Source organism: Magnolia sinica, chromosome 11, assembly GCF_029962835.1.
Source record: "Magnolia sinica isolate HGM2019 chromosome 11, MsV1, whole genome shotgun sequence".
Taxonomy (NCBI): Eukaryota; Viridiplantae; Streptophyta; class Magnoliopsida; order Magnoliales; family Magnoliaceae; genus Magnolia; species Magnolia sinica.
In genome coordinates, this window is record NC_080583.1 from 52,305,400 (window position 1) to 52,449,578 (window position 144,179).

The 144,179-nt window shown below is 39.3% G+C and overlaps 1 protein-coding gene and 1 long non-coding RNA gene across 2 annotated transcripts; both read right to left on the bottom strand.

Moving 5' to 3' along the window:
* Positions 1-10,317: 10,317 nt before the first annotated feature.
* On the bottom strand, positions 10,318-71,026 carry LOC131219140 (protein TIC 21, chloroplastic-like). Its single transcript, XM_058214145.1, has 4 exons — positions 70,528-71,026; positions 44,522-44,779; positions 29,148-29,351; positions 10,318-10,604 (listed from the first exon to the last, which is right to left on the bottom strand). Exons 1-4 carry the CDS (start codon positions 70,804-70,806, stop codon positions 10,491-10,493), a joined length of 855 nt encoding a protein of 284 aa, XP_058070128.1. The 5' UTR covers positions 70,807-71,026; the 3' UTR covers positions 10,318-10,490.
* LOC131219141 (uncharacterized) lies at positions 31,587-32,141 on the bottom strand. The gene is made up of 2 exons (XR_009158009.1): positions 31,802-32,141; positions 31,587-31,641 (listed from the first exon to the last, which is right to left on the bottom strand). It is a non-coding gene; the product is annotated as an uncharacterized LOC131219141 (long non-coding RNA).
* Positions 71,027-144,179: the final 73,153 nt, after the last annotated feature.

The following is a 144,179-nucleotide window of genomic DNA, read 5'->3' on the forward strand; positions in this document are numbered from 1 at the left end:
GTCCTAGTGTATACTTGAGGTCACTACGAGAGGCTCGTAACCTGATCGTAGGCCGACAGCTCGAATACAGTGTCTCATACCACCGTATTCGGCTTACGAGTTTAGTTTACTCACTGGACACTATGGGAAGGCTCGTCACCCCAGCGTAGGCCGACAGCTTGACCATGGTATCCCATACCACTATGCCCGGCTCATAAGTCTTGGCGGATCGTGGTACTAAGGTTAAACGATCTTTTCACTGATAGGTTGGTACCTTAAATTCATGCAGTAGCGTCCATACATGGTGAACATACATTAGGTCAATCGGACTACTTGACAAGCTCGATTGGTACGAGTGTACTTTGAATTAATCAACATGGAGCGCATACGCACTCCTCGTGGCCTAACCACTGCTGATAATCACCGTACAAGTCGGATTCATTGAACGTATCCGTCGTGGCTAAAACAGTTCGGCCACCGATCGTAAACCATTACCGATTGCCTGGACTACATCGTAGCCCCAATCACACTCCAAAGCAATAACATTCACATGTGATAGTCAAAGACAACATGTAACAACCAATCTAAATATAAATCTCATTTGAGCATTTTAACAAACACATAGTGTACATGTTATCATACATAGGCATTCTCCGTATCGGACCTGGACCGCGCGTCGAAAGTCTGATTACCACAAAACTATACGATTATGACCGCCTTACTGGGCTTGACAACCATCTCGGAAATCAAGTCCAAATAATATCCAGAAATGCACAACTTGAGCCCAGAGCGAAGTGTGTGAGAAACGCAAATATCTTTCGAAAACATACTCAAACTTAAGTGAATTGGGCCGTTCGCTTACAGGCCAAATTTAAGGTTTCAAACCGTCACATTCTGGCCCAATTACACCCTCGAATCAGGAAAATTTCCCTACACATGTCAGTGCACTTGTGGCCTTGATCGAGTGTCGATAGCCGTTGAACTGAAACTGATCCTCTGCGGTCGATCTACAAACCCGATCGGACCGAAATATTAACCTGACATAGATCCATTATTAGAGAACTTTCTTCAGACCGTATGCAGGAAATAGACCTCCAGATGAGCTCCATTGGCCCGAAACACCCACTCTTTAGCTATAACCTAAGTATACCATGGCCCTAGGGCCATTGACATCAGTTATAGGCCTATATAAGGGCCTTAACCCACCCCTCTCTTATTCCATTTGAATTTCCAAGCCCTAAGAGAGAGAACAGAGAAAAATAAAAGGAAAGAGTGAGGAGAAGAGAGAGTGAGTGAGAGATAGTTGCCGGAATTCGTTCCCGCCACTCCATGTGCTGAATCACCTCTTCCCTGTCGCTATACTGGCGATTTCGACTCCACTTTTGAGTAAGGAATCCTAACCCTAATCTATTTTAGGTATCCAGATAGGTAGATCGGTGAAATAGGTAACCTATTTCATGATTTAGGTAACCGTTGTGCCGTAGACAAAGGCGTAGTGTTCGAACTGAGTTTGATATGAGTTTACCGATGGAAGGTGCGAACTATAAACTTTTAAGTTATGGTTTTCAAGGCTTTCAATGTCAGTTAATGATTTATGACTGACTTGATTGCTATCACATATGCTTAGATGTAATGTTTTCCGCATATTACATATATATATGAACTATGTTAAAATTAATGCATTCCATGTGTTTGTTGAATTGTTTGTATGAATACGAAATTATAATTTGTGCTTGCCATGATTGTTGTTTGAGAATACATGATTGTCATACGTGTGACAACTCTTTTGTGAAAGGATTTGCCATAATATACGTTATAACCAATTTATTACGTGTATCTGATATGCGTAGTCTAAGTGTTTGATAAAATGCCTGAATGAGAAAATGCTTGTTGAAATGTATTTAACGAGGGCGTTGAGATAGGGTTCTCAATTACCTTATCTATAGTTACAATTTCCTTCATGTAACCTAAGTTTTTAAGTAATGTAGAGTTAGCGATTCTGCTGGTTTTGGGTCTTACAGTTCGTATAGAAAGCAGTTCAAGCTAATCTACTAATTAATTCAGTTTAGTACTTAATTAATTTTCATCTAATTTTTAAAGGATTCAGTCCTTAGTGATTTCTGCCTGAGGTGGTACTCAGGTCTTTGTACGGATTTTTCCGAGATGTTACAATGTCAGAGGCTCCCAAGGAGACTAACATGCATGCACTTATGCCCGGTGGCGATCTTACACAAGAACCTATGCACACTCGCATCGTAGACGGTCTTACACAAGGACTTATTTGCTCCTACAACTATGTGATAGTTGTTTTCCAATTACTGATTCACTTAAATGAGTATTGTAGAGAATTTAAACAAAAACTTACCTATATGATTGACATCTAATCTCTAGAAAAGGAAGAGAACATGAACACATTCATAATAGAACTTGGAATGATCATTAGCGTGATTAATCATAAGAAGGGTGTCATGAATTTCTTTGGTTTAGAGTATAGGAGATGGATAATGAGTGGGGAATCACCTAAGCTCTAATTGCACTAAAAACTCATCATTTTACCTAAGAACTGAATGCCCATTTTATAGAAAAAAGTTTTCAATGACTATAAAATGGTCAGTTAACGACTTTGTCAATAAGATCAAAAGGGCGTTCGATAGGATCGAAGGTCCTTCGATAGGTTCTAATTGGTTTATAATCCCATCAAGAAAATCTAGGAATTTACAAATTGGTTGGTGGACTGTTTCTTTGATTATATTGATGAGATCTTCAATCGTATCGAGTCCCATCGGTGGCCTGTTGATAGGATCGAGATCCACTCGAAAATTGTTGTTTTGGGCTATGTGTTTACAACAATTTTGCACCTCTAAAGCCTATTTAATTATGATCATATTAAAATCCTAAGGCCATGTAATGATCAAGCGAATATTTACTTATTTGGTAATGGATCATCTAGAGGCTAAGGTTGTTTTAGACATAAAGGGGTCTAAGGTCAAGGTCACTAAGGCACCTTAATTTACCTATTTCTTCACTCCTTGATGCTCCAAGTCTTCACTTGTCTTCAGTCTTCAGCTTCCAATAGCTCAACTGACTTACCGATACACATGATTGACAAACAAGTGCACTTACACTATCCTTGATCAATAAGCTTGAGAATGGTTCTCTACCCTCCACAGAACATTTATTTTGTAGCCATTAGTTTGATAGCCATGATCAATTAATCAAAATGATGCTTGAGAGATGGTAAGTAATCAAAATAGACCTCATATAATAGAAGGTCTCATCTGTAACCATTTTTAATATAATCAATATAGACCATCAGCGAGGTTTGGGCGAGTGGCTATCACCGTGGATTTGCTCCCTACAGATGTGGGTTTGACTCCCCTCCTCATCATTACCCGATACACATGCTTGTGAGTGATGCCTGTATCTGCAGAGAATAGACATATTGTATTGTCACACACACACAAAAGTTTCACACCCTCAAGTTCCCAAGCCATTGCTTAAATGGTTAGTGTTATGGGTAAAATCAGACTGACTAAACAACTAGGATGAGATAGAAAACGAAAGGTGGGTAGCTTGAAAGAGGAGCTCAAGCAAGAGCTTGGTCTCGAATAAGGAGTATGACCTCAACAACTGACCAGAGCACCAACCATCAGCTATGGTCTCAGTCACTTATCTGACATTTCACTACTACAGCTAAGGAACGACCATAAGGACCAACTTAACTTTGAAAATAAACCCCGACTACAATCAATAGCTAAGCTCGGTCTACAGAGTCTCGGCCAACCCAACTTAGAGGTCAACGTTGAGTGTCGACCACGACCTTCTCGAATGTCGACCACTGGAAGGTGCTCCTCCATGTACAAGAGGGTTACTTCCTCAAGATTTTTGTTGAAGATCTCGCCTAGATAATCATTACATACACTACATATTCGGAAGATGATTCCTCCTAAGATATGTTCCTGCCTAATAGAAGCATTGCCATTAACGTAAGAGGTATTAAGAGACTATAAATAAGAACCTCACCTATGGTAGAAGGTATGCACAGAAACCCTAACCCGACTAGCCCCAATGTGCTTATTTTGACTTAGGCATCATAGGGTCCTTAGCTACAACTGGGACCCCCATTACCACATTGTTTTGTAGGTATCTGACGGTCTAATAGGGAAGGCCAGATTTCAACATCAACGGTTGGTATCGTTTGTGGGAAGCGACAATCAAGTCATTCTAAACTCACCTGTCGTATCTAAATCTACTCTACAATGGTGAAAGGGAGGAAGAGAGCCTTGTTAGTGCATTGCTTTTTACACCCCATTTGTCAATCACATGAGTCGTTGTGTCAAGTAGTCGGTTGAACCTTTGGAAAGTGAAGACCAAAGACACAAGCGAAGATAAAGCATCAAGGAGCAATGAACCGGTAAAACAGGTGTCTTGGTGACCCTAACCCTTGAGTCAAAACAACCCATACACCTTTAAATGATCTTGACCTAATGAATACTTAATTGATCATTCCTTAGCCTTAGGAGACTAAGAAAAATATGATAAATAAGGCTAGAATATGTGCGAATCTGTTGTGTAAAAGTTAGCCCAAAATAACAGAATTCAATTAATATTCGATGGCATCGAGCTGCCATCGAACATCCTTTGATGACATCGAAGGACTACTCGATGACATCGATCAAGAGTCGGGAATGTCCAGCAATCAAATTGGATTTTTCTCTGAAATTCTCCATGGCATCGAGGTTTCTTTGATAACATCGAAACTTATGTTTCGATGACATTGAAGATCCCTCGAAGACATCAATCGAGAGTCAGAATTGTCCAAAAAGATAATTGGATTTTTTTCTCTGACTTTCTCAATGGCATCGAAGTCCTTTTGATGACATTGAAGCTTAAAGTTCAATGACATCGAAGGTCAATTGATGACATCAAAAATGGTACAGAACAGTCCAACAAGAAAACATCATATTTGTCTAAAAATTTCAATGACATCGAGGAAATCTTTAATGACATCGATAGAGCCGTTTTTTGCCATTTTTTTTTAAAAAAAAAACCATTGGAACTCAAACTTTTTATAAATGCCATTTAACTCTTGGGCATTGAGATGGGTTTTTGGAGCAATAGAAGCTTAAGAGATTCCATGTTCATATCCCTCATCGTAAGCCTCTATACCATGGTGTTCTAAGTTATATTCCTTAAGTTTACAAATCTAATAAGGATTCCAACCTCAACATTGAAGATGTGCTTGAACCCTTCCATTTCCTAGAGATTGGACTTAAGCGATCTTGGCAAACCATTGTTCAAGTTATCTAGGAGAACTATATAGTTGAACCCTAGGAAAAATAACTCCCCAGTAGTTGTAAGAGATTCAACCAAACTCCAATCACCTTAGTCGCGTCAAAGAAGCATCAAATGCAAGGTGATTGATCTTGGAGCTAAAGCCTTGGCAAAGCAGCAACATCATGATCAAGGGAGCATCGGGGAGCTGATTAAAGAATGGGAGAGCGGAGATCCAGCAACCCAAGAAGGCGCTATAAAAGTGGCTTAATTCAACAAGTTGTCATATCTAGGAGTCCAAGTTTAGTCTCTTTCCTTGTGTAGGATTGAGGCTAAGAGTTTGCAAACCTAAACTTGAATTACGTTCTTTTATAGGACCTTAGCCTTTGTGTAGGGCTTAAATTTTGTGGTTCTTGTGTAGGATTAAGGTTGTTGCTTAGCCTAAGAAGAAACCAACTAAAGTCTCTTGCGAGAGCATTCGACGAGAGAATACGTGTTGGGTTCCTGTGTAGGACCTTAGCTCTTACATAGGGCCTAAATCTCAAAGTTTTTGTATAGGACCTTAACTCTTATATAAGGCCTAAACCTCTAGGTTCTTGTGTAGGACCTTAACCTTTTGCGTAGGGCCTAAAACCCTTAGTTTTTGTGTAAAACCTTAGCTCTTATGCAGAGCCTAAATTTAGAGTCCTTATATAGGGCTATAAAGGTTTGAGGTGAACCTAATTTAAAACCTCCAATAGTGAAATCCGATACACTCATGGGTTGAGTGAGTCTGCCGAGAGTGGAGTAGGCAAGTATCCGAACCATATATATAATTGTGTTTGGGATTGTTATTTGTGCAATTGTTTAATTATGCCTGTGAGTTTGATTGTTTACATTTTACATGCATGATTAAATGAATGCTTAATGATTAATAGGTAACACATGCCATACTTTTATATACAATATCTTGATATATAATAGTTGCTTATTTGCATATCTATTGTCGTCTATGTGATTGGACCTTTTATTGGCTTGGAAACCTTATAGTTATATTATCTTGCTTAGTTTAATTGTTAATTAGTTTAAGTTTGACAATTTAATTTTAAATAAGCATAATTTTTAATAAGTCCTAATCACCCCTCCCCCCTCTAGGACATAGTCTTCATTCCTTAGCTACGTAAAGCTTTTGAAAAGCGTAACCGTGGTAATCCCATTACGCCACAGGCTCACATTTTCAAGCCTTAGTTGTATCTATACAAGCCCTCGCACTAGAAGAGCAACATACTAATCCTCAAGATCCTCCTTCACAACATTAAACCAAGTCTACTCCTACAATGCCCACATGGAGGTCTCACAATCCGGGAAGTCGATTCGTCTCCTTGAAAAATCAGGTCGAGGCCTTAATCGGCAATATAAACCGCATAATATGAGTATTAAAAAGGCAGAATCTACCTCCTGACCAGGAAGCAGGAGCAGATGTGACAACCAAGCTATCTTGACCCCCTCAAGTACTTGATGACTAGTACATAGTCAAATAAAGACCAGGGCAACATAGCCATGCGCCCACACACATTGTAGGAACCACCACGCTCGCTAATTCTAACCTATGCCATATACTGGAGAAAAGAAGACGCGGGAAAGCTCCCGAGGTGATAGCAGAAATGAGGTCCCATGAGAGGCCAAGCTCAGGGAGATCAGATGACAACTCGGCAATATTTAACAAGCGTACCGTGCTCAGATTTTGACCTTAGTTGGGGCCATGTTGGAGGAACGGAACCACTGTTTACCAATGACATATGAGATCTCAACTTCCACCGAGGTTCTGGATGCCTCAGATCACTCCCTACTCTCGAGCCGGAGATCCGGCCAAGCACCTGGAATCCTTTAAAGCATGGATAAAGTTACACGGTGCCTCTAGCGCAGTGATGTGCTGGGCATTCTCCCTGACCTTGTCAGGAGCAACGCGAAAGTGGTACATGCAGCTGAAACCGAAGTTAATTAACTCCTTTGTCCATCTCGGTAAAACCTTCATCACATAGTTTATTGGAGGGAAAGATATAAGGAAGCCAACAACCCATCTCCTCGGCGCAACCACCCATGCCTTCGTCCACGTGGCAATTGGGGGTTTGCAAACAGACCCGACTACCGAGGCCGAGACAGGTGTCACCTTGCTGCTCGTTCAGAGATGAAGAGGCGTTGTTCCATGCACACATCCTCGTACGACTCATCGATATCATTGCTGGATCCTTCTCGATTCCCCCAACTACTGCATTTCCCTCTTCCACCATAATGATAGGCGGTCCCGACCTCCCACTCATGAGACCTCACACCCAAACATAAGTTCGAATCTATTTACTTCCCAAGCTTCTGAAAAAGCACTCGAAAGTAGGGGGGCTACTGTTATGGGTAAAATCGGATTGACCAAACGACTAGGACGAGATAAAAAATGGAAGGCGGGTAGCTCAGAAAAGGAGCTCGGGCAAGAGCTTGGTCTTGAATAAGGAGCACGTGCTCAACAACCGACCAGAGCACCGACCATCAACGATGGTCTCAGTCACTTATTCGACATTTCACTATCGCGGCTAAGGAAAGACTATAAGGACTGACCCAGCTTCGAAAATAAACCCTGACCACAATCAACAACTAAGCTCGATCTACAGAGTCTCGGCCAACCCGACTTAAAGGTCGGTATCAGGTGTCGACCATGACCTCCTAGGATGCGGACCACCGAGAGGTGCTTCTCCGCGAATAGGAAGGTTACTTCCACGAGATTTTCACCGAAGATCCCGCCCAAATAATCACCGCTTACACCACATATCCAGAAGATGATCCCTCCTAAGATACATACCTAATAGAGGCATTGCCATATACATAAGAGGTATCAAGAGACTATAAATAAGGACCTCACATGTGATAAAAGGTATGCATATGAACCCTAACCCAACTCGACCCAGTATGCTTATTCTGATTTATGCATCAGAGGGTCCCTAGCTACAACCAGGGCCCCATTACCACCTTGTTTTTCAGGTATCCCACTAACAGTGAAGGCCAGATTTCGGCAGCAACAATTAGCATCATTAGATTAAAGTATTTTGAGATTTATGGGCAGCCAAAAGTGGACCCATATGAAAATTAACAGTAAAAGCTGTGTCCAAATAATATGGATCATCCATTTCCTAGCTGTTGATCAGTGGTTCGGGTCACACGACCAAAGTGAATTTTTGGGAGGAATCAACGGTGGATAGGTAATTTCTTAGTATAGACAACGATACCTTTCTTAGTACAATAATAATGGACCGTCCATTTCTTATCCATCAATGTCTTCATGTCGTGGACCGTCTGGATCAACAACTGGACCTAGATTATAATCAATATGGTCGTCGACCGTCCCAACCTGATCAAAATGACTTTCAAGATGATCAAAGTGACTTTCAAGAGGGATGAGCAATTAATGGTGAGTCCCGAATGGACGGTCCAAAGGTGGGTCAACATGATGGACAATGATTAACCGTTTCTATGATATATAAATATGGAGCATCAATTTCTGAGCCATTGTTCAGATGGTTTGAATAATCTGATCAAACTGATCTTTCATGAGGGATTGACAACATAAGGTGGGGCCTGCTTGATGGATGGTATCACGAATAGGACCACTTTTAGCATAATAAAATATGGATCGTCGATTTCCCATCAATTGAAGACATGGTTAGGACCATCGCATTGGATTGGTTTTTAGAAGGGCAACCAAAGGTGGGACGCATATATGATGGATGATTAAGACCAAGGATTCAGTATTTCTCTATTATAAGCAATTTGAAGTGGGAGAGGATTAGCTGTTACCAGGGTGTTACTATAACCGTGTGGAGCCCACCTTGACGTATTTGTTGTATATCCACGCCTTCTGTCTGTTTTTCCATCTCATTTTAGGAAGAGATCCCAAACCTTAAGAAGATCCAAATCTCAGGTGGATCATACTACTAGAAACAGTGATGAATGACCATTAAAAAAAATTTGTGAGCCAAAAAAGTTTTGCATGGATCAAACTGATATTTGTATTTTTCCCTTCATCCAGGTCTTCTTGACATTATCAACAGGTTGGATGGCAAATAAACATTACCAAGACATTATGATGGGCCCTTTACAATTTTTAAGGGTGAGGCACGCAATCACCACACATCTGTTTCCTGTGGCATGGTCTACCTAAGATTTGGATCTGCTCAAATTTCGGGACTACTTACTAAAATGGGCTCGAGAAATGGATGGACAACGTGGATATACAACACATCATCAAGGTGGGCACCACAGTAAGGGTAACACGCACGAAGGCGTTACCCGTGTAACAGCTAATCCACTCCCATTTGGACTATCTATTTTCCTAAAAATTAATTGGATGTTTAGAATTAACCCATGAACGGTGGGACACCATGGATGGCTTATATCCATTAATGGACCATTTATTTATCTACGTTTGATTTCCAACATTAATTTTCCATGACTGGTTTGGATGGTTTGAAAAATCCAATCTAAAAGTGTTTTGAGATTTTGAAGGATTTGAAACCCCACCACTAAAATGTAAATTTAATTAGCCCAACCAAAATCATGAATTTAACCAACAAAACTCCAAAAACACAAAATTTCTAAGAAATGAACTTCCAATTTCATGAAGATGCTAATTAGTGAACTTCAAATTCATGAATTGACTAATTTCATGCATCCAAACAGGATCTTCTGAATGTGGGTTACACGTATCTTGCTTAGATTTGAAGTCCTAGAGGGCTTGTTACAATTCAAAGTAAACACATTCTGTGAAAATATAATTTTTCCTTGTTTGTTATGAATTTTTTCCAGGAAAAATACATTTCCAAGTTTCCAAATAAATTTCCTAGAGATGATATTTCCACGAAGACAACTTTTTCCCTTTCTTTTGTTAAAATTCTTTTTTTTTTTTTTCTGGGAACAAGTTCTCCTAAAAATGTTAGAGTTGAAGCAGGAGCTGCTAAATTTCAATCATTCTAAAGAATAATGCATTGCATGGGAAGTTTGGAATTGGACCTTCCATACCTTCAACAGCTAAAGATAGTATCATACAAAGGCAGCACACTTGAATTTAGAATAAATCTCTTGTACATTAACCTCATTCAAAAATTTTTAACATTCCTTGCTTCAAAAAAAAAAAAAAAAAAACAGCAGGCAGCACAAAAACACACAATTCTGGAGAACCAACATCAATTTGTTTCATTATCAGAATGAAAATCCTATACAGCTTTGGGAATTGGAACACCTTCTGAAGGCGGTAATGTCACTGATCGCAGCAGTTCCAACGAGAACAGAAGCCCCAAGAAATGGGAAAGGATGGTATTGGCTGATGCCTGCAAAATCAGTGGAAGTATAAGGGCCTTCCCAAAGAGGAATAGATGCACCAAAGCAGATCCAAATAACAACTGCTTATCATTCATTTATTTCAACATTTGCAAACCATCATTAGTTAGTAAAACAGCACACAAGGTGGATGCAATACAGAATAGAAAACAATGGTCACATAAACTGTACACCTTAATGGGGCATAAGCAGTTACAGAGAAGGAAAGGCCATCACACAAATTTGGTGGTCCAGAAGATCACCAAAACGTACGCAAACTGTGCCTTGGCACAAGTTCCCTTTGAAGTGAACCAGCGGCACACACTAACATGGAAATTGCATGGATCGAAGCCACTCATCAGGCTGGCCCCACCATATTAGATGTCTGGCAGAAGAATAATTGCTATCTGATGATCTGATGATCCAATAATGGACCATGGTTTTGTAAGTGCTATGTTTTAAATCTAGCACCATGTATTGTCAAATTTTGTAGTGACAAACCACTTGAGAGTGATTGACTTGTTTGATAGATGGAAAGTTCACCTTCAAGTTCAATAGATGGAAAGTTCACCTTCATTTGGAGATGAGTTTCAAATCATTTACATCAACATCAAGTACTACTACTACTACAAATCAAAGTGCATGTTCAACTGCAAATACAAAATCAAGTTCATACACAAGACCGAGTGCAAGTGCGACATCAAATACTAGTTCAAGTCCAAGTGCATTATATGATCAAGTTCATGATCAAGAACACAAGCTCAAGATCAAGCACACAAGTTTCAAGCTTTAAAGTGTACAAGATAAAGCTTCAAAGTACCTCAAGTATACTATCTACCGAAGCGACCAATGTTACAAGTTCTATGCTCACATTTAAGGTATACATGACCCTAGAAAGACCTTATGTTTAGGTCATTAATGTTGCATATTTAAATTGGGTCAACGTACTTATTTTAGGCTTTGCTTCGACTAGTCCTAATCATGGTTCGACTAATCCAGGCACTGGCTTGACCAGTCCAGAGTTTTTCTTGACCAATCTAGAAATTTACTCGAATTTTGAGATAACTTTGGTGGTTCTTCGACCAGTCGAGCACCCTGCTCGACCGGTCGTGAGACTGGCTCGACCAGTCGAGTAAGGCTCGACTCGAACTCCAGCAAGGAGATTTTTACCCACTTGACTAGTCGAGTGATGGGTTTATCCAATCGCGCCAGAAATTTTGAAAATTGGTTACTGCCAGGACCAATCGAGGCAGATCTTAGACTAGTCGAGGGAACTGAATTGCAACCTATAAATAGAGAACTTTTCTCAGATTTTTTTCATTCATTCCAAGCCAATTCAAGCCACCTCTCTGAGAACTAAGTCCCCGCTATTGTGAAGCTATTATACGGTATTTAAGATTCTTTTATATAGCTTTTTGGTTTTGAATTTCTTGATCTCTTGTTGTTCAATCTTATTTGATAAAAGGTGAATTGTGCTTTAACTCTTTTTGAGATCCAAGTAGCCAAAGGCTAAATTTAATTTAAAATTCTAAAATTCATCTAGACCTAGAACCTTTCCATTTGTGAGATAGAACTTTGAACATCTACATCTACAAAGAAGTGGTTCTACCGGCTACATCAAAGAAGAATCTTCAGATAAATAATTTTACAATTTTCTGTATTTGGTTTGAGAGATTCAGCCAGAAAAATCTCCTTTTTGGTTTTGACTGAGATCAGCCAGGAAAATCTCAGTGTGGGGTTTTTGATTGTGTAAGCCCAATTGAAAAAAAAAAAAAAAACACATCTGTAAAGGTTTTAAGGTGAACCTTGGAAAACCTTCTTTCATAGTGAAAGGCAATACCACGTGGGTTGTGGATATTGGGAGTGGAGTAGGTGTGGCAGTTTGCGAACAGTTGGTGTATACACCGAACCACTATAATTCTTGGAGTTGTGATAGATGTTGTATTTGATATTTGTGTGTGAATGCTTGTATCTCTTTTATGTACTTGTGGTGAACGTTGTAATAGCTAGATTTGTTTCTTTTGCCTCTGTATCGGTTTGAGTTTTTGATACTTATTGAAGTTCTAAAAATCAGGTTATCCTACCATAAACCTTGGTTTTTGGTGTAAGGTTGTCCTTAGATCAAGTTTGTATCAACCTCTCAAGACTAGTGCATTTGAGGTTACTATTTATTTCAGCTAGTTGCATTTATTTTCCGCATTTTATTTTTATTTGTCATAATCCTATTCACCCCCCCTCTAGGACTGAGAGCTCGCCCTTTTCAAGTGGTATCAAAGCCAAATAGCTCATTCTATTGGATTTATTTCCTAAGCTAATCGATCTCGAGCTCACAATATGTCAAATTTTAATAGCCTTTCTATTACTAGGCCACCACCATTTGATGGCTCCAATTATGCTTAGTGGAAAGCCAGGATGAGGATCTTTTTGAAGTCCATTGATGAAGCGTGTGGCAAGCCACAGTGACTAGATGGAACGCACTTACGTCTGAAGTTCTAGGCACTAATGGAACTAAGTCCGTTAAAGAAACACCGTATTATATGTGGACTACTCTTCAGAAAAAATGAGAGCAATGTTAATGCCAAAGCTTTAAATGCAATTACTTGTACATTATCACCAGATGAGTTCAAAAGAATTATATCTTGTGATACTGCAAAACAAGCTTGGACATCCTAGAAATGACACACGAGGGAACAACTTTTGTCAAAAAGTCTAAAGTTCAGATCCTTACCACTAGGTTTGAGGAAATTCGTATGGAAGAAAATGAATCATTCATGGACTTTTATACGCAACTAAATGACATAGTTAACTCTATGTAGGGTCTTGGAGATAACATCCTAGAAAGCAAAGTTTCTGCAAAAAATACTGCGATCACTTCCAAGGTGACTGTCATTCAGAAACTTAGAAACACTGATAATATGAGGGTAGAGGAACTTGTTGGTTCACTTCAAACTTATGAGTTGAATTTCAAAGCTCCAAAAGGTAAGTCTATAGCCTTTAAATCATCCAAATGTATTTTTCAAGATAATAATAATTCTGATTGTGAAAACTCAGAGGATGATATGGCCTTATTAGCTAAAGAGTTTCATAAGATTTTTGAAAGTAAGAAGAGTTGATTTTCAAAAACCCTCTGAGAAGAAAAAGGGTAAAACTAAAAACTAAAAATCTCTAAAAGATAGTCAACTGCCATGAATCTAGGCATTTGACAAATAAGTGTCCAAAAAGGGACAAGCCATAGAGAAAAGGCATGTTAGCCACATGGGATGAATCATCCTGCTCTAAAGCTTCTTCTGAGTCGAATGATTCAGAACCCGAATCTACAAGTGAAGTCAAGGCTTTAATGACTCGAGCTAAAGTCACTTCCACAGATAGTTGTGATACATCTAAATATGAAAATCTGAGAAGTGACCCTGAAAATGAAGATGATCTTTAGGATGCCTATAATGCCCTATACAAGGAAAGTTGTAAGATAGCTGTTAAGCTTAAACTTCAGAAAGAGAAATTTCTAAAATTAAAAGAGGATTTTGAAAACTCTATTTTAGAAAAGTCGCATATTTTTTATTGTTTTGAAAAAGAAAAATGTGACTTAAATTTCAAAACATCTGAACTAGAAAAACTAAGATCAGAGAATGAGAAACTAAAACTTGAAGTTTCTTCCCTCTTGAGTTCAAAGGATACATGGAGGTATGCCCAAGTAGACCCTAAACTTGAAAAGTTACTAACTGCATCTAGAAAATGTGGAGATAGATCGGGTCTGGGCTATGACAAAAACATGCCTCTGAAAAATAAGAATGTAACTCCTAGGTTTGTTAAAGGAGAATCCTCCAACTCAAAGGGAAAAGGCTTGAATCAAAACAGCTTTAAAAATCCAAAAACTTTTCAAGCTCCCAAAGTTAATGCCAACCAAATCAGCCTTAGAAATCAAAATTATAACCCTTTAGCTGAGAAGATTGTGGACTTACTCAAGGAGCTTCTCAAATCTAACTCGAATGTGAGTTAATAATAATTATAAACGAAGGAAAACCAACAGTGCTCCAAAACCCAAAATGATAATGAAATGGGTTCCCAAGGTTACTTGTCTGGTTGCCCACACCGCCTTCAAGGCTTCGAGTCAATCAAAGTGGTACCTAGACAGTGGTTGCTTAAGACACATGACAGGTGACAGAGATTTGTTCACCGACTACAAAGAAATGACTGATGGGTCAGTCACTTTTGGTGATGGTAGCAACTACAAAATAATTGGCCAAGGTACGGTTCAACTTCAACCTTCCTCCTTTTGAAAATGTTCTATTTGTAGAAGGTCTTAAGCACAATCTTTTGAATATTTCTCAAATTTGCGATAACAAGCATAGTATTAAATTTACTAATCAAAGATGCGAAATCTCAAATGAGAAAGGTTGTGTGATATTGAATGGTCGTAGAACATCTGAAAATTGCTATATTGTAAGTGATTCTAGCTCGTCTAAATTATCTTGTTACATGGTCCAAACTAATGAGACCGAATTATGGCACAAACACCTTGGACATGTAAACTACCGGAATTTATATAGACTGCACAAGGCCGATCTAATAAGAAGTCTACCCAAATTGAAGAAAATGGATAAAATATATGGCGCATGTCAAATCGGAAAACAAACAAAGAGTAGTCACAAGAAAGCGAACTCCTTTGCCACATCTAAACCTCTTGAACTTCTTCACATGGATTTTGTAGGACCAACTAGAACGGAGAGTAGAGGTGGTAAGAAGTATTTCTTGGTAATTGTGGATGATTTTACCAGATTTACGTAGGTAGCATTCATGAGAGAAAAATCTGAAACTCTCGATGAAGTGAAAAGGATACTTAATCATAACCAAACTAAGGAAAAAAAAAATGAATATTACTAAGATCCGAAGTGATCATGGATTGGAGTTTGAAAATAGCAATTTTGAGAAGTTCTGTAGCAATCATGGAATATCGCAAGAGTTTTTAGCTCCTAAGACACCTCAACAAAATGGGGTTGTTGAAAGGAAAAATAGAGTGCTTCAAGAAATGGCTGATGTAATGTTGAATAGCATGAAATTGCCCAAAAATTTATGGGCCGAAGCTGTTAATACTACATGTTATATAATAAACTGAGTTTACATCAGAAAATCAAAAGATAAAACAGCCTATGAATTGTGGTTTAACAAGAAACGCACAATCAAATGCTTTCAAGTTTTTGGAAGTGCTATATTTTGCGTGACCGCGAAAATTTAGGAAAGTTCGACACTAAAAGTGACGAAGGGATTTTCTTAGGATATGCTCTAAATAGTCAAGCATATCGAGTTCTCAACAGGAGAACTGGTGTTATTCAGGAGTCCATAAATGTATTTATTGATGATCATCTGAATACACCGACTACTAGTTCAAAAGATGATGAAGTCAATATAATAGAAAAACCTGACTCCTCATTTAGTCAAATCAACACTAAACCACGATCAGTTAAAGACCATCCTACTGATCATCCTAGGCACTCCTCTCACTGGTGTGCGTACTCGAAGACAATTAGAAAACATATGTAATTATGTGTTTTACTTCCAAAATTGAGCCGGCCAACGTAAAAGAGGCACTCGCAGATGAAAATTGGATAGTTGCTATGCAAGATGATCTAAATCAATTTGTTAGAAATGATGTATGATATTTGGTTCCGAGACCATCTGATAAACATATTATAAGAACCAAGTGGATTTTCAAAAATAAATCTGATGAGTTAGAGAATATAATAAGAAACAAGGCTAGACTGGATGTACAAGGGTACACTCAGATAGAAGGCGTTGATTATAATCAAACCTTTGCCCTAGTAACTCATCTTGAATCCATCAGATTATTCATATCCATTGCGTGTTTCAAGATGTTTAAAATTTATCAAATGGATGTCAAAAGCGCATTCTTAAATGGTGATTTACATGAAGAGGTTTATGTTGAACAACCTAAGGGTTTTGAAGACCCTAAACACTCTGATCATGTGCATCGCCTTAAAAAGGCACTTTATGGTTTGAAACAAGCTCCCAAGGCATGATATGAGAAATTAACTAAGTTTTTACTAAGTCATAATTTCGCTATGAGGAGTGCTGATAAAACTCTGTTTGTTAAGAAACATAATGATCACATACTTATAGTACAGATATATGTTGATGATATTATCTATGGTTCTACATGCTCTAACCTGTCTATTGAGTTTACAGAGTTGATGAAGTCCAAATTCGAAATGAGTATGGTGGGAGAACTGAATTATTTTCTAGGTCTACAAGTGAAACAACTTAAAGACGGTATTTTCATTTCTCAAACCATGTAGCCTTAAAAATTGGTCAAGAAATTTGGATTTAAGAGTGGTAAAAACTTTGATACTCATATGAGTACAACTCTTAAGCTTTCTAAAGATGCAACAGGTAAAAGTGTAGATCCTCGGTTGTATTGTAGTATGATTGGTAGTTTATTATATTTAACTGCGAGCCGACCTGATATAGCATTCAGCGTAGGTATCTATGTAGATATCAATCAAATCTTAAGGAATCTCACATTATAATTGTCAAGCAAATTATTAGATATGTCGCACGTTCAGTTAATCTAGGCCTATGGTATCCACATGATACTAATGTTCAATTAGCTGGATATAAGGATGCTGACTGGGCTGGGAATATAGATGATAGAAAGTCCACCAGTCGTGGATGCTTTTATGTTGGGAACTGTTTAGTTTCCTGGCAAAACAAGAAACAAAGTTCCGTATCTCTATCCACATGCTTGTACCCAGCTAGTGTGGATGAAAAGAATGTTAAATGACCATGGGATTGTGCAAGATACTATGATACTGTATTGCGATAACTCCAGCGCAATCAATATTTCTAAGAATCCTATCCAGCATTCCCGTACCAAATATATTGACATTAGATATCATTACATTCGGGAATTAGTGGAAGATAAAATTATTTCATTGGATTATGTTCAAACTAAAAATCAACTTACGAACATATTCACTAAACCACTTGACAGAAATAGCTTTTCTAAATTAAAAATGGACATTGGTATGTGTAATTCGAACTAAGTTTATCATGTTTACATATTTTATTTTTATATAAGTTTATGCAAATTAGTTGTTTTTTTTTTTTAATATAATAAATTGTGCATTTTTGTGCTTGCATGACTGGTCGAGCACATACTCGACCATTCATGGCTCGACGGGTCGAGTATGTACTCGACCAGTCGACAAGCGCGGTTAGAGGGCCTTTAAGTGTGTTGAAAACCTCTTTTTCTTCATTTCTTTCATCTTCCTCACTTGTCCCTTCTCCGACTGGTCGAACCCACCTTCGATTAGTGTTTGGTAAGTGTATCATTTTCAATTTCCTTTCGGATTTGGGTTCCTCGAGTCTCATATTGCTTGATTCTTGCTTTTATTTCAAATTTCCTTGTGATTTCCTTAATGTATTTGAGAAAAATCTGTTGGGTTTGAAACCCTTGATTCCTTTCTTGCATTTTCTTGTTGATCCTTGCAATAGAAGGTAGAACGAGGAAGAAATCTACTAGAGCATCTTCTTCTCATTCCACACCTATGCGTACTCTTCGACCACTCGAAGAGAACCCCGAATATGTGCGGCATATTCGTCTCCACAACATCATTGTTGAGCGTATCGTAAATGTCAACCACCTTGCACCATTTCACATTATTTCCCTCCTGGTAGCTGTAGGATGGAACACCATTTTGAATTGGGGCGAATCGGCATACCGCTTCATTGCACGAGGAATGTATGCTCGTATAGGTGATGTTTTTATTGAAGAATTGACCTTCACTATAATGCTTAGAGAAGGTTCGTATAAAGTAGATTGTCACTTAATTTCTAGTTTGTTGGATGTCCAAGTGAATGATGAAGGCACTCCTATTCCGACATTGGCTGAAAAAATGAATGAGTCGGAAAAACGCTCTTTAACCAGAAATTTGTGCAATATGGACTCGGAATGGAGTTCCGGGAATGCACTCCGGGCCAACCAAATGTTGCGTAGATACAGAGTGTTGCATCGTATCTTTATTTCCAATGTCTATCCTAGATCTGGAAACAAGGCGGAACTGACTTCTTTTATGGTTCGTATCCTTCATTCAGTTGTGTCTAGTATTCCTGTGTGTCTTCCTTCTTTAATTTGTTATATCATTATCCAATTTTGACTTCACCCTGGTCATAGCATTATTCCTTTTGCTTATTTAATGACCGCACTTGCCTTGTACTGCAGTGTAGTCATGCCACCTGGTGAAGCTCCTACTTCACATCTTCCATTCAATAATTCCAATATCAACAAGATGAATTTGAAGTTAGCTCCTGGTCAAAGACATTGGGAGGCTGAGGAAGTTAGGGAAGAAGTTGGAGAGGAAGATGCATTGCCAACTGACGCCGACATGGATGACATCTTTGATGAATTGGAATCAGATGACGTATGAGCTGATCCTGATTTTCAGTCTTCTGGTTTTGATGAGTGCCTTCGAGCCTTAAAAGATAAGGTGGATGGATTGAAGATATCCCAAAAGAGTCAAATGAAATATATGTGTAAGCATTTTAGACGCATTACTAAGCGACTGCATCAGATTGATCCATCCATCCCACCTCCTTCCTCTGGCTCTAATTAGTATGCTTTATTTGATATTTTAATTTTGAACTTGTATTAAGGATTAATTCTCACTTTCACTCGTTGACTATTTGATACCTGGACATGTATAACTGTTAGATGTTGATGCTTTCATGCTTTATGGCTTAATCTTCTACACTCTTATTCTCTTTTTATATATCCTTTTCATCCTATCATGCTTATGCTTTATTTTATATGTTTTCCTTTGTCATATTGTGACAAAAAAGGGGGAGAATTTGTAGAATGTGGATAATGTTATGCAAGTGGATATGTATGGTGCATGTGAATGATGTAGAGAGATGCCTATATATATATATATATATATATATATATATATATATATATATATATATATAGATATATATATATATATATATATATATATATATTTGAAAATGTTTTTGTTAATACAAGTCTCTACAAGTCACCAAGCTCATATTAAGAGGGAGTAGATTGCGGGGGAGTTTTGAAGCCTTTTTGAAAGATTGATTTGGTTGTGAATCTGTATATTGAATAGGTTGATTCTCTAAATCAGTTTTGTCACAAATTTGACAAAGGGGGAGATTGTAAGTGCTATGTTTTAGATCTAGCACCCTGTATTGTCAAATTTTGTAGTGACAAACCACTTGAGAGTGATTGACTTGTTTGATAGATGGAAAGTTCTCCTTCAATTCAATAGATGGAAAGTTCACCTTCATTCGATGATGAGTTTCAAATCATCTACATCAACATCAAAGTGCTACTACTACTTCAAATCAAAGTGCATGTTCAACTGTAAATACAAAATCAAGTACATACACAAGACCGAGTGCAAGTGCGACTTCAAATACCAGTTCAAGTCCAAGTGCATTATATGATCAAGTTCATGATCAAGTACACAAGCTCAAGTTCAAGTTTACAAGCTCAAGATCAAGTACACAAGTTTCAAGCTTCAAAGTGTACAAGATAAAGCTTCAAAGTACCTCAAGTATACTATCTATTGAAGTGACCGATGTTACAAGTTCTATGCTCACATTTAAGGTATACATGACCCTAGAAAGACCTTAGGCTTAGGTCATTAATGTTGCATATTTAAATTGGGTCAATGTACTTATTTCAGGCTTTGCTTCGACTAGTCCTAGTCATGGTTCGACTAGTCCAGGCACTAGCTCGACCAGTCCAGGGTTTTTCTCGACCAATCCAGAAATTTACTCGAATTTTCAGATAACTCTGGTGGTTCTTTAACCAGTCGAGCACCCTGCTCGACCGGTCATGGAGACTGGCTCGACCAGTTGAGTAGGGCTCGACTCGAACTCCAGCAAGAAGATTTTTACCCACTCGACCAGTCGAGTGACGGGTTTATCCGATCGCGCCAGAAATTTTGAAAATTGGTTACTGCCAGGACCAGTCGAGGTAGACCTTAGACCAGTCGAGGGAACTGAATTGCAACCTATAAATAGAGAACTTTTCTCAGATTTTTTTTCATTCATTCCAAGCCAAGTCAAGCCAGCTCTCTGAGAACTAAGTCCCCGCTATTGTGAAGCTATTATACGGTATTTAAGATTCTTTTAAATAGCTTTTTAGTTTTGAATTTCTTGATCTCTTGTTGTTCAATCTTATTTGATAAAAAGGGAATTGTGCTTTAACCCTTTTTGAGATTCAAGAAATTGAATCCAAGTAGTTAAAGGTTGGATTTAATTTAAAATTCATCTAGACCTAGAACCCTTTCATCTGTGAAATAGAACTTTGAACATCTACATCTACAAAGAAGTGGTTCTACCGGCTACATCGAAGAAGAATCTTCAGATAAGTATTTTTACAATTTTTTGTATTTGGTTTGAGAGATTCAGCCAGAAAAATCTCCTTTTTGGTTTTGACTAAGATCAACCAGGAAAATCTTAGTGTGGGGTTTTTGATTGTGTAAGCCCAATTGAAAAAAAAAAAAAAAAAAAAACACATGTATAGGTTTTAAGGTGAACCTTGGAAAACCTTCTTTTATAGTAAAAGGCAATACCACATGGGTTGTGGATATTGGGAATGGAGTAGGTGTGACTATTTGCGAACAGTTGGTGTACACACCAAACCACTATAATTCTTGGAGTTGTGGTGAATGTTGTATTTGATATTTGTGTGTGAATGCTTGTATCTCTTTTATGTACTTGTGGTGAATGTTATAATAGCTAGATTTGTTTCTTTTGCCTCTGTATCGGGTTTGAGTTTTTTTATACTTATCGAAGTTTTAAAAATCAGGTTGTCCTACTATAAACCTTGGTTTGTGGTGTAAGGTTGTCCTTAGAACAAGTTTGTATCAACCTCTCAAGACTAGTGCATTTGAGGTTGCTATTTATTTCAGCTATTTGCATTTATTTTTCGCATTTTATTCTTATTTGGCATAGTCCTATTCACCCCGCCTCTAGGACCGAGAGCTCGCCCTTTTCAGGTTTGCATGCGTGCGTGCGTGTGTGCATGTGTTAATCTTATTCTTCTGTGCACGTGGCCTGCTTGATCAGCAAATTGGCTGAGAACTCGCACATGTGCGAGTTTTATCTCCAGGGCATCTTCATCTCCATATTGAGGCCTGCCTGATGATAGGCTTAGAACTCGCACATGTGCGAAAAATGAACCAAGAGTGCAGTAGTCCCAATCTGGTAAGCACACTCTCCTAGATCACAAAAAGCTTCCTAAAAAAAATAAAGCAACACATCTTCGCAATTGAACTCATTAAACCTTGCAGAGTCTACTGTAAGCATGTAAGAATCATTGTGTTATTCTTATCTGAGGTTAGATCAAGAAGTTAGGTTTATATAGTAAGGGTATTTATTTTTTCTTCCTCTAACAGCTAACAACCACATCATCAGCCTGTTATAAATATCATGTGATCAACAATCTCCACTATCATTCTATTAGCTGTATGGATCCAAGAACTAGAGCATGAAGATCTGAATCTCAAATGTGTCCAAATTTATTTCATGGTTGGTGAATGTTTATAGAGGCAATAGAGGGTGATGAAGGTGTTGGACTAACCCACAACAAGAAGGACAACATGGTATGATTTTTATTTTATTTGTATTTATTTATTTTGGTCTTGCATTGCATGTTATGATGAATCTAGTAATAAGTGAATATCAAGTAGTGATTTCATAATACTAAATTACTAAGCATCAACCATCTTATAGGTCCCAGAAAACTCTCCATCATGAGGGAAAATGCAGGGTTGGATATGTGGAGGAAGTAGAGTATGTGTCATCCTCAAATTCTGAAGGAGGCAGCATTGATAACCATGATGTTAATGGCACTGCCGCCCATAATGATAGCGAGGGCCTAGAAGATGATGCTGAGAGAGTGAGTTTTTGTTTTTGGACATCTTGTTTTCTTTTTGAAATTTAGGTAAAGATGTATACAATATATGTGAATAGGCAATGGGTTGATTGTTTTAAAACTTCATTATAACACTGACATATTTCCACTTACAGATATACCATATACATGTTTTCAATTAACAATATTTTAATATGCATTACCTTTCTTGGTGTAATTGATGAGAAATGGATTGATGCCTTCTTTCTGATTTACTTATAATTTTTAAGGTTTTTTTTTTTTTTTTTAAAGTTTTTAAATAAAATCAGAAAATTCTTATGATTTACGATACAATGTGCGATTCAATACAATTATACACCAACTACGATTTGCATTAATATATCGATTTTGACAACAAATCCTCACATCCTTGTAGGTCCTCTTCCTTGCCCTCCTTTTGGGATCTTCAACTCTAATTATAATTCCTTTTCCTTCAATTTATCTCCAATTAAGACTTGTTAACAAAAATTATATTTTGTTTGTTACAATTTCAGTTTATTTGGATTATTGTGCCGATGAGACTATTTGCACCCAAAAATGCCCTGTTGAAAGGCCTTTGTTAATTCTAGGAACACATTCCAGGCCATGATCTAGCACAAGTCCTTGATAATAATCCTTGGGGAAAAAAACCTAGGTTAAAAGGTATATCTAGGAACTAGCTTGTTATATGGTAACAGAAATATAATATCCAAAGGACACATGAAATCATAATCCATGTCCTTCATCTTCAGTGTCCGGATCATCAATCAAGTTTGAGCATTTTAGTGCTTAAATAGTGTAATAGCGTTTGGTGTTCAGGCATCTCATATGGCCAGCTGAGCATCAGGATACAGGTGTGGAGCATGTATCGTGTATCCAGAGAGGCATAGGCTTCAGATAGGCATGTAACCCTGTGGCATAGACTACTCCATTGGACAATTTCTTACAACGCAGTTGTGGGTGGGACTTAAGGGTTTGTTTGGATGCTTGTAAAATCCTCAATATGTGAAGGGTTTACAGATAATCAGATTACAGGGGCTGTATGTGTGTCTTCTCCCTCCCTCCCTCCCTCTGAAAATGGGTTTTGTTGGAGATGAAGAAGAAACAGAGACTGAAGTGAACATGTTTATGTTAGTGTAAGGGTCGACTCTTTGATGAAAATGTTGCATCCGGCTGTCTGATGAATGTATGAACCTGACAATCTGGGATTGACTGCAAACCTTCTATATTTAATTTTTTTTAACTATATAATATCAATGATAAATTTATTAGAATGAGTGTAATACCAAACATCTCACATTTGCAGGATTTACTATTATTTATAGTATTGATGTATTACATACCTTGCGACTTGCATTCATTTCATTTCAACATAGTGTTTTGAAACTTTTGTCTTATTATGTAATTCATATACCTAACAATTTGATATCATTTCCCCCAATAGATCTTAAGAAAAAATTGAAATTAAATTCGGGTGAATAGTGTTGCCAATTGGGGCTGATTTGGCATACCACTCTATGCCCCAAATCAACCTCAAATTCATGTATCTATTGGCACTTATCCCATTAATGGATCAGTGGACATTTATTGGACAATGAAGAAATAAAAATATCAAATGGTCCTATTTCAAAAAACAAGTGTTTGCAAATTAACGATTAAAATTGCTCAAACAAGTTGATTTTGAGATTGTGACTTAGTAAAAACAGTCCCATAATTTAATTGGTTAATTTTGAGTTAATATATGCCTCATGTACAATTTTTTAGGGCCTTGTATGTGGGGCCCACCTCAATGTATGTGTTGTATATCCATATCGCCCATCCATTTTGCCAACTCATTTTGGGGCATGGTCCAAAAAAATGAGGCAGATCCAAATCTCAGGTAGACCACTAGTGGGTGAGGCCCTGAACGTGGGGCCCACCATGATGTGTTGTATATCCATGCCGTGGAACAGTTTTGGCATGAACCCAAAAATTTCAGGGCATGGCCCAAATGTTATTGGACTGCTTTGTGGGCCCCACCATGATGTATACATTTTATTCCATCCATTTTGCCAGCTCATTTTATGGCATGAGTCTAAAAATGAGGTAGATTCCAATATCAGGTGGACCACACGACAGGAAACAATGGTGATTGAATGTCCACCATTAAAAACTTCCTAGGGTCCATTATACTGTTTATTTGTCATCCAACTTGTTGATTATGTCACACAGACTTGGATGAAGGGAAAACACAAATATCAGCTTGATCCAAAACTTGTGGCGCCAAAGAAGTTTTTAATGGTGAGTGCTCAATCACCATTGTTTCCTGAGTGTGGTCGACCTGAGATTTGGATCTACCTCATTTTTTCGCTCATGCCATAAAATGACCTGGCAAAACGGATTGATGGTGTGGATAAAATGAATACATCATGGTGGGGCACTCAGAGCATTGTCCAGTAGCGACTAGGGCTTTCAACGGGCCAAGCCTGGGATTGGTCTTGGCCCGGATTTTGAACTATTTTAGGCTGGGCCGTCAGGCCAGGCCTATTCAAAATTTTGATTTTTTCACGCCCAAGCCCAGCCCACTGACACTCCTAGTAGTGACTAGCTACTAGGAGAGTTAGTAGGCAATCCGTGTCCATGTGCGAGGGGTCCTAACCATGGGGCCCACCTCAATGTATATTCATGCTGTCCATCTATTTTGCTAACTCATTTTAGGGCACTGTCCCAAAAATGAAGCAGATGCAAATCTCAGGCGGACCACACCACAGGAAAAAGTGATCATTAAATGCCCACTATTAAAAGTTCCTACCGGCCAACGTGATGTTTATTTGCCATCCAACCTGTTGATAAGGTCACACAAACCTGGATGAAAGGGAAAACAGAAATAGCAGCTTGATCCAAAACTTTATGGCCCCCAAGAAGTTTTTAATGACGGAAATTCAATCGCTACTGTGTGGTCTACTTAAGATTTCGATCTGCTTCATTTTAGGGACCATGCTCTAAAATGAGTTGGAAAAACTAATGGATGGCGTGGATATACAACACATACATCCAAGTGGGCCCAATGTGTGCAAATGCACGGAGTATCATACGCCACCAAACTATAAAAAAATAAAAACATGGTTGTGAAACAGCAACGTCATTTCTCGTTTAAAGAGGGGAGAGAGGGAGGGGGGGTAATGAAAATGAAAATGAAAATAGGGAGAGGAAGAGACGGAGGGGGAAAAGAGGAACGGGGGTTCACAGATGAAGAAGAAGAAGAAGAGAGGGCCATAACGGCTGTTAAGGTCCCTTTTTTCTCCCCCACCCTGCTTCAAACCCATATCGTGTAACGGCCAAGGCCGTTACCAGTACAAATCGGCCATTACGGCCAAAACATGACCGTTTTGGTACACCTTGGTTTGCATTTATACATTCTCAAGGGATTGTCATGAGAAAAGATCATATATGAGTTACACGAAGGAGGACTGGGTGGACATTTCAAAAGAGATAAAACATTAGCCATTGTGGATGGAAGTAACTACTAGCTCATATGCCTTGGGACCTTGAACAGTTCGTAGCACAATGTTGTTGATGCCAATTCTCCAAAGGTCACATGCAACACATTCGCGTTTTTATGCCTCTTCTTGTTCCAATCGCGTTGTGGGTGGACATTTCTCTGGACTCTAGGTCTTCCTAAGACTCAAAGGAGAGCATATTCAATTTTCATTATGGTTGGACCCTTTTTTGAAAATGGTCCACTTCATTCCATGTAAAAGGATGATAGATGATAACATATCACCAACATATTCTTCACACGGATTCTGCAACTTCATAGTGTATGAGAACAATAACTTTGGACCGCAGTTCAAAGTTTGTAGTATGGGGACTAAGCTTCAATTCTCTAGTGCATAACATCCTCAAACAAATAGCCAAACCGAGGTAGTCAACAGGAGCATTGTTAACCTCTTAAAAGAGTATTCATAGGCAATAATGTATCTCAATGGGACTTGGCTCTACCCCAAGCCGAATTTGCCTATAACATCTCAAACTGTACCATCGAAAGAAAAAAAAATCCCCATTTAAGATCGTAAATAGGATTGTACACGAACCGAGTTAGCTCGGTTAGCTCGCTCGACTTGATTTGAAAAAACTCAATTCAACTCGGTTCGAAATTGAGTTCGAGTCAAGTCGAGCTGATTTTTTTAGCTCGAAAAAATTTCAAACCGAGTTCAAGCTTGCCCGAGCTCGACTCGACTCGAATCAAACTAGTTCGGTGACTTGCTTATTTTGATATTGATGTTGCTCACCAAGTGTTTGATGAAATGACTCAACGAAGTGTCGGCTGGTGGCGAGGAAGGTATGGATATGAAACAAATACCCTTGTGTCTTGATTTTGATGTTGCCTACTGAGTGTTTGATAAAATACCTGTAAAATCGTTGCTACTGTTTTACATACAGTGAGCAATTGAAGGTGCACTCCATGTGTTTGTGAAAATGCTGCACATGCGAACTTGGCTCGAACTGGCCCGAGCTGCTGACCGAACTGAGCCAAGCTAGCTAGTTAGGCTCGCGGACCAAGCCGAGCCAAGTTCGAGCTGGGATTAGCTAGTGGCCAAGCCGAGTCGAGTTGTGCCAAGCTCGACTCACGTACACCACTAATCGTAAATGGGAAATGTCAAAATCATGTACTTGACTTAGTACCATTATCAAGAAAAGATCAAGTGAGCAAGATGTTGATGCTTTCACCAAGCATATCCAAAACTTGCAAGCTCAGATGAAGAAGGTTGAAGAAAGTAACCTTGGGTACCGAGAAGCAACAATTGAACATCAGTGGGAGAAAATATATAACAAAAGTGACTTGGTTGTAGTTTATCTCCGCAAATAATAATAATAATAATAATAATAATAATAATAATAATAATGGTAACTTAACTCAAGTCTACGAAGATTGGTCAATGCCAAGTCAGGATGAAATTGAGTGACAATGCCTATGTGATTGAGTTAACATATGACTTAGATATATCACCAACTTTCAATGCGGCAATTTTATTCTAGTACCATGGCAAGATGTCTAGCATGTAAAATGAAGTCATTTTCACTATGGATAAACAGCTCTTGAAGGGAAAAAAAAAAAAAAAAAAGTCATCGAACATGCATGCACAATCAAGTGTGAAGTGTGCCTCAAGTGCCATGCGTACATGAGAAGTGCGAAGAACGCCTCAACCACTAATGCGTCCATGCCTCATGCACACGCATGCACTCGCATGCTGGCACAGTCATGCATTGGGCAGCTAATGCACCCCGTGACCATGCATGAAGTTCAAAGACACAAGGGAAGGCCTTATAGCATTTGTTTTTCCCTCTTCCCATCCAACAAGGGACTAAAGGGAGACAGCAAATAGGCAACCTTTCAAAAAGGTGTTTTCCCACTTTTTTCCATTTTCAGAATCCTAAAAAATGTTTTAAAAATTCTTTTTAGAAAAAAATAATAATAATAAGTAAAGATTACGTATCAGTACCTAACGAAATGATATTTATAAGTGTCTACAGTAATGATCGAATAGGATCGTTAAGCTATGTCAGTACTTCTAGGACTATTCTTTTATTCTTTACTCTGTCGTTTTGGCTTATTTTCTCCTAGAAAAAGAGGTGAATGGGTTTTTCTCCTGTGAGATGTAAACATGTAGTATGTATGTTAGATGTATTTCACTTTCACACACAAATACACAATCTTTTAATTAATTTTACAACTATCATACACCAATTGATGATGATGTTGAGGTCTTAGCTGCAAAATCCTTCTAACTAGGCACTTCCCACTTCCAATCATGCTCCCACACCCGCATCTGTTGTCACTTTGCTATATGCTTCCTGCAGCTTTAGTTTAGATACTCTCTTGACCTTCGATGTGGCACTTCGTTAATTGACCAACTATATCTAGACTACTCTAATATTATGACAATCAATGGTCTGTACTCTATAACATAGGCACTAGTCATACTGTGTAGGATTTCTAGTATCATATACAATTACAGGTTTATGCATATATTCAACTACATGTGATTTACACATTGACTTACTTAGAAACTGCTAGGTACCTTATACTATAAAATAGAAGATCAAAGTCGGTGTTAAAGATTGGATGGACTTTCTGCAACATTTCATATCTTAAATTAGATCGATACATGCTTAAAAACACACTAAACAATAAACATGCAATGAATATAAAAATGACATATGATCAGGTGCTGCCCTCCAGTACCATAAGCTTACTGTAACGCACATCTTTTCCTGCCAACGTGCACATTTATAGGACATCTGAACCATACAAAAGGTTGGTATCATCATGAATATCACTTCATATAGAAATCAGGCCGATACAACATTGGGTGGGCCAATTGATTGGAATCGACGAACAGACAACAATCTGACCCAACAGACTGGTTTGGCCTACTAATGAATGGATCGGCCTCATTGTCACGTCACAAGATCTTCATGAGAGGTGGACAAACTTTTTCACAGTTTGGATGTCACATTTTTCATGGTCCATGAGGATGGCATACAAAATTGACTGGTCAACACAAATGGAAAAGCCAATCCTCAAACATGCAAGTCGGAACTCAGAACGGGTAAGAAATTATGAATTTACCTGCACTAAGAAAACATCCAAAGCTAAAACAGGCTTGTAACCAGGCGAGATCCCCTGGTAGAATGGAACTGCTGAAGAAGTAAGGGCCTTCGCAACTAATAGCCCAACAGTTGCTTGCATGCCAATAATAGCAGCACCCATCCCTAGAATGTTTAGCCCTATACCATTTTTTAAGCTCTTTACCACTTCAGCACGAGGAGGAGCCTGGAAAACAAAATCCAGCCCACATCACTATATAAGTCCTGCGCCAAAGATATTACAAATGACATGATTTGCAAGGTAGTTTTCATTACATGAGCATTGAAGTTCAGCATTCAAATGCAAAAGAATAATTGTGCATAAAAGTCAATATCCATACATCAAGAAGAATTGACCATGGCATACAAAGCATTTTGTAACATGCGGTTCATGCATCCAATTATAGCTTCAATCCTGTGCTCAACAAGATGGGGATATTCTCAGGCTAACTGATTACTACGCCTTGTGATAACTAGGAGTGCACAACATGTAATCAACATTGTGATAAGTTGAATGAACCAATGTCATAAGAGAGAATCATGTGTTCAATGTGAGAGAGAGAGAGAGAGAGAGAGAGAGAGAGAGAGAGAGAGAGAGAAGTGCATATAAATTGGCCACCACATTGCAAAGGAAATGGTGACTGGGGACAGTATTACAGCGACATTTTCAAAATAGCACCTTCTGAGTGCAACTCACCTGGAGAATGAAATCAGTATGAACCTCCATGATTTATTTTGTTTTGGTCCTGCTCCAGTCTGGTGATTTCTTTCATTTGCCCACCAAAGCCTAGACGAGTCAGCCAAGGGGTTTCAGATGATTTTAGAACCATGATTCAACTCCTTAAAACCCAAGGTGAAGACCAAGTTTGATGGGGACATCTAGCACACACGCACGCCCCCCTTACGCATGTACGCAAGGACGAGGGCCCCACCATCGATCTGGATCAATAATGACGTCCATGGAGGGCCTCCTAGTTAGAGGGTTGTGCTATAGTTCCTTGGAGTGAACCCAATCATCATGTGGATCCCACCATTGGATCTCATGATCGTGGCCCACTACCCTAGATGATGTAGGACTTTGAGTTTTTCTTATTATCATTATTAGGAACATCATGAACGGTTTAGATTGCTTTGATTAGTTATTATTTTTGTTACTTCGTCTCTAAGTAATAGTGCGCGCGCATGGCACATCTTTTGGGGTATAGGGTTTTCTTATAAATAGGCAACCTCTTGTAGATTTTTTCTCATTGAAGATTATGAATAAAATTCTACGTTTTCCTGCTTCTCTAATTCTCTGAGTTGTAGAAACCTAATTGGGTGAAAAACTCTCACTTCTTCGAAGGGCTAACTACCGTGGTGCGAAGCTACACCCATCCCAAATCGCCCATACCTCCTACCCTCAATATTCATCATCTCCCACAGTCATCCAATATCCAAATCCACCCATTTTTGCAGTCAATCCTTCCTCTACAGCAGATTTGCAAAATCAAGCCCTGCAGGAGGGCTGAAACTTCAGCGAAGCACCGTGCACAGACCGGACGTCAGATCAGCCTGAAATTTGGTGTGTGAGTGGCTCACCCCTGGCCGACCAGACCCAAGCTTTCCCTTTTTGGGTTCGTGGGCCCCACACACGTGCGAGCAAGATCCCACGCAAGTGCATCTAGACCCGGCCACTGTCCACACGTGTGGATCATCTCGGGTTTGTCTTTCTCCTCTATTTCACTCCTTTCTCGCCTTATTTCCCTAACCCTAACCCTAACCCTAGATAATCCTAAATCCCAAGTTCTATTCCACTTTTGCAACCCTAGGTTTTCCCGAATTGAAACATGTGAATCCCTTGGATTGAGGAATAATCATTTGCATGTGTGGATGCATCTACTCTCCTTTGAGCATTGTTTGGTCTATAATTTTTAATTAATTCAGCCCTAACATGTGTGGGCTTGGACCCTCGTAGATTCCCCTTGTTGAATGCTTGACTTTATGTAGGATGTGGAATTATTGTGATTGTTTCTAAATTAGTATGATATAAAGCCTGAAATCTTGCATATCATATTTAATTTTCATGTCCCGCATCCAGTGTTCGAGTTGTCGGTATCGCTACAAGTTTCACTGGCCGGAGATAAAGATATAATATCGTTATCGCCGATAACCAAAAATGCAGGGAAAAATGGGGAAACATGGAGGAAATGGTGGAATTTTTCAGTGAAACTTCATGACATGCCTAAATACACATATTTACATATTTAGGAATGAAAAAATTGCAAAAAGAATGCATTAAATAAGAAGTTTCCATTTAATAGGGGCCAAAAGGCATGCGTTGTCGTAAGAAATCACTCAAATAGTAACCAAAATGAGTTTACATAATACAAATGCAAGCTTATAACAATTAAGACATACAAAAGTAAATGAATTTTAAAAAAAAAAAAAAAATACACATTTCTGGCCACATTTCATCCCCACATAGAATGACGATGTGGCTCGTAATCATTGTCCGGATCCCGTGGCAGTTGAGAGTAGTACTGTTGCCCAACATGTTGGGCCCACCATGAATGTGCGTGGGTTATCCACGCCATCCATCCGTTTTTTCAGCTCATTTTAATGGTTGCTTCGAAATTTGAAGCATGTCCAAAGCTCAACCGGACCACACCACATGAAACAATGGTAATAATGATTTCCACAGTTCAAACCTTGGTAGGGCCTACAGTGATGTTTATTTGTCATCCAACCCGTTCATAAGATCACAAAGACATGGATGAAGGAAAAACACAAATAACAGATTGATGCAGAATTTCTTTGCCCTGATGGGATTTTAGACGGTATAATTTCAATTCACACTGTTTCCCGTGGTAAGGTCCACTTGAGATTTGGATATACTTAGTTTTTGGGCTAAAGCCCTCAAATTATCTGTTAAAATGGATGGACGGAGTGGGTAAAATATGTAAATCACGGTGGACCCCACATAATTTACTCAGTACGCGACACATACGTATCCGAGTCCGTAGGGAGTCTAGGGACACGGATTAGCTATGACGGGTTGAGCAGCGAGGCTTGCCACCGAAGTGACGTCAAGCAGTTAGGTGGCCCCACCATGGTTTGTGTTTCGTATCCACACTGTCCAACCATTTGAAGATATCATTTTAGTGCACGAGACAAAGAATGAGTCAGATCCAAATCTCTAATGAACCACACCACATGAAAACAATAATGATTGGATATCCACCGTTGAAATCCTCCCAAGGCCCACTGTACTGTTTATTTGATATCCAATCTGTATGATTAGGTCATACAGACCTAGATGAAGTGAAAAGTCAAATATTAGCTTGATCCAATACTTTTATAGGCCCCAAAAAGTTTTTAATGGTCTACGTTCATTCAACACTGTTTCCTGTAATGTGGTCCACTTGAGATTGGGATATACCTCATTTTTGGTCTCATACTCTAAAATGGTCTTGAAAAATAGATGGACGGTGACGATACAACACATACATCATGGTGGGGCCTACAGAACGTTATGGTGGGCCCCACGAATTGTTTAACAGTGAAAATCATTATCTCCGCTACTATTTGTGGTGTGGTCCAAATGATCTTTGGATATGATTCATTTTCTGGATAATGCTCTAAAATAATCTCTAAAAATAGATGAACGGTGTAGATATAATAAATACATCACTGTGGGGCCATGTAACTTTATATCTCCTTTAAACCGTTCGTACAACTCGGAGCTCGAGGAGCGTCAATGCTCGTTTATGCACGACACATACCTACAGCAACTATATAGCTACTATGTGGTATGCCAGCCAATCCACTTCCCTTTTTTGATAAACCGGCAACGACAATGGTGATTTCGATAATTTTTCCATTAAAACTCCCAAAAATCTCTCCCCAAATTCAGAATGTTTCAAATCCCAAATCAAATCCCCGTAAGCCTAGGTAAAAATCTAGTTTCCTTTCAAAGCAATTCTATTAGAAGGAAAAAGGGGGTTTTAGGTTTTCCATTCTTGTGAAAGATCCGGGCTGTTGACCGCGATTGGCCAACCAAATCCAGCCGATCTTGAGAAAAAAGGTAAGAGAGCTTCTTCTTCTTCTTTTCTATATTTTTTTCCGAATAAGAGGGTCGTCGCCTAATGTCGCCGAAAACACGGCATTTATTTTGCCTATTTTATCGAAATCTATAGGGTAGTTGGCTGATTTGGCCAGTGATCTGAAAATCTCGTCGATAATATCGAAATATCGGCGACATCCAGAAGAGAAACGAAATATTGGGGTTTCGGTATCGCAGGTCTGGCGACACCAATATTATCGGCGATATTATCGATTTCTTGCTGATAACTCAAACACTGCCTGCATCAAAGTTCCTATATATTTGCTAATGCCAACAAGGTGCTCAAGAAAAGTTCTTAATATTAAGTTGAGCCATTAGAATAAAGCTTTTTTTAGGGTATCTATGCCATTCTAAATAGTTGGGAAAACTCTGTTTTTTTAACTGAGTAATAAAATATCATTTATTTGCTCTAACACGTTTATTCCATAAATTTCAGAAAAAAAAAAAAATAACTTTTAATTTTTGGGCAAACCAAATCAAACTCATTACCATAAACTTTTGACGGTGATTTAAGTACAAAGATTGGTCCTCATCATTATTGTCTAAAATATAAGTTAGGGGAGAAATCAATTTTCCACACACACACACACACACACACATACAGAGAGAGAGAGAGAGAGAGAGAGAGAGAGATTGCTTGGAAAGGAAGGATTTGAGTGAGGCAACAAGTGATATTAATTATTAACCCACTATTTCATTACTTACGCACAGAAATTCTATCAATTTTCATTCAAGTTTTCACACACACACACAGACACACACACACACACACACACACACACACACACACACACATATACAGAGAGAGAGAGATTGCTTGGAAAGGAAGGATTTGAGTGAGGCAACAAGTGATATTAATTATTAACCCACTATTTGATTACTTACGCATAGAAATTCTATCAATTTTAATTCAAGTTTTGTATTTTTAACTTATTTATATACAAATATACACATGCAATCTCTCAAACACACGCATGCGTGTGCGCGCACTGTTTTCAATATCAGTATTGATAGATGTATCATACCCTTCGGATACGCAAACATATCGGTTATCGCACAGGAAATATTGGATGTATCAGGTAATGTTTTGATGTTTTTGGGAAACATCGGGAAATTGGCGAATTTTTCAATAAAACTTCATGGGATGTTAAAAAAGACATCATTATACACTTAGAAATAAAAAGTGCACATAATAAGTTTCATGTGTAAGGTCCTAAACTAGCACTGTCTGACAGATGTAATGCAACTATATTCAAAATCAATTTGTATCATTTACAAATCTAACAAATGGATTATAAGTTAAAGATTTGACTAGGGGTGGATTTGTATTTTTTCAGATAATCCAAGTGTTGTTGCTGGTATTGATGCATTGACGATACTATTGCTAATACATTATCGATATATTGTTGCAATAATATCGTTAATATCCAAACTCCTACAACTTCCTGCAAGTTTCATATCACTAAAGTGAAATATTGATAATATTGGTCAGTACACACGTGTGGCCATATATATTTCTTTTTCAATTCCTAACTATTATTTCAGTAGAGGTTTTGAACTCCACAAGGCATATTGATTCATTTCGGTCGACATAGTTGTTCAACAAGACTGTAAGATCAAGAAAATGGGAGGAAAAGTACAACAGTACCTCTTTACAAGAATGAGGGACACATAAATAGCTCACTAATTATCATGGAATTAAACTTATGAGTTCTATGAAACTTTAGGAGAAAGTGATTGAGCAAAGATCAAGGCATAGGACAAATGTTAAATGTATCAAAACATCAACTTGGATTTACACCAGGAAGGCCAACCACTAAGGCTATTTCCAACTTCAATAATGAAGAAACATAGGGAGGGGAAGGATCTCCTCATGGTCTTTATTAACATATTTCCCCTCATGGTCTTTATTAACATATAGCATGATATCATAGGGTCCTTAGAGACATACTAGTGGGTGTTGGGAAGGAAAGTAGTCTCAAGAGGATATATTGACATGATGAAGTATACGTGCGAGGGAGCGGTAACAAATGTGAAGATTGCTTGTGGAGAGACTTAGGTGAGTTTTCAATTACTTCAAGCTTACACCAGAGTCAGCATCGAGCCTATATCTTTTTGCATTCGTTATGGATGAGTTAACGAGGCATTTACAAGAAGAGATCTTGTGGTGTATGTTATTTGCAGTTGACATAGTTTTGATTGATGGGATGAGGGAGGGGTGAATCGAAAGCTAAAAGAATGGCTTCAATATCTAAATGTAAAATTAGTTGGGATTGAACACAAAACATGGAATGCAATTTTAGTAACAATAAGAGTTGAAACGAGGAATTAGTTAAGATTGCACATCAAGTACCCCCAATTGACCATTTTCAAAATTTTGGGTCGATAATTCATGAGAGCAGAGAGATTAACAAGGATGATGCCCATAGAATGAGAGAAAGGTGGATGAAGTAGAGATGTGCCTCTAGTGTTTTATGTGATCATGGCATACAAATCGAATTGAAGGAGAGATTTTATATAATAGCTATAAGACCAACCATGCCTTATGAGACGGAATGTTGGGTAGTCAAGTAACGACATGTTTATAGGATGAGTGTAGCTGAAATGAGGATGTTGAGATGGATGAGGGGCAAGATGAGAAAAGATAGAATTAGAAATGTATGCATTCAAGAGAATCTAGAAGTAGAACCAATAGGTGATAAGATGAGGAAGATAGACGTGGATGGTTTGGCCATGTGCAATATTTACCAAGAACTACTCCAGTTAGGAATGGGTTGGTTCAAAATTGAAGGCTCTAGAAGGGCAAGTAATACATATCAAATGTTGTCATCTATTTTTTCTAATTAATTGATGAAGTCATGACTTTCGAGGCCAACATGTTGTGTGTGTAACATCCAACTCATCCAATAGGTGCACCCCACCATGATGATTCAATCATCAAGTGAGCAACAAAATAGAAAACAATGTACCATGCAGTGTTCGAGTTGTCGGTATCGCTACAAGTTTCGCTAGCCGGAGATAAAGATATAATATCGTTATCGCCGATAACTGGAAATGTAGGGAAAAAGGGAGAAATATGGGGAAAATGGTGGAATTTTTCAGTGAAACTTCAGGACATGCCTAAATACACATATTTACATATTCAGGAATGAAAATTTTGCAAAAAGAATACATTAAATTAGAAGTTTCCATTTAATGGGGACCGAAAAGTATGCGTTGTCATTAGAAATCACTCAAATAGTAACAAAAATTAGTTTATATAATACAAATGCAAGCTTACAACAATTAAGATATGCAAAAGTAAATGAATTGAAAGAAAAAAAAATACACATTTCTGGCCATTTCTGGGAATTTGGAGTAAAAATCACAGTTTCATAGGATGGACGGGTTGGATTTTACTTTATGGGTTGGAGCAATCACACCCACCGTTGAAATATTTATAGGGTCCACTGTGATGTATTTTTGAGATCCAACCTATTCATAAGTTAACATCGAGATAAATGAAGTGAAAATAAAAATATCAGCTTGATCAAAAACTTCATTGGCCCCTAAGAAGTTTTGAACGCTAGACGTCACTGTCCCCACTGTTTTCTATGGTGGGGTCCACTTGAACTTTAGATCTATCTCATTCTTTTTCTCATGCCATAAAAATATCTCTCAAAATTAATGGATGGTATGGATACAACACATGCATCATGGTTGGGTCCACATAGCTCAATGACGTCACATCAGTAGCCATTTGGGTTAGCTACCCCACTGGGGATCGATACCATGTGTTGAAATGAGGTATTTCCGCTCAGTCTGCGAGTTGAGCTATGGTTCTGGGTGTCTTTGGCTACGGCTTTTGTCAGTAGCCAATCCAGAAATCGGATTAGCTATTGAGTTACTCAATACTCTCTAAGTTGGGCCCACTGTGAATTTATGTGGTTTATCTACACCTTCCATCTATTTTTCCATATCATTTTAGGCGTTGAGCCCAAAATTGAAGCTTATACAAGTCTCAAGCGGACCATACCACAGGAAATAGTGGAAATAATGATTTCCACCCTTGAAACCTTTCCACATAGTGATGTTTATTTTTCATCCGCGCCCACACCCATGCAGCGCAGGACTGAGATTTCCTTCCTGCGCTCCAAGCTCGGGTGGGGCCCGCTGTGATGTTTGTGAAAAATCCTCCCTATTCATCCATTTTGTGAGTTCATTTTATGACATGATGCCAAAAACGAACAGTATTTAAAGCTCAAGTGAGCCTAAAAAGTGATAATTAAACCTCCACAGTTGAAATATTCGTGGGGCCACGGAAAACGGATGGACCGCATGGATCGACCAGATACATTCTCTGTGGGCCCAACAGAATGTACTCAGTACGTTAACAGCATACGGAACCACGTACGTGATCCCATTTATGCCCACCCGATCCCTAAATTCTGAAAATTCCTCTCAAATTTCAAAATTCCACCTCCTTCCCACCAATTTCTCCAAAATTTCAACCGAAAATCCCTCTCCCTCATCCCAAATAAGAAAAAAAAACCCTCAAGATCTCGCCCCGCAAGCAAATTCGAGAAAATTGCAGGATTTTTCGACGGAAAAAAGGAAATTTTTGGGGTTGAATATTACCGGAAATTGCCGATCTACACTTAAGGCTGTGAATTCGCATCTTCCTCCGGATCCGGGCAAAAAAAAAAAATAGGTATTTTTTGGATTTTTTTTACATTTTATCACCGACAACTACCCCTTTTATCGACAAAGGGGGGTTGTTGGCTACAGTTCCCACCCGTGGTTGGTGGGAACAGCGAAATATCGACGATATTTTTGAAAATACCGATAATCCGGCTAGATTATCAACGATTTTTGGGAGCGAATCGAAATAACGGGGTTTCGGTGTCGCATAGCCGACGACACCGATATTATTGGCAATATTTCGATACTATCACCGATATTTTATACATTGGTACCATGGGACCCACAATAGTAATATTCATCATTTCACATGTAAGTTACAAAATCAATTCGTATATAAAACTATATTATATATACAATGTATGTAATGGAGCAACCTACATGATCTACTCCTCATAACTTGCTTTTTATTAGAGTTTTTTCTTACCGTAAACTTCACCTCTTACTAAGCGGCCTTTCCAAATCTCCAACACTTTACTTTCCAGTTCTAAACTTTAGAGCTATTTTCGGAGGAGAATACCCTTGCTACTACAAACCCATTTTCTAAAATCTTCTCCTCTCTTCCTAAGAGAATACCCTTGCTACCAAAAATCCATCTTCCTGAAATCTTCTCCTCTTTTCCTATTTCTTCCTGAAATTGTCTCATTTCCATTTCTAAAGCTTAGAACTTTTTTCGAACGAGAATACTCTTGCTACCACAAACCCATCTTCTTGAAATCTTCTCCACCCTTCTTATTTCTTCCTGAAATTTTCTCCTCTCTACCATTTCTAAACATTTTCTTCCTTCTATACCACAAACCCTTGATTCATTTTCTTTTGTCAATATCCACCTCAAACCCGTTACGTTGAAGAGGGATTTGAGATATAGAAAAAGAAGAAAATGATGCCTCCATCCAAGAAGCCACGCATAGCAGGTATATTTGAAGAAATTCCCCTAAACCCTAAACCCTATAACTACAAGTACTCGGTCAATTTGCACGAGTACTCCGTCAATTTGCACGCCTCTTTAAATCCTAAACCCTAAAAAATTGCACTTGCATGAGTTCTCAGTCATTTGCATGAGTTCTTAGTCAATTTGCACGAGTTCTCGGTCAATTTCACCATATTCGTCAGTAAATTTGACCGGCTTCTCAATCAATTTTCAGCGACTTCTCAGTCAATTTCACTGAGAACTTGTTGAAATTGACCAAGAACTCGCTAAAATTCATTGAGAACTTGCTGAAATTGATCAAGAAGTCACTGAAATTGACCGAGAACTCGGGCAAACTTGCAGAAATTGATCGAGAAGTCGCTAAAATAGACCGAGAACAAGGGAAAATTGAACGAGAACTCACAAATGTTCATTAACATGGTGGTTTGATACTGTGAAGAGTGGTTTGGAGAAGAATGAGAGCAGATTAAATCTATCAGGCAGTCCCCATTTTCTTTCTTGCTAGACATTCCATTTAGATTTATAGGAGCCCTATTTCACGTACTTTTTGTAAGATAGTATTTGAGATACGAGAGAAACCTTTGAAATTTACAAAGATGGACTTCGCCCTCATAACAGGGGTTAAGACAGAAGACCTTTGTATACCAAAAATTCTGCCTACTACGAAGTCAATACGAGAAGTACTTCAAACAATATCCCATCTTAAAGAAACATCTAGGAGAGGTGTTCGATAAAATAGTTGATAGCAATAAGCATGAAGATGTCGTGAAGGTTGCCCTAATAATGTGTGTAGAGTGGTTTATTAGGGGAATTGACACCAAAATTATGTGCAAGTTGGAGTATATTGACCTAGTTGACTCTTTAGAAGAATTCAACAGCTATTCTTGGGATAATTTAGCCTTCCAGACAATGGTTGAAGGGGTTGAAGGTGCCATGAAGGCATCACATGGGATTCGCTACAATGTATACCGCTGCATCTTTCATCTACAAGTAAGGATTCTTTCCTTATTCCGCATAACTAGAGTTTATATTAAACTATAGTTTTTTAACCTTATGCAATTTCATTGTAACAGATATGGGTCATAGAGAGAGTACCGACCCTTAAAGATTATGTGATTTCACATGTTCCCTCCAAAATTCCTCGCTTCATTCAATATCGAGGCTAGAAGGGTTGGAGGTACAACACAATATACCAAATATTCGATAGTGAAGATGTAAGCCAATTTATTTCAAGCTATTCGATTGCTTGTTTTAACATATACGTTCTATACATGAACATGAAACATGTTCTTGTGCAGACTGAAATAATCCTTACCTCGGAACCCACCTGTGAAGAACTGGAGACGGACATCATTTGTTTGGTCTGTGAAAAGTTTCAAGTAAGATGTCATGAATGTCCTTTTTTTTGTTGAAGATTATTAATTTCTTTGACATATTACATCTCTGATAGATACATTGTTACATTTTGCAGGGCATTAAAGATTACGAAAAAGATGGGGAAGGAGAGGGAGAGGGAGAGGCAGAGGAGAAGGTAAGGGATATGGTTTGGTGGAAGAATTGAGGGAGGAGAGGGAAGAGTTGAAGGAGGAGAGGGAATGGTTGAAGGAGGAGAGGGAATAGTTGAGGGAGAAGGAAGAGTTTATGAAGGAGAGGGAAGAGTTGCAGAAAGAGAAGTGTTGAAGAATGAGAGGGAAGAGTTGATGGAGAGAGCATAGTTAAAGAGGGATATGGAAGAGTTTTTTAAGGAGAAGGAAGAGTTGAAGGAGGAGGAGTTTTTGAAGGAGAAGGAAGAGTTAAAGGAGGAGGAGTTGAAGAAGGAGAAGGAAGAGTTTTTAACAGAGAAGGAAGAGTTGAAGAAGGAGGAGTTGAAGAATGAGAGGGAAACAGAGGATATGAAAGAGAAGGAACAGGGGAATGAAGTGGTAGAGATTCAACCCTTTACTGTGATAGAGGATAATGCAGTAGAGAAAGCAGTGATGGCTACTCCTGTTTATCAACGGAGACCTAAAAGGCTCTTGAAGCCTTCTTACTATAAGGTTTCTCCATTTTTGTCCACGTTTGTCCTTCCTACAACTCCCGGCATCATCACCGGATACGACGAATCCAAAGACTTTTGTACTTCTCTGATACCCTTCCAAGCCCAGATGGACCCATTTAGAGTGATACCAGAGGAGGAATTGCAAGAAATTGGAGGGTTGGTATGATGCAAACAAATAGACGGCGGCGGGAGTTTGGTTCAAATTAATATGGGTGAAAGATGAATGGGTTGATAACGTTGTAAGTATTCTCAATATATATACATTGATTTACATCTATTTAGCTCTTATATTAGTTTTGAGCTTAATCATCCTATTTTATTGATTAGGCTATTGACAAATACCTTTCATTCTTGGAGAGAAGGCAGAATGAACTTTCAATAGCATATCTGCAAGATTGCAAGTTTTGTCCCCTTTTTTTGGTAAATGTTGACATTGGATTATGGTTAATATGTTTTATGTTTTTTATGAGTTTTGTAGCAATATTTGATTCTGTTTGTAATAGCGATGTCTCGGAAGCAGTATCCCAAAATTGAGAAACTATCGAGACGAGGGCACTAACTCGGAGCGAAAAGCACTACAAATTGAGAAGGTCGATGTCTTTGGAATTGTTAGGCATCGAGAAAGAGCCAAGCCCAAGTGGTTTTACGAACGGGTAATGTTTTCATTAAAACTTATCAATGATGGGTATACCCTTTTCCATCATGTCTTTAATGATATTTTATTTTGTCAAACATGGACAGGTATATGTACCCGTGAACCATGCGAATACTCATTGGTTTTTTATGGTCATCCACCCACGAGAATGAGAGGTCATTATTCTCGATAGTTTAAATATGAAGGCACTCAGTAAATACAAGAAAGAGATGGTTGTACATGAAGTGTACAAGCACTTATTCCTTGACTGTCAAGGAAAAGGAACATTCGGTATTAAGGTAAATATATTTCACACCTACATTCTCCATATATGTATCGTAATGATTCCATACTTACCCTTGCCTGCTATATGCCATCAACATATTGTTGAATTCCGCGATGTGACTGGAATGTTCGGGTGTCAGGCCGAAAAGATGTCGAAGACCATTATGATGCTATGTGAGTGGCTACATTTAAAGTTAGTTTTCATATTATTTTACAAAATTTGATAGTAATGAAATAACTTTAAAATTCACAGGCGAATGGTGGGCCATGTATGGGACTAACTGCGAGGTTTTACAGTGGTTGGTTGTCCATGTGCTCATGCAGACAATTTCCTCCTCACCCTATGAAAGAAATTGGAGCATAGGCTAGAAATGTGACCCATTTAGGCGAATTGGTTGGGCATAGATTGAAACATACCAACCCAACCCACCCATATATATCATCAATGGGTTGGGCTCAAATGCCAGACCCAAAACCTGAACAAAAAAAAAAAAAAAACTATAGATGGTTTTCTTTTATGTATGTATATATTTAGTGTCTAGGCTAGGTTTTGCATAGCCTTAGTGTTGTATTCCATTCTTAAGCCCAAGAGTGGTGGCAAGTTCGGTTGGGTCAATCAAGCCGAACACACTTACAATTAAATGGGTCAATTGAGTCAAGTTAGGCTTGATGAATTTTTAAGTGGGTCAGGTCTGGTCGGAGGGTAATGGGTCGTGGGTCAAGTTTGTGGAAGAATTCTTGGCCCATTTAGTAAATGGGTCAAGCTTGGGTTACCCTAACCCGGTTGGAACCCGATCCATTGCCACCCCTTCTCGAGAGAGAGAGAGGCTCTTGTATCTCGTTGTTACTCCATCTTAGGAAGCCAAGAGGTGTGGTTGTCTCCCTGTCCTAAGAAATTATGTGAGGAGAATGTAAACATGAAATGAATATTGGATCTTTTGGAGGTTGGAATCCTTCCTCAAATAATAGGGATGGATGGATGTGGAAATGGGACGAGTAAGTCTACTATCAAATCCTTCTACAAGGGATTATATTGAGCAATGCATTTCCATCTTACAAAGCCCCTCAAGGGAGGGAGTTTTTGGGTGGTTGGTGGGAAGGAACAAAATTCTTATAATTGACCATCTAACCAATAAAAAGATGGTCATTCCAAATGCATCCATCATGTGTCTTCGGGATGCCAAGTTGGTTGACCATGTATTCCTACATTGTCTTTTTTAGAGCTGTAAGGTGGAGGATCTTCAAGCTTTTCAATTAACCGGAGTTATGCTTCCTTCCTTCGGTCTTTTTTTTGGCCTAGCATGACTATTGTGGCCCTAAAGGCAAAGTATTACGACATCTTTCCTTCTAGCGGGTTTATGGTTGATTCAAGCAAAGAAGAATAACAAAACTTTTTGCAATCAATCAAGTAGACCCATAATTGCATTGGCTATGTGTGTGTGTGTGTGCTTAGCCTACTGTATCGGGGGGTATGAGTCTTGATCATCACGCCCCTTTCCCTTTCCTCCTCAATTCTTTTGGCATTTAAATAACCATTACTTTTCAACTCCATCCCAAAACTTAGGCTGATTCAATCACTAGGTGGGCCACAAACTTACTTTTGATCAAACGGGCAACTGGACATCGCCCCCTCCCTCCCTCTCACTACTCTTCACTCATATACATATATATATATATAGAGAGAGAGAGAGAGTGGTGGTCTCCCGCGCACTGTCCCGCAGGAGACTTTCGTACACACCAAGGCAGGCTTGCTTACACGCTGGGCTGGGGTCAGGTCCCATTGTGATGCGTTCATGAAATCCATTCTGATGATTAAGTCTGTAATGAAAATTTAGCCAAAAAGTTGATAAACTATGCAGGTTCATGATTTAAGTGGGCCACACCGAAGAAAAGTAGGAGAGGATGCATATCATTGGATTTTTACAAGGCCTACCTGAGAATTGGATCTTACCCAAGTTTGGTCTGGTACCCTTAAATGATATCGAAAAATGGACGGACAATCTGGATCATGAATGTATCATGGTGGGCCCACGTTGCAGTTTCAACACCGTCCAATATAGGTTGCCACTTGCAAGAATCACGTCAACATGCATGAGACGGGTGGGAAAACAAGGTGGGAGGGCCGGAGATGGCCCAATCATGATGTGTATGTGAAATCAACTCTAATCATATGGTGCATGAGGAAAACATAGCCATAGGGATCAAACATAAGACATTCATAATTTATGTTGGACCACATATGCACAAACAATGCAAGGGATGCCCACCATCCAAACTGTTTAACTTGGTGTAGCTCACATAAATCACTTATGGGCTTAAAATTTGGTCCCCATACATGAATTTTCATAAGGTAGATAATGTTTGGAGTGAATTCCAGATAAACATCACGGTGGACCCTGTACAAAGTCAACAGTAGCTGTCGCCCTCTCCCACTGTTTCCCTTCGTGTAGCCCTCATGAATCAAGTATCAACTTGATGTTGGAGTCTCACAGCTTAATTTCTCTCACAAACCTAATAGTTGGGGTGGATTTCACGAATACATCACAATGGGCCCACCCCAGTCCACCTGTCTAAGAAAGCCTACCTTGGTGCGTACGAAAGTCTTTTGCGGAATGGTGCGCAGGAGACCACTACTCATATATATATATATATAGACACACACAGACACACATATTTCATTGAATTACCTTTGTCGGCTCGCTGGCTGTCCTCCGAAGCTTATCTGACAAACGAATGTAGCCAAAGGACCAAAAAACCGACACAAATGCTGCCACAATACCACCAGCAGTCGCATAGAATGTGACAGGTGATGTTATCTTTCCAGTAACTATTGCAGAGAATGACAAAATTACAGCAGACACCAATGTGCACACTAGCTGACCCCAAAATCCCAAACTCCCCAACCTTTTGAAATATCTGGAAGTGTTTTCCAGTCTCTTGGAGACCTGAACAACAAGAAACAAACTGGTTAAATGCATCGTTAGAGATACATCTGCAAAAAAAATGTTTGAGAGATTATACATCGGCAAAAAATCAACAATAATAATAATAAAGCAAACTTGCCCAACATTGCAGTATTCATTGTTATATCAGGAATAAGAAGTTCCATGCAGGAACATCATAACTATCACAATTCACAGAGACAATAGCTGAAAGTACTTTTATAACCTCCAGAATGCACTATGGAATGGATTACCAAGAGATAATTTATAAACGAAAAGACAGTTGAAATCATATTAGGGGCCATTTGGCACCTTGTATTTGAGTGTATTTGGGGGGATTTTGCCACAAACTCATCGTTTGGCAGCATAGATTCAGAGGTAAATGAAATACAATTTTGGTGTGTTTTGAAATCTCACTTTTTTTTGCTGCAGTGTAATTGGAGTGGCGAGAGAAAGGAGTGACGAGGAAAAGAAACTTTCGCGACTGGGGAAGGAATAGATCAGGAGGGATGGCAAACGGTCACCTACAAGAGGATGACCAATAGGGAAGCTGGTAGAAGAGGGAAGAAGTCATTATCGGAATACCCGACACTGTTCATCGAATCCTTCCCGGAAGGTTGGTTGCCGAATGAGCACTATTGAGGAGGTGGAGAATGCAGCACTTCAGCTAAATGGGGAAAGCTTCAGAGGGATCGAGCTGAAAGTCCAAAAAGCAAAGTATGGACCAGAGAGAAAGAACAAAGAACATAAGGTTGCTATCAAACCTGGTATTCCGCAAACAGTAGGGAGGGTTGCGAGCGGAAACATAGAGAAAGATTGTCCAATGGGAGCGCCGACTCTTAGCCAAACGAAGCTGATAACGGGAGACAGATCTTTTAAGGATGTCGTATCTCCTCCATCAGATAAGGAAAACAAATACTCACAGCTGTTATCGAACCAGGAAGAAAGGTGGGTCTGGATGGTCCGATCGGCTGAGGGCCCAGTGGTGTCGGTACATGAAAAGTTATTACAGGAATCCCTTTCCTCATTCAATTCTAGCCTCGTAGCAAAGGCTAAATCAGAGGTATCAGAAGAAAGTGTGGCTAATTGGTTTGCTGGAAATTGTGATGGGGTGGAAGAAGAGGACATTGTCGTTGAGATGCTCCACTCCGACTGGGTGCTCATATCTTTTGCAAGCAAAGAACAGGCTGAGAAGGCATATGCAATCTGCAAAGAGGCACAGGATGATATGATATGGGGGTTACAAAGATGGGAAGAATGGTCATTGTTTGGCCAGGCTGAAGATCAGGAAGAAAAAGCATGTTCAAGCTCCGAATCAGATCTCACTTAGGTAGGTGATGTGGAAATTGCCATTTCCGTGAAGCAGGAGAGGGCAGGGACTCAGGCTCGAAGTGGGTGAGAGCCGGAACACGTCACTCGGGGAGGGGTTCAACAAAGGAGCACCATCTACCTACTCCCGCGACACTCCAGAAGAAGTTCTTGTGTGCTGTTGAGAGGAGACTGGTCACATACAAGGAGATGCATCAGAAACTTCATTTAGCTGGACATGTGGGGGAGTTTCTCCTCGTGACAGGTGTCGCACGATCAGATCTTCTGCAGGTCTCAGTCTTAAGGGAATTGAGAGGGAGACGGGTGTAGTTTCTAGTGTGTTGAACACAGAAGTGTCTGATTTTTCCTGAGGGAGGTGGGCTTCCCTCTACAGCCGACGTGTAGCGAGACAGTAAATGGGAGAGAGAGAGACAGAGAGAGAGAGCGTTTGAGTTCGGCTTTACAGCTGTCTCACAATCAGACGAGTGTGAGACTCGTGCGCAGGGGAAGTCCTTTTTTGCATAGGCTGCTAGTGTGGTGATAGTAATACACGTGACAAATCTTTTAAGTCGTCACACATGTGCGAGAGGGATTTTCAACCGGCTTTGACTGGCTACGTCAAACAACACCCCCGCTTCTGAGCAAGTGCTGGATATTCAAGGCAATCAAAGGAGAGGTTGGGCATCGACCAAAACAGTCCTGTGTTGGTGTCTCAGGAAAATCCCCTCCTTGGCAGCGACAAGGTCATTTTCGAGTCCTCTCAGATGGCACTCATCGAAGAACCCTTGGAAGACCTTGAAGATGGTCCGCAGAACGAGTTGCATGTAGGGCAGGGTCTGTTGTCAACAGGGAGTGTGGCAGCACCAAATGAAGCGGCCTCAAAAGACTGACGTTTCTGGGCGCAACACTAGCAGGAGCCAAGTTCCGATGTCAGAATTAGAAGACGCTCCTGTCATAAGCCCATTGGCAGTAACCAGAGACAATAGGGTTGGAAAAGAAAACCACAACTTCGAAGACTGCGCAGGGGAAAGGTCAGGCAGAGGCAGGAGTTCAAGGAGAGGCAAGGGGAAGAAGCCGTCTACGGCTCAGGGAATGAAAAGGATTAAGAAGGTGTCTATGGCTTTAGGGAATGAAAAGGATTAAGAAGGTGGCTAAATAGATCGCTCGGGTAGTGGGGGTGTCTTTCGGAGAGAATCCTGGGGATTATGCAACGTCATTCCAGTGGGTGGAAGATAGAGGGCGTATGGCACAAGAGAAGCTTGATAAGACATCAGGGGAGATCGAATAGGGATTTGGCCTAATTGAGGCCACTTCGTAATAGGCAGAGGCCTTTGGGAAATTGGGTATACTTAGTTTCTTTACGAAGATAATTAGTTGGAACGTTCATGGGCTAGGATGTTCCCAAAAAACGGTTACAAATCAAAGACTTATGCAAGAAATATAAAGCAAAGTTTGTGGCATTTCAGGAAACTAAATTGCAAGGGGTGGATGGAAGCTTGGTTGACTCATTGTGGGGAGGGCAGAACAAAGTATTAGAGACATTAGATGCAATCGGATCCTCGGGGGGAATATTGGTTATTTGGAACACTCAGATTTGGAGTATTGTGGATTGCTTCAAGAGTTAGTTCTCTCTGTCGTTGTTATTTACAGATTCTTCCATAGTATTTACGAGGTCGCTACCGGTGGTCTATGGTCCAAACAAACCCAATTTGCGGCAGATGATTTGGGCAGAGCTAGAACAAGTGGTCACACCCTTGGTGTGTCGGAGGAGATTTTAACGTAGTCAAATTTCCATACGAAAATCAAATGGCGGCAAAATTAATCGGAGTGTGCGAGATTCTTAGGATTGGATAGCTAGAAATGACCCGGTAGATTGCCAATGGGTGTCATAAGGTTTACATGGTCAAATGGGTGAGCTCATCCTATTCAGTCCAAGATAGATTTTTTTCTCTCAACAAAGTTCTTAGACAAGCTCCCGTTGGTGCATCAAAGGGGACTGCCGAGACTTTTGTCCAATCACTGTCAAATTTTATTGGAGTTGGATGAGGAGGATTAGGGTCCAAAGCTGTTTAGATTCGAATTCTCGTCATTAGAAGTAGAGGCTTTTTCAGATTTAATTGAGTGGTTGGCGTCTTTCCTAGATCGAGGGGAAGCGGGTTTTAATTTATTCCAAAAATTGAAACTCTTAAAAGGCAAGATCAATGTTTGGAAAAAAAGAAGTTTTAAGTGTTCAGAATGAGGAATTTTTCGCCATAATAGCAAATATTCAGAGACTAGACTTATTGACAGAGGAAGATAAAGCCTGGAGGGAAGCCTACACTACAAAGTACAATGCAAGATTTGGGGAGGATGAAATTAAATGGAGGCAACAATCAAGGGCATTATGGTTAAAAGAAGGTGACATGAACACAAGTAATGCAGGGGTGTTTTCACACCAGGCTCGAGTGGGGTAGCCTGTGGGATGCAAGGGCACACTCAGGGTGGGCGGCCCATATGAGGTGGGTGGCTCGTGTGAAGAGGAACCCATTTGAAGTGGGGCCCACGAGACGGGTTCAGCCAAGGTCCTACCCCATGGGATGTGGGGCCTGGGCTACGAGATAAAGGGATTGGTTCGCCATGCTCTATCAATTAGAGCTTTTAGAGCAAGTGGTTAATTGTCTTACATCAAAGCGGTATAAGAGCGAGAGGTCTCGTGTTTAAGATTCCTCACCAGAGGTGATTAATGCAGGGGCATTTTCACACTGGGCTCGAGTGAGGTAGGCTGTGGGATGCAGGAGCACACTCGGAATGGGCGGCCCATGTGAGGCGGGTGGCTCGTGTGAGATGGGCCCCACTTATGTGAGGCAAGTGGCTCGTGTGAAGCGGAACCCATGTGAAGTGGGGCCCATGAGGGGGGTTCGGCCGAGGTCCTAACCCATGAGATGTGGGGCTTGGGCTATGAGATAAAAGAATTGATTCGCCATGCTTTATCAATTCGAGCTTTTAAAGAAAGTCATTAATTGTCCTGCATTACCAAGTTTTTCCACAACATGGCTACTGCGTGTGCAAGGGTAAATAAAATCAAGTCACTTGTGGTGGAGGGGGAAAGAATAGAAGGGAAGAATAATGTTTGTGCAACAATAGTTAATTTCTACAAGCATCTTCTAAAAAGTGAAGGTTGGAACCGGCCGAAACTAGACAACTTATCCTTCAATATGATACTAAGGGAAGGGACGATTAATTTAGAAAAGGATTTTTCGGAAGAAGAGATCAAAGGCACAATTGGTGATTTAGGGAATGAAAAGGCGCCCAATCCAGATGGCATTCTTATCTTATTCTATCAAAAGTTATGGGAAGTTATGAAAAAAGAAGTGGTTGGTTTTATTAATGAATTTTTTCTTTCAGGTAAATTTTTTCCGGAGCTAGGTACAACGTTCATAGTGTTGATTCTAAAGAAAGAAGGCGCGGAAAGCTTAAAGCACTACAAGTCGATAGGTCTTTTGAGTGGGCCATATAAAATTTTGGCCAAGTGTTGGCATTGAGATTCAAAGCAGCAATCGATAGTGTGATATCCAAATCACAAGGGGCTTTCATAGCGGGAAGGCAGATCACGGAGAGTGTGTTGGTGGCGCATGAAAGTATAGATATGTGTCATGGGAGAAAGGAAAAAGGGGTAGTTTGTAAGTTGGACATCAAAAAGGCATATGATTATGTCGATTGGGAGTTTCTAGACTACATGTTAAGTCGCTTGGGTTGTGGAGAGAGATGGCGTGCTTGGATTAGTGAGAGTGTAGAATTGGCAACGTTTTCAGTTTTGGTTAACGGCTCCGCGAACAGTTTCTTCTTAGCATCTAGAGGTTTGCGGCAAAGTGATCCTTTATCTTCATATTTGTTTTTCGTTGTTATGGAAGCATTGAGAAGAATGATTGATAAAGGGGTGAAGGAAAAGGTAGTGAGGGGTTTTGCTATTAACAACTCAGACTTTCATTTGATGCATCTTCAATATGCGGATAATACGCTTCTGCTTTGTGAGGCGGATGAAGACTTGGTGGAGAATTTGTGTTTGATTATAGTATGCTTTGAAGTAGTCTCGAGGCTTCGAATTAACATTGCTAAGAGTGAACTATTGGGAGTAGGAATGGCTAATGATGAAGTGGCCTACTTCGCAAGTTTGTTTGGTTGCAAGGCGGGTTCTTTCCCGTCCACTTATTTTGGTCTCCCTTCATGTATAGGGAAGCCCCCTAAGTGTGTATAGGACAAGGTGATTGAACGGTTTTAGAAGAAGCTTTCGTAATGGAGGACTACAACTCTTTCTTTAGGGGGGGAGGCTCACTCTCATCAAGGCGATGATGTCAAATTTACAGGTATACTACATATCTTTATTCAAATGCCCGAAATCGATAGTAGGGGGAGAAAATCAGAAGAGACTTCCTATGGAAGGGAGTGGAAGATAAACAGAAGTTTTATCTTATGAAGTGGTACGAGGTATGCAAGCCATGGGATCAGGGGGGTGTGAGATTGAGGAGTTTGGAGAAAATTAACAATGCTTTGATAGGTAAATGGGTTTGGACGTTCAGAGTGGAAGAAGATTCTCTTTGGAGGGAGGTAGTAGGTAGGAAGTATGGGGTTGATGAGGGGGGCTGGTGGATCGCTCCTCTTCAGTATATAGGTCCTCCTCGATATGGAAAGGGGTAGCCTGAATTAGGAGCAAGGTGTGGGAAGGAATTCGCTTCTCTTTAGGTAACGGTTTGAATATCAAGTTTTGGGAGGACATTTGGTTGGGGGATTAGACATTGGGGGAGGCTTTACCATTGGTAGCTAGGCAAGCTCCAAGGGTGGGGACGGTGGTGGCAAGTTGCTTCTCGATCCTTGGTGTTGAGGTGATTTGGGCTCTGCCGTTTAGGAGACATTTGGTTGAGGGAGAGGATGAAATTAAGAATTTGTTGTCCTTTCTCGCTCACGTGAGGCCAGTGTTACCTAAACCGGATTCGTTGGTGTGGACGAAAGAGAGGTCCGGCAAATTTTCAGTTAGATCCTTTTATGAGATGTTGGAGGGAGGCAATTCTAGTGGTGGGAGAAGTCTGATGGCTTTTGTGTGGCATTATGGAGTGCCCTCAAAGGTGGTGGCCTTCACATGGCTAGTTGGGTGTAGCAAGGTGCCTATAGCCAATAACCTCGGGAAAAGGAAGATGATTCTTCCTAATGTTTGTGTGATGTGCTTGCGTGATGAGGAGTCAGTGGATCACCTCTTCATCCATTGTGCTTCTGTGACAAAGATGTGGCAAAAAAAAAAAAAAAAATTTAACCTCTTTGGAGTAATGTGGGTCTCGCCATCCTCCATCAGCCAGTTCTTCCTTCTATGGCATGAAGGTATGCACAATGTTTTAAATATCGACGATATCGGCCGATATATCCCACAATATATCTTGTATCCCACATGTGCGATACAAAACACAATTAGTGATATATATCCCACATGTTCGATCCGATGAGCATTTTTTTTTTATTTTCGATCATTTTTCTATAAATTATGTTAAATCAGTGTCAAATTGTTACAAATCCATGAATTTTCGAGATTTAGAGAAGAAGGACCAAGTTACGGAAAATTGAAAAAAATAAAAAATTTCCCAATTTCTCGCAAATCAGTTGCAATCTTTGTGTCCAAACATAAAATCAAACATGTATGTAACCTAATCTAGTGATTCTTCTTTTGCTTTTAAATGTACTGCTTGTGTTTTCACACATCTTCTTACATTTATAAATTATATGAATATACTTGCATCAATTCAATTAGACAACGAATAACTTAGGACACCATACAAAGAAAGCCTATTATGTGTACTCGTTTTTTGTAATGTTTTGATTTGTAAGTGTATATTGATATCTTTTTTAACAATCACTGAAATTTCATTGAAAAATTCAACCAATTTCCAATGTTTCCTCATGTTTCCAACAACAGCGATACATTATACGATACAACCAATATATCCCATGCGATAACCGATACGTATCCGTATCCCAAGGTTGCGATATGTAACACAATATCGATATTTCAAACACTGGGTATGCATACAAATGTGGGTAGAAAAGTTTGGCATCTCGTAATGTTGGCCAGTCTATGGTCCCTTTGGAGGGAAAGGAATAATAGATGTTTCAAGAATCGTGTGGAGCATATAGACGAACTCTTCCAGCAAGCAAAAGGCATGTAATAGAATGGGCAATGGCCTCGAAGGTTGTTGTCGGTTCCCAGATAGTTGGGCTGATTTGTAAGGGCCTTCGGGCTGCTGTATAGTTTTTATAGCTGTTTCTATGGCTTTGGCCTTTTTTTCAATAAAATTTATCATCGTTAAAAAAAATATATAATTGGAGTGAAATGCCTTTTTCGGCTCCCTTTTTAAAGGTAGGAGAGTTGCACGTGTAACAAAGGTATCACTAGGCTACTAATCCGATGTACCCATTGCACACTGATGAGTGATGATACCCTCAACAATTCAATTATCAGCTGCATCACCCAAATCACAACAATAGAATGATCTAAACAGTCCAAACGTTGGCCATCTAAATAGACAGTTAAAAAGCATTAGCGAGTCACTCGTTTCTAATCCTTACGTTTGTGGCCCACCTGAGGCTTAGAATTTCCTCATTTTTTACCAAAGTATATATTTCTATGGGCTTATTACAATCATTATGTCAAATATCCCATATGTATACTAATTTGGGATATTAAAGCTGATTTAGTTAATCAAATTCAGGTTCCTGTAAATATACTAAAGAATTCCAATGCATTCCAATTGCAGGCACACAAATACAAGTTTTGGATTCTAGTGCATTCCAAACCCAACTGAGAATTCCGAATCACCTTGATTCCAATGTAATTATGATTTGGATTCCAATGCATTTAATATACAAGCTCCCAAACGAGCCCTTAGCATCCATGAAATTTAGAGAAAAATATTTTATATATATATATATCAAAGACAGATCTTATGGGTGAGAAACAGCCATTCCGGAAAACTAGGTGCTAAGGGTAAGAAAAATATGCAAATTCTTTGAAAGGTTAGTGGAAGTAGGAATGTCTTAGTTGCACAATCATTGGAGAGAACTCACAAATTCTATGTTGATGCTGACAAGAACACTTTATGTCAGATCCTTCATTGTTTCCATTAACTCCTTTTCATTTATTTTTAACCATTTCTCAACGAAGAAAATAACAATTTTATAAAAATCAGAAAAGGTACATCATACAAGGAGAAAAGAGTCCCAATATATCTTGATACCCCATCCTTAGCAAGAGAAGCCGAAACCTCTCTACATGCAGTCAAACGAAATGTATGTTGAATGACATACAGCAACGAAAAATCAGTGTATAAAATGATAAATGAAGAGATGAACTAGAGTTTCTGACAGAATCTAGGAGAGGAAAAGGATGATGAGGTAGCTAAACAGCATCAATTCTCTCCAATGTTGGCAAGGGAAATCAAGTTTGCCACTCAAAGGTATGACAGAAGATATGGGTATCAGAAAACATTTGAAGTCTGGGTATTGTTGGTGCATCTCCAAGAATGCAGCCAGGTGTCTTCGTGCAGCTTTGCCAGTTTCTTGCAAGCCTAATGGAGACAGCAAGAGGTTTCAACTTTGGAAGAAGTTAAATGACAGGGATGCATTTGATGGAGCATGGGATTTAAGAGGAGATTTTACAGAGGTGTGGGCTGATGAGAAGAGTAATTGTCATATGACAACAGCTAACTTCTGCTATCAATCTAACTTCATCAAACCTCATCTTCACTTGAATTATCCTCCAGGGAGTAGATTCACATACTCAAATACTCCTCACATTCCCTCGATTTGGATAGGACCAATAGGATAGTGGGAAGATCTATTCCAAGATTGTTCCCGCAAGTTCGTTGAGACCTTTTTCCATACCAAGATCCTTCACTACTCTCTAGTTGGTGTGGATCAACAATATTCCAATTTGAGCAGATGTGGCCTTCACACCAAGAATCTTGAATAGCATGTGCTGAGCAGTGGTCAACTCAGTGTAACTTATTTGGAGGAGTCTTCTCCTGCTCAAGCTTCAAACTCATGCTCCAGCTCCCATACCTAGTTTCAAGGAGTTTGCGCTGGCTAACAATTTGAAACCAGTGTTCGAAATATCGGTGTTGTGTTACATATCGCACCCTTGGGATACAGATACGTATCGGTTATCGCATGGGATATATCAGTTGTATCGCATAATGTATCGTTCTTGTTGAAACATGGGAAAACATTGAAAATTGGTCGAATTTTTCAATGAAATTTCAGTGATTGTTAAAAAAGACATTAATACACACTTACAAATCAAAACATTACAAAAAAAAAAAAAAATGCACATAATAGGTTTTCTTTGTCTAGGGTCCTAATCTATGCGCTGTCTAACTGAATTGATGCAAGTATATTCAAAGTTTACTCATATAATTCATAAATGTAAGAAGACGTGTGGAAACAGAAGCAATACATTCAAAAGCAAAAGAAGAATAACTAGATCAAGTTACATACATGTTTGATTTTATGTTTGGACATCAACATTGCAACCGATTTGCGAGAAATTGGGAAAATTTTGATTTTTTTCACTTTTCCACAACTCGGTCATTCTCCTCCAAATCTCGAAATCGAAGCTCCCAATCCATGATTTTTCATCCAAAACATGAAAAATCATTGATTTGTAACAATTTGATACTGATTTAACATCATTTACAAAAAAACAAAAAAAAAAAAATGATCAGAAATTTATAATTTAAAAAAAAAAAATGCTCACCAGATCAAACATGTGGGATACATCCCGCTACTACTGCATTTCATATCGCACGGGTGGGATACAAGATATATCGTGGGATATATTGGCCAATATCGTCGATATTTAAAACATTGTTTGAAACAAACATTTTCTGCTTCCCCAGACGCTTTGATCGACTAAGATTCACAACAAGAGAATCAATTGACGGGCCACCTCATGTATGAGTGACAACTCCAGACCATCTGATTGTCCCCATGTCCCCCAATCAACACTTTGTAGGACTACCATTTTCTAAATGGTGCCAGACATGCACTGACTCCAAATATCTACGAATTCTTGTCAAAATGTTGAAGATATAGCAATGACAATTTAGCAGTTGTCTCATTCCAGGCGTTTACTTCTAGTCAATTTCCATCTTTAAAAGCAACAGAAAACACACCCACATTAAGTGTAACTACCAGATTATTCCTTGAAATTATCCAAACTCCTTCCCACTTACCTTTTGCCAACTCCCCACCATTCAAATCCATGCATTCTAAACACCACCTCCACACCATTCAAATCTGTGTATTCTAATTGCCTTTTTATGACCATGAAACCCACATTCGACAACCACAACTTATGGAGCTTGGATGCTCTCATGGCCAGTGTTCAATATATCGATGGCATCATTCTATCGGCCAGTATTAGTGGTATTGCAGGTCAATGATACCAGGATATATTTTTGATATTTCAACTAAAAGCAGCAAAAATCATTTAAAAAATACAGTAATAAAATAATTTTTTTCCCCAAACTTTTTTTTTTTTGGGGGATTCTCTTTAGTTGTGTTTTAACAACTCCACTTGGAATTTGGTGGAGAAATGGCAATCAAAGAGGGGTTTCCGAGCATAGTTTTTGTCCAATGCTGCATTGTTTCATCCCCTAAAGAACTGAAACTTATGTGCATAGTGATGCAGGATGGATGGCCTAACCTAGAATGATGCAATGAGATCATCAACAGATTAACTAGAACAATTTCAAGCACAAAATAATGCTAATCAATCACAAGCTTAATGAATTCAAGTATTTAACTATGCTCAGATTCAAGACTAAATCACAACCCGTCAGTTAGATCTTATAAAACATGATTAGATAGGACCTATGGAAGGTAGGACTTCCATCTAGCATAGGTACTAATCATCATTCAAAGGAAGTACTTGTCTTTGTTGGGGTTGATTGGCTAGGGCTGATTTAGAGGTTTAAGGAATTGGAAAATAGGTTCAGATTTTCAGATTTGGGGAATATAACATTTGGGGATTTGGGGATTTTGGATTTAGGAATTAGGGTTTGAGATTTTAGGGATTTGGGGTTTGGGTTTTAGGGATTTAGGGTTTTTAGGAAACTGGGTTTGGGATTTGGGATTTAGGATTTTAGAGATTAGGGTTTAAATAGAGTAAACAATGGATGAAAGGAAGGGGGAGGCTGACCGTAGGGACAACCCTACAAGTCTGTCTGTGCGGTTGTACGAACAGGTGGGTATGGTCATACGGGTGTACGGTCAAGGGAGGTGGGTTGGATGGGAGTGTGGGATAGGTTAGGTTGTGGGTGTATGGGTTGGGAAAAAAAGAAGAAGAAGGATAGATGTGGAGATTGTTTGTTGATGAGGAAAGAAGAGGGGAAAAAAAACTAGAAAGAAAGAGAGAAAAGAGAAGAAATACCTTTTGATGGAAGAGAATGAAAGAGAAGGATAACTAGAAATCACTCCATAGCATCACACCAAATTGCTCCAGTCACAAGAGGTTTTACTTTGTCACAAAGCAAAGGGAGCGAAATTTTTTTTTATTTCATGTATAATAATGGGTAGGGTGGGGACATCCAACCCTTATATAATCTCAGGAAATACTTTTTTACAAAAAGACGCTCTTAAGATAAAAAGTTTCACATAAAGACGCTCAATAAAATAATTTTTGTTCCCAACTCCCAAACTTAGCAAAAATATAAGCTAAACAAAAAAATAACAAACATATAATCAACTAAATAAACTAAACTATTTCGTGACCCACAATCAAGATGTCCAATGACGATGATCTAACAGTCGGAATGGTCCAACTACGTAGCCCACATGCATCTTCCCAATGTGGGGCCTTCAAAGATGCAAAATCGTGCATGTGGGGTCTTCAACAGGCTAGGCACTCAAATTGGGCCCACAAGGCTCATGTATGCATCGCCTAGCCATAAAGAAATGAGAGCCCTCCTCCTCCTCTAGTATACTCTGACTAGTGCTCGAATGTCCTCATCACATAGTTCTTTTTTGTAATGTTTTGAATTCTAAGAGCGTAATCATGTGTCTTTTAACATCTCCTAAAGTTGCTGATATTTTCACTATTTTCCTGGAGTTACCCAAATATTTCCTTCAAACGACAAGTGCAGTTGTGATACATGTGATATTTCCCTATGTTTCCTGCGTGTAGGGATATTTAAATATCGATAGTCTCGGCCGATAGCATGTGGCCAATACAATATACAGGGAAAGTTATTAAATTCCCCTATATCACACAATGTATCATCAATATATTGCAATATTTTTCCCAAAACTCTTCATAAAATTTCCCCATACCATTGATAGATACGATACATTACCAACAATAAATTGTTATATATCCCCCTACCGGACATTCGAAGGTTAAAAAAAAAATCACAAAAATCCAATTTTTCCTAGGTTTGTTTAGAGAATCATACTCATATTGTATGATTATGAATTATATGTGTTCATTTTCAATATAATTGCATCGCTTGTATTAGATAGCGCATAATTTAGGACCCAATATAAAAGAAACTTGCTGTAAATACTTGTTTTTCTGATCTTTTGAGTTCTAAGTGTGTGATCATCTCTCTTTCAACATATCCTGAAGTTGTATTGAAAAATTCCAACATTTCCCATTGTTCCCTCAAACAGCGATACATTCCCAAAAACATGTAATATTTCCCATGCAAAACCAATATGTTTCCGTAACCCAAGGGTGCGATACGTGCATCAATACTAATATTTAAATCATTGCCCACATGTTTATGTACCCAAAGGGTGTGATACATAGTGAGATACAGATACATCAAAAATTGCTCATGGGCATCCTAAATTGGTCAAGAGTCAAGACTAGACCAACTTGGTCAAGACTACAATTTAGCACAGGATTAAATTGGGGCATGCTTTGCCATATACAAAATCAAAGTTACTGACCAAACAAGAAGCCTCTAATACCAAAAATAAAAGTAGATATGGCATGAGGGATTATGACATGGAACAGATGAACTGAAGTAACACATATTAACACCATATTTGAGGTTTTTAGTTTGAAATCACAACAAATCTCAAACTTTTCAATTGGATGTTCACAACGGTGTATAGCTCGAACCAAGTAGAGAAGAGGTCAAATTTCTGGGCAGAATTGAAGGACTCTCGTGGCAGGTTTGATGGCCTGTGGTGCATAGGCAGCAATTTCAATGTCGTCAGAGTCGCACACAAAAAGTCAAATGGAGGAAGATTAACGTGCAGCATGAAGGATTTCACAGCATCGGTAAACAGAGTCCAAATGATGGATCTTACCATGGGCGGGGTTAGATTCACCTGGTCTAATGGGCAAGATAAGGTCGTCTGCTCCAAGCTCGACAGATTCCTTATCTCTACAAAATGAGTGGAGATGTTTTCGCAAGTCCGAAAATGGGGTCTCCCAGAGCCTATGTCAGATTACTGCCCAATTCTGCTGGAGGTAGGGGAGGAAAACTGAGGCCAAAGGCCCTTCTGTTTTGAGCTCATGTGGCTTGAAATTGAAGGTTTCTCCAACCTAATCTGAAGCTAATGGGCGTCTTTCAAGGTCCATGGCTTTGTTGGCTTCTAATTGAGTCAAAAGTTAGATTGCTTAAATAAAAAAATCAAGTTTTGGACAAAAGAGGTATTGGGAAACAGGGAGGCTGAAATCGATATTAAGGCAGAAGGCGCGAAGATGAATGAGGAAGAAAGGAATATGAGATCTAAGTTATCTTTAGAATATGCAAGAACTTTAAAGGAAAAAAAAAATTATATGGAAGTAAAGGTCAAGAGCAGCATGGCTCAAGGAGAGGCAAACACCAAGCTTTTCCATAGCGTCAAGCTAGAAGTAATAAAATTAGCACTCTTAAAGTGGAGGCAAGATAAAGAAGGAAAAGACGGTTTACGAGTCTATGGTGCAGTTTTACAAGGACTTCTTACGATGAGAAGGATGGAAGCGACCAAGGTTGGACAACCTAAATTTCAAATTTCTATCATGAGTCAAAGTTGAATCCCTAGAAAATACATTCTCCTAGGAGCATGTCAAGGCGGAGTCCTTGGAGAGAGACAAGGACCCAAGGCCTGACAGCTTTCCAATGGCAAGTTTTTCGAGATTTAGTGAAAGGTGATGTGATGAGATTCACGAGGGAACTTTTCGAAAGGGAACATCTCTCAACAAGTTTAGGGGCACCGTTCATTGCCATTATTCTGAAGGTACCAAGCGCAGATAATTTAAAAGACTTTGGATTGATCAGCCTCGTCAAGGATCCCTACAAGATTCTTGCTAAAACTTTGGCTTCGAGGTTTCGAAAGATTCTTAATAGAATTGTCTCGAAAGGTCAATGTGCATTCATCAAATGCAACTCATGAATAGCGCTCTCATTGCCCATGAATGTGTAGATTCTCGTAACAAGGAAGGTGCAAAAGGTAGTTTGCAAATTGGACCTAGAAAAAACCTATGATCATGTTGACTGGGAATTTATGGATTACAAGATGGATTGTTTGGGTTGCGGTTCAAAGTGGAGAAGATGGATGCAAAAAAATGCGTGAAGTCCGCTTCTTTTTCGATGTTGCTGAATGGTTCCCCCAAAAGCTTTTTTAAAAGCTCGCAGGGCCTTAGGCAAGGGGACCCACTCTCACCCTTTCTTTTTCTAGTGGTGGCCAAGGCATTGAGTAGGATGTTGGAAAAAGGACAAGTGGCCGATCTCATTGGTGTAGGGCAAGAAAGGTGACTCCTCAAATATCTCACCTCCAATTTGTCGACGACGCCTTACTTGTGTGCAAGGCAGATTTGAGTGTGGTGGACACCTTAAAGAAGATTATCAGGTGCTTCAAGGGAGTTTTGGGGTTGAAAGTGAATGCAGCAAAGAACATGATGCTAACGATCCACGTGCAAAAGGAGGTAGAAAGGATGGCATCCATTTTTTATTTAAGGTTGGATCATTTCCCACCACTTATCTTGGTCTCCCAAACGCTTTTTTAAAAGTGTGAAGTTTCACATTTTTTTCGATGTTGGTGAATGGTTCCCTGATGTAGAGCGGGTTGCAGACACTTTCATGTCCAAGATGGATTAGAGAAGGCCCGATCAAAGGCAGAAGTCATCAAGACCGTCAGAACCTTAAAACAGGCATATCTCGCAAACCGGAATGAGTTACTCGACGTACCATATATGATTTTGGAGTAGGACGAGCTACTTAAGCCAACCAACCCGGCTATGCAAGGTTGCCCACACCGAATTTGCGAGATTCCATCATATCGACGGCCGAATTCCCTGTTTAATTCCATTTTTACTATAAATATTAAGTTTTAGTTTGATTATAACTCCTCATCCATTGGGCTTTAGGAGTTGCGCCCAACATGAAAAGTGTTTATAAAAATTAGGAGAATGATGTGGTTAAGCCACATAAGACACTTACTATAAATAGAAAATTTACTATTTATAGTAAGTTACGAATTTTAGGGAGTTTTAGTTATAGTTTAATTCCTAAACTTATTCCAAGTCTTGTTATCCCTGTTTAAAGGGTTGTGGACTCATTTATTTCATCCATCAATCAATCAACAAGTTTCTTTCATATATTTTAAAATTATTTCTATTTCTTTTCCTCGTGGATTCGAGAAGTCTCTGTGAGGAGTCCAAAGAAGCTTCGTGGATTCGGAGTAGTTATCCTTGAGGAAGACGGTGATCGACCTCATCACGTTCATCCCTGCGTCAATTGGTATCAGAGCAAAGACTCCCCTCGAGCAAATGGCAAACAACAAAAATCTTATGTACGGTGATCCAGGGATTCATTATCTTTCAGAAAGAATGGAAGCTTTCCACCGGGAGAGTCAGTTGACCATGCAAGGGCTGCAGGCAACCCTCAACCGTATTGCGGATGCGCTAATTCCACCTCGAGCTCAAAGTGACACTCAACCACCCGTAGTCGCTGTACAACACAACCCCAATTTCTGCAAAGCACCATCAGATGATTGTAAATTGCAGGCCACGACTTTGATCGTAAGGAAGCCGTTATCATGTCAAGTGTAGAAATAGAATTACAGTAAGACAACATCTTTCGAACGCGGTGCACTGTGAGCCAAAAAGTCTATAATGTAATCATCGATGTCAGGAGCAGTGAGAATCTCATGTCAAAAATAATGGTAGAAAAGCTGCAACTGAAAACAGAAAAGCATCCATCTCCGTACACAATTGGATGGATCTAGGAGGTCAACAAAACCGAGGTAACCGAACAATGCACTGTCTCATTTTCAATTAGTAAAAATTATAAGGATCAAGTACTTTATGACGTAGTAAACATGAAAGTTTGTCATATGTTACTTGGTCGATCATGGTAAAATAATATTGATGTTATTGTTATGCATAGAGGTCAAGATAACGCATTTATATTTACTGAAGACAGTAGAAAGATTGGCCTCGTCCCTATGAGAACGAAGAACCAACCCAAGACTTCTAAAATTGAGGAACAGTCTTTCACAACTGAACAGGCTTTTGTTAAACAATCTGAGAAAACAAGATATATATACATACATACATACATATATATATATGCATTAGTTGAAAAGAAAGAATATATAGATCCTGTGAACATCCCAGGGGATTTGAATCCAATGTTGCAAGAATTCAAAGCGATTGTGCTCGATGAACTCCCTAATAAATTGCCTCACATACGAGATATACAAAACCACATTGATCTTGTCACAGGGATAAGTCTGCATAATTGCCCACATTATTAGAAGGAATGTAGGATCTTGAAGGCGAAAGTGAAAGAACTGAGCATGAGTACATGTATTGTGCCAACTCAAGAGCCTAATGCCAAGTATAAGAAAATGGTTAATAAAAATTGGCGTCAGAAGTTATCTCAGAATCATAAGCCAAGTTCCTTGAGTAACTCAAGGACAAGTTTTTTCCAAATGGAGGGGTCTGATGTAGAACGTGTCATAGATATATTCCTAGCAAGGTTGGACAAAAGAAGGTGGACCGTAAATTGATCATAACTTTTGATCCGAGTATCGTTACGACGCACCAGACCGAGTATCAAGAACTGAAGCAGCACGAGAACTCGATGATGAGTTCTTTTGAAGTGGAGGGGACTGATGTAAAGCAGGTCGCGAACACTTTCATGTCCTAAATGGATCAGAGAAGGCCCGATCAAAGGCAGGAGTCATCAAGACCGTCAGGACCTTAAAACTAGCATATCTCGCAAACCGGAATGAGTTATTTAACGTACCATATATGATTTTGGAGTAGAACGAGCTACTTTAGCCAACCAACCTGGCTATGCTGGGTTACCCACGCTGAATTTGTGAGATTCCATCATATCAACGGCCAAATTCCATGTTTAATTCCATTTTTACTATAAATAGTAAGTTTTAGTTTGATTATAACTATTCATCCGTTGGGCTTTAGGAGCTGCGCCCAAACATGAAAAGTGTTTATAAAAATTAGGAGAATAACATGGTTAAGCCACATAGGACACTTACTATAAATAGAAAATTTACTATTTATAGTAAGTTACAAATTTTAGGGAGTTTCAGTTATAGTTTAATTCCTAAACTTATTCCAAGTCTTGGTATCCCTATTTAAAGGGTTGTAGACTCATTTATTTTATCTATCAATCAATCAACAAGTTTCTTTCATATATTTTAAAATTATTTCTATTTCTTTTCCTCGTGGATTCGAGAAGTCTTTGTGAAGAGTCCAGAGAAGCTCCGTGGATTTGAAGTAGTTATCCTTGAGGAAGACGGTGATCGACCTCACCACGTTCATCCCTGCGTCATCCCCCCAAAAGCTTTTTTAAATGCTCATGGTGCCTTAGGCAAAGGAACCCACTCTAACCCTTTCTTTTTCTAGTCGTGGCAGAGGCATTGAGTAGGATGTTGGAAAAAGGACAGGTAGCCGATCTCGTTGTAGTAGGGCGGGAAAGGTGACTCATCCAATATCTCACCTCCAATTTTCCAATGACACCTCACTTATGTGCGAGGCAGATCTGAGCGCGGTGTACAACTTAAAGAAGATTATCAGGTGCTTCAAAGGAGTTTTGGGGGTGATAGTGACCGCAGCAAAAAACATGATGCTAAGGATCCACATGCAAAAGGAGGTGGAAAGGATGGCATCCATTTTTTGTGTAAGGTTGGATCATTTCCCATTACTTATCTTGAATCCAACTAAGCACCTATGGGATGTTATGGTGGAGAGAATGCTAAGGAAGCGGTCAACTTGGAAGAGTCGTTACTTATGCTTAAGAGGCTGGATAATGCTTATCAAAGCGGCAATGTCAAACATGCTGACGCATTTTATGTCCCTTTTCAAGTGCCCAAAATCTGTGATCCATAAGTTGGAAAAACTTAGGTAGGATTTCCTTTGGAAAGGGAAGAGGAGAAATTTCAAATGTTGAGATGGGACGAGGTGTGCATGCCTTACAGGGAGAGGGGTCCAAACATAGAGAAATTGGAGTTGGTCAATCAAAAATTGTTAGAAAAAATGGCTATTGAGATTTGGAGTCGAAAAAAGGCTATGTGGAGAGAGGTTATCAAGAGTAAATATGGATGCCACGAGGGAGATTGATGGGTATAGGCCTCATCCATCAACAAAGCTTCAAGTATTTAGAAGTCAATAACCAACATGAAGGGCAATCTATGCTAGTTGCTAGGGGACTGGTTTTGAAATTGCCAATGGGAGAGAGGCTGCTTCAAGAGCTATTTTCATGGTTAGTGAACCTATCTCTAGAACGCAACATTCCAACATCTCAGTGATTCTCCTGTTCAAGCGGAGCCGTTGTCTAGTCTCATCCGTACTGAAGAAATATGCTTGATGAGGAAATCGAAGATTAGGTTAAGTTGCAAGATCTCCTTCAGAAGTGCCACCCAACCTAAGAAGTTTAGGATAGAGTGTTGTGAAAGGAAGATAAAGTAGGAAGATTCTTGGTCCAATCCTTATATAACATGATTCGGTCCATTGAAGAAAAAAGAAGCCGTAAGTGGCATGCACCACTTTCGTTTGGTCCTACAGAACCCCTCCCCGCCAAAACGAGATAGCATTCACTTGGCTTGTTGGGCGCAAAAGAGTGCTAACAATAGACAATCTTCAAAGAAAGATCTCCAGTGCAGCCCAACATATATGTTATGCATATGCCAGATGTAGAATCGATTGATCACCTCTTCATCCATTGCCCTTATGCCCAAAGTGTATGGATGTTAATCATGTGATTATCAATGTCTCATGGGCGGTGCCGGAACCAATAGGAAGTCTTTTCTATGCTTGGCACAAGGTCAGACTAGGTGTGTTGGAGATTGGCTCTATTAGCATGTCTATGAGCATCATGGGGGGAGAGAAATGGAAAATGCTTTCAAAAGTTGGGATCTTCAGCAAATGATGTGACAAATCAGGTTAATCTTTTGGTGGTGGGATGGGCATTATATGTAAATGACTTGGTTAATAGCAAGTTTATCTCTAGGTTGAGGATGTCATTTCTGGTCGTTTATCCTTTTGTTTTCTTTTCTTTAGTCTTAGCTGTGCATCTTGCACCATCTCAGCATCTTTTTTATGAAAGCATCGTTACCTTTCAAAAAAAAAAAGTGGGGGCAAGGGTGTACTTGAAATGCACCATTACATATGCAACATGATATCATGGCCCTTACCTAGATGATGAGGTTACTGAAATGCACCGTTATATCTACGAGTTGGGGCCATCATGGGAAATTTATGGGGTCATGCTAATGTGCGATGGATAGACGGAGTCAATGTAGTTGTCCATCATAAATTTTATGATCAACTGTAGAAAGAGAACCATATTTTTTTAGTTGGTGATGCGTCCAATGAAGTTAAGAACACAAAATACATAAATGGGCTGATGAATGATGTGATGAATGAGGTGAGGACGAATAATGTAGTGAGGTTCATCACAAGCAATGGAAGCACATCCGTGAATACACAAAAGAGCTTGATAAAGAAGTATGACTTGAACTAGACCCCATTTAAGGCCCATTACACCGATTTGATACTTAAGATATGGGAACAGGCTTGTAATTAAAAGTGTGATTGTCGATGATCAGGCAATTACAAATTTCGTATATGATCACACCTGGCTATTAGCCGAGATGCGTGCGAGGTGTCATGGTGATATAATGCTTAGAGGGATATAGTTCACCATTAATTTTATTGCCTTATAAAGCCCCTTGAAACATAAGCGAGGAATCAAAGACCTATTTAATTCTAAAGAGTATGCAAATTAGAATCAGAGCAGCAGTGTTCTGGCGACGACGATTGAGGGGATTATCATAAACAACTCTTTCTAGGACTACATACATAATGGGGCGGGTCTTCTGAAACGCATTTACAGAGTGCAAAGGATGGTAGATAATGAGACATATCCATCATAAGTTCCACATACGAGTCCATGTGGTACATGAAAGATGTCATCCACGCAAGAACCCCATAGGCATCTAAAAGGGTGCACGCATTCATTGATGAACAATGGGATAGGACTCTCAAGCACCTACTTAACAAGGCTAGTAATTAGGTTTAATTTTCTCTATGTTTCATTACTTTATTAGTTGCTTGCATAGTATGGTAATTTTCTTAACACTAATAAATATGTGCATTGTAATGGAGTTTCAACATACTTCTTGGAGTTCAAGTACCACTACAGTCATAGACTCAACAAGGTCAACAAATATTGGTTGCTTGCATGGTATGGTTATTTTCTTGACACTAAGAAATATGTGCATTGTAATAGAGTTTCAACATACTTCTTGAAGTTCAAGTACCACTACAGTCGTAGACTCAACAATGTCAACAACTTAAAGAGTGCGGTACACGAAAGATATGAGAAGTTATTCCCTAATTCTCCGGGAAAAGTTCATTTCAGGAATGATGTAAACTTTTGCATTTTATTCTTGTCTAAGTTCCTACCGCACATTATATTGACAATTAGTATTAATGTATCCCACCGATTGTAGACTTTCGAAATGAGAGAGGCTTGTTTGGGTGAGAAGCTACGTGAGAGTCAAGGAAGACGATGATGCAAATGTGCGTAATTGGCTATAGCTTATAATTAAAGTTTGTTTTCATGTTTTAAATTATCCATGGATGATGGAACTAAGAGACGGGCATGATCAATTTGCACGAAAATAGCCATTCATTTACTCACGGATAGGTATATTGAGCCAGTTCGGAGAGGATGAGTATCAGTGATAATTGAGAGAGTAGCTGAGTTGATATCATTCTACCATGGCCTAAGCACAGTATTGCCAATTCATGGAGCAACAGTACTATCGTTGCTCCAGTGAAGATGGAGAAAATGACTTTAAGCCGCCTCATAACTCTATCTGGACCTAAGACATAGGCATGACCCTGGGCAAACGTACTTTCACTTCTTTTTTGGCTTTTGAATGTAATAGATATGTTTTCATACTTGTTTTGTATTATTTGTTAATGATACAAACTCATTTTGGATATAATTGTGTCACTTCTCTCAGACAACCCTTGGTTTCAAACCCCGTACAAAGGAAAGTTATCATGTATACTTGTTTTTTTTTTTTTTGGGTGAAATGTTGAGTTCTAAGTGCTTTTTTTTAATATCCTCTCATGTTTCATTAAAATATTCGATCATTTTCCCAACGTTTTCCAAAAACAAAGATACATTCTATGATACATGTGATATTTCTCATGCAACATTAATACATTTCCATACCCCAAGGATGCAATACATGTGAAGATACCAGTATTTAAATACTTGATAGACATCACGTACGCAGACTACACCTTTCCTTCCTCCACGATTGTCCTGCTCATATTTACCTGTGAATAAACTTTCACATCCTTCAGCCCAAAGAGAACATATTGTCCTGTTGCAAATTTGCAGTTATTTAAGTTCTTTGTCATGCCTAAAGAGTGTAAGTACTTCCTTAAGAACATGATATTTGCCAAATCTTGTGGTACTTTCTACATATCTCACATGCTTTACAGCATGCTTTGTGTTATCTGCCATCACCACCACTCGGTTTCCATCAGACAGCCAAAGTTGTATAAACTTCCATTTGTCGCCAGTCATATATTTCGAACACCCCGAATCAACAGTCTAATTGTTGGCACAGTCTATCTTAGCATCCATGCCACTTTCACAATGATCCAGCACCATATTTGCTTGATCAAAACACTTTGTATTATCCATGAAACTACATGAAGTCTGATCAACAAGATCTGATGCCATTTCTGTGCTAAGAACTAGGACCTCAACTTTATCCTCCATGATAGCCAGTGAAACTTCCCACTCTAACTCACTTGCTCCCCCATGCTATGAAGCCTCTGTAGTAGCATTTTTCTTCCGGAAAGAGTTTTAACCTGCAATTCGTAGCAAAGTGTCCCTCCTGTCCGCCATGATAATCCTCCTTTGGTTGTTTGTCTTGTGCCTTCTTTTCTCCATCACATCGTGGTTTTTTTAGTCTCCCCCACATTTTGAGCATTTTCCCTGTGGCTTTGATCTGAGATTCGATTAACACTTCCCATTTGTGTCTTTTGAGAACAAGACCTCCTCCTTATGATCGATCTTCAGGTTTGTTGTCTTTGCGAGCGCCATTTCATGACTAATCAAGAGATTTCAATCTTATATACGGATGGTTGTGTCCCTCATCTAGTAATCACAGCCATGTATACCCCGTACTCAGGTTGTATGCCATTTATCAGTAACCTCCATAACTAAGAATCTATGATCTCATTATCAGGATCCAATTGTGGCAGCTTTGTACATAACTTTTCATGTGAAGAAAATACTCCGAAATGGAGACTTTTCCTTGTTCCAAACTGCTAATCTCTTTCTCTAAGAGTTACAACCTATGTGTGTCAAGAACACCTTAGCAAATGTGTCCCATGCTTCCTTTGGCATTTTTGGATCCGAGACACAAGCAAGCATATCATCACCAATAAATTACTTGGGCGCAAACAAAGCTCTTCATGCTTTCACACTCCACCTCGCTTTTTGTCTAGGATTTTCAGGTGGATCCGTGCTAGACCCACATGTTACCTCCCATAGTTCTAGCCCTTGTAGATACAACTCCATGATCAATGACTTCCATAGGCTATAATTAGAGCTTGTCAATTTTCTTGAAAAACAAGAAAACAATTGCTTGCTATCTTCTCCTTGATCAGATCCAGCCAATCTTCTCACTTGATCAAGCAAGTATACCTGTGCACATGATTCGGTCTAAGACACTAGCATGAATACAATATGACTCAGATAACTAGATCAACACACGAGAGCAAATTTAGCCCGATCTCACACAAGAGAGGCTAGCTCAGTCTTAAATCTGATCCAATCCAAGTGATTGGATATCACATACCATGTTCCCCCGACCAGAACCGTGGCTCTGATACCACTTGTAATGTCTAGCTCAATGGGTGGATTAAACATGCAATGTACTTGTGGCACGAACTACAAATCTCACAACCAGTGTTTCAAATAGTGTCTGTAGCATAGCAATAGCATACGCTACGTAGCGTAGTGTGGCCTTAGCGCTACGTAGCGTCCCAAATAGCATAAATCCCTTGTAGCGTACGCTACGGGGGTCGTAGCGTACGCTACATCTACGTAGCGCGTAGCGTCCGTAGCGTAAGCTACAATGTATTTTTTTACTATTTTATTTTTTATTACTTTTTTCACGTTTTCTTTGTTTCTAATGTTGAGGAATGTGACACTTATATTATACTTGATACTTTTAACCTATGGGATTTTTATTTCTTTTCAGAATTGTGACTTGTGGTTTCAATTAGACATTATTAATTAAAGTGGTTTGCTTAGAAAGTTGTTGATGTAATAATTATTTGATTTGGCTTATATATGTAGATTGGCTTTTGATAAATGATAACTAATAACTTTTTTGTACATGCATATAATTGATAAAATGAATCATCTTTTAGGCATTTTTATATATTTTTTCTTTCTTTTTTCACTATTTATTATATTTATCCTATTTTTAAATTAAAAAAATAGAAGTATCGTGTAGCTTACGCTACACGCTACATATCTACGCTACACGCTATAGAGGGCTGAGTGTTGCGCATCACGCTACCGCTATTTAAAACACTGCTCGCAACACACAATGGACATATCACAAACATGCATCAAACAAAGCACAACCACATAATGGATTTCATATATGCTCGACACGTGCAACAATGCACACAAGCGGACAAGAGAACCACATGTACAGCAACAACAAACTCAGCAAGAGAGAAACCAGACTCTTCTTATTAAAAGAACATTTATCTTCAATTGCACTCTCTACTCTAAGCAAAGCCCTCTGGAGGGAAATACAACCCACTTTCCAAGCTCCTATATGATATGGGACAAAATAACAAAGCAAACAAAAAAAGGGTCAAGGGTTCAAGTCCTCACCTCTTACATAAAGTAAAACTATATGTGTGTGTGTCCCACACGTGGGGCCCACAAGATTAGCCAATAATGCTTAACATGTTCAACCAATCTAATTTTGAGACTGCTACTTAGCGACAGTGATTTCCACAATTTAGTTGGTTTGATTTGAGGTATCGTTTGCCACGTGTACAATATCTGAGTGATAACTCCGCATTTTATTACGGCTCTTGATTTGGTATGTAAATTCCACACAGAGAAACTTTTGATTTGGTAAAGAAATTCCACATGGATCATACACGCTAGCAACTGTACCACAAGCTGTTTTACACCTCTAGCAGGCCACATGTTTACGTCAAAATAGACAGTTCATAGGTTTGATCTGGACAGCCCACTATTTTGATACATGGAATGTGTATAAGTATATTATTTATTATTTACTTGTTTATATGGCTCGGGTGGGATTCAAGCATGGGTTGTGGCATACCCACACCTGGCCCATTTATTAATTGGGCTCACAAAAAAAAAAAAAAAAAACCCAAACCCACACACACACACCCATTAAGCTACACACATACCTGAGCTATGTTGGGACGGTCTCAGATACCCATTGGGTGCAACTGGCCTGTTGATACGCCTATACACAGGCACTCAGAAATTGTACAAATGGGATGCATTAACTCGAATTAAACCATCCAAATTTTGGGGTCCACTGTGGATAAGTCTTAAGCCCAAAATGAGATTTTGGATGAACAAGCTTAACCTCTAATTCATGGAGACCTGTCTGATGAATTCTGACTGTTGGATTTTTTTTCATCACTAACCGTCGAATAAGCATCCACAATCTGATAGTTAGGAATCAATTCAATGTAATTATTGGTTTATGAACAACCTAAATGATGATCCAAATTTAGGAGGGTTAAGTTTCAGTAAGTTGTATGACACGTATACAATTTCTCACTGCCTGTATATCAACCATCACACTCTGCCAGAGTTCTCGTAGCTTTTCGGAATAGGAAGAAGAAGAAGAAGTACTACCTGTGCAAGTTTAGCCCTCTCGGCTTCACTGTCTTCGGGGGGAGGGAATGGAGTGGGACTCGGAACGGTAGGAGAATAGGAGGCATAGGCAGTGATGATATTGGAACGCCTGAGGAGTGGAGGATATGATAAAAGGGAGAATGGATGGTGATGATGACGAGAGAGATGGCCCAGCTGAGGAAGAGGGATCAGGGATAGTGGGACGCGAGGGAGGGAACAGGGCAATGCTGCTGCTGAGGAGGCGTAAGAGCGGATTGGGGGCAGCAGCAGTGTCTGCATTCTCAAACCCTGGTTTTTTTTTGTTTTTTTTTTTTCCTGTCTTCTGAGGTACTCCCCTCAACAACCGCCACTTTCTTTACTTTGTCTCTTTCCGGCTACACATCGTTAGACCCGAATCCTCTGCAACACCGCAGAGACCAAAACACCTGGTGCAACGCGGATCCCTAACTAGGAAGGGAAGTCAGAGGTGCGCCGAGAGGCCATCGTGATGTATGGGTTTTATCAACGCCGTCCATCCATTTTACCATGCCATTTTAGGATACAAGCCATAAAAAATGAGGCAGTTCCAGGGCTCAAGTTGGCTGCACAGTGAGGATTAAATACACCGAAGTTTACTTCATCCAAGTTAAAGTGACTGTTGTCGGTAAAAATGAGCTGGGCAGGATGACTCAAGCCCTAGCTTTTTTTCTTCTTTTTTTTTACACACGCACACTACCCGCACACACTCACGCTGGTGGAATTTCACCACCTATGGGCACTCGAACCCTTGTCCGGGTGTTGAAATGCTTGTTTGCATGCCTGTAACTGTTTTAAGTTGTAAGAAAGTTACTTGTAATTTACATGGGTAAGTAAGTTATAGATAATCTTGTTTGGATGTAAGTTGTAATTTATTCCCAGGTAACTTTGTTTTTGTGATTGGATAACCTGTAACTTTGTTATAGGTAATAAATTGAATATTCACACTAAATAGAGTTAAATAGAGAATTGTTGAAAAATCAGATTGACACGAAAAAAAGATGGGATAAAATTATTCCATTTTATTAAGCTCATGTAAATGAATAGTTTAACTGATTCTTAGGCTAAACTAATCAACAGATGGGTCATAAAAGTGGGCCCATATTTTCGAAATGCTACTAATGTGGGCAAAAAACTTGAAGTAACATATTCAAGCAAAAAAGAACTGAAATAATGCGGGCATCTAAAACACAATCCAGGTCATCTTCTTACAACTGCACTACTCAAGATTCAAATGTGGGACCCATATTGTGGTTTTTAAAGGTCTTTTTTTTTTTTTTGCATTTCCAAATAAGAAAATGTGGATAGCTACTTACAAACATATCTTTATGACCATACATAGGGTACCTTCTTGTCAAAGGGAAGGCCTGCATAGCAGGAAGCAAAAAAAAAAAAAAAACAAAAACAAAAAACCTGCATCAACCTCAAATAGCCACAACACTTACAACTTGACAAAGGGAAGGCCCACATAGCAGGAAAACCATTATATAGGTCCTGTAAACATGGGCTTCCCCTAAAGTAATCTATGGCATTTCAATTACTTAAAATTTTACGATTGAGCCTACCTAAAATAATAATAATAATAAATGAATGGACGGCATGAATATAACACAAAAATCATGGTGGGGCCCACATAGCAACATCATTAATAGACTATTGTCCATGGGTTGCTAACGTGTTATGTGGGCCCACTATGATGTATTTGTTTCATCCACACCATCTATCCATTATTCTAGATCATTTTAAGTCATCAGTCCAAAAATAAGGTACATCAAAATTTCGGGTGGACCACATCACTGGAAACAATGTTGATTAAACACCCACCATTAAAAACTTTTGGTAGACCACTAATGTTTTCGATCAAATTGATATTTGTTTTTTTCCCTTCATCCAGGTCTTTATGATCTAATCAACAGCTTGGATGTGAAACAAACATTACAATGGGCCCTAGTAATTTTTTAATGGTGGACTTTCAATCATTATTGTTTTCGGTGGTGTGGTGCACCTGAGATTTAGATATCCCTTGTTTTTAGAATCAAGTCCTAAAATGATCCAAAAGAATGGATGGACGGCATGGATAAAACAAATACAATATGGTTGGCCCCATGGATCATCAGCCATTATCCACGCCTCCTCACCAAGTTGCGTTCGTCAATGCATAAGCAAAAAAATAAAGGAAAAAAAAAAAAGGAAAAACGTAATAGAAAGAGAGAAAAGGAGTTTCCAACCTTGTTGAAGCTCAATGGGAGAGGGAGAAGTAGACTGAGAGAAGGAGAAGGAGACTCGAGAGAGGGAAACGAAGGCTGAAAGAGAGAGGTGAAGACATTGGAGAGGGATATCTATTTATAAGTCATAGCTTATTTGGCCTTGAGGGCGATTTAGGTTCAACTAGCATCAACTAAGTCCACCCAAGACTAACCACTGTCTGACCGACCTCGAGCTCAGTTTATATGACCCCGAGCTCTAAGTTCGCCCAAAATGGGGGGACGAGCTCGGTCTAAGTTTAAGGACGAGCTCAGTCCAAGTTCAAGGTTCAGCTCGACCCTACACCCCGGCCTAATGGACCGTCCACCGCCTGGGATCTGTTGGCATATCTCTAGGATATTCTCCAAGAATCCCATGAAAACGATGTGCCCCCTCCCAATCAACTCTTTGGTATAATACAACACTAGGTGACAGATTTATTGTTATACATGACACCGCCCCTAAGACATCTATATATGCATGTCATTTCTACTAAGAAAGGTATGCACAATTTTAAGCCTTAAACCTAATTTTCGACTAGACCCAGATGCATTGGCCTGACTTTGCCATTAGAGGGTCCCCTGTTTAAGCTAGGGTCTCCTTTGTCCGTTTCTTGTACAGGCGTTCGAAGGTCTAGAGAAGGCTAACCAGTTTTCTATATCAACAGTAACCTTATCACGGTGGACCTAATAAAGTTTCAACAATAGATTTGTACCCTAACATGATATGGCAAAATGGATGAACAGTGTGGATAAAACCTATACATTAGGGTGTATCCTAAAATGCTATAACAAAATGGATGGACGGTGCTAATAAAGCCCATACAACAATGTGGCCCTACAAAGACCTTGTCTGTTCTTGGCTAGGAAAAGAGTGGGGGATAGTGCTCAATCCGCAACCAGAGCCTAATGGAATAATAAATCAATGAGATCCACAACTCACGTGTGCCATTACCACAGGGACTATATGGATTGGAAGCCAACACAAATGAAGGCAGACTACACCACATCAACTTCTAAGATCTTAGGGCCTGTTTGGCCGGGCAGGTTGGATGGGATTGGGAGGGATTGGAAGATAGATCGCGGGATTGGCCAGGCGTGCTAAACAGACACGTGATCCTGATCCCGGGATATAGCAATCCCATGGATCTTAAGACAATCCACTGAAATCACTAGCGTTACCTTTAAATCCCATCCAATCCACCCTAATCCCTTCAAAATTGCTTGGGACGTGTTTGGTTCGAGGGATTGAAAGGGATTGGAAGGTTCAATCCCGGGATTGGCCGGGCGTGCCAAACAGACCGGATATAGAAATCCCATAGATCTTGCACCAATCCACTGACGCAGCTATTATTACCTTGAAATCCGTGCAATCCACTCTAATATCATCCAATTCCATCCAATCTGCCCGGCCAAACAGGCCCTTAGGAAAAACAAGTGTAGCTTATCCGGGTCCCTTTCTAAGTACTCACCACAATGAGTACTCGAACCCATGACCTTAGGTTAAAACTCTCATGAGTCTACCATTGAGTCATGAGTAAGGACTTGAGTTGTTTAAGGTGTTTGAATTGAAAGATACGGAAGTTGCAAAAAGTATTCGTGACATTGATATACACAAAAAGATTGAAAGAAGTGTAAGTTATGGTTGTTTCACATAGATAATAAATAAATAAATAAAATTACTAATCAAGTGTTATGAATCACAGCCACTGCACATGCATGTCTAAACCGATTTATTGATCTTAATCACCTTATAGATTGTATGAATTCAGATTGCTCAACATTTTATTTTTAACCATTCATTTGTTAGCTACCATTGGAAAGTCAACATTATGCACTTAGTTAGAATTTAGGATACATTTCATGAATGTATGGATATAGATATTTTTGTGCATGTATTGCCGTATACCTAGATTTAACGCGCCACTCCACAGCTTAAAAAATGGTGGTCAACTATCACTAAATCTTGTCACTCAAGTTACTGGAATGATTTGTTCTGAATGTGAATAGTGCGTTAATGCAACTTCCGGAAGCGGATTGGCTAGTGTTTAAGTGTTGTGCAAAGACATTCCAGATTCAAAGGAGATCAAACTTATATGGGCCTCACAATGATGTATTTATTATATCCACTTCGTTCATCCATTTGGCAAGTTCATTTGAAATCATGAGCTCAAAAATGAGTCATATCCAAAGCTCAAGTGGACCACACCACAAATAGCAATGGGGACAATGATTCTCACTGTTAAAACATCCGTAGGGCCTACAATAACATTTATTTTCCATCCAATTTATTCTTCTAGTCACACATACCTAGATGAAGAGGAAAAAAAATATCATATTGGTCCAAAACTTTTGTGACCCCAAAAGGGTTTCAATGGTAGATGTTCGATCCCCCACTACTTTTTGCAGTGTGGTCCACTTGATATCTGGATCTATCTTATTTTTTGACTCAAGTCTTATGATGAGCTCACAAAATGGAACGACGGTTTGGATATAACACATACCTCTTAATTGGACCCACATAACTTTGTGACATCAACACACCGGCCAAATTGATGGTGTGGTACACCAGCCAATCCGCTTCCGCAACTTACGCATCAAAGCATCCAGCTCGTTGGTTGAACTGACAACGAACCATCCCTGGGATGAGGAGATCACAGCCCCTGTCCCAGTTGGTTAACGGATTTTTCATGGTCTAATCACAATAGGGCACAATTTCTCTGCTCATTGTCTAGGATCATCTTCATCATGAGTTTTTTTTTTTTTTTTGCATGGACTGCTTGTAATATATTACAATTTTCACCTCTTGGACATATACGACGTGCATGTAGATCGAGTGATCGAGCCTGTCCCTGTCTTCTTTGAGGTAAAAATTAGTTCGAACTCAGTATGTGAAACCTTCGTATGAGTACTCATGGATTGAGTTTCAAATTTTTCCAACTTAAATTCTGTCCATTTCTGGAGCATATGTGAGCTGGTTTCAGGATGGTTCACGTTTAGTCTGCAACCTGACAAAATACCTCTAGGAGAGCTAATGGAAATCATCCCTACTTGTTTTTTTATGTCAATCTTTACCCAAGCATCACATTTAAGAAGGGCCTACTATAGAAACCTTATTTGGCCGTTCTATCATATTATATTGAATATCACTTAAAGAATGTTGTTTCATTGCATTTAAAAATTATTAGGGAATATTTAGTGTTAGAGAACCAGCCCTACAAAAGCACCTTAATATGAATTAAAACAAACAAGAGAAAATGAAAAATTTAAGCAACCACACACAAAGCATATGATTTTTACGTGGAAAACCCTTTTGGGAAAAAGCCACGACACAAAGCGATGATCAATCTACTATTTAGAGAAGATTACAGGAATAGAGAGAATTTACTGTAAAAAGTCATAGCTCTCTCTCTCTCTCTCTCTCTTGGTGGCTCTCAATAAAACAATTAAAAATTCATAACTTTCTCTTAGCCCTAATATAACTTACCCTAAAAGCCACCATTTCATGAGGGAAATGTCAAAAATACCCCTCAAATGATCAACTAATGCTTAGGCATTTTTAGTAAATGAAACATATGTCATATTGTCACGCCCCGAACTCGGAAACCGGGCTCACAAAATTCCCGATCGCCGAATCCGGCGCCGACAGCCTCCGTAGAACCCCATTTTCGGATCCCGGCACCCATTCACCAGGTTCCGATCCTGGGATACTACAAGGAGGATTTCAAATCATCAGTCTGATTCATAATGAGCATAACACAAGCATAACCCACAACTAATAACCACAAGAACACCACCACAAAATCCACTATGATCAAAAACTTTTTAGTACAATGCGACAAAAGGGAAAAATACAATGTAACAAAAGAAGCAAACTCCAGAAGCTCAGCTGCACGCTCCAACTACAGCGAGACTATGGCTGCGACTGCGTCCTGGCGTCACCTGCACGCATCAATCGTGCATAAGCTTATGGAAAGCTTAGAGGGTGGTGTAAGTGTGTGCGCAATATAAACGTACTCAAAATGCAAGGTCAGAGTGATGCGGAATCATGGTGATGAGCACATGAATGCAATCAGCCGTACAAGGCTATGCGGTGCAAGATATGAATGCTATCGGCCATAACACGGCCATGCGATGCAAGATGCAACTCAAGCATGCCAATCCTCAACATGTATCAGTACAGTTCTCATTCTCGATAATCACCGGGTTCAATACACTCCAAATGGCACTGCCGCTCTCCTAGCCGCACTCCAAATGAGCGTAAGAAACCTCACTATCCGCCCGACCAATAGTCTGCCAATACCTATCCGGCACGTCGATAGCGGACCCATTCACGAGCTGGTCAAACTCAGCCTAGTATTGCCCCCTACCCTCGGGCGAGTAAAGCCACACTCCTTTCCAACCGACCACGACACAGTGGGAGACGCGGCCTCCTGGTATTCGGCCCTCATGCGCTCGTATATCCACTCGGTCTCGACGTTGGAGTCATCCTCGGTACCATCGGGTTTAGGGATTTTCACTCAGGGACATCTATGGTGCCCGTATGCTAGAACCAAATATTTCCGGTCTCCAATCCTGCCATCCACGATGTATCTGTGGAGGCTATGGCCCTGATGTCGCTAGGGCATACAGTAACTACAATCACACAATGCAAGTGCATGAATCATACTATCAGTCATGCAACAGCCCTGTAGATACCATGCACTTATATGAGGCAACTCCGCCTATCAGGGAGCCCATAAACAGTCTATCCAAAGGTTTATGCTATGATCGGTCATTCCTCACATCAGGCATACATATGGTGCGAATGATCATGAATCATGCATCTATACTAAACATGTAATAAGAGATGGGTCCTAGGTATAATGGAGATGGGCCTAGACGGCCTACTTACCACAAGTTTGGGCCTATCAGTGGGCCTTAGGGAGAGCTATAATGCGGACATTTAACCAACATTATCAATGTGGACGTCAAACCAACATCGCTCCCAACGAATGGCCTTCCATGAAGTACACATTGTAATGGGCCTTTTATACATCTAATTGGGCCTTGACCCAAGGACCCAAATACATCAAATGGGCTACCTAACATGAGCCCCATATCTATATCAAGGTGGGCCTCAATGGGCCTCATAATATGGGCCTAATACAAATCAAGGTGGGCCTCAACAAGGACCACTAATGCATGAAGATGGGCCTCCATAATGGGCCTTAAATTATCTCCACAATAGTTGGGCCGTTGGATGAAACACATACATTATGATGGAGCCCACACTAATAGAGGGTGCGGTTGACAATACTTACCTAAGTGGGGCCCACCAAAATGCTCATTTTCCACCCAGCTTAAGACCCAACATAATGTTTATTTTCCACCCAACTAAGGTCCAACACAATGTTTATTTTCTACCCCAATTGTTCATAAAATTACGTGGACCAAGGTAGGGCCCATTGTAATATTTATTTGTCACCCAACCGTTCAAAGGGTCTTATGGTACTGGGGTAGGGCCCACTGGATTGGGGAGCTGTGTACACAGCCAGGGAAGCCCATGGTAATGCATGTTTATAAATGTATATATATATATATATATATATATATATATATATATATATATATATATATATATATTATTATTATAATAACTATTATTATATTCACATGGACAGGGGGTCCACTGGGAGGTGGTCCCCAAATCCAGTCCACTCATTATGTGTGTCCCACTTGGCAGAGGGTACGGACCAAGTTTTAGTCGTATCCAAATTTCAGGTAGGCCCCACCAACAATTTTATATGTTTTAGGCATATATTCACCTGATTTTATTTTTATTTTTGGATGGTGTGGCCCACTTGAGATCAGTATACGGTCGATTTTTAGGGACAGACCATAATCAAAGGGGACCCATCAAATGCTCGGTGTTGATGTCCGAAACACATCACGTGGGGCCCACAGCTGGAGCCGTGAGGCCCCAGCGACCGCCCCTCGTCGCTGCAGCAGCAGCAGCGCTGCTGTTTTTTTTTTTTTTTTTTTTTTTTTTTTTTTTTTCCACCGAGATGTGATTCACAATCCAGTCCACCCATTATGTGGGTCCCATATAAATGACGGTACAGACCAAGTTTCGGCAACATCTAAAACTCAGGTAGGCCCCACCAACGATTTTATATGTTTTAGACATGTCTTCACATGATTTCAAATGATGTGGCCCACCAGAGTTCCATATACAGCTGACTTTTGGCGTGAACGGATGAACCGTGGGGACCCACCAAATGCTCGGGGTTGATGATCCAAATTCATCACCGTGGGGGCCCACAGCTGGAGCCGTGAGGCCCCAGCGTCCGTCCGCCCGTCACTCAGCAGCAGCAGCGCTGCTGCTTTAAATTTTTTTTTATTTTTATTTTTTTTTTGTTGTTTTGGGGCCCACAGAGATGTGATTCACAATCCAGCCCGCCCATTATGTGTATCCCACTGTTCTACCCGTCCAGAACCAGTTTCACCTGCATCCAAACTTCAGGTGAGTCCCACCGAGTACCTTTTTATGATCTGGCATGTCTTCACATGGTTTTAGATGGTATGACCCACCTGATGATCAGATCGCCTTAAAATTTTGGCTCAACGCCTAAAGAATACTGGAGAATAGATTGGACGGTGTGGATCACATACATACATCAAGGTGGGGCCTGTATGAGTGGCCACCACTCCTCTTGGCTAGCCCGTTAGCACAGCCCACGTCAGTTTACACTTCACCGTTCGCCAGGGACGCTGGACGGCATGCATGAATACATTAATGTGGTGGGTCCCACGTAGATGTGGCCCACCAATACTTATACATAATATATATATATATATTATATTATATTATATTATATATATAATACATATTATATTATATATATTATATATATTATATAAAATATAACATATATTTACATATATAAAGCATTTGACCCACCTAAACGGTGGATGGTGTGGATCATCACCTACAATAAGATGGGCCGCACCGTCTAATGTAGATGGACGGGTAGATGTAACAGATATTGGTGGGATCCACACCATCACAAAGGAAGAGAGAGAGAGAGAGATAGAAAGAGAGATATAAGGTGAGATAGAGGAACCCCGCCACTATGGGCCCTCTTGAATACATCACATACATCCAAATGGGTCCCACCAACAAGTGGGCCCTAAAATTTAAAATAATGGCAATTCACCCACCTTATCTTCCTTCTTCTTGGTCCCTTAGACTCCAATGCCCCTCAGCTTCAACTTTGATGGAGGATGATGAACTCTTGATGGTGGGGATGAGAGATGGGAGGGTGTAGATGGATGATGGAAGGTGGACCACACTTGTGGTTTGGGAGAGAAGGCTTGGACGTTTGGGGCTTGGGGTTGCTTGGAGAGATATGAGAAAATGAGAGAGAAAATGAGAGGATGGGAGTGATATGAGGTGATGGAGTGATGGGTGTAATTAATGGGGCATGGGTTTGTTTGAAAAGTGAGTAAAGGAGGGATGGGTGAAGAGAGAGAGAGTTGACTTTGTGAAGAAAGAGGTATGGGTTGTTGTACTTGAGATAAGGTTGCATTTAATGATGATTGATGGGACTTATTGTGTAGAGATTCCCTCAAAATCCGTAACGCGCGGTGTTTCTTCGGAATAAACGCTGATCGGCATCTTCTTACCTGGGTATCGGTTCGGTGCGCAAGTCACGGCGTTGGAACCGCGGCGACGACGCGATCGTCAAGACATAAGTTTCAGATCGAGCCGACGTCGGTGCGCGGGACCTGGCTTAGGATCGTGCGCAAACACCGAATTCGGTGCGAAGGTTGCCGGAATTTGACCGGAAGGACCGCGGAAGCTAACAGAATTGTACGGATTAGGACACGGGTCTTACACATATGGACTGATAAAAGTAAATAAACGCATACAGATTTAAGTGTCACAATTTTAACAATCTCCACCTTGATAGGAAAATTACTTCATTGCCTTACTAATCTCCTTCTACACATCACCAACATCACTTCGTGCACACTCTGTCTCTATTACTTTCTTGTTAAGCCTAGAAAAGTCAAGCAAAACTTAAATTTCTCTGTAGGAACAACCTTCGTATGCATGTCCGCCAGATTCTCACTGGTGTAAATCTTCTCAAGAGTAACATCTCATTCCTTTAATATCTGCTAGATAAAGATATGACGAACATCAATGTGCTTAGTCCGAAAATGATATATTGAGTTCTTCATTAAATTAATCGCACTCTCGTTATCACAATGCACAGTCATGGCTTCCTGTTGAAGTCCCAACTCATTCATCATCCCTTTCAACCAAATAGCTTCCTTAAATGCCTGTCACTGCCATGAATTATATTTTGGTAGTGAAAAGTGCAGTCACAGACTGAGGCTTAGACATGAAACTGATAATTCGACCCACTAGCATAAATGAGTAACCGAAAGTAGACCTTCTATTGTTCACATTCCCGGCATAATCCCAATTAACATAGCCTACGAGTCTCTCTTCTGAATCTTCGAAACACAAATCGTAGTCCATTGTACCTCGTATATACTGAAGTAACCATTTCACCGCTTCACAATGTTGTTTTTCGAGGTTTGACATATATCTACTCACAACACCATTACATGTGAAATATCCGGTCTCATACAGACGAAAGTATACATAAGACTGCCAATTGTGCTCGAATAAGGCACACAAGACATATGTCGCTTTTCTTTATTTGACGTAAGGCATAATTTTGAGGAAAGCCGAAAGTGAGCAGTGTGTGGAGTGCTAACCAGTTTCACCTTTTCCAATCTGAACTTCATTAGAACTTTCTCAAGATACTCTTCCTGAGACAAGCATAACTTGCTCCTCTCCCTAGCCTTATGTATATCAATATCAAGAATCCTCTTTGCAATCCCCATATCTTTCATTTCAAATGTCTTAAATAACTGAGTCTTTAACATGTTGATTTCAGACATACTATGGTTGACAATAAGCATATCATTAACATATAACACTAGAATGATGAATTCTCTGTCACTCAGTGCTCTAAAATCAACACAATGATCAAATTTATTTCTAGTAAAACTCTGTCTCAACATGAAAGAATCAAACTTCTTATATCACTGCTTAGGCGATTGTTTCAAGCCATATAATGACCTCTTGAAACTACAAACAAGATCATTCTTTTCCTACACCTCGAACACTTCCAATTGCTTCTGTAAATTTGTTCTTCTAATTCCCCATATAAAAATACAATTTTAACATCCAACTATTCCAATTCTAGATTGTATTGGGCAACTAGAGCCAATATAAATCTAATAATATATGCTTTACCACTAGTACGAAAATCTAACTAAAATCAACACTTTCTTCCTGAGCATATCTCTTCGCTACTACTCTAGCCTTGTATTGAACCAGTTTTTTTTTTTTTTTTTTGGAATATCTACTTACACCTGATCACCTTCATCCTAATGTGGGCAGCTCAACTAATTTTCCACGCTTGATTTTTATGTAGAGAATCTATCAATTCATACATAGTTGCCATCCGTTTTTCTGCATCTTTATGTTTTAAAGCTTCATTGAAAGTAGATGGATCCCCCTCATCTATAATGAGAGAAAATATAAAATTAGAGTCATCCATATATCTCAACTGTAACCTGCGATCCCTTGGTGGATTTCTCCTGACATGTGGTGGCTCCACCTCTTCCTATACCTCAACCTATAGCTCAGGTTCCTCAAATGTCTTACCCTTGTCTAATTCCACATCAACAATTGACTTTTCTATTTTCTTTTGCTTATCTTTCTGAAACAATGAACCCTCATCAAATATGATGTCTTAGCTAATAATGATCTTCCATGAAGCACGATCTAACAACATTTAACCTTTCATGCCATCACCATAGCTAATAAAGGTGCACTTTTTTCTATTTAGTCTAACATATCTCTCTCAATAGATGGTGCATGAGAATAAGCATCGTGATAAAAAATCCTTAAACCTAAGTAATCAACTGCCTAAACACTTCATACTTCCTCAAGAATTTTACTATCAATAATTTTAGAGGGAAACCTATAAACCAGATAACAAGCTGTAAAAATAGTTTTAGCCCAAAGCTCTTTGCCCAACCCATAATTGCTCAACATACTCTGAGCCATTTCCAAAAGAGTTTGGTTCATAGATTTTGACACACCATTTCTGATCTTGCATATGTCTTACTATGTTGGGCCTGACTATTCCCTCATTGTTGGAATACTGATCAAATTCTCTTGAAGTAAACTCTCCGCCATCATCTGTCATACGAACTTTCACTTTCTACCATGTCTATTTTTAAACTTTTCACATCTTGAAAATGACAAACATATCAGATTTATATTTTAAAATATAAACTTAAACTTTCCTAGAAAAGTCTATAAATGTGACAAAGTAAGACGATTCTCCTCCAAAAACAACGGACGATGGCCCTCACACATTAGAATGCGCGTAATCAAACTCTCATTTATTGACATGTTTTTCGGTTTTAAAACACGGCCTCGATTGTTTCCCATATATGAAATGTTCACATACATCCAAATCAAAGCTTTTAAAACTAAGAATTAACTTATAATTGAGAAGTACCTTCATACCCTACTCACTCATGTGGCCTAGGCACACATGCCATAAACGTACCAACGTAGAATCTTCTATAGACATTGTAGTTCCATCAGATATAGTATTTCTGATCAACTGGTAAATATTATCGCTTTATTGTCCCTTCATTACTACAAGAGCCTATTTTGAAACCTTCAGGACACTATCATAACCAGCAAACTTACAACCAATTGCATCTTGAACTCTTAGAGAGATTATATTCTTCTTCAAGTCAAGAATGTGCCTCACATCTATCAGAGTACACTCTACCCCATCAAACATCCTAATGCGAACTGAACTGATTCCAATCATCTTATAGGCATGATCATTGCCTATAAGAACTAGCCCACCATTATACTCGATATATGTGTAAGTGCACTTGTTATCAATCACGTGTGTAAGTATGCCAGTAAGTCGGTTGAGCCCTTAGAAGCTGAAGATCGAAGACACATGAAGTCTTGGAGTATCAATGAGTAAAGAAATAAGTAAATCGAGGTGGCTTAGTTGAAATTACGTGGATTGTCTACCATGAGCCCTTGGAAGCTTAACGAAGCTTAGAATTACCACTAAGACTTAGAGGTGGGGTGAATATGATCATTTAAATTCATTGCCTACTTAAACTAATATATCAGTTAAAATAATTAAGGCAAATAACAATTAGGCTTCTAAGCCAGAGTGGGTTTAATTGCAAATATTAGAATAGATGCAATAATATAAACAACTGAAATATAAGTGAGATAGATATCTTGTGTGTGTGTGGGTGTGTAATCAATTAGAGGCATGGTATACAATCCATTCAACATTCATATAATTCAACTAATTAAGCTCATAAGCATGAATAAAAATGTGCACAAATGATAATCATAAACACAAGCATAGATAATGGTTTGGCTACTTGCCTACTCCACTCCCAATGGACGCACTCTTATTGAGTGTACTAGATTCACTATCTCAAAAGTTTTAAATCAAGTTCACATCTAACCTTTACAATAGTTTCTCTTAAGCTAACCATTAACCTATACGTACACTCCCATGTTGGAGGAACACGTTTCCACCCATGTCGATAGCTCCTGTAGAGACTTAGTTTTCTATCGGCTAACCAATAACCACTGGCATTCCTAATCTAAGGCCCTACGTACACTCCCACCGAAGGCTCCCTATGGAGACAAACATGTACGCACCCATGTTTAGTGAATATAGTCTTAATCCAAGGCCCTACATTTACTCTTGCCGGAGGCTCCCATAGAGACTAAAACATACGTACCCATATTCGGTGAATTCGGTCATACACAAGAAAGTAGGTTTTATATAAGAACTCATTTGAGTTTAGGTCATAAACTCTACGCTCAATCCTACATAAGGAAGGAGTGTATGACTCTATAATTAACAACTTACTTATCGTATTGAGCTTCGTTATAGCACCTTGCTTGAGATGCTTGATTGATGCTCTCTCGTGCTTCAATCAACTTCTCAATTGCTCCCACAATTGTTGATGTGGATGCTTTAGCTCTTACGATCAACCGCCTTGCATATGATGGGCTACTGAAGTGACCAACGTGGTGAGAGTTGGATTGAATCTCCTACAACTAATGGTTTTAGTTGATTTCTAGTAGGGATTCACTTAAATGGGTGCTCTAAAGAATATAGGTGTAGTGTCTAATTTTTAGAACATGGAGGAGATTAAATTCGTATTCAAAGGGAGCTTAGAATACTCATTCAAGTCATAAATCACAAGTAATATTATTAGTGTACTGATTTGTGCATCTTGTTTGTCAATCATGTGAGTCCTTATGTCATTTAGTCAGTTAAGCCTTTGGAAGCTAAAGACAAAAGACGTAAGAGAATAAGAGCATCAAGAAGCAAAGAATAGGTAAATGAGGTGTCTTAGTGACCCCAACCCTCAATCCAAAACAACCCTTAAACATCTAGATGATCTTGGCTTAATAAGTAAATCTTGTTGATTATCCCTTAGCCCTAAAAATATAATTGGAACATGATAAATAAGGCTAGAAGATGTGCAAAGCTATTGTTAAATCATACGCCCAAAACAACAAACTCTTAAGTGGTACTCTATCTCATCGAGCAGACCTTGAGGGGTTTTTGATGACATCAAGCAGATAAGTTAGATAGTGAAAGTATGAGCTACAGAAGTCCTTGGGGGGGGGGGGGTGAATAAGGCTATACAAAATATTTCGATATAATGCGGAATAATAAAACAATTATACTCAATTACTTAAAGTATTAAATTTTTGATATCAAATAGTTCATAGGACAACCTTCACCTAAAAGATTTAGGCAGGACAATCTTATTTTACGATGTCTTTGAAATCAAAATATCAAACTTAGCGAAAGTTAATCAATTATAAGAAAAGCATATAAAGAATTAAAATAATCACCACAATACACAAAGGAGTTATAGTGGTTCGGTGCTTAAACCCACACCTACTCTACTCCCAAAATTACTACCCTCATAATTTTGGCTTGCACTCTTTCAAGGTTTTCACAGGGTCACCTTAACAACCTTATACAGTTCTTGTGATTTTCAAGGGCTATCACAATAAAACCCACTTTGTAATTTTCACGGGATCACCATAAAACAACCCGTTAAGATTTCTAGGCTATCTTAGAAAAACCCAAAATATAATGAATGTAAATACAATACTTATCTTCAAATAGAGAGTCGAAGACGTTACTATAACTTGATTGTAGTGATCTTCTTTCTTTGGATATTGATTAAGCCGTATATGAGTTTAACCTAAAAAGAATATAGGGATTTAATATGTTTTTAATATATACAAACAAAACCCTAATTGTTGCAAATTCTATTCTATAAATCCCAAGTAGAGTTTAGATAACTCTCTTAAAAACAATTAAAGCTAACTTGAGAAAGAGAATAAAATAAGCTAATAAAATATTAGAATTACCGCACAAATAGCTTAGGGATGGTCTGACTTTCTCTCTTACTTTGAGGAGATTTCTCACAGATTTTTCGTTGTAGAAATGAATGAGAGAAAGCCTCTATTTATAGCCAAAGGATTTGGAAATTCGGCAGGCCCGATTGTTGGTTTGGCTGGCCAAATTCCAACGATTGCGTTTTAACAAAACTCGAATTTCGCAGGATAAGATTTTTCAAAAATTGACTGACCCAAGCCAAGAATCAGTTAGCTGAACCCTCAGTTCGGCTGGCTGAATACAGGGTTCGACTGGTCGAATCTCCTTGAGATCCGAAATGATTGTACGCTGAAAACTTGATCGAACATACTCGGGCTGGCCGAGCGGACATGTTTGGCTGGCTGAACTTTCTGTGGAAAATCTATGTCAATCTGTAAACTTGCCCGAATTATGTTGGGTTAGCCGAAGGTAGTTAGGTTGGCCAAACCAGATGTTGAACTGGCCTAACTAGAGTGTATTTTACTTGAAATTATGTTCATTATGATGCTATATGAAATATACCTTACCTAGGGTCAAACTAAGATTATACCACTTGATGGTTGACTCATATGAAGTGTTCCGATCTTTGAACCATGTACTTTTATGCCTTGAGATGTTGAGTCTTCCCTGAGACGCTTGATCAAGTCGTTAACAGTTCTTCATGAGTTGTCGAAGAGTATCTTCATGAGTGCTTGTGTTCCTTTCAGGACTACGAAATTTGACAATCCTAATTGTGCTTAAGTATAAGCACTTATAGATAGGTCCAACAAAAATTGATCATTTTATCTAATTTTCTTGATGGCATCGAGGTTTCATTTGATGCCATTGAATGCTCATCTCGATGGCATTGAAAAGGTAACTTAGATATATTTAGCAAGAATTAATCATATTATCTAATTTTCTCAATGACATCGAGGTATCCTTCGATGGCATCGAAGACTAATCGATAGCATCGATAAAGCTGTTATTTGATCATTGGAACTCGAACTTCTTGTAAATGACATTTGGTTCTTGGACTTTTGGATGAGTTTTTAGTGGAATAGAAGCTTAGGAGATTTCATGATCATATCCCTCATCCCATTCCTCTAAACCAATGAGGTCTAATTCATCTTCCTTGAAATTAACACTCTAAAGAGGATTCCAACCTCCACCTTAAGATGTGTTTAAACTACTCCATTCTCTAGAGATTAAACTTAACCTCTATATGAATACTATTGCCTAAATCCTCTAAAAAACCCATCTAGGTACATTCCCTAGGAATTATAACTTCCAATTAGTTGTAGGATATTCAACCAACCTCTCATCACCTTAGTCACCTCAAATGAGCACTATATGCAATGTGTTTGATCTTGGAATTAAAGTCTTAGCCAAACATCGGCATCATGATTGTGAGAGCAAAGGGGAGTTGATTGAAACACGGGAGAACATCGATAAAGCAACATAAGATGATGATACAAAAGAGGCTCAATCCGACAAGTAAGTTATCAATTAAAAGAGTCCTTATACTCTCTTTCCTTGTGTAGGATTAAGGGTAAGAGTTTGTGACTCAAACTTGACCAGGTTCTTGTGTAGGGCTTAAATCTAGGTTCTTGTGTAGAACCATAGCTATTGTGTAAGGCCTAAATCAAGTCCCTGTGTAGGCCACTGGACACAGTTGCATAAGTGTTATTCTCCATAGGAGCCTCCTGTGGGAGTAAATGTAGGTCCTTAGATTAGGACCAAGGTTGTTGGTTAGCCTAAGGAAAACGATCTAAAGTCTTTTATAGGAGCCTTCGACGGGAGTGTACATCAATAGGTTTTTGTATAGGACCAAGGTTCATGGTGAGCCTATAGAAAACCTTGTAAAGTCTCTTGTGGGAGCTGGTCCTTATGTATAATTGTAAATGTTAAAGGTCAACATGATTTAAAACCTTTGATAGTGAAATCTGGTACACTCATGGGTTGAGTGCATCCAGAGGGAGTGGAGTAGGGATACTGACAACTAGCCAAGTTTCATATCCATGATATGGATAGGAATTCAAGAGATCTTTAAATCACTCCCAACATTGGAAGAAGGTCTCTTCCTCTTTTTAAGAGAAGTTCAGGATCGTCCTCCTTAGGGTGTTTGTCTTATGAACCGGGAAGAAATTTTTAAGAAACTCCAGGGTCATCTCAGCCCATGTCCCGATTGATCTTAGCCTTAAGGAGTGAAGTCAAGACTTTGTTTTCTCTTTCGAAAAGAAAGAAAACAATTTTAGTCTTAAAGTATCCTCAGTTACATTGTGAAAGTGCAAGGTTTCTACAATCTCATTAAATTCCTTGAGATGTAGATATAGACTTTCAAAATCTAGCCCATGAAACTTTGTGAGTAGTTGGATCACTCCTAGCTTAAAATCCACATTTCCTGCATTGTGTGGAAACACCATACAGGAAGGTGTACTCGCCCTAGCTAGTTGAAGATAATCATGTAAAGTTCTCGGTGAAGGAGCATTATGTACTTCATTTTCATCCTTTTGCTCTTCAGTTGAATGTTGGGGTTGATTGTCAGCCATATTTTTTGCCAACTCAGAGGATCTTAAGGTGTGTCTAATCCAACGATGGATAGGCAAACCTTTGACTAATCTTCCTTCACTTCATAGACATAGAGTGTATCACGCCCCAAACTCAGAAACCGGGCTCACGAAATTCCCGATCGCCGAATCCGGTGCCGACAGCCTCCGCAGTACCCTATTCTCGGCTCCCAGCGTCCATATGCCAGATTCCGATCTTGGGATCCTATAAGGAGGATTTTCTAACTTACATTTAATTGGTAAAAGTATAACCACAAGTTTACCCAAATCACCAAGGCAACATCATCATCACATATCCACTAATATAAACATTGAGTACAATGCTGAAAGAGAAATACATAAATAAAAAAAATCAAGCTCCAGAAGTCCGCTGCACGCTCCAAACTCAACACTGCTACAACCTAACATCACACGCACGCATCTATCGTGCATAAGCTTATAGAAAGCTTAGAGGGTAGTGTAAGTATGTGCATAAGGTAAGTGTCAAGTATTCAATACAATAACGTGATCATGCAATACTGGAAATACTGGTAATCCATAAATCGTACAGTATCGGAATAAGCAGAAATACTGACAATATCATGAATTATTAGAATAAGCAGTATTACTGATAAGATCAGGAATTATCAGAGTAAATAGAAATACTGACAATATCATAGATCATATGAGTTAGCAAAAATACTGACAAGTTCATGAGTGTCATTAGCCGTACCAAGGTTATACGATTCAAAAACATAAACCATTATCACATACTAAGGAGGCAATGTAGATTTATGCAATGCGGAGACATAATAAGACAAATATGGAGAACCGAGGATGCAATGCAATACAATATCCAATTTGAAAGAGCTATGAATACCATCAACCTCATCTAAGTCATATAAAGACAGAAATATAGCAACCCGAAATGTCATATGTTGTGGATGTAATGCGATATGCGGTGCGAATGGAATGACCATGCTGAAGTGTGAAGTCGGGATGGTAGTACGTAATATCGCAGGTTACGGGGTCCAACATAAGAGACTTCTATCCAAACTAGTCACATGCCTAATTTGGATAGTCAGACTTAATGTGGTAAACTCCTGATCTTAGGTTAGTCGCGCGCCCCAACCGAAATCCTGGCCATTGTGAAGGTACGCGTAATAAATGGTTACGCACTACCAACCCGAGTGGATAGTGAATGAATGAATATGCAACTCCTGGTCAATAAGTCCACATATCAGTACTGTTCATCTCTGGGATCATCACTGGAGTTTAGTACACTCTAAATGGCACTGCCCCTCTCCCAGCAGCACAGTTCAAGTGAGCGTAAGAAACCTCACTATCCGCCTGGCCACTAGTCTGCCAATACCTATCCGGCACGTCGATAGCGGACCCATTTATAAGTTGTTCAAACTCAGCCTAGCTATGCCCCCTACCCTCGGGCAGGCAAAGCCACAGCCCCTCTCAACTGACCACGACATAGTGAGAGACGCAGCCTCGACGTTGGGGCGTCCTCTGGTACCAAGAGGGTTTAGGAATTTTCACCCAAGGCCATCTATGGCAGCCCGATGCTAGAACAGATTTTCGTTGTCCCATCTAGCCATCCATGATATGGTTGTGGAGGCTACGACCATGATGTCGCTAGTACGTACAGAAATCACAATGCAAGATGCACGAGTTATACAATCCAGTCATGCATCAATCTCGTGCATACCATGTGCGTATGTGAGATAACCTCTGCCTATCAGGGAGTCTTAAAACAACCTGCCCAATGACATATGCAATGGTCAACCACATCTCATAACAAACATGTAGATGATGCGTATGGGCATGTATCATGATGCTATGCTGTCACAAACTCATAATCGGTATCCATAACTAGCATCGACAATCGACCTTGACAATGTAGACATTTAACTAACATTGCTCCCAAGGAATGACCCATATGGAGCCTAACATATAGTGGACTCATGGCCTCACACAAGGGCCAAATATATAACACCATGGGCCTCACTCCAGAGCTTAACACATCACGATGGGCCTTTCACATGGGCCTAACATATGTCACAATAGGCTACATCGCTTGGCCCTCAAATGTATCACAATGAGCCTTAAACACGGGCTGAATACACATCACAACGGGCCTCAAATACGGCCCACATATACATCACATTGGGCCTCATCAATCGGCCTTGATATCCAACCTCAATAATCGGAATCAGCCTCGATAATTAACCTCGACAATCGGAATTGACTTCGATAATCGGAATCGGCCTCGATCGCTAATCGGAATCGGCAAATCGGTCATGTCAATCGGAATCAGCAATTGGTCAGGATAATCGGAATTAGCAATCGGTCACGACAATTGGAATTGATTAATAATCAGAATTGGCTAATCGGTCACGTCAGTTGGAATCGGCAATGGATCACGACAATTGGAATCGATCGATAATAAGAATTGACAAATCGATCACGTTAATCGAAATCTGCAATCGGTCATGATAATCGAAATCGATCGATAATCAGAATTGGCAAATCGGTCATGTCAATCGGAATCGACAATCGAAATCAATCGATAATTAGAATTGGCAAATCGGTCACGTCAATCGGAATCGGCAATTGGTCACGATAATTGGAATCGATCGATAATCAGAATCGACAAATCGGTCACGTCAATTGGAATCGGCAATTGGTCAAGATAATCGGAATCGATCGATAATCAGAATCGACAAATCGGTCATGTCAATCGGAATCGACAATCAGTCATGACAATTGGAATCGATCAATAATCAGAATCGACAATCGGTCATGATAATCTGAATCGATCGATAATCAGAATCGGCAAATCGGTCACGTTAATCGGAATCGACAATCGGTTACGATAATTGGAATCGATAAGAATGGACCTAACAAGGCCTAATGGAAGGTCACAATGTGGACATTCAACTATTATTGCCCATAAATGTGGACATTTAACCAACATTGCTCCCAAGGAGTGGCCCATACAAAGGATTCATACATAATGTGACGGGCCATACATAAACCACATTGGCCTCAACCATGGGCCTCGAATACATCACAATGGGCCTCGAATACATCACAATGGGCCTTGCCCATGGGCCTCATATATATCAAGGTGGGCCTCATAACATGAGCCTCATATATTTCACATCAGGCGTAATCAGATGGGCCGAAACAATGGGCTGAATCGACTGGGCCAAGCCGAATGGGCTGAGTTGAATGGGCCTAGGCGACTGGGCCGAGTTCAAATAGCCCGACCCAACTCATCTATTTTTGAAATCAATATATATAAAATGAATCATATCAAAAGACCGGCTGGACCATACATTAACTAGCAGTGGAGCTAATGATTTCCACGGTTAAATTCTAGTGGGCCCCATCATAGAGTTTATTTCCCATCTAGTCTATTCATAAGGTCACGAAGACATGGATTGGAGGAAAAACAAATATCATATTGGTTCAAGACTTCTGTAATCCCAAAAGGGTTTCAATGGTGGAAGTTCAGTCCACTGTTGTTTGTAGTGTGGTCCATCTGATAACTGGACCTGTCTTACTTTTAGTTTCAAGCCTTGGGACTAATAGCCAAATGGATGGACGGCTGGATCAGCACATCCACCAGTGATGGGCCCCTGATGCCACCGTCTAAATGGACGGGTGGATAAAACGCATACCTCTAAGGTGGGTCCCGCCCGTCCAGCGTACTGGACAGTGTGGCAGAACCCACGTGTCACGGTGGCCCCACATCCACGAACAGATGGACGGTAGGGATACAACATAGCATCATGATGGGGCTGTACCGGGTGCACCAGACCCATCTTGATATTTATATAAAATATTATTATATATATATATATATATATATATATATATATATATATATATATATATATATATATATCACCATGTATACATGTGTGCGTGGGTTAGAGGGAGTGGGAGTGTCAGAGCTGTCAGCGCCCAGCGTACAGAGACGCTGGATGGACGACTGATGGTGGGCCCCACATGTATGAACGGTTTGGATAGAAAACATCCATCAGGGTGGGGCTGATGATGGTACTGTACGTATGGACGATGCAGATGAAGCATGTCCAGATAGGGTGGGTGCTGCCAGGTAGATGGACGGTGTGGATTTAAAACACATATATCATGGTATACGTTCAATCCTCACTGTTCTTTGTTGGGTGGGCCATATGAGTCTTGTATACGTCTGATATTTGGGGGAGCCCACTACCTTAAGGGGCCTACCAAATGCACGGTGTGGATGTTCGACACGCATCACAGTGGGACCCACGGCTGGGACCCAATGTCCCAACCCGTCCGTCCATCAGTGGTGCAGCAGGACGCTGCTGCATGTCCTTTGGCGTCAGCGACAGCGCTTGCTGCCCCTGTATATACATATTTTTTGGGGTTTTCTTGGAGATTTTTATAGGTGGGCCCCACATCAGAAGAATCCGACCTAGCCATTAGTTTTTATGGCCCAAGACAGACCCATTAAGCCCAATATTTGACATATTTTGGGGTACAGAAACATCAGGGTGGATTTTAACGGTAACAATACTATTTTCTATGCTATGGCCCGCCAGATAGTCGGATTGGCTTCATTTTTCGGCTCAACGCCTAAAATGAACTAGGGAATGGGATGGATGGCATGGATTAGATCGATACATCAAGGTGGGGCCTATATGAGTAGCCCACCAAAAAATAAAAAAAATAAAGCAAACTGTGAGTACACCTCACGTTCTGTTCACAATTCACGAGCCGCGTCCAGCGTCCCTGGACGCTGGACGGACGGCGTGGATATGACATCAAGGTGGGTCCCACATAGACATGGCCCACCCCACTTAGCTGGGATGAAGTACATCAATCATAGTGGGGTCCACATGGACCAAGCCGATATTTGTTATTTTCCTCCATCCTAGCTGGCTCGAAACGAGCAGCAAGATGGGTCCCATTCGCTGGATGTCTAGAAAATCTGGACAGTCTAGATTGTTGATCAGGTGGGCCATACACACATATCATCATATCATAAAAAGAAATTAAAGAGAGAAGGGAGAGAGAGAAAGAGGGATCTAACCATAGAAGACACCCACCTTCCTTCTTATTCCTCTCTAATGCTCCAAAGCTCCAATAGGGCTCCTTCAACGGTGGAGATGAGTTTTTGATGGTAGGATATGGGGGATCTAAGGTGGGAAAGGGCTGGCCATGGATATGAGTTGGGACATCCATGACCTCTGGTTGCTAGGGGAGAAAATGAAGAAGAAGAAAGAGAGAGGGAAGAGAGATGAGAGAGAGAGTAATTAATTCTTGTAAGGTCATAATGGCTTGTAAGGCCATCATTGTTAGGGTTTACTCATGGGAAAATAAATGCCATAATTGCTTTAAGTAATTATTACTTAGCATGGGGTGATGACATCACCCCATGATAACCTAGGAAATAGTGTCATTGTGATACGTGGGTCCTGCAAAAGGTGCGGTCCACAGCCATTATAATGCGCGAGCTACATCTCATGATCTAAGCATTGCATTGACGCACGAGACGTGGCGTTGGAACCGCGGCGACGATGAGGTCGCAATGGCATAGGTCTCGAGTTGAGTCGGCTTGGGTTTATAGGATGTGATTTAAAAGCGCGTGCAAATGCTATGTACGCGACGCGGGTCGCCAGAATTCGATCGGGAGGACCGCGGGATCCTACGGAACAGTACGGCCTAGAATACGGGTGTTACATTGCCACGGACCCACTTGGGCATGAAACACTCTAATTCCCAAGTTTAAACTAAGAATCTAATTTAGAAGAAAAATCTACAGAAAAATAAGAAATCTATAAAAGAGAAGAATTTGAAGGATATTACCGAACCGAAGAGTCTATGTTAGATTCTACAAAATAGAAAAATAAGGTTAGTCTAAAAGAGAATTTGGAAAAATCTAATCCTAAAAATACAGAAAAAGTTAGACCTAATCCTAACCTAATTTCAATACTAATAAATTTCAGTAAAACAATTGAAGTCCCTAGTAATGGCGCCAAAAACTTGTTTGCTTGTCACCCCAAGTGCAGGGTTACAATGTAGTAATAAATTGGTGACACCAAGGTTGTACCCACAGGAACTTGTTATTTGTGTGATTTCTGAAATTAATTAGAACTAGAACTAAAATCTAAACTAACTACTATAATTTGGAACAAAGTGATCAATGTTGAAAAAATAATCAATAGATAAAATACTAGAGTGTAAAGGATCCACTTATAGCTTCCTTAATTCAATTAGATAACAAAATTGGAATCGAAGTCCTATCGTATCTAGCTGGATAATGGAGCAGTTAAAACATTATTCATTCAACAAAATAGAATTGAACCTTCATTGAATTGGTCCCTCATAAAGTATTAGAATTGATAGTAGTTCTATGCAAAGTATCTATCATGCCCGGAGTCAATGAATTCTATAGATTAAAACCTCATAGGTAAGAAAGCATTAATAGTCTTCACAAGCATCTAATGTGCCCAGAGTTGACAATGGATTAAAATAAACTAGAAGTACTTCTTCATTTAAATCAAAATATCATGAATTGTTCAACATATAAATCAAATAAAGTGAATCAAAGTAAAATAAACATTAAGAAAAACCATAAGCTACACCTCTTAGCTTTAGCTAAGAGATTAGCCAACCATAGACATGATTGAACTAGAATCTTAAAGAAAAACATAAAAACTAACTAGAATCGAAAGATTAAAGAGGAGGGAGGACTCATTGAAACTCCACAACTCCTTGCTCTACTCCTTTCACCCTAATTCGTGCTTAGAAGAACTCAGAAGATCCCTTTAAATAAGATTGATTCACACCGACTTCAAAACTCCCTCAAATTTATGCAGCTATCGCAGCCTTGATGTCACCTTCGATGGCATCGAGCTCCCACGAAGAGTCCAAGTTGAATTAGGAAACTGTCCAGCAATCATCTTTTCAATTTGCATATTGTCCCAATGTCATCGCACGTCCTTTGATGGCATCGAACTTGGCTTTGATGGCATCGAACATATCCTCGATGACATCAAAGAATGCTCTAAAGTGTCTAATGACCAAAATCATAAATTCGTGATTTTTACAATCGAGCACTCCTTCGATGGCATTGTAAACACCTTCGATGGAATTGAAGGGTGCTCAAATATATCCAGCAAGTAAATTGAATTTTTCTGATTTTTGCGATGGGATTGAACTACCTTTGATGTCATCAACACTTTAATGCATCGAAGGTATTATTAATGGCGTCGAACTGTCGATTTCGGTACACCTGATTTTCTGCACTTTGCAACTTCGGTTTTCTTCATTCTTCACTTAGTTTCCTTGTATCTTGGATTGTTGAAATCTTCAATCTTGGCCTTCATAGATCCATTCTTCCACTTGGTAATCTTTTAAGTATTAAATTTATACTTTAAACATCCTTTTCACTTAAGCTCTCAAAATCACCTCGCAAGAGAAAACATGTATAATTAGATCATGTAAAGTCTCAGAAAAATCCGTATAAAGACCCGAGTACCACTTAAGGCAGGAATCTTTAATGAGCGAATCCTTTAGTAATTAGACGAGAATTAATTAAGTACTAAACTCAATCACCAGTGGAATTAGCTTGAACCACTTTCTATATGAACTGTAAGACCCAAAACCATTAGAATCGCTAACCCAATAATACCTAGAAACCCAGGATCAATCTCAAAACTCAGTTGCTCTCGGGAGCACATTGAAACTCCCTATTAGACCTGGACCGTGTGTCGAAAGTCTGATTAACGCGAAACTATAAGGTTATGACCCCTATAATGGGCTTGACAACCATCGCGGAAAACGAGTCCAAATAGTATCCAGAAACACACAACTTGAGCTTGGAGCGAAGTGTGTGAGAAACGCAAATATCTTTAGAAAATGAACTCAAACCTAAGTGAATTGGGCCGTTCGCTTGCAGGCCAAATTTAAGGTTTCAGACCATCAGATCCTGACCAAACTATACTCTTGAATTAGGAAAATTTTCCTGCACCCATTGGCATACTTGTGGCCTTGATCGAATAATGATGACCATTAAACTGAAACGAGTCTTCCACGATCGATTCATTAATCCGTTCGGACCAAAATCTTAACCTGGCATAGATCCATTGTCAGGGAACTTTCTTCAGACTGTATGTGAGCAATGGACCTCCATGTGAACTCTGTTGGCTTGAAACAGCCACCCTTTGGCTATACCCTAAGTATACCATGGCCCTGAGGCCATTTACACCACTTCTGGGCCTATAAAAGGGCCTTAACCCACCCCTCTCTCATTTCACACGAATTTTCTCCAAACCCTAGGAGAGAGAAGAGATAAAAGAAGAGAAAAGTGTGAGGAGAAGAGTGAAGGTTAGGGAGATTGAGGTGGTGGTTCTCTCATACAACTACACGCCCTAGATTGCCTCTTTGCTACACTACTCAAATCATTTCGAATGTGATTTGGGTAAGGAATCCTAACCCTAATCTCGTTTTAGGAATCCAAATAAAAGAATCTATGAAATAGCTAACCTATCTCAATGTATAGGTACCTGTTATTCCATATTCGGGAACATAGGATTCAAACTAAGTTCGATACGAGTACACCGACGAAAGGTGTGGACTATAAATATTTAGGTTATGGTTTTTAAGGCTTTTAATGTCAGTTAATGATTTATGACTGACTTGATTGCTATCACATGTGCTTAGATACGATGTTTTTCGTGTACTACACATATATATGAACTATGTTGAATATAATGCATCCATGTGTTTGTTAAAATGTCTGAATGAATATAGAATTATGATTTGTGCTTGCCATGATTATTGGTTGAGAATACATGATTGTTGCATGTATGGCAACTCCCTTGTGAAGGAATCTGCTACAATATAGGTTATGACTAATTTATTACATGTATGTGGATATGTGTAGTCTAAGTGTTTGATAAAATGCCTGATTTAGAAATTGCGGGTTGAAATGTATTTAATAAGGGCATTGAGATAGGATTCTCAATTACCATATCTATAGTTATAGTTTCCTACATGTAATCTATCTTACTACTACATAATTCATGAATGAAGTACATATGTATGATAATATGCTTTATGTTTTGTTAAAATGCTTAAATGAGATTTATGTTGGTTTGATTGTTAAATGCTATTATGCATGTCACATATATCCACATGCTGTGTTTGAGTTGGTTTAGGACTACTACGTAGTCCAGGTAATCGGTAATGGTTTCGATCAGTGGCCAAACTAGTTTCGCCACAACGAATACGTTCGATGAATCTGAGTCATACGGTGATTATCGACAGTGGTTAGGCCACGAGGAGTGCGTATGCACTCCATGTCGATTAATTCAACGTGCACTCATACTAGTCAAACTTGTCAAGTAACCCGATTGGCCTAATGTGTGTTCACCATGTATGGACGCTACTGTTTGAATCTAAGGTACCACTTACCAGTGAAGAGCCCGTTTAACCTTGGTACCACGATCGGCTAAGACTCATGAGCTGGGCATGGTGGTATGGGACACCGTGGTCGAGCTGTCGGCCTACGCTGGGGTGACGAGCATCCCCGTAGTGTCCATTGAGCAACCCAAACTTGTGAGCCGAATACGGTGTTATGGGACACTGTATTCGAGCTGTCGGCCTACGCTAAGGTGACGAGCCTTTCCCTTAGTGACCTCGAGTATAAACTAGGCCTACGTCGAGGTGACGAGCCTCCCGTAATGACCTGAACTTGCCTGTCCACTGCTCTTAATTTAGGGGTGACGTTACCTTATAACTTACCTATCGTATGTGATTGAGTAGGATTGACGACCCTATATGGATCATCGTTTAGGTAAATGATATAAAGGGAGGTACCTTAGCTTCCCGAACCTGTTGTATGAATAAACTTAATTAAGTATTGGCTAACACGATCATGCACCGCATTACATGTGCTTTAGCGAGGAAGCGCACGTGTCTGGAGTGGTGCATGCCGCGATTGTGAGATGATGTCGCTGAGGGAGTGTAGGTGAGGGTATGCATCATTATCACATACCATCTTTGCATTAACAAGAGTACTTAGGATATGATTGCTATATTGCCTTATCATTTCTACTTGACTAAATTGATAACATGTTAACCTTTGCCTTATAGCTCCATTGAGTTGATTACTCACTCCCACTCTGGGACGGTGTTTTAAAACACTAACCAGACTCTCTTGTAGCTATTGGTGATGGCGTTGCTTACGAGACGGAGCCTGACTTTTATGATGACGAGGAGTTCTCCTACATGCAACTCTTTGGCAGGTCTATGTAGACCTAGAGTTGTGTCGACGGGGTCACAGGGATACGGATTAGATGCCATTACATTGTATCATTTTGTAAATTTTGAAACTATGCATGTAATTATTTAACCTGGTGACATGTTCATACTCTGGGGACTTACAACCACTTATATGCTTTATATATTTATCACAGTCTTCCGCTTGCGTAATCTAATTGTCTCTAGAGTATGATATGCTGATTTAGTGTAATCCCACTCATGTTTAATGTACTAAATATGGACAACATTTAATCATCATTATCCATGTTGCATAAGTGATGTGTTGGAACTCGGGAGTTGAGCTTCTGCTCGACCCCCGATTTTTAGGGCGTTACAGATCAATTAAGCACATTCATGTTTACAACACTAGTGTATAACTAGGGGGAAATATGCAATATTTCATACTCAAAACTCTCACACAACTTCTTCCCTTTGGTGAAGCAGTTTTTCCAAGCTTCGCTTACAATGAAAAGAGATACTTCATCAATAAGGCCAACAAGGCCTATTCCCATTTCGCCTATCAAAGATATGAAGGCCTGGTTGAGTATGAAGAACACAATGCCTTCTTATTATAATGGAACTGTCGACATCTACTCTGTGTGAACGTGCTCCTGATCACCAACGAATATGTTCAACTGGCGGAGGCACTCGCACAAGGCAAAAAACTAGCACTTGCACCCTTTGTGTCTACCACCTCCACAGATTCATATACGAGGTAATAACCAAGGGTCTTTTTCATGGTGAAGGACTATTATGGCTTCTCCAAATGTGGTTATATGGGTACTTCCATTCTTTTCTTGTATCTTCTCCTCCCCTTGAACATATAGTTTACACTTCTTATGGCCATCATAACATTCATTTTCCTCAAGCGGTCTGTACTTTTTCCACCTATAAGGACTCTCTTTTCTTCCCTCTCAATGCTGAAAGGAATGACCATACTTTCACCCACTTTTTTGCTAAAAGAGTTCAACCCAGCCTAGTTCACAGGTAGTTTTGAAGAAACTGACGAGCAGTCGACTTCTCTAATGCTTTAAACTTGGGAGAGTTACCTTATTAGCTAGGACTTCCCCTATGGCGGTATAGTGGAGACTGACAAATATGCTAAGGCTAGAATCGACCAGTATTGTCTGAATTTGGTTTCTCGACAATTCGGCCTGGTCCAATGTATTCCCCATCCCTTCAATCAAAAGACCTGCAATTAACCTCCTTACTCTCAGCTGATCTTGATCAGGTCAAAGTTTACTACTCTCTTCATTCTACTTTTCAATCATCCAACCTGTCTTTTGAGCTACCTAAGTTTCTGAATTGTCCCTAAGTGATAGACACCTTTTTGGAATTGGGGGGGGGGGGGGGGGAGTCAACTAGTCCCCACTTCCGCTAAGCTTATTACTGTTAATCTTTAATCCTCGATGGACTTGCAAGGAAATATAAGAACTGTAACCCAATTGTGGTCCCAACTTCTGGCCGACAGACAAGTAGGTTGAGAGATACACCGACCAAAATAACAATAGCAACAATAACTCCAATGATTGAAGCAACTCCTAAACCAAAACACAAAAAAGTTTTGGTGAAAGGACATGTCCCTTAACAAAATCTAGCCATCCAACCTTCTCCTACTCACTCAAGGATTGCTGACTTAGGATCTCCTATCAGTCAAGCTCTTGACGCTCTAGTCCTGGTCCTCGTTCGAGCTGACCTAACCACATGACCGACATTAACAAGCTAACCATCCTCATCTAGGATGCGCGACCCACTTTACTGCAAAAACCAGGTATTTCTTTGACCGACATTTTAGTTTTCTTTGAAAAATATTTCCAAATTAAGTATTGGCCAGGGCTCTCTGTCGAAGATTCTGCCATAGAAATAGGCCTCGAATGTCATCAAAACGCATATTGTAATCAATGTTAAATCAGATGATGGCAAGATAAGGAGATATTGAATGATCATAACCTTCCTTTCGATGACAAATATCTCACTCCTTGTAAGCCTAATCCACCACTATTTCCAACTTATAATCGACTGATGACAACAATCATTAAAAATCCTCAGTCAATAAATAGTTGATTCACCACCATCGTGGTCTGTTTTGACTTAGGTGGATGTTACCTTCATTCCTGCTTTTTCACCTTTATTTTCTTTCAGTCATCTTACTTTTAACTTTACTTTCTTTATTCGTAGTAACTCAGGAGTTGTCTGCCACGGAAAGGCAAGTTGTTCCTGAGCCAATACTTCAAACAATTGAACTAGCTACCGAGGCCATCAAAGCAACAGAGCAACATCCTACTTACTTTGAAGGGACAATAAGCAACGAACCTCTCAGTCTTCCTCCTATTCAAGAGGCAACGACTAATGAAATAGTGATCATTCAAACGATTGATTAGCCTTAATCGCCCACAATGATCATCAACCAAGAGGACAGAGAGGATGATGTCGAAATGGACACTCATCCCTTAACTTCCACTCCTCAGAGCTCTCAGAGGGCATCCTCTTCCCGATCTACTCCATCATCTACTAAGAAAACATCACCAGTCTTGGGATCTTCCCCTGATGGCGAACCACTTCAGTCATGCACAACACTCAAAGTCATCGTCTCTGATCGAACGATGGCAGAAGTTCAAGCGACCGATGTCTTTGTTCCTCATTCAACACATGTTCTTGATCCAACACCGATATCAGATGGCGATGTCACGATGATTGAAGATGTGCTTCCAATTGAAAACATTCTCTCCTCCTCTAGCAAGCTCTTAGTAGTGACATCTCCATGGCCGAGTCTCCAGTGCCCTTAGCCGAGCTACAACTTCTCAAAGAAGAAATTCAAGCACTCATACGCTTGGGGGTACCGGAGGCTATGTTAACCAAACTAATTGAGAAACTTACCAAGATGATCAACTAGAATCAAGTCTTCTCTCCTTCTAATAAGAGTCTTTCAGTCAAACTGCCAACACTAAGTGATTATCTAAATCTGGTTAAAGAGAATCACAAGCTCCATGTTATGATTAAACACCTTAAATCCAGGCGCGTGACCACAGCTTCCCGAGTAGCTATAGTTAGTGATGCTACTAAGTGACTTTCGGTCAGACATGAAGAACTGAAGAAATTTAAGACCAAGTTGGAGGACATGAGCATGCAAATTGTCGCTCTGAAAGCACAATCGATGGTGCTAAAGAGAAATTTTGAGGAGAAGAGGGCTGAGCATTGATAATTTACCAGATCCCAAAAGCATATGTGACATTCGCTCTTTTTTAAATCACGTAGGATTTTATAGGAGGCTCATTAAGGACTTTAGCGAAATATTTAGACCATTAACTTCCTTAAGAAGGATGTCCCATGTGAGTGGATTGGCTCATGCCAAGAGGCTTTTATAAAGCTAAAGGTTATGTTGACAACTGCACCGATCATGTAGCTAACTAATTAGAGCATTCCTTTTGAAATCATGTGTGATTCTAGTGACTATGTTATTGGGGTTGTGTTAGGCCAAATGAATGACAAGACACCATGTGTTATCTACTATGCAAGTAGAACGTTGAATGGTGCCCAGATAAATTACTCCACCACGGAAAAGGAACACCTTGCTGTTGTCTTTTCTCTGGACAAATTCAGATCTTACTTGATTAGATAAAAAATTATAATTTTATTGACCATATGACACCCAAGTATCTTCTCTTAAAGAAGGATGCTAAGCCCCATCTTTTTAGATGGATCTTCTTACTCCAAGAATTCGACTTAGAGATACGTGATAAGAAAGGAGTAGCGAACATAGTAGTAAACTACTTGTCTTTACTAGTTCTTTCATATTCCATTGAGAGTTTGCTAATCAAATACACTTTCTTAAATGAATAATTATTTTATGTTTGTCAATTACCTTGGTACGCTGACATAGCAAATTATCTTGTGACAGGTAAATTGCTAGTCCTTTAGACCTCATAAGATAAGAAAAGATTTTTAGCTGAGGTACATAGCTTTTTCTGGAACAATCCTTATTTGTTTAAATATTGCCCAGACTAAATCATTAGGTGATGTGTTCCGAATAATGAATATTCTAATATCATCTCCTTCTATCACTCACAAGCTTGAGGAGGTCATTTTTCAATAAAGAGACTCCCTTGGAGACTAACACGTACACACCCATATCTAGTGGCCTACACAAGGACTTTAACTTAGGTCTTATATAAGAACTTAATCGAGTTTGGTAATTCAAACTCTTACACTCAATCCTACACGAGGAAGAAGTGTACATAGATTCTTACACATGATAACTTATTGGTCGAATTAAGCCCCTTTTGTAGCGCCTACTTAGGTTGTTTAATTAATGCTCTCCTGTGCTTCAATTAACTCCCCTTTGATCCCTCGATCATGAGGTCGATGCGTCGCCAATGCTTCAGATCCAGGATCACATACCTTGCATGTAATACTCTGATCTAGTGACCAAGGTGATGGGAGGTAGGGTGAATCTCCTACAACTAATGGAAAGTTATAAAGCGTAGGGGATTCTACTTGATGGACAGTCTAAAGGTTGATAGACAGATTTGACAAGAAAAATAATGTCTAAACTTTATAGAGGGCTTGAGATCATAGTTTTATTGTAGAGGAGCTTGGAATGCTCATTAGAGTGGAGAATCACTAAGAAGAGAGCATGAATCTCATTGGTATAGAGCGTAGGAGGTTTGGTAGAGCTTGGGATGCACTGAGGTATCTAAAATGCTAAAATCCATAATTTACACAAAGATCCACTTGCTAGATTTATAGGAAAAAGGTTCCAATATATCTATAATGGCTAGTCTTTGGTTAGATTGAATATAGGTTCGGTCGCAACGACATATGTTCGGTAGCACCGAATTTAGGTTCGGTCACACTGAATTTAGATAAGAAAGCTACGGGACAAACTTGGGCACTTCTGGTCACACCGAAGGTGGTCTTCAGTCGTATAGAAAGTGCTCTTTGATGGGACCAAAGGTGGCACCTAGTTATAGTTGAATTACCCAAAAATTTACCCCAGCCGACAATCCTATTTTAGCCCTTTTCGGTCGGACCAAAGGTGGGTTCGGTGGAACTGAAAGTTGTTGAAATTGTGCAGTTTTCTCGACAACACGAGACCTCTAAAGCCAATCTAAGGATGATCAATTTAGGCTCCTATCACTTAAGGGATGATCAATAAAAGGTTTACATATTAGGTTTAAGATCATCTAGAGGCTTAGGTTATTTCGGGTCAAGGGTTAGGGTCTCTTATGTCTTCGGTCTTCAACTTTTAATGGCTCAACCGACTACATGACACAAGGACTCATGTGATTAACAAATAGTATGCATAAATTAGTGCACTAACAAATGTACGAATTTATAAGGAGATGACGAATTTATTCCATGACATGAACATTTTATAGAAAATATTTGAGCTAAATTAGAAAGTCCTTTATAATTCTCATCTCCATCTCTTTCCTGAAAAATTACAATCCAAATGGACCAACTGTCATGCTCCAAACTCAGAAACCAGGCTCACAAAATTTTCAATCACCGAATCTGGCACCGACAGCCTCCGTAGTACCCTATTCTCGGCTCCCGGCACCCATATACCAGGTTTTGATCCTGGGATCCTACAAGGAGGATTTTTAAAATTAATTTGATTCGTAATAAGCATAACCCACGAACAAGAATTAAGACACCATCACAAAATCCACTATGAAAAAAACTCTAAGGTACAATGCTCATAAAGGGAAATACAATAACAGAATCAGAAGCTGCAGAAGTCTGCTGCACACTCCAATTCAATGCTTCTACGGTGTCCTAATGTCACCTGCACGCAACGGTCATGCATAAGCTTACGAAAAGCTTAGAGGGTGGTGGGAGTGTGTGTGCAATATAAGCGTGCTCAGAATGTAATATCAAAGTAATGCAGAATATGCTGGTGAATCCCTAAAAACTATCAGCCATACCTAGGTTATACGATGCAAGGCATGACTGCTATCGGCCATACCAAGGCCATGTGATGCAAGGCGTGAATGATGTTGGCTATACCAAGGCCCTGCGATGTGAGACGCAGCTCAAGCATACCAATCCTCATCCAGACCCACATATCAATGCAGCTCATCACTAGAGCATCAAATACCAGTATAGTTCTCATTATGGATAATCACAGGGGTCTAGTACACTCTATGCCAGCTTGTTGCCCCTATTTGAGCACACAAGTGGGTAAGTGGAAGTGACCTCACTATCCACCTGCCAATATTGGGTCCGGCTCGTCGATAGTGGACCCATTCCTCAAGTTGGTCAAACTTGACTTAGATATTGCCCCCTCACTCTGGTGGGTAAGGTCGCACCCCTTTCCAACCGACCATGACACAGTGGAAGACGCGACCTACTGGTATACGGCCCTCGTGCACTCATGTATCCACTCGGTTTCGACGTTGGAGTCATCCTCTGGTAGCATCGGGTTTAGGAATTTTCACCCAGGGACATCAATGGTGCTTCGATGCTAGTAACAGTATTTTCGGTGTCCAATCCGACTCTCCACGATGTGCCTATGGAGGTCACGGCCCTGATGTCGCTAGGGCATATCATATCACACAATGCAAGATGCATGAGTCATACAATCTAGTCATGCATCAATCCTACACATACTGTGCGCTCATAAGGGATAACATCGCTTATCAGGAAGTCTCATAAAGAACTTTTTAGAGGGCATATGTAATGGTCAACCTCATCTCATCACAAGCATGCAGATGATACGTATGGCATGTATCATGATGCTATGCTATCACATACTCATAATCGGTATCAATAATCGGCATCGATAATCAGCCTATATGCAAGGCGAGGTCCATAGATGAACAGCCGATCTAAATCATGATATAAAGATCAGCCTTCGGCTGTGGATATATCAATTTCGGTAACACAATGTCTGCGGCGAGGATGGACCATGCAACATCAATGGGGCCCAATAATTTAGGTTAACCCACTAAGAGAATGATAAGAATGGGCCTAACAAGGCCTAAAAGAAGGTCACAATGTGGACATTTAACCAACATTGCTCCCAAGGGGTTGCTCACATAAAGACAAGCGTATAGTGGGCCCACGGCCTCACACAAGGGCCTAATATACATCACAATGGGCCTTACTCAAGGGCCACATATACATCATATCGGGCCTCACACAATGAGCCTTACTCAAGGGCCACATATATATCATATAGGGCCTCACTCATGGGCCGCAATTGCAATAAGGTGGGCCTTAATGGATGGGCCACAAATACATCACATTGGCCCTCATCAAATGGGCCATAAATATATCATATTGGGACTCACGAATGGGCCACAAATACATCAAGGTGGGCCTCATGGATGGGCCACAAATACATCAAGGTGGGTCGCATCCACGGGCCACACCAATGAGCCTCATATACATCAAGTGGGCCGCGTAAATGGGCCGCACCAATGGACCTCATATACACTAAGGTAGACCGCAACAACGGTCCTCATATACATCAAGGTAGGCCGATCGCCCTAGTGGAACTATCTACACCATTTATCTATTATTAGAGATCATTTTAGAGCATTACCCATAAAATTGAATCATATCGGAAGGTCATCTGAACCATACCACAATTAATAGTGGAGATAATGATTTTCCCTAATTAAAATTTGCAGGGCCCACTATCATGTTTATTTTCCATCCAATCTGTTCATACGGTCACAAAGTCCTGAATTAAGGGGAAAAGCAAATTTCATATTGATCCAAAACTTCTAAGATACCAAAAGGACTTTAATGGCAGCCGTTTAATTCTTCACTGTTTTCTGCAGTATGGTCCACCTGATATACGGATCTACCTCATTTTTAATCTTAAGCCTTAATACATGCTCGCCATTTAGATGGACGGTTTGGATGTAACACATACATTTGTGGTGGGTCCCACTGTCCAGCCATCTGGACGATGTGGATTAGACCCATACATCTGGTGGGTCCCATGGAACTTACTGACGTCACTACGTCAGCCATATGGATGGTGTGTGGTAGTCCAGCCAATCTACTTCAAAAAGGTGGGTCCCACGTGGGGCCCACCATATACATATGATATTATATATAATATAATATTATATTATACTATTATTTTATTATTTTTATTATATATATATTATTCATATAATTTTTTGTTTGAAGATCTTCAGCGTCCAGGCCCTGGATGGCCTGGACGTAAAACACATAAATCAAGAGGTCCCCACTGTCTAGGCCACTGGACGGTGTGGATATGTATGACGTATGGGCCCCACATGAATGAACGGTCTGCATATCAATGGTGGGTCCCACAGAATTCGGTGACGTCACTATAACAGTCAGATAGCTGGTGACCCACAGAACTTGCTGTCGTTAATCCAACAGCTACATTGCTGCTGGACGGATGACATAGATAGACACATAGATCATGGTAGGGCCCCACTAGCACCGTCCCACATAGACGGATGGTGCTGATATACATTACGTGCGTTAAGGTGGGCCCCACCTGGACGGTGTAGATGGTCGGTTGGATATACACGTGCCTCATGGTGGGGCCATAAAACTTGCTAAATTTAATCTAGTAGCTATATTGCTGCTGGACGATGCACATACAACACACACACACACATATATGGTGGGGTCCACATCAGTGGGCCACCCCACTGATCAAGATGATAGTTGTATTTTCCCTTCATTTGGGCAGGCTGGATTAGGTGGGCCACACTCCATCACAAAGAGAGAGAGAGAGAGAGAGAGAGAGAGAGAGAGAGAAGTGGAGGGACCTCGCCACTATGTGCCCCTCTTAGATCATAACACATACATCAAAGTGGGTCCCATCATAAGTGTGCCCTTAAATGGAAATCAATGGTGGGTCACCCACCAATTGGCCTTCTTCTTTAGCTCATTGGAATGCTAATCTCCTAAGCTCCTTCTTTGATGGAGGATGATGGAATTTAGATGGTTGGATGGTGAGATAAGGGGGGGAGAGGGGGGGGGGGGGTAAGAAGTAGGCCACACCTAGCTCTTTGGAATAGCTTGGACATTGGTCTCTCTTGGGTTGCTTGAGAAATGGTTTGAGAAAGAGAGAGAGAGAGAAAGATGAAGTAAGAGTGAGTGATGGGTGAAAAGGTGATGGAGTGATGGGTGATGGGTATAAGGAAGGAATGGGTGGGGAGAGAGAGTTGACTTTGGGAATGGGAGAGGTATGAGTGTTGTAAGGGGAGTGATGGGATGTGTACTTGACTTGAGGTGATTGATTGATGTGATGGGTTGTAGAGATTCTCTCAGAATTTGCAACGCGTGGCGTTTTCCTTGAAAGAAACGCGGGCCCACAACTCCTGGCTTGGGTATCGCATCAGCGCGTGAGACGCGGCATTGGAACCGTGGCGACGACGTGGTTGCTAGCATACAAGTTTCGAGTCGAGTCAACATAGATATACAGGATACGACTTAGGGTCGCACGTAAATGCCGATTACAGGTCATGGGTTGTCGAAATTCGACTGGGAGGACTGTGGGAGTCTACGGAACAGTATGGTTTAGGATACGGGCCTTACACTAACCCATTCACAGTAAAGATTGTTTATCCTTATGGGGATGTGGAGGTTGTGAATCGTAAAAATGATAATATGTTTAAGGTAAATGGTCAGAGACTGAAACCATTTGTGGAAAAATTAGTTCTAGAAGAAGTGTCCATACCTCTTGAAATCTTATGTACCAGGATTAATCTCCTAGTCTGATGAAGATCATTTCCCTTATGTTATTGGGATTTAGTTTCTTTTAGTAGAATATGGGGTTTTGTTTTGTACTTTTTAGTTGCTAAAGCACCAATCTTTGAAGTTTGCCATCGTATGTCATCCTTCAGGTACGTGTTTCAACCTACTCCTCTTTATTTTGTTGCTCTCATGTTACATTTATTGCATATATTTTATACATTGAGGACAGTGTAGAATTTAGGTTGGGGTGGGTTTTCATAGGAAAATTTTTTTTGAGCTGAAAATTTGAATTTTAAAAAATTTTAAAAGCCGATTTTTATAATTTAGATAGTTTCAGGAGATAAATTGAAGAGTTAGTATTGAATACTTTTAAAGCTTAGATTCTAGTTACTTAGTGAATTTTAAGATTAAGTTCATTTTAATGATATTTAGTTGAAATTTTTTTAACATTGATTGAGTCATAAATTCATATGTCACATTTAGCTTACATGTTAGACCTTAGTTGGATATTGAATTGTTGAAGTGATAATTATTGAGAATGTTAGGAACAAAGCCAAGTGAATTTGTCCATCATGTTCATTGAGAAAAGTTAAAAAGAAAGAGTATTAGCCAGTTAAAAAATAGTTGTTGTCGAAAAGGGCTATGTATTGAAGTTCATGACATAAAAAAAATTGAAAAAAAAGGTAATAGTGTGAAAGTTGTCCATTGAAAAATCAAAAGCTGGAAGAGTGAATTGTTGAGTGGTAAGACAAGTTCTAGATTAGGTTTTGGTTGATTTGTTAATTTCTTTGATTATCATTAAACATAAAAGTGAAAAAATTAGATCTGTGGTGTTGTGAAGTCTGGACTACATAATACATTCATAAAAGTCAATGATGAGAATTATTCAATTATATGATTATTACTTTGAGTTTAATCTAGATATTTATTAAAGTACTGGAATTTAGGTGAATAATATGCTTGAATTGATTCTCTTTGAATTGTTTAGTTTGAAACTATTTGAGAATACAAAATTGGTTCCTTTTCCAAATTATTATGAATTCAAAATTTCTCACATATTTTGCTCGGGACTAGCAAATTCTTAGTTGGGGTGTGATAACATCTAAATATTACATATTTATTCTCTCACTTACATTAGTTTCCATGCATTTAAAGTGCTTAATTGATTAACTAACATATATTTTACACATGCAAGATACTCCCGAAGACTAAGATAAAATCATGCTTAAGGAGGATTAAAGCTCAAAAAATTAATCAAGAGAAGACTTGGAGATTTGGAAGACATTGATGAATAATTCACATGCCAAAGATCCAAAAAAACCAAGTACAAAAGATGAAGGAATGACTGAAAAATCACACAATTCAATAATAAAAATAATAGACTATTTTGGTCCCACCTGAGGTTGGCTCGGTCTGACCAAATATGCACAGAACAGTCCAACAACAAATTGTGATTTTCAAACTTAATTCGACTCGATATTTAGGTCCGTTCGAAGATGGGTTCGGTGCCACCAAAGGATAGTTCGGTGCAACTTATGGGAGAGAGACTTCAGAAGAAATATGAGAAAATTTAGCTACAACCAAGAAACTAATTTGGTGTGATCAAAGTGATGTTTGGTGTGACCGAAGGATATATTTGGTGCAACCAAAGCGTAATAAAAGTGCAAAAATTGAAGTTGGTTTCAAGTTGGTGAAGATTTTTCCTATTTAAAGGGGTGTTTTAAGCCTTCCTAAGCACGAATTAGGGTGGAGGAGAGAGACTCACGAGTTACGGAGCTTCTTTGGAATCATCCTTCCTTAATCCTTTGGTTCTAAATTTTTTTTTTGGAGTTTTTCCTTATGTTTTATTTAAGATGTTAGTCATGCTTGGGTAATCTCTTACTTAAGCTAAGTGATGAACCTTTTAATGGATATTTGATATTTAATTCATTTCTTCAATGAAAGTTAAGGTTTTATGTTGAATTTTAATTGGATATGATTGAATTCTTAGATTGGGGAAGGAATCAATTTGTAAAGTTGTTTGATCTATTGTCACCTCCCGGTACATCAAATACTTTTAATATCCTATGATGTGATTACCAACATCTTCATGAGAGATCAAGCCTGAAGAGAGATCAAGCCTATCATGATTTTAATCTATGTTAGATGTTTTTTTTTTTAAATATATATTACCGTGTTATCTTCCAATTAGAATAGATTGGAATCCAGTTCTAGTTGAGTTATCAACTTGAGAAGATGAATTGAATTCAAAGTCTATTAATTAGGAATTCATGGATCTTTTGTTCTTTTTATAAATTTTTTTACAACTCTTATATTCCGCTGGATTAAAAATCGAGACCAAACATTTTTCTTAGATTAAATTCTTTGTATATTCTCACCAAATTCCCTGTGGATCGACCTCAGTCTTATCAAGTTATTACTACATTGTAGCCCTATACTTAGGGTTGTCAACCCTTATGTTTGATCATCACCGTCGCCGTCCGTTCTCATTTAGGTGAAAGCTACCTTCATTTTTATTACTTCTCTAAGTATTTCATCTTATCTCTTTACTAATTCTGACAACTTTTGTAGTTACTCGGGAAGTATCGACTGCGAAAAAGTAAGTCATTGAGGCACAACCGCTACATCAAGTCTAACCTACGACCGATGTTGCTGAGATAACCAAAGTACAAGCCGTCGAGTCTAAAGGGACAATAAGCAATGAAGCCCTTCCTTCTTGTCTTTCTTTAGAGACTACAATTGTCAATATGGAGTCCGAATACATGGTCGACACCCTCAAATGCCAACCATCATTATCAACTAAGAAGATGAAGAAGAATAAAAAGATGAGCATCCCCTGACCATTACTCCACAGAGCTCTAGAAGAGGATCATCCTCTTGATCCATTCTTTAGCTTGTTCAACACCTCCTTTCGATCACGAAACCTCTTCCCAAAGAAATTGAAGAGCCACTTCAGTCGAGCACAATACATGAGGTCATCATCTCTGACCAGGCAATGGAGGAGGTCCCAAAGACCGATATCTCTCTTAATCCCTTGGCACCAACTCAAGCTTCGACATTAATACCAACTAACAATGCCTTAGCTTCCACTGTAATGATTGAAGATGCAATCCCCATAAGGCCCGTATCCTAGTCTGTACTGTTCCATAGAATTCCGTGATCATTCCCGTCGAATTTCGGCAATCCGCGACGCATGATTGACATTTGCACGCGATCCTAAGTCATATCCCGTAGATCTAAGTTGGCTTAATCTGAGGCTTGTACCATTATGACCACACCGTCACCGCGACTCGTGCACCGAGGCGATACCCAGGCTGGGAGATGTGGGCCTGCGTTCGGTTCGAGGAAAACGCCGCGCGTTGCAAAATCCAAGAGAATCTCTACAACATGTCACCTCAATCTATCAATTAATCCCATCAAGGTCAAGTACATGTCAAGTACACCATCACCTCACACCCATCCCCAAGCAACCCATAAAGTCAAAAAACTCTTGCACACCCCATACTTTTCTTACACTATCTACCCCCTAAAGTCAAAAGTTTCTTACACACCCATCACTCACCACATCCATCACTCCATCACCCATCTTTCTCTCTCTTTACAACCCTCCCTCTCTCATTTCTCAACTCACTTTCCCAAGCAAGAGAGGAATCCCACGTCCAAGCTCTTTCACCTCCATGAGAGCTTTGTGTGTGACCCACTTCCTACCCTCTCATCTTCCATCTCAACCGTCTAAACTCCATCTCTTTCGTTAGGATCGAAGTTAAGGAGCAAAAGAAGCCAAGGGAGCAAGAATAAGTAGATGGTGGGTGATCTTGGACCCACATTCTTCTTCTTTTTTGTATTTTCCATTTTTTTTTTGTGATTAAGGGCCCACATATGATGGGACCCACCTTGATGTATGCTTGTATCCAAGAGGGGCCCATAGTGGCGGGGTCCCTCCGTCATCGCCGATCCCTTTCCTCTCTTTCTCTCTTTTTCTATAATAAATGGCCCACCTACGATGTGGGTATTTTATCCATATCGACCAACTAGTGGGCCATTTGATCTCGAATTCGGGGTCTGCATGACCGGATGGTCACACAGGCCTGGATGGATGGGGAGGTTGATCCAAATCAAGTAAGCCACGTCTGTGTGGGACCCACCTTAATTTTTTTTGTGAACATGGTCCGTCCAGCATCCTTGGATGCTGGACGTGTTCACTGAGGTGTAAACCGACAGTGAGGTGTACTCACAGGAGCGTTGGTTTTTTTTTGGCTTTTAGGTGGGCCACTTGTACAGGCCCCACCTTAATGTGTACACTAAATCCACACTGTCCATCCTATTCCTCAGCTCATTTTAGGCGTTGAGCCAAAAAATGAGGCCAGTCCGATTACTCGGCGGGCCATAGCATAGAAAACAGTGTTTTCTACCCTTGAAATCTCCCCTGATGTTTCTATACACCCAAAATATCTTGAACATTGGGCTCATTTAGCCTGTCATGAGCCATAGAATCCAATGGCCGGGTTGGATTTTCCAGACGCGGGCCCTAGCATGGAAAATCCTCAGAAATCCATGTTTTCAAAAAAAGGGGAATGCAGCAGCAGGCGTTACTGCTGTTAGCAGCGTGCACAGCCGCTGTTGCGCCGTGGATGGTAAAAGGGGCAGGGACCATGGGTCCCAGCCACGGGCCCAACCGTGATGTGTGCCGATCATCCACACCATGCATTAAGTGGGCCCCCTGCTAGCCGTGGGCCACCCCAAAGATCAGCCATACCTGGAACTCAGGTGGCCCACATCACAGGGAACAGTGTGATTGAACGGTTGCCATTGAACCCTTTTTGGGTATCACAGAAGTTTTGGGTTAATACAAAATTTATTTTCCTCTGCATCCAGGGTCCATGTGACCTGATCAACGGGTTGGATTACAGATAAACATTATGGTGGCCCCACGTGGAACCCACAATGATGTATGTGTTTTATCCTCGCCGTCCACAGCAGTGGACGGTGGAACCCACCACTGTTTATGTGTTTTATCCACACCGTCCACACCTGGACGATGGGACCCACCATGATGCATGTGTTCCATCCAAACCGTCCAACCATTTGGCCAGCTTGTCTTACAGGCTTGAGACTAAAAATGAGGCAGATCTAGGATCAAGTGGACCACATAGCAAAAAGTAGTGGGGATTGAGTATCTGCCATTGAAACCTTTTTGTTTCACATAAGTTTTGGGATCGTTAGAAAATTTGTTTCCTCTTAATCCAGGTCTGTGTGACCTTATGGCCAGATTGGATAGAAAACAAATGATACAGTGGGCCTTGAGAATTTTAATGGTGGAAATCATTGTTACCACTATCATTTGGAGTGTGGTCCAGTTGATCTTTTAAGATGATTCTTGTATATATATATTATATTGATGTACTTGTGGCCATCCATTGGGGCCCACCTTGGTATATATATGAGGCCCATGTAATTAGGCCCATCTTGATGTATTTGTGGCCCATTGTTGAGGCCCATTTTGATATACACGAGGCCCATGTTATGCGGCCCATTTGATGTATCTAAGGCCCATGGGTCGAGGCCCAATGGGATGTATATAAGGCCCTTTGCAATATGTCATTCCACCTTGGTTATATAATGATGTTTATGGCAGACCATATCTTGGGAGCAATGTTGGTTTGACGTCCACATTGTAAGATTAATGTTAGTTAAATATCCGCATTGTCACACTCCCTAGGGCCCATTGATAGGCCTAACTTGTTGTGTATGAGGCCCATGTGCAGGATCCACCTGTGATGTATATTAGGCCCATGTGTAGGGCCCACCCATTGTGTATTAAGGCCCATGGGTTGTGGCCCATTGTGATGTATTTTCGGCCCAGATGGCAAGGCCTGATGTTATGTATGAGAGGCCCATGGGATGTGGCCCATTGTGATTTATTTGAGGCCCAGGTACGAGGCCCATTATGATATATTTAAGACCCATGGGATGTAGCCCAATGTGGTGTATTCGAGGCCCATGGGATATGGCCCATTACGATGTGTTTGGGGCCTATGGGATATGGTCCATTGTAATGTACATGTGGCCTGTATATGGGGACCATTATAATGTTACATATGGCCTTGTGTAAGGACTAATGTGATGCATGTGAGGCTTATGTGATGAGGCCCACTTTGATATACTTGGGGCCCATTAGTGCGGCCCATTGATGCAATGCACTTGATGTGTATGAGGCCCATTAGTGCGGCCTATTAATGCAACTCACTTGATGTGTATGAGGCCCATCAGTGCGGCCTATTGATGCAACCCACTTAATGTGTATGAGGCTCATTAGTGCAGCCCATTGATGCAACCCACTTGATGTGTATGAGGCCCATTAGTGTGGCCCATTGATGTAGCCCACCTGTTGTATATGAGGCCCATGAGCGAGGCTCGTCGTGATGTATTCGAGGCCCATGTGATGCGGCCCATAGTGATGTGTATGTAGCTCTTGTATAAGGCCCATAGTGATGTGTATGTAGCTCTTGTATGAGGCCCATGATATTGTGTATTAGACCCTTGTGTGAGGCCATGGGCCTACTATATGTTTGGCCCTATGTGGGCCACTCCTTGGGAGCAATGTTGGTTGGATACGACATTGATGGGGGTAATGATGGTTGGATGTCCACATGGTGACCTTCTCTTAGGCCTTGTTAGGCCCATTTTCATAATCCTCTAGTGGGTTAACCCAAATAAGTGGGCCCCATTCGGCATAGAAGGATGGCTCCATGCCATCAGATTTGATATAACCATAGCCGTGGGCTGATCTTTATATTATGATTGATCAGCTATCTATCTATGGACCCCGCCTTGTTTATATGCTAATTGTCGGTGTCGATTATCGATGTTGATTATCGGTGCCGATTGTCGAGGCCGATTGTTGAGACCGATTCCGATTGTCGAGGCCTATTGTGATGTATTCAAAGCCCATGGGACGTGGCCCATTATGATATATTTTTGGCCTATATGATGAGGCTCGACTTGATGTATATTAGGTCCGTGTGAGCGGCCCATTGCGGTGTATATTAGACCCGTGAGATGCGACCCACTTGATGTATATGTGGCCCATGAGTGAGGCCCATCATGATGTATATTAAGCTCTTGAGTGAGGCCCATGGTGTTATATATTTGGCCCTTGTAGGAGGTCATGAGTCCACTGTTTGTTAGGCTTTATATGGGCCATTCCATGGGGGTAATGTTGGTTAAATGTCCACATTGTCGAGGTTGATTGTCGATGCCGATTTTTAATACCGATTATGAGTATGTGACAGCATAACATTATGATACATGCCCATACACATCATCTGCATATTTGTTATGGGATGTGGTTGACCATTGCATATGTCATTGAGTAGGTTGTTATGAGACTCCCTGATAGGCGGAGGTTATCTCACATGAGCGTACGGTATGCGCAGGATTGATGCATGACTGGATTGTATGATTCATGCATGTTACATTGTGTGTTGTGATTACTGTACGCCTTAGCGACGTCAGGGCTGTAGCCTCTACAGGCATATCGTGGATGGCCAGATGGGACACTGAAAATGTTTGGTTCGAGCATCGGGCTACCATAGATGGCCCTGGGTGAATATTCCTAAAACCCTCTTGGTTCCAGAGGATGCCCCGACGTTGAGACCGAGTGGATATATATGAGCGCCCGAGTGGCCATGTCTCCCCCTGTGTTATGGTCGGTTGGGAGGGGGTGTGGCCTTACCCGCCCGAGGGAGTAGGCATAGCTAGGCTGAGTTTGACCAACTCGAGGAATGGGTCTGCTATCGACTAGCCGGGTAAGTATTGACAGACTACTGATAAGCAGATAGTGAGGTCTCTTCCACTTACCCAGTTGTGAGTTTGATGGGGCAGCAGGTGGTGTGGAGTGTACTAGACCCTAGTGATGATCCCAAAGAGGAACCGTACTGATATGTGGACTTATTGAGCAGGAATTGCATATTCATTCACTCATCATTCACTATCCACTCGGGCTGGTGGTGCGTAACTATTTGTTACATGTACCTTTGCATGACCAGAAATTCGGTTGGGCGCGCGACTAACCTGAGACTAGGAGTTTACCACATTGAGTCTGACTATCCAAATTTAGGTATGTGACTGGTTTGGATAGAAGTCCCTTGTGATGGACCCCGTAGCCTGCGATACTACGTACTATCATCCCGACCTCACACTCCAGCTTGGTCATTTCATTCACATCGCATATTGCATCTGCATGCATATGACATTTTGGGTTGTTATGTTTTCTATCCTTATATGACTTAGACAAACTTCGCGGGATTTACATATTGCATTGTATCCTCAGCATCTGATATTTGGCTCTCTATGACTCCTTATTTGCATAGTTGATCTGTATTGCGTACTCTGATATTGTACAACTCATGGACTTATCAGTAATTTCTACTTACTCTGATATCGTATGATTCATGAACTTGTTAGTTCTTCTATTTACTATGATATCGTATGATTCATGAACTTGTCAGTACTTCTATTTACTCTGATATCATGTGATTTATGAACTTGTTAGTATTTCCGCTTACTCTGATAATTGCGTGCTTGACACTTTCCTCATACATACACTTACACTACCCTTTAAGCTTTCTATAAGCTTATGCACGGTAGATGTGTGTAGGTGACGATAGGTTGCAGCAGCATCGAGCTTGGAGCATGCAACGGTCTTTTGGAGCTTTGATTTTGATATATGTCTTTCCCTCTTTTAGTATTGTACTCAAATATTTATATTAGTGGATATGTGATGATGATGTTGCCTTTGTGATTTGGGTAAACTTGTGGTTATGCTCCATTACAAAAAAAAATTGTACTGAAAAATCCTTCTTGTAGGATCCTAGGATCGAAATTTGGCGTATGGACGCTGGGAGCCGAGAATGGGGTACTACGGAGTTGTCGGCACCGAATTTGGCAATCGGGAATTTTGTGAGCCCGGTTTCTGAGTTTGGGGCGTGACACTCCCAGTTGAGGATATTCTCTCTTCCATCCGACAGGCTCTTAGCAATGATGTTATTGTGGGCGAGTTTTCTGTCCCTTTCATTGAGTTACAACATCTTAAGGAAGAAATCTAAACCCTTGTACACTAGGGGATATCGGAGATTGTATTGATCAAGATGATTACTAAACTTACCAAGCTAATTGATCGATATCAAGTTTTCTCTCATTTGGATCGGAACCCTTTAGTCAAGCTGTCAGCACTTAGGGATTTCTTGGACTTCATTGGAGAAAATTACAAGCTCCATGCCATGATCGAGTGCCTCAAATTTGAGCACATAACAATAGAATCCATAGTTATAGCCAGTGACATTGTCGAGAAGTTGTCGAGCAGTCATAAGGAATTGACGAATTTAGAGGCCAAGTTGGAAGACATGAGCATGCAAATTGTCTCTTTAGAAGCACAATTGATGATGCCAAAGAGAAATTTTGAAGAGGAGAGTGCAGAACACAATTGAAGAGGAAAGCAGTCGGAGACCTGGCCGTATCCACCAAAGCTCAAACAAAAGCGATCGGCCGGGTTCGACAAGCAGTCATGAAACATAAGGCCATTTTATCGAAGAAGAATGAGTGAATCGAGAAAGTGAAGTCTGCAGTCCTTTAAGTTGTATCTTTCTTTTTGCTTCTTGTATCTCATCTGTTGATTAATGGAATCAGCCGTCGAGCCCTCTTTTATTATCGGTTGCTTTACTTAGCATTTTTTTCCTTAATCCAAATAACTAACTGGTGATGTGGCATCTGAAGAATGAGGAGTTGTACATAACCAGCCGAAATAATTGCTATGAAAGTTGCACGTTCATATTTTTTAGGAACATAAAACATCTTTATCCACCATAATTGGTCATGATGCATCGAACGTGGGATCCATAATTGCCTATTTAAACCACCTTGGACCTTGTTCTGAACTTACACCAAAACCCGAGCAATCTCTGAGACTTCCTTTACTCTACAGCCATGACATCCAACTAAAGTTCCCTCTCTTTCCTCCATAGTGTCAAGATTTATCTGAAAGAGATCCTCGATTTGGGTCTTATCAATTTTAACCAATCCTCATTATTGTTTAATACCAACTTCTTACTTAGAGAGGCCTCTAGAACTGCTAAGTCAGAAGTTGCCCTTGGAGAAATCGTGAAGGTGCTGGAGAACTTGTACTATCTCGATAATCGATATTTCCAACTCATATTCGAGTATGAAAAACATGTTGAGTACCTAAGATAGCAAGCCCATGCATGAGTGACCTCTCTAGGAGTGAATGATGCTTATGAATAGGCATGGAACGATCGACTACGGTGGAATTGGATTCACCAATTTAACCATACCTTACTCCAAGTACTATAGGCATAATGCACTGAACTCCTGGAAGATATCAAGGAGAAGGAACGTTCCCATGCTCTTAAGGATCCTGTCATTCCAGAGGACCTCCCTATGTTCATTGTTCCCAGATTGATGACTACCAGGCTTGATCACATGTGAGCCTTGCTGGGAAGAGGGATGCCGAGGGTAGGGTTTCCTCGAACAACAACCATGTCGACCAACTCCTGCATTTCCTACCCATCTTCATAAAAGAGGGAGCAGACTGGAAGCTACAACAAGAGGACGTCGAGACTAAAAAATGGCATCTCCTTGAAGTGTTTGAGGAAATAAAGGCAAAACATGCCTAAATATCTCCACTACTTGGCCACTTTCTGTTCTTACTTTACTTTTCTTGTTTTGTAATGCTGCCGACGGCTTGCTTTCTTTCAATAAACTTTATTTTTATTTCATTTTTATTGTTGTTCAGATGTTCTCCATGATCCATGTTATATATTCCTCAATGTAGAACAACATGATTTCCATTTAATCGACATTCCAAAATATCGAATAATGTCACCACCTCTACAATCAGCCGTCACTCAAGATATTTGGAATGATTGGCCGACTAGAACCTTTCACTACGTGTATCATAAAATGAACCGGACTATCAAATTCATTGGATGGTTACCTCATTAATTGATCATATGCAAAGAAATGATGTTGATAGGGTCACTGACAATTCTTATTAAATCGATAGAATTTCCTCTTCCAAGCTCAACTACCTAGTAATTAGTTTCTTTTCTCCCTTTAGATGTAACTGTTTACTGACTGGACCGATGTGAATAGGGATTCGTGCATCAATTTTTGAGGAATCCACATTTATTGCAGCCACATGTCCCGACCTTCTAAGAACTGAACTGGCGCCGCGCCGCTCGACTTGGTCATTCCAACCATCACACTTTATCTAATACATTCATTAATTACTTCTAGCAATGCTAATACAAGCATCACTCATCCCTGGATTTGCATTGTGCTTTTACTTTTGTTCAACTTACAGGCTCTAAACTCCATGGCTTCTGTAACTTTTTACTCATACTCACTGACCCTATTGAAGGAAATACTTAGCGAGGGAATCAATTATTTCTCCATGTCCCCTCTCCTTCACAAAGTCTATCCCTTCACTTGGGATGTCATCGAAGTGTCTAAGGCTGATGAACCTCTCCAAAAAATCTTAGAGGTTCTCACGAAACTTCAGCATCTTGGAGATGCTTATTCCAAGGATAACTTGAAACTATAATAATGCACTGGCCTACTGAGGGAGTAGTCATAGATTGAACTGGTCCTTCCTCTCTCGGAGGCCACACATCTATATCCCAGACGAGATCGGACACACTCTAAAGAGATTTTGGCTTTTATCGAGTCTTAGATCGAACTCTATCAAACTTGGTTGTAAGAAAGTAGAAATGGCGAGAAGGATATCGAAACAGTCAGTCGCCTTGACGTGGTGATAACCTTCCTTCATTGGTCAACAGTTGAGCATCCACCATGGTGCAACAAGCAGGCACTCACCATGAGGCCAAGGATCCTGCTCTCAAGGAGTTCGAGGAAATCAGAGCAGCTTATAGCTGATGTAGTCTATTGTAAGGCATTTATTGTTCTCTTTGTACTACATAGACTAATCTTGCACTATGTCCCATAAGGAAGTATAATAGGTTTTTAAGAATTAACTATTGATTGGAGCCTTTTCAACCTTTTCATTCATGTTATGCAAGAGATAGGCTCCACTCCACCCTTAAGGACTCGGACAGCAACATTGGGCCCATCCCAAGTTGTCAACTATTTTTTTAATCTAAAGAACGGTCTGTGTGCCCTCTTGGTAGCACCACTTTTCAAACCCTATCTCCTTTTTAGAAGGATTTTCTTTTTACCATTTTATTATATGCTCAGGCGACAACAGCTTTCTTTGTGATGATGGAATTTAAGGCTTTCATCTGAGTTTCATCTAATCTTTTGAACTAGACCAGTATAGCTTTTATGAACTCAGGAGGAGTTAACTCAACTTGATGTGTAACTCTCAATGATGGCATAGTAATTTCTAAAGGCACTATTGCATCATGTCCGTATATTAATGCAAACGGGCTCATTCAAGTACGAGTGTAAAGCAAATTTTTGTATGCCCAAAGCATCTCAGACAGTTTTGTATGCCACTCATAAGAATTTTCTTCGATCATTTTTCTTAGAATATTCTTTATCACTTTGTTGCCGACCTTGGCCTGGCCATTAGCATGTACATAATATGACATCGAGTGCAAAATTTTGATTCCATATTTGTCAGCCATACCTTTCACTTCCTTTCTTGAAAATGTCACACCTTGGTTCATAGTAATCGATTCTAGAATTCTGAACCTATCGATGATGTTAATCTCAATGAATTCAATAATTTTCCTATGGCGACTCCCTTCATGAGTCTTGCTTTTATCCATTTGATGAAGTAGTCAGTAGCCATGATCATGAAAGAATCCATATGCATTGATGGTGGATGGATTTGACCTATTAAATTGATCGTCCATCCCCAAAAGGGCCACGATTTGATAATTGAGTGAATCTCGGATGTGGGCACGTGCTGAATCAGCCCATTTTTTTTTAGCATGCCTCACATCCTTTGGCATATTGAATACAATCGGCCATCATTGTTGGCCAGAAATTCCCATAACATCTAAGCATGAGCATCACTTTTCTCTTGGCCTAGTGATCTCCACATAACCCTTCGTGAACCTCACCCATTACTAGCAAGGCTTCCCTTTTGGCTAAGCACCTTAGCAGTACACCATCAGCTCATTTTCAGTATAATTCACTTTTAATCATGACATAATTAATGGTTGATCTTCTCAAATCCCTATTGGCTTTGGTCCGGGGATTTTGAAGATAGCCCATGAGAGGAGCTCTCTAGTTACTTCTTCTATTTCGACTTGGCATACTTCCATGATTACTTCTCTTTCAAATACTGAAGGCAAAGACCTCCTTTGTATGGTAACCATCTTCTCGGCCAATCCCTTCAGTATATCCAGCCTTGTGCCTAGTTGTGTCATTTTATTAACATCCATATTGTGGTCCCGAAAACATGTAGCAATTCCACCTCATCAAAGCCATCCAACATTTAGGAGGCCAAGGTGTGATATGGCAATAACGTTGGGTTGGTGCATTTGAACAATCATGCCATCTGATTTATCACTAGTTATGAATCGCCCACGATCATTACATTTCATGCACCCAGCTCCATTAATAATTCCATGCCAATTATCATGGCCTCATATTCGGCCTGATTATTGGTAGACTCGAATTCTAATTGAATCTGAATTTCAACCTATTTTCATTCGGTGCAATCAAGATAATCATAGCCCCTGAAACTTTATGAGTTTTTTAACCATAAAGAATTAACTTCCACAGATTTAAGTACAATATAAATCCAAGACATTCGGGGAAAGTTGGACTTCCAGGTCAAAGGGATGATGTAACACCTTGAACTTTTCAATACCCGTGTATTGAAAGTTCTCAAGTGTTATCATGAAATTTAACTTATTATGTATATGTGTATGATACCAATCTAGCTATCCTAACCTTACATCTATTCTCCAGCATGAATCTGACTATTGGGAATAATCTCCATTCGTAGATCAAGCTATTTGACCGTTGATTTTCATATAAGATCATCATATACCTAAATATTCCCACTTATCCATCATAACCAACCGCTTAGTCAAATATGCACTGCTAGATAAAGACATCTAATCGTCCACTTTGATTTTAGACCACCCAATCATAGTAAACTAGCTACTTGATCTCTATATTCGCTCGTACACACATCAAGTTGATATTATAATCCGTTCATCTTGTTAATCACTTATGAATATGCTTAACTCACCATCAGAACTACAATTTGAGAAACTTACACATGTGAACAAGACACTTGAATCTAACGATACACATGTCTTACCCCCCAATCACTCCAGAAAATCACCTTGTGTTCTTCCATTTACAAAAAATAGTCATACATATACCTATATACACTATTAGAATACTAACCATCAACTTTTCCTATTTTAAACATGTCGTCTGACCATCCATTGTGTGGTTTGATATATGTACATTCCTTAATTAATTTGATAAATAACTCTTTATTCATAATTATTTAGATATAAGTCAATTTGTAAGAATTACTTATAAATGTTTCTATAACCATGTAGAACCATTAGATTTCTCAAAACTCTTATGTCAACAATAATTATGAAAATGCCATTAACCTAGACCTTTGAATTCTAGATCACATGGTTCACACGATCCATTTGATGTGAAATTTTATACCATGCCTATGTATCATAAATTAACTATACATGTTAAATTTCGGCCCTTAGATCATTGTAAAAGTGACCCAATTGACAAATCATTCCCTTAACAGTTGATTTTGATGTCCATCGAGTAAAGAAACCTCGTGAGTAGTCATAGTAGGATATTTTCCTTCATACAAATGACTTAGATTACCCATAATATGAACCAAATGCGAAATATGAAGACCCCACTTTGGTAGACTTTTCCTTAGACGTGAAGTTATCATTTAAAGGCTTATCAACTACTTATAAATCTGGATATTCCAATTTAACAACTTTCTTCCATCCATCGCAACTCAAATTTGGACCACACTCTGGTCTCAAATGACTATGAGATTTTATAAAATTTAAACCCCGATTTATGATGATGCACCATTGAACGCTGAAGTCAGTTCCTTTATTTTGATGTAAAAGGTGATATTTTAGATCTAGGCCTTTTCCATCATCGATCAATCACCAAAATTTTTCTAACCATTTGCCTATCCTGACTACACATTTTCCTCAGAATTGGGCCATGATCATTAAGTGTGGACCGTTAATTGAGATTAAGTTTGTTTTGGCGCCTATTAGAGAAAATTTTAAGATTGGTCAATCTAAATTTTGGATCACCAAGAAAATCATATACCCTGACTCTATTCGACAACCTTGATATAATGGACAAATTAGATTTAAAGAAAGATTGTCAAAAAAGGAAAAATTGGATAAACCTAATCCAAGTGTGATGTGAAACACGCCCTTCTCATATGCCCACTTCCTTTTAAAAGGGGGCGTGCGTTCCCCTCTCCACTCACTCGCTCACCTCTAAAACATCAAAAGAGAGAGAGAGAAAGAAAGAGAGAGAGAGAGAGAGGGGGAAAGAGAAAGAGAGAAAGAAAGAGAAAGAGAAGCCTAGACGTCCATCATCCGTTTCCTTCTCCAAATCTGGTATCTCCCTCTTGCTCAAGTGAAGTCATGATTCATGTAGAAACCTTCCTACATGGATATCCACCAGGGTTTAGATCTAAGGCTAAGGTAAGAGATTCCTTTAAGCTTATATTAATTTGAGTTGGTATGACTTATTCTGTTCCCTCACATGCTTTGAATCCTCCTTGCAAATATTTAATTTACCACTACCAATTATTTATCCTTTAGTAATAATGGTTAAGGTGTTATATTAATTATACATGACATTTTTGAATTTATGTGAGGGATTTCTTTAAGCTTACCTTGATTTAAGATGATTTATCCTGTCTTTTATATGCTTTATTATAATGCTACTATGATTCTCTTCCAAAAATTGTTTCCTTTACCACCAACGATTATTTACCATTTGGGGATTATGGTATAAAGTAAATTACAGGTGATCTTTATTGTTTTTGGGATAATGGATACAAGCCTTGTCATTACCTTTACCAATTTTGTTGAGTTAGCCCTTTTTACTCTTCTCTTTATTGAGTTGGCCATTACCACTCTCCTCTTTGTTGAGTTAGCCATTATCACTCTCCTTTTTGTTGAGTTAGCCATTGCTACTCTCCTTTTATTGAGTTAGCCATTGCTACTCTCCTCTTTATTTAATTAGCCTTGTGCTATCTACCTTTATGGCTTGGGCATGTGTCTTGAAATTCCCTTTATTGCAAGTATGTGTTAAAGGTATCACAACTAGTGATTCAAATATTTCATCATTGACATAATGCACTCTAGGTAGAGACCCTCTTGGTCGATGCGTAATTCCATGGGTTTGGGTAGTGGTGCACAAATCGATGTAAGTAATTCGCAATGCGTGTTACATCACTTTTAGGGATTGGATGTCACAAATAGTCACTCCATGAACAAATCGTGTCACGTAATTCTCGACTCATGTGTTATTCCACCTCAAAATGTTCACGTAAATCCACTGTAGCGTTAGACATGTCGGTGAATCTCTGTAGTGTGAGAATGAGGGGCTAGTCGGGTTTTCTATGAATTACATTCCACATTATGATGATCACTATGTATGATGAGCCGCACATACTTCACTAGACATGCATCTCACGTAAGTTGTTTGTGCATCCTGATACCCCTCGTAGTAGTGGAGTATGAGGCGTATTAGAACCCTTACATTACTTTTATGAATCTCTTGAATTATTGTTAATCTTAGAGGATAACCATCACTATGAGTAGTCCGTTGACCCTCTCCAACCATACAGATGATGCAGGTGATATATAGATTGAAGACCTAGAGGAGCATCTCCCTGTGGAAGATTATACTAAAAGAATAAGAAGATAGTTTTATAAATTAATTTTATACTTCCACTGCGAACTCGATAAATGTAATAAGCTCCTATTGAGAGGGCATTTGATTATTTACTAAATTCTTTTACTCTGATGAAATAATCAATATAGTCGATTTTATTCTCGTGAATGTTACCTTCGTAAATGTATCTAGATGTGATCTAAAATAAAATAATAATATGGTGCGATTTTTAAAGCATCCGATTTATACATTATTAACACCCGATTTTCTCGGGCACGAGTATAAACTCTGGCCGTGAAAATTAAGAATGTTACAGATGATCATCCAAAAAGTTAGCTATAGCCTGACCTTTTATTAATTTTTAGAGAAAATAACATAGATCAAACTCGGATAAATCCATAACCCATTTTCCAATTCAGTCTTTCAAAATAGGCCGATTTAACATGTATTTTACTAAATCAATCAATGTTATTACATTTACTCTTTCGTCCAACAAATAATGCCTTAATTTGATAACTATAAAGTACAATGATAAATATTGAGAGTCAAATATTACATATTTTTCCTAGTTTATATCTTGGTTTTATGAACATGATAATGCTTAATGGGTATATTTTATATATATTTGTATTGCGAGGTGAATCTGAGAGCTTGGATTGAAAAGAATGTTAAAAGCATGGATTTGATGCTCAAGAATCACCAAGGCAAGGGATGGATCTTAGAAGACCAAGATTGAAGATTTCAAAACCCAAAGATTTAAGAAAACTAAGTGGAGAAGGAAGGAAGTCGAAAGTGCAAAGTGCAGAAATTCACAGAATCTGAACTTCATGTCTATGTCATCGACCATCGGTAGATGACATCGAAGCAAGTATTCGATGACATCGAACATGGGTCGATGAGATAGAAGAATTACATAAAAATTGAGTTTGGTTGCTAGACAAACTGGATGTATTTCTCGATGACATCGAAGCCCTGTTCGATTGCTCGAAGACCTGTTTGATGACATCGAGATTTTTGTAGATTTTTAAAGCAACTCGCTGGAATACTCTGGATACATTCTCGATTAATTAAACATCCTTCGATGACATCAAAGGACAATTCGATGGCATTGAAGATATGTTCGATGACATGAAAAGATACACTGTGAAAGGTGCGACTTCCAGATTCAATTTACGTTTGATGACATCGAAGGCGTTACGCGGAGTGCGTAAATTTGAGATGGTTTTCAAAGACCGTCAGACAAAGGCTATAAATATGGGTTCTTTAAGGAGTTCTAGACATGAATTAGGTTTCAAGGAGCAAAGCCAAAGGGTGGAGCATCTTCCCAATAGTTTTTCTTATTTCCTTAGTTATTTTTAATGTTTTCTTTAAGGATTTTAGTTTTAATCATGTCCATGGTTAACTAAATCTCTTAGTTAAGACTAAGAGGTAAAGCTTGTAGCGTGTTGGGATGATTATGTTGCTTTGATTCTTGGTTATTTTGAACCTCATTAATTTCTAATTTGAATTTAAGGAATATTTTCAGTTCCCTATGATTTATTATGACTCAAAATTGTAATAGATGCTGTGATAGCTTTGAATATCTTCTTTTCTATTTTGGTATGATGAAATTGGTAAAACTCATGATTCACCATCGTCTCCTGGGCATGGTGGATGCATGAATTCCCTTCCAATCATTACAATACTCCTTTATGTGTGGATTAGATCAATGAAAAGTTTAGAGATTTGATTTTCCAATTGGATAGGATAGGATTCCAATTCCAATTGTGTTTCTTAAATCAAGTAAGGTAGCATCTTGATAGCTACAAGTGGATCCTTGGTGCTCTAGTTTCCTTTTGAGTGTTGATACTTTATTCACGATTACTCTATTTTATTCCATATTTAAGTTTAGATCTTATTTTAGTTCTAGTTCTAGTTATTTTCAGAATATGTACAAGTTTAGTCCATGTGGATTCGACCTCAGTCTCATTGAATTATTACTAAATCACGACCTTGCACTTGGGGTTGTGAACAATAAACATAATTTTTCTATGGCAGAATAACGTCTTTCGGTATCGAGGAGCGTCTGACTTAGATAGTAGATTACACGCTCTTTCCGATCGTCATTGTCTTGGGCTATAAGGGCTCCAACTGACTTTGTCGATGCCGCTACATACAGCTTGAACGCTCGGCCTTGACTGGTAGCATTAACACTGGCGACTTCATCATATATTCTTTAATCCTTTTAAAAGCCTACTGATATTATGCCTCCCACTTGAATTCAATCCCCTGCTTTAATTTTATCAATGGATTAAATATATTAGTTTTTTCTGCACAATTAGATATAAATGTCCACATAAAATTAACCTAGCCAAGGAAATGCTATAATTCTGGCTTGTTCCTCGGCAAGTGAGCATTTATGATCTCTCGAGCCTTGTTCTGATCCACCTCGATCCCTTACTGATGTACCAAGAATCCAAAAAAATTACTGACCAACACCTAAAAGCACATTTAAGGGTGTTCATTTTCAACTTATAAAGCCTCATTCACTCAAATGACTTGCGTAAATGAGCAAAATGATCTCCCACATCGGCCAACTTCACTATTATGTCATCGATGTAAACTCCATAAACTAGCCGATCATATCATGGGATATGGCATTCATTACTCTCTAATATGTGGCCCCTATATTCTTGAGCCCGAATGGCATCACCGCTAAGTAATAGGTTCCCAATGGGCCAGGGCATCTGAATGCTATTTTCGGCACATCATCCAACACTATGTAGATCTGATTATACCTAGAATGGTCATCTATGAAGAGAAACCATGTGATGCTTGGTTGCTCTATTGATCAACTGATCAGCCACTGACATTGGATATTCATCCTTTAGTGTTACTAGATTTAAGTTTCTGAAATCAATATAAAGTCAGAACTTACCATTCTTTTTAATGACTGGAACCACATTCAAAATCCAATCGGCATATTTAATTGGCTTGATGAAATTGGCCTTTAATAGTCGTTCGATCTCTTCCTTTATTTTTCGTGTCACTTTTGTTGTCATCTACCTAGGCAGTTGCTTGTGCTATCAATATCCTTTCTTTATTGTTAATCTATGCTCGACCAGACTCTGATCTAGCCCTGACATCTCATGATAGTACCATGCAAAGTAATTGACGAACTCTCTAAGCATACTGGTAAGCTCAACCTTATCTTATGGCCTAAGCAACCCACTAATAACAGTCGAATTAGGATGTTGCTCGGTTCCTAGGTTCACCTTAACTAAAGGATCTTGAACTTGGGCCTTGAAGTCTTCCAACTTATCAGGTGCTTTCCTCAATTCTGTTTCTTCTTCATTGTTCAGGACATCTATGTCTACCAAATTCATGAAATAGTTATCGTCGACCTCCCTCAAGCTTTCTTCATGCCTTCTTATTCTAGCCTTAAAGTCGGCTGGTCGTCGTTCATCCTTCGATGTACTAATCATGGGATTTCTTCGATGGTGCAGTGTGGAACCGACCAAAAAGGAATAATATCCATCGGCAAGTTAGTGACTGGACGAATTATTTTCATAATATCTTGTACAATTTTGTCTGGATTCTTCTAGACTGATATGCTAGTCAAACGGCCGTGCTTATTTTTCCCGGTAAACCGAATCGGTCTTACTTCATACCCATTGTAGTAGGCCTCATTTGCGTTCAAAGTGGCCAGAAATGGTTTGTTATCAGCCAAGAATAATTGGACTTTATCTTGGTTTTAAAAAATTATGAACTGGTGTAGGGATGATGGGATACATGCAAATGACTGGATCCAATTCCTTCCAAGCGAAGCATTATAGTTGGATAAGGCGTCGACCACAAAGAACGGACTGAATACCCTTTTGGTTCAAACAGTCAAGTTAATTTGCAAGACCTCGTGTGTATTAGTAACGTGGCCAATGAAGTTGTTGACTGTTACCTCAAATGGAATTAGATCGGCCGTAGCCTTCCCCAAATTTGGCATCATTCTTAATGCAAGAAGATTGAAGATAACTCCATTGTCGACCAGAATCCTGGTGACTGGGCAGCCTTTGAGATGAGCTGATATATATAGCAGTTGGATATGTTGCGTCATGCCATGGGTGGGCTCTCTATGACAACCCTTTCAGATGTTGTTACTGATTTTACTATGATGGTATTTACATGTGGTGCTTGAGGTGCCCCTTTGATTGCTTCTTCTGAAGGAATTGAAGTGTACTGTATTACCACAGGAGGATTGAATTCTTCTACATCGCCCGTCATCTCACTTGGTTGGGCCGACTTGGCATGAAACTAGAGGATAAGTTAAGCATTATATTGCATTGGAAGATCACGCGTGGCAATATTCTAAACATAATCTTTGAACTTGGACAATGCCCCCATGTGTTTCTGAACTAGCTTGTGTATCAGAATCTATATTACTACACCTAATGTTCTCGTTGGCAGCAGTGTCCAGGTGCATGTTAGTAGGTGAAGACACTTGTAATGCTTCAGTCGTCGCTACCAATCCGTTTATCAATCATTCATCCTCTGAGAAGCATTCATTACTGAGATAATTGAACAGATTATCACATTCATCATTATCCACTAGTCTTATTGATCCATTGGGCTGGGTAGCATCCTCCATACCTTGATCGTACAGTATGGGCTGTAAAACTACATCAACCATGTTCATGGTCAGTTGTTCCTCCGACTAAGAAATTCTCTAAAAGGGTCATGGCCGCACTGTTTTGAACTGATATGCATCCTCGACTTTTGCAATTCCTTCTTCAGAGCTGCTTTGCATCACTGCTAGCGGAGTTTCTAACTTTTGGTCATCGGTTCAGGAATGGCTGAGAATTTAAGATGCGTGACCCATTTCCAAACTCCCTTCTGAGTTTATGGGGGTTTGATAATCCTTTGACTCAAAACTCTATCTTGAGGTTAGGTGGGAATGGATCAGTATTAATCAACATTGCTTCTTCACCCTTCTTAGGGAACTTCAGTAACCCACGATGATGTTATCCTGAATAATATTCCTGAACACAACACATTTGTTAGTTGAATGGGAAAGTTCTATGCCATTTATAATATTCAATCTTCTTCAATTCATTAGCCGAGGGTATCTTATGGTTAATAGGAACCTTGATGAACTTCCTGGCCAATAAAATTTTAAATATTTCACCGGCTCGAGTAATTATAAAAGTATATACTTTTTTGTCCTTTTGTGTGGCCAACGTGGTTGATTTTGCCTTGATTAGTGCCCAGCATATGAGTGCTTTTTTCGCTACTACTTCGGCAATTGCAGCCTCATAATTAGGGTCATGATAATATGCCTTAATTGATGAGTTCTTTTACGTAGCTCCCTCCTGAAGAAGTTCTTCATATCTGGAGACCTTCTTAGTTAGGTCATATAGGTCCATGAACTCCGTTCTGATAAATTTCTTATGGAGTTTATATTCCAGGCCGTCTTATACAAGTTGCACAAATTCGGCCTCGGTCATGATGACCTTATATTGGCTATTCGCTCTCTCGAATCAGGCAATGTAGCTTCACAAGTTTCTCCTAGCAACTATCGGAAACATGCGAGATTGTCCATGGTCATTTCCCTGTCCGTAGAAAAGAACTGAGCATGAAATTTCTCTTCCATCTCTTGCCAGGTTTGGATTGAGTTTGGCAATAAATTGGAATACCATATAAAGGTCACTGCCGTTAGTGAATGACATAATAATTGCAGCTTATGATAGTCATTATAGCTAGTTCACCACATGATTGTTTGTCTCCAAGTGCAGAGGTTCGTAAGTAATATCCTGTGAGTACAGGGTCGATCTCACAAGAAGATGATTTATGAGAATGAGAAAATCAAATGCAAAATTAATTAAGTAATTGAAACTAAACAAATGAAATTATTTTAATGGTTTTGAATGTATAGAATTCAATGAATTTGAAAACAATACCTAAGCTTCAAAGTTCCACACATAGGTTAATGTTCCATAAGTCATGATGACTTTGATGACACAACTAGATCTGAGCACTATGGTCAGCCTAATCGGAAAATTAAATAGTTTAAATATTTTAATAAATGATATAAAAGATTAGAGAATCATGGATTAGCATCATTAATATATATTCCCAAGTGCTAGTGATTTTAAGCATTCAATATCCATGAGATAATGAATCAAAGAAATGTAGCAGGTTGAGAACATCTCCCATCTAAGAAATCTAACTAATCTAGGTTAAGATTATCCATCAATATGGATCTCATATGATGGAAACATATAGATCTCACATGAGGATCAAAAACCTAAACTTAGATAATTGATAACATGTATACACCATTCTTCTCATCATTGAAAACAATCAATCATCATAATTTATAAAATCATTAAACCAATGTGCTTCCCTTCTAACTTGGGCTAGAGGGAACTAGAAAAACATAACTAAATTGTAAAATAGAAAAGCAACAAGAAAGAAATAAATACAAATAAAAAAGATCTAAAAGAAAAAAATTATAAAACTTTAATAAAATTGAAAACTATCTAGAAACCATAAATCTTGCTCTTGAATGCTTTGAATGATGCCTAGGAATGTCTTGAGAAGCCCTATTTATAAGTGAGGAACTCCCTTATTTAAATTGATTTGAAAAATCAAAAAACCGCCTCAAATTTATGCAGTTTGCTAAAATAGACTTCGCTCTGCGCAGTTTCCTAAAATACACTTAACTCTGCGCAATTTTACAAAATGACCCAGAGTTTTAGAATATGCTTTTTCAAGACGATTTCAGGATTCCTTTTATTCACTTCAAATATTTAATTATCTTCATTACTCACTTGGTTTTCTTGGATCTTTGGCATGTGAATTCTTCAATCTTGGTCTCTTAAGATCCATCCCTTACCTTGGTGATTCTTGAACATCAAATCCATGTTTTTAGCACCCTTTTCAATCTAAGCTCTTAAATTCACCTTGTAACACAAACATGAGTAAACTAGATCATTAACCATTATCATGTTCATAAAACCAAGATATAAATGGGGAATAATATGCAATATTTGACCCTCAACACATCCCCAACCAACATTTTGCTTGTCCCGAGTAAAATAAGGGAAGAAAAATAAAAATAAGAATAAAAACTAATTCTAGAAAAATTAAAACGAAAACAAAAATTCTAACTACACCACTTTCGTAGATAACCTCGATTGTATTTAGCATATGTAACAAGCCTTTAAACCCCTAGGTTTTCCTTAGTGGACGAGTTATAGTCTCATGAGGGTTTCTAGAAATGTTACCCACAAACATTGAAAACATGAAAAATAGTTCAAAATTCAGAAATTTATACAATTATGCCTCCATTCATCATATGAATTTCAAAACAAAGCAACACTTGTCCTAAGTCTGAAGTTAGTTAGAATCTCAATTTCCTAATCCATTAAATCCTTGAGTTCAAAGATCTAATCAAAATTTAAAATAGTTATGATCCAATATACTTAGGTTCTCAGTAACACTAGTCTAACTTTGAGAAATATGCATGTTCCTTATCTTAACTCCTTTCAATCAACCCAAGAATATGAAATCTCTAGTTATCTCATTTCCTTCATGCCATTTCTTCTTTTATCATCATATCCTCATTATTATTTACCACCCTTAGATAAAGATTTTTACCTGGTTTACTTCATAACCTAAGGTATCGTAATTGTAACGGTAACAACAATGGATACTTACGTATCCTTTTTTCGGATTACTGACACAATTGTTATGGTCATTACATTCATAAAATTTTCTTTTTCCAACACTTTTTTTTTTCTATTCTCTGTTTAAAGCATATGTTAATGGTACTAGTTCATTCAATCTTGTTTGAAACAAAATTTGTTATTCTAGTTCACATACATATTCCTCACTTAGTTAGCTAGGGTGTATTGTGAATTCAGTACATCAAATTACAACTCACTCTAAACTACTGATTAGATAATCGAACTTAAGTCTATAATTTTCAGTTATTAGAATTCTGACTACTATCAACCTAGAATAAGTATTAACTTTGCCTTTGGAATTTGCATAATATCATGTTCACGTTCTTGTATATAAAAATTTTATTTTGAAAATATTAAATTTTTTTTCCATAAACTTAAAAAAGAAACTCAAAACTTAAAAGAAAAACTCACATGGATGACTATCCACACCCCCTAACCTAAAATCTACATTGTCCCCAATGTAATGACACATGTAATGTAAAGAACAATAAAAATTAAAGAAAGGGTGGATAGTACCTGCCATGAAGGAAAGCACATGCTAAGTGTCACAAAAAATAAATATTATACAAATCCTACACAAATGCTCCGTCGGACTAGGAGCATCAATCCGAATATCTGGCTTATGAAGAGGGACAGACTTCTCTCTCAAATGAAAGTTTTCCACATAAAGATTCAATATCTGACCATTAACTTTGTACACATTGCCATTACGTGGATTTTAAATTTCAACAACTCCATGAGTATAAACATTCTTCATAATGAAGGGGCCTGTCCATCTCGATCTTAACTTTCCCGGAAAGAACTAGAGATGGGAATTGTACAATACGACCTTTTGCTAAGGTTCAAAATTCTTCCTCAGGATGTTTTGCTCATGAAAAGCTTTAGTCATATTTTTGTAGATTTTAGAATTTTCATTGGAGTCTCTCCTCAGCTATAATTCATTCAACTCTAATTTCCTTTGTCCACTTGCTTGGTCCATATCAAAGTTTAATTTTTTTATTGCCTAGTAGGCTCTATGTTCCAATTCCATAGACAAGTGGCAAGCCTTTCCTTACACCAATCTGTATGGGGACATTCCAATCAGGGTCTTATAAGCAGTCCTATAAGCCCATAAAGCGTCGGATAGTCTGAGGGACCAATCCTTTCTATCTGGCCTTATAGTTTTTTCTAAAATGTGTTTAATTTTCTGATTAGAAATTTCAGATTGCCCACTCGTTTGTATGTGGTATGGGGTGCTCACTTTATGCTCGATGCTATATTTCTTCATTAAAGTCTCAAATGTCCTATTACAAAAGTGAGACTCGCCATCACTAATGATGGCTTTTGGAGTTCCAAATCTAGAAAAAATATTTTTCTTGAGGAATCGAATGACCACTTTGTTGTCATTGGTCTTACTTGGAACTGCTTCAATCCACTTGAAAACATAGTCCACACCAACCGACATATAAAGAAATCTAAAAGAAGATAAAAATGAGACCATAAAATCCATACCCCAACAAAAAAAAATTCCAATGCTAAAATAGGGGATAAAGGCATCATGTTGCGCCGAGACACTCTTCCCAATCTTTGACATCTATCACAAGCAACACAGAAAGCGTGGGTGTCTTTAAACATGATGGACCAGTAAAAACCACACTGTAAGATTTTTGCAGTAGTTTTCTTAGCAGAAAAATAGCCACCACATGCTTCTATGTGGCAAAAGGAAATAACACTTTGAACTTCATCCTCTGGGACACAACATCTAAAAGTTCGATCAGTCCCATATTTATATAAATATGGGTCATTGCAGAAGAAGTTCCTAACCTCGGTTTCAAAATGCTTCTTATCTTGTGACTTCCAATGTATGAAATTTTTCCTGTTACGAGATAGTTCACTATACCCACATACCAAGCCAAATTGAAGATCATAAATAATCGTTCATTAGGAAAAGTGTCTTTGATATGCATATCTTTAAGGAATCATCTAATGCCAATCTGGAAAGGTGATCGGCCACTATGTTCTCTACTCCTTTCTTATCTTTTTATCTCTACATCAAATTCTTAGAGTAGGAGGATCCATCTCAAAAGTCTTGACTTTGCATTCTTCTTAGATAGCAAATATTTCAAAGCTAAGTGGTCCATGAAAATGACCAATTTGGATCCCAGCAAGTAGGACCTAAACTTATCTAAATAAAAACTACTGCAAGTAACTCATTTTCAGTTGTTGAGTAGTTCACTTCGTCAGAGTTTAGAGTTCTACTTGCATAATGAATAACATAGGGCCATTTACCTGTCCTTTGGCCCAAAACAGACTCTATGGCATAATCACTTACATCACACATTAGTTTAAAAGGAAGTGTCCAATCTGGTGGATGCATGATAGGTGCAATGGTAAGGGAAGATTTAATTTTATTAAAGGCACTTGCACACTCATCTATTCACTTAAATGGGACATCCTTTTGGAGAAGATTAGTCAAGGGTCTAGTAATAGCACTAAAGTCCTTGATGAATCTTCTATAGAAACTGACGTGCCCTAGAAGTGATCTAATATCTCTAACAATTTAGAAAATAGGGAGATTAGAAATAATGTCCAGTTTTGAGCGATCTACCTCGATTCCATTTTTAGAGTTAACATGGCCCAAAATAATTCCCTTTTGAACTATGAAATGACACTTCTCCCAATTTAAGACAAGGTGCTTCTCTTCACACATAGATAAGATGAGATAAATTGTTGAGGCATTCTTCAAAACTAATCCTAAATCATCCATGAAAACCTCAGGAAACTTCCCAACCATATTTGAAAAAATACTTAACATAAACCGTTGGAAAGTTGCTGGAGTGTTACACAATCTAAATGGCATCCGTTTGAAAGTAAATGTGCCATATGGACAAGTGAACATGCTTTTCTCTTGGTCTTCCAAGGCTATCTCTATTTGGTTATATCCGGAATATCCATTAAGAAAACTATAAAAGGAGTGACCTACTACCCTCTCTAAAACTTGATCAATGAATGATAGAGGGAAATAGTCCCTTTTAACCGTATTCAATTTTCTATAGTCAATGTAAACACACCAACCAGTGGTGACATGTGTTGGTGAGTTCGTTATTAGAATTTTGCATAATAGTTATTTTGAATTTCTTTGGGACTACTTAAGTTGGACTCACCCAAACACTATTAGATATTAGGTAGATGATTCCCACATCCAACAATTTAATTACCTCATTTTTTACAACTTCCATTATGTTTGGATTAAGACACCTTTGAAGTTATCTAATTGGTTTGACTTCCTCATCGAGGTGGATCCGATGGGTGCATATGGGAGGGCTTATACCCTTAATGTTAGAAATGGTCCAACCCAAGGCTCCTTTATGGTTTGTTAGAACATTCAATAATTTAATCTCTTAATCCTTATCTAAAAATGAAGAGATCACCACAGGATAAGTTTTATTTTCACATAAGTATACATACTTTAGCTCATTTGGTAGTGGTTTTAAATCAAGCTTTAGAATATTGGTTGGTGATGGCAGAGGTTGCAAGTCCTCGATGGATAGGATTTGAGTGCGCGGTCTCCATTGGTACATACCAATGTCGTGGGTGGTAGTGCTCTCATTATCATCATAAATTTTAGCAAGCATTTTTCTAAATCCGAATTTTTAAATCCCGAAAGACTTTAATCAATTCCTTAGATAGGCTAGGTTCCAATTGCTCTTCCTCTATCAAGTAGTCCATAAAATTCAGCTCATGGATCTCATTATTGTCTATGGGCTACTTACATAGATTGAAAGTATTTAGCTCTAAGGTCATTTACCAAAAGACAACTTCATCATTCCATTCTTGTAATTGATGATTGGATTAGGAATGGGTGGCCTAAAATAATGGGAACTTGAGCGCTAGCATTTACACATGATTCAGTGTCTAGTACAATAAAATTCACAGGGAAGTAAAATTGCTCTACTTGGACTAACATGTCCTCTAAGATTCCCCTTAGTACCTTAATAGATCGGTCAGGGAGTTAGAGTATAATCGTGGTTGGTTTAAGCTCACCTAACCTCATTTGTTGGTAAACCGAATAAGGTACTAATTTGACACTTGCACCCAAATCTAGCAAAGCATACTCAATTTGAAAATTTTCAATAATACAAGGAATAGTGGGACTTCCTGGGACTTTGTATTTGGGTACGAACCTTTTCTAAATGATAGTGCTTACTTTCTCAGTGAGGAAGGCCTTCTTGTTCACATTTAATTTCCTCTTTATAGTGCACAAGTCTTTGAGATATTTAGCATATGATGGAATTTGTCTAATGACATCAAGCAGAGGAATATTGACAGTAAGCTTTTGGAGTACCTCCAACACCTCTTGATATTTCATGGGGATAGTCGGGTTCCGAAGTCTAGATGGGAACGGAACTGGAGGCTCATGTGACTTAGTCTCTTTATCCTTTTGTTGTTGCGGCTCTTGAATTATAGTCGATTCATCATTCTTTTGAGACGATGGCTCATCGTCCAGTATTTCTACCGGTTGCATTATCTTATTATCTACCTCTTTTCCACTTCTCAAAGTAATGATGGCCTTGGCTTGTTCATGATGTAGCTCGCTTGGATTTGATTCTCCAATAAAATGTGTATTTTTAGGGTTTGACATAAGTTGAGAAGGAAGGGTGCCTTTTTCCCTAGCATTTAGTTAAGTCTCAATCTTAGCCACGACTATCTTTAATTCCTAATTTGATTGGATTAGAGACCAATTCATTTGAGCTTGAGAATTCATGAATGCGATCAATGCATCCTCCACAGATGATCGCTTTGGTGGGGGCACATATGGTGCATTGTTAGGTTCCCCAAAGAAGTTGTTTTGTGGAGGGCCTTAAGGTGCATTGGGCGCATTAATTTTTGGTCCATTCCTTCAACTAAAATTAGGATAGTTATGCCAATTTAGATTGTACGTGTTTTCCATTGGTTGCATAACTTACCTTTGGTAGTTATTTATAGCATTTGCTTGCCCATGCTCATGTGTGATATTTTGTACAACTGGAATTATTGGACAATCCTTTGTGTCATGGTCTGCACCACCACAAATGCTACAAAAATTACCTAAGAAAATGTTTTCTTTAACCATATCAACCTTCTTAATTTCCAAGGCTTTGACCTTTCTAGTTAATGCAATGAATTTTGCATTAAGGTCGTTTTCCTCTCTTAGGACATACATCTCCACTTTCTCTCTAGGAATGAGTCTAGTTTGATCTGGTTTAGCAGAGACATCCCATGTCTGAATATTCTCTGCTAACATGTCTAGAAAATCCCAAGTCTCATTATGATCTTTGTCAAGAAAGGTTCCACCACACATCATCTTTATCAATTGACGGGTACTCATAGTGAGCCCCTTTCGAAACGCGTTAATCAAGTGCCATGGTTCATAACCATGATGTGGGTAAGTGAGTAGAAGGTCTTTGAAGAGCTCCCAAGCTTGGAAAAATAGTTCATTCCCCTTTTGGGAGAATGACATGTGCTTAGGAAAGATATTTTTCAAAAACTCTCAACTTAAAGCTTGTCATGTAGTGATGGTATAAGGTCTTAGAGAGTTGAGTCATGCTTTGGCCCAATCCTTTAGAGAAAATGAGAATAACCTAAGTTTGACTACATCCCTATTGCCATTGTTTACTTGTAATGTTGCAATCACTTCCTCAAAATCCTTGAGGTTCAAGTAGGGGCTTTCAGAATCCAAGCCATGAAATTTAGGAATCAATTGAATCACGGCTGATTTAAAATCAATGTTCCCTATGTGAGCAGGGAACACTATGCAAGATGGTAAAGTTGATCTCTCAAGGTGTAGATGTTTACGTAAAGTCCGTGGTTGGTTTAACACATTCCTATGAACTTCATTCTCATCCTCAAGAGGAGGATTACATTGATTTTCTTGTTTATAGTTGGATCTGACAGATTTGGATTTACATTATCAATTGGGTCTGCCATGGAATCTAAGTGGTGTTGACTGCCTCTCCTAAATGACTGATCAAGGCCTGGGACTAGTGCACCTTCGGAGGAGAGTTGATTGTTTTGATCTCTACTCTAACAGGACATAAATCATCCACACCATAAAAAAACACTACAAATAGCAAGTATGATACTTAAAGTAAAAAGAAAAACTTATCCAACAACTCAAGTGGCAGAGCCGACCATGAGGGTTGAATCCATAAAACAAAATAAATCAACAACCCAAGTGGCAGAGCTGACCATAAGGGTTCAAACCACAAAGCAAAAATAAAAAATAAATCAACAAAAGTAAAACTAATGTATAAATTAAATTATGTTAATCTGGAAAATAGATTCAGCGGATGGTCTTTATGATTAAACAACAACTGTAGGACAACCATAGCACTTGGGTGATAAAATCCCAAGCAGGGCAACCTTATGTCACAGTTAGTGCTTGAAAGACCCAACTGAATTTACTTTTAAAGTAAAACATAAAATCTACAAAAATTTTGGAGGTCTTGGAAAAGAACTTACCTTAGCTACCTTGTACAAATCTAGTCAATCTTCGTCTCTCCCTAGCAACGGTGCCAAAAACTTGATTGCTTGCCTCCAAGTGCAAAGGTTCGTAAGTAATATCCTGTGAATACAAGGTCGATCCCACAGAGAGATGATTTATAAGAATAAGTCAAATGCAAAATTAACTAATTAATGGAAACTAAACAAATGAAATGTTTTGAAGGTTTTAAATGTATGGAATTCAATTAACTTGAAAAAAAACACCCAAGCCTCAAAGTTCCACACATAGGTTAATGTTCCATAAGTCATGATGACTTTGATAACACAACTAGGATCCGAGTACTATAGTCAGCCTAATCAGAAAATAAAACAGTTTAAATATTTTAATAAATGATATAAAAGATTAGAGAATCATGGATTAACATCATTAATATATATTCCCAAGCGCTAGTGATATTAAGCATTCAATATTTATGAGATAATGAATCAAAGAAATGTGGCAGGTTGAGAACATCTCCCATCTACGAAATCTAACTAATCTAGGTTAAGCCTATCCCTCAATATGGATCTCATATAATGGAAACATATGGATCTCATATGAGGATCAAAAACCTAAACCTACATAATTGATAACATACATACACCATTCTTCTCATTATTGAAAACAATCAATCATCATAATTTATAAAATCATTAAACCAATGTGCTTCCCTTCTAGCTTGGGCTAGAGGAAACTAGCAAAATATAACTAAATTACAAAATAGAAAAGCAACAAGAAAGAAATAAATGCAAATAGAAAAGATCTAAAAGAAAAAAAATAGTTTATAAAACTTTAATAAAATTGAAAACTCTCTAAACACCCTAAATCTTGCTCTTGAATACTTTGAATAATGCTTAGGAATGCCTTAAGGAGCCCTATTTATAAGTGGGGAACTCCCTCCTTCAAATTGATTTGAAAAATTCCGAAATCGCCTCAAATTTATGCAATATGCTAAAATAGACTTCACTATGCGCAGTTTTTCAAAATAGACTTACTCTGTGCAATTTCATAAAATGACCCAGAGTTTTAGAATATGCTTTTTCAGGATGATTTTAGGATTCCTTTTCTTCACTTCAAATCTTTATTTCTCTTTCTCTTCATTCCTCACTTGGTTTTCTTGGATCTTTGGCATGTAAATTCTTCAATCTTAGTCTCTTAAGATCCATCTCTTGCCTTGGTGATTCTTGAGCATCAAATCCATGCTTTTAGCACCCTTTTTAATTCAAGCTCTTAAATTCACCTTGCAACACAAACATGAGTAAAATAGATCATTAAGCATTATTATGTTCATAAAACTAAGATATAAATGGGGGATAATATGCAATATTTAACCCTCAATACCACACTGCATTGTGAATCGACTAACTTGCTCGATGGTCGATTGGCCATTATCACCTGAAAATTGGGCAAAGCCCGATCAATAATTCCTTGGCAATGAGTGTTATCAGTCAATCCATTTGGGATAAGGCTTATGATAAACTGGGATGGTATTGTGGCCAAGGACTTGACTTGCTACCTCTTAAACCATCTGCATGATTTGGTCGTGATCCACTCGCTGAGGTTCAGCCATCGGCGGTGGATCAGGACCTACTTAGTTTTGTCCCTCATAGAACAACAGGTTCCCAGGGAATTGCTAAAAAGACTGTCCTCTCGGTAATCCCTTGTTTCGAATCTCATTAACAAAATTCCTGGTCTCCCTCTCTTATCACCTGAACTCGGCAGGTAGTGGAACATTTCGTATTTCCTAAATTAGAATTAACAGTGGATTCCACTGCAAGGGAGACAGATGGTGGCTGTATTGCTTTACTGATAGAACTTCCCTCAGCAGATCATGGCCATCAACCGATACATGGCCTCGATTTGGCTAGTCATACATCTATAAGTGTTCTCATTTTAAATACGAAACTACTTAGCTTGGGTATGTGTTAACTCTGCCTGAGCTCTCCCATATTCTTGAATATGTTGAATACTCAGTTGTACATCTTGGAGTGTGACCATTATCTTGTCAGGAGAAACGATCTAAGAGGTCAAGGCCCCTTCCTAATTTCCAGTATTGAGTTTCGAACTACTATTCAATATTAATGTTTTAGGGCCCACTTGAACCGGCACGTCCTCAGTCGGAAGTAGTTCGGTCAATGTGGAGGATTTGACTCCAGTAATTCGATCACTCCTTATATTTATATTCCCAATTGGTAATGTTGCGTTAATAAGTTAGAGACAAGGTTCCACTAGGCGTTCCAAAAACCTATTATGGTTCGATTTACAATTTTCATCACGTGATAAGTGTGAGTATGCCAGATATGAATGTGTGGATCAATTCAAACTGAACAACTATAACCCCAAGCGCCAAGATAGGCAGAAACGCAATATGTGGCCAAGATCGAATAAGATCGGTCGCCTACTTAGCCGCTCACATAGTATGTTAAAATGATCAAGTGATAGTTAGAGGGTAGGGTTCATCCTCTGATAATAGGTTACACCTTTGCCTTCCATACGAAAGGACTTTTCAATATAAATAAAAGAGAAACGGGAAAGGAATCCTTACAGTCGGTCGTGAAGAACAGCTGCAAAACACCTTCCTGGATGGAAAGCTCTGATTGATGCTCGAACTGAATCCAACATTTGAGTGTAGATCTGAATTACAGCTAAAGTTAACAGCTACTTGATTAACGCTACGGATTACACTAAGCAATGTAAACAGTGAGCAAAAGTAAAAGATTACACTACAGAGTGTAATTGACTGGCAAAAAGTAAAAGGATTACACTAAGAAATGTAAATGACAGATAATTGAAAGGATAATTGAAAGATAGATTTAGTTTGATTGGGTTAGTATGAGATAATTTGCTTTGTTGAAATCCGTTGCTATTTATAGCCTTAATCCGGCCATCCATATTCTTCCTACATTTTGACGGTTGTTATAACTGTGTAGCACGACTTAACCTTCTTTGCTTTTAAACTTGTCATCTATCCTATAACCGCTTCTGCATGATCACTCTTCACTCAACCGCTTAGTGGATGACGTGGCATTGCTCGATGTGCTCCAGCTATATTACCATAGAATCCTCTTCGTATATTCCAAAAAATATCCAAATACATCATGCAAATCCATCCAGATTATATACAACCCATTTTGTTTGGCTTTCGTAGGAATTGGTGATTATAGGGATGAGCAATAGAAAGATACGAGAAAAGAGGAATCTTTGGTGAGAATTTTGGCTTGGAAGTTTGAGAACGAAGGGAAAGGTAAAGCTTCTTTGGTCATAGGGAGTGAAGGTTAGGGGTAGAAAGCTCTGCCTTTGGCCTTTGTTCCAGCCCTTCCTCACTTTTTGTCTGTCTCTAACTCTCTTTCTCTCCGTCTCAAGCTTCCTTCTAGTTTGATCTCACCTTTCTTTTTTCATTTTTGCTCTCTTTTTTCCTCCCCTCTCTCTAACTCAGTCTCTATGTGTCTCTTTTAAGAGTGAGCCTCCTTAAATAGGCGTTTGTAAAGGGACATTTAAGGGTGTTTTGGTAGGTTCAGTTTTGCCGAGCCTCCATTTGAAAGTTGCCGACTTGGCATGAAGTAAGGTTTGGAAAAACCAAAGCACAATTGAAATGCGGTGGGGCTGTAATTGGTCAAGCACAAGCACAACAAAACCTGCAACTGACCACACGGTAACGGGTTTTGATTAAAGCTAGCCACAAGTTGGCCATTCTTGATCAGTGATCGTTGGTTTGAGCTAGCTTCTCTTCACAACCCGATCTACTCCGTCAATTCTTTAATGGGCATGTTTTCAACCATTTACCTGTCCTAATCAGGGTCAAATGAAGTCAATAGCCAAACCTAACCATTGTTCAAAAGGGTGTATATAAGATCATGCCTGAAAATGAGCTATCGAAATGGATGGACGGTGTGGACGTAAAGAACATACGTGAAAGTGACCCCTCAGTTAGAGATCCACCATCCTCATGTGGATCTCCCGATGGGGGTGGATCCGAGGTGGGTGGGATCCCTAACCGTGGGCCCCATTGTGATGTATGTGCCTTATATCTAGGCCATCCATCCATTTTAAAAACTCATTTTAGGGCATGATCCAAAAATGAAGCTAATGTAGAGTGGGTCATGGACAGTTTCATGGCCAAGATGGATTAGAAAAGGTCCGGTCGACGACAGAAG

What these genes read in the sequence shown, in the direction of transcription:
- LOC131219140 (XM_058214145.1), bottom strand. Translation starts at nt 70,806, where the DNA reads ATGCAGACACTGCTGCTGCCCCCAATCCGCTCTTACGCCTCCTCAGCA. An exon ending in CAGCCAGCGAGCCGACAAAG is followed by an intron (nt 29,352 to 44,521) that starts GTAATTCAATGA and finishes TTTGTTTTCCAG; the next exon opens with GCTCCTCCTCGTGCTGAAGT. An exon ending in TGGATGTTTTCTTAGTGCAG is followed by an intron (nt 10,605 to 29,147) that starts GTAAATTCATAA and finishes CTGATTTTGCAG; the next exon opens with GCATCAGCCAATACCATCCT.